General features: G+C 46.8%; 2 protein-coding genes across 2 annotated transcripts; both read left to right on the top strand.

The window, feature by feature from the left end:
* The first annotated feature begins 30,528 nt into the window (after positions 1–30,528).
* COLEC10 (collectin subfamily member 10) lies at positions 30,529–60,615 on the top strand. Its single transcript, XM_060243278.1, has 6 exons — positions 30,529–30,847; positions 38,204–38,275; positions 50,843–50,914; positions 54,386–54,439; positions 59,397–59,492; positions 60,069–60,615. The coding sequence occupies exons 1-6, from the start codon at positions 30,712–30,714 to the stop codon at positions 60,458–60,460; spliced, it is 822 nt and encodes a 273-aa protein (XP_060099261.1). The 5' UTR covers positions 30,529–30,711; the 3' UTR covers positions 60,461–60,615.
* Positions 60,616–83,162: 22,547 nt separating this feature from the next.
* Positions 83,163–114,709, top strand: MAL2 (mal, T cell differentiation protein 2). Its single transcript, XM_060243279.1, has 4 exons — positions 83,163–83,406; positions 96,503–96,673; positions 110,032–110,211; positions 114,532–114,709. The coding sequence occupies exons 1-4, from the start codon at positions 83,269–83,271 to the stop codon at positions 114,601–114,603; spliced, it is 561 nt and encodes a 186-aa protein (XP_060099262.1). The 5' UTR covers positions 83,163–83,268; the 3' UTR covers positions 114,604–114,709.
* Positions 114,710–140,203: the final 25,494 nt, after the last annotated feature.

Raw genomic sequence — 140,203 nt, 5'->3', positions numbered from 1 at the left:
CTGAAACTCGAGCAGGGCTTTTTTTTGTAGCAGGAACTCCTTTGCATATTAGGCCACACACCCCTGATGCAGCCAATCCTCCTGGAGCTTACAGTAGGCCCTGTAAGAAGAGCCCTGTAAGCTCCAGGAGGATTGGCTGCATCAGGGGTGTGTGGCCTAAAATGCAAAGGAGTTCCTGCTACAAAAAAAGCCCTGTTCCTGAACAGGATGTCTAGAAAAGACTAAGTAGGAAGGTCCATCGGCTTTGACCTAATATACCCTGAGCCCAAACCATTTTGTGCTAGAGGAATATTGTTTCAACATTTGATTAAAATTCACCGTAACAAATGTAAATGTTGTACTATATAATTTCTAGGAAGACCAAAAAAAGGCAGTGAACATTACATCAGACACTGTGGAAACAAGCTTTGATGTCTGGGGAGAGAGTTCTCTGAAAGCCCCTTCTTCTTCTTGCTTGGCAGTGAAGTAGGAATTGCCCAGATGAACACCAAATTCAGACATAGAGCAGAAAAGACGTCTTCCGCAGGTCTGTGCCATAAATGGTTTTGGTGTTTCCAAAAATGTAATTTAAAATTACGCTTTTTTTTTTTTCAGTTAGTTTGTAATGCACAAATAATAGCAGGAGAGAAAAGAAAAGATCCTCAACCATTCTTGGGAACAAGCAGTTCTTACTGGAAAAGCTGCCTTTTTTGGTAAAAGGAGTAACATAAGCATATGTTAGTGTATTGTTAGGGGAAGCTGACAAATTTGAAATCCTGAAAGACAATCATGACATTTATCCCCATGAGAAGCTGATCCAACTGCTAGCGATACAGCAGATCTGGCATTATTTGGGCTCTTTGCTGTGAATTCCACAAATGGAGGGGGAAGAGGAACTGACATAAATAAAACAGCCAAGTGTCTTGTGACATCTTCAAGATTAAAAGATTTGTTGTAAACTCCACTCTACTTGGGATGTGGCATCATACAATATAACCCAGTCTTGTCAAGTCTCAGAAGCTAAGCTTGGTCAGTACTTGCATGGGGGACCACCAAGGAAGACTCTTCAGAAGGCAATGGCCAACCATCTGAGCTTCTCACCTGCCTTGGAGGCCCCTTGCTGGGATCACCATAACTTGGTTGTGACTTGACAGCACATATATACACTCCAAACGTGAGCCAGTTTAGTGTAGTGGTTAAGTGTGCAGACTCTTATCTGGAAGAACTGGGTTTGATTCCCCACTCCTCCACTTGCATCTGCTGGAATGGCCTTGGGTCAGCCATAGCTCTCGCAGAGATTGTCCTTGAAAGGGACCCTCTCAGCCCCACCCACCTCACAGGGTGTCTGTTGTGGGGGAGGAAGATCAAGGAGATTGTGAGCCGCTCTGAGACTCTGACATTTGGAGTGGAGGGCAGGATATAAATCCAATATCACCACCTTCTTCTTCTGCAGAAAATCAATCTTCAGTTAGGTGATGTGATATCACAAATCCTGCTCCTTCCTTTGTGATATTTACCCCAGGAGATCCTCCATTTCTTTCCAGAGGAACGGAGAAAGTCTGAGTTTGAAGGAAGAAGTTCCAAGTGTCCTCTAAGGAAGTGACTGCTCATTATAGTTTCTCTGGGTCTTCCCCAAGTCCACACAGACAAAAATGCATTGCAGATTTCGTGCTGGGGACTTGATCTGATTTGGATCAGGACTGTGGTGTATGAAGAGATGGTGTTTAGGCCTTTCCACATTATAGTGCTCCGCCTAAAGCAGAGGTGGGGAACCTTTTTTCTGCCAAGGGCCATTTGGATATTTATAACATCATTTGTGGGCCGTACAAAATTATCAACTAAAAAACCAGTGCTCAGCCAAGGGAGAATGATTCAGACCAGCAAAATTAATGCAAATAATTGTTTTTCTATTTGAAGTCATGTGGGGTGAGCCTAATCTGGCGCACCCGCCGGCCTGCTGCCCTAGGAAATGCCTAGGTCCAGGGCTTTTTTTGTAGAAAAAGCCCAGCAAGAACTCATTAGCATATTAGACCACATTCCCTAATATTAGCATATTAGGTCACACACTCATTAGCATTAGGGGTCCCAAATCCCCTGCCTGGGCGGGAGACCCCCGATTTGGAGCCTCCTCCCCCCGCTCGCCAAAAATCTGGAAAGCGGGGGGGAATGGAGGCCCTTCCCACCAAGACGAGCCGAGCGCAAGCGGGCCTCTGGCTGGGTTGGCAGCCCACCGAGGTCTCGCGCCGCTGGAGCTGGGCGCTCCTTCTCAGAGCCCTTTTCTTTCTGGTGGCGCAGCTTCCCTTCCCGCCTCAGCCCAGCTGGCTGGGGGCTCTTCCGCGCCCTGGTGGTGGAGGGCCGGCTGTCCCTGGAAGGAGGGAGGGAAGCGCGCTTGTGGGCCTCTTCTGCGGCGGCAAAACAAATGAAAGAAAAGTGAGCTCCATTGCTGTTGGCCGCCTTGGTGCCCGCAGCCACTTTGCAGCGACGACGGCTCCAGCCGCATCACCCCCCCCCCGCGCCCTCGCTTCCTACTAGGGGCCGCAGCAGAGCCACTTGGGGAAACCCCCGGCAGAGCGGCCGCTTTCTACAGGAGCCAGCAGGTGACAGGACTGCACGCGGGTGGCGGGACTCGGCGGGACTGGCTCTTCTGACTGCCTTGACTCGAGGGAGGGCAGGTGAACTCGCGGCGGCGAACTGGTGTGGGTGGGCAGGCAGGCAGGCAGCCGGGTGGGTGGCTTCTGTTGCTGGGGAGGGGAATGCCCTTAATCAATGGGCAGGCGGGAGCGGCGGTGTCGGATTCGGAAAAGAAGGTGCCCGGGTTGCCTTGGGCACTTGAAGCTGGGGGACAGACAGTCGCCTGGCCAAAGTGGGGGAAGGCAGGGACTGCTGGAAAGGGTGAGCGAGCAAGTGCCAGAAGGGCAGCAGCAACGGAGCATGGGACCAGCTGCCCATCGTGCCTTCCTTCACAGCAACACATACACACCAGAGTTGAAGAGCCCATGATCCTCTGGGGACGGGGCTTCCCCCTCTGGTCAGCTGACTCTAGCCTTCCCAAGCCTCCCGCCCTGGCGGGAGAATACTGGATTTTCAGCCTCTTTTCCCGCTTTCCATAACTCTGGAAGCGGGGGGAGGAGGGGGGAATGGCGCCAAGGAGCATTTGCGTCGTCCGGGGAGGAGGTGCTGAGCCTGGCAAGGGAAATCTTGAGAAGGGAGGCTGGCTCGCCAGCGAGCGGGTGGAGGTGGCTGCCGAACGCAGGCGGGTCTTGACGGACTCCAATGCCCGATGCTTCTCCTCCTCCCTTCCCTTCCCACCCAGCCCCGTTGCAGCAGCCGTTCTTCCTTTTCGCAAGCTGCTTCCCGCGCCCAGTCAGCTGGCTGGGGGGGGGGGGGGGGAGGAGAGAAGCCCCGCCTGCAAAGGACCATGTGCCTTTGCACCTCCGGAGGCTTAATTGCAAGGCTCCACTTTGGGATGGTGTGACTGCTGCTGTAAAGAAGCTGGCAGCAACTCGTGAGTAGAAAGGCCAGTCCTTCGCTTCAGTTGCCAGAAAGGGGGGGGGGGGGAGGGAGGAGGAGAGGGAAACGTCTTCATTATTCCCTATGTGGAGATCAATTCTCATAGGGTATAATGGGGAATTAATCTGGAGGTTTTGGGGGCTCTGGGGGAGCTGTTTTTTGAGGTAGAGGCACCAAATTTTCAATATAGTATCTAGTGCCTCTCCCCAAAGTACCCTCCAAGTTTCAAAACGATTGGACCAGGGGGTCCAATTCTATGAGCCCCAAAAGAAGGTGCCCCTATTCTTTGTTATTTCCTATAGAAGGAAGACATTTAAAAAGGTGTGCTGTCCCTTTAAATGTGATGGCCAGAACTCTCTTGGAGTTCAATTATGCTTGTCACACCCTTGTTCTTGGCTCCGCCCCAATGTCTCCTGGCTCCACCCCCAAAGTCTCCTGGCTCCTCCCCCAAAGTCCCCAGATATTTCTTGAATTGGACTTGGCAACCCTAGCTGACTCGGTGGCAGCGCGGGAAGCAGTCCCCCCCCCCCCAGATGCAGGACCATGGCAGAGTGCAGATTTGCATTGGGGGGTGGATCCACATGTCACTTGAGGACTTATCACCAGCTTTAAGAGGGGATTGGATAAAAATATGGAGCAGAGGTCCATCAGTGGCATAATTGCCCATCTTGGAGTTCAATTATGCTTGTCTTACCCTTGTTCCTGGCTCCGCCCCCAATGTCTCCTGGCTCCACCCCCAAAGTCCCCAGATATTTCTTGAATTGGACTTGGCAACCCTAATTAGCATATTAGGCTACACCATCTGGGATAATCAAGTGCATTCCTCCCTCTCTCCTTTCATGTGGGAACTGCAGCTGCTCCCAGTAGACCTTTAAAGGCACCCACATACCCCAGCAGCAGTCCTTCACAATGCTCACCACTCAGGCTCCACAGAGAGAAAGAGGAAGAGAGAGAAGAAGGAAGGAAGGGACAGAAATAAAGAAATGGGGGGAAGGCCGCACAGCGTGGCTGGGCCCTGCAATCCCTGCCAGCCAGCCAGTCCCTGGAGGGGCTTCTGCATAGTGCGGCTAGGCCCCATGATTCTCGCCGGCCAACCAGACCCCAAGGAGGCCACCATGTGGTTCAGCTTGGTCCAGCAATCCCCGAGGGCCAGACCAAGAGATCTCAAGGGCCGCAATGACCTAAAATCTGGCCTAAAATCTGCATATCTGTAGATTGTTCCCAACTCTCTGTGCTTTCTCAGGTTTATGCAGTTATTAAAGTTGAATATGTTGTTGAAGGCTTTCACAGCCGGAGCTCATTGGTTGTTGTAGATTTTCTGGGCTGTGTGGTCTTGGCATTTATGGTGTTGGCATTGTGAGACCTGACATTTCACCAGTGACTGTGACTGGCAGAGGTGTAACCCCGAAAAATGGAGTTCTCTCTGGGTCAAATTGAGAAGAAGTTGGTAGGCAGGTAATTTATATCTATTCAAACAGCTGGGGTAGGGCTGAGTCATTATCATGTGGGAGCTTCCTGGGCTGTGACATGCTAATAGAGGAGCTTACCTGAGGGGGTTCTTTTGTACATGGATTGGCTATTGAAATTCTAATCTTATCTGTAGTGCTGTTGTAAATTGTAAATCTTATCTGTAGTGCTGTTGTAAATTGTAGGGCATTTTGTGTTTTTCAGGACTGTAAATCCAATATCTTCTTCATCTTCTAAGCCATGCCCTATTCATTTTTAAACTTCCTTCCTTCCTGTTGAAATTGTGTTTATGTTTGTGGATTTCAATGGCTTCTCTGTGTAATCTAATATGGTAACTGGATGTGTTGTCCAGAATTATACTGTCTTGGATTAAGATACTGTGTCCTGCTTGAGTTAGGCTATTTTCAGCCACTGTTGATTTTTCAGGTTGGCCAAGTCTGCAGTGTCTTTCATGTTCCTTTATTCTTGTCTGGATGTTACGTGGTGTGGTTCCGATGTAAACTTGTCCACAACTGCAGGGTATGCGGTATACTCCTGCAGAAGTGAAGGGGTCTCTTTTGTCTTTTGCTGATTTTAGCATCTGATGTGTTTTTCTGGTGGGTCTGAACACTGCTTGTAGGTTATGTTTCTTCCTAAGTTTTCCCATCTGATCAGTGATTCCTTTGATATATGGCAAAAACATCTTTTTTTGTGGGAGACTGTTTTTTTCAGTTGTTTGTTTAATCCTTGGTTTAATTGCTCTTCTGATTTCATTCTTAGAGTGGCCATTTGCTTGAAGTGTGTGGTTTAAATTATTTAGTTCATTGTTGAGAAAATGTGGTTCACATATCCGCCTCACACAGTCTCAGGGCTTTTTTTGAGCAGGAACGCACAGGAACACAGTTCCAGCTGGCTTGGCACCAGGGAGTGTGGCCTAATATGTATATATAAGTTCCTGTTGGACTTTTCCTACAAAAATAGCCCTGCACAGTCTACTAATGTTTTGTACTATATGCTCCTTTGAAGGTACCCTGGGTGAACCGCATCAATATACGTGGAGTTCCCAACAAGGCAAATAGCAAACTGGCACTCTTTCAGGTCAGGGAAAGGGTGTAGACGGGAAGGCTCCCCGCATACTGCAGTCCCAATCCAGATCAGGATTAAGTTCCTGCACAGGGCTTGCAAATCTGTGTGTGACCACCGGGGGTGGAATTCTAGCAGGAGCTCCTTTGCATATTAGGCCACACCTCCCTGATGTAGCCAATCCTCCAAGAGCTTACAAAAAAAACCTTTTAAGCTCTTGGGAGATTGGCTACATCAGGGGTGTGTGGTTTAAGATGCAAAGGAGCTCCTGCTAGAATTCCACCCCTGGTGATCACACAAACCTGAAGACCTGGGCATATCATGTAGCTAGGCCAAACAGTCTAGCCATCCTTTAATTAGAGAGCTCTGTCATGGGGTGACCAATGTTTGCTTATGTCTTGTGAATTCTGATGCACAATCCAGGACACAAACATACTTGCCCTCTCCCAAATTTCCTATAGCAGAATGCTGCTTATCAGCCATTCACTGGGGATAGCAATGTTTTGAGTAACAGCCCTTACAACATTTTGTCTGAAAATTGGCAACGCTTCTGCACTCCCCATTAACCTCCAGAGTTTCTAACTAAAGCTGAACTCGGGCGCATGAGCTGTGTCAATAAACAGGCCACAAGCACATACGCTTTGCTATTCAATGCTTTTTACTTTTTTTATTTTTGTCTTAATCAGGCACGAATCCAGATGCCTTTATTTCTTTGTTTTTGCTGTCTGGAGATAATTACTGGAAAGGAAAGCAAAACAAAAAATTACATTAGGGCAAGAATGAAAAATTATTAGTGGCTGCATTCAAACACGACATTTAAATACATTTAAGGGGGAAGATAGACAAAGGGTCAAAGTATGCATTATGCCTTACATGACTTGTGGAGGGGGAGTAGGGTTGCCAAGTCCAATTCAAGAAGTATCTGGGGACTTTGGGGGTGGAGCCAGGAGACATTGGGGGTGGAGCCAGGAGCAAGGTTGTGACAAGCACAATTGAACTCCAAAGTGAGTTCTGGCCATCACATTTCAAGGGACTGAACACCTTTTAAATGCCTTCCTTCCATAGGAAATAATGAAGGATAGGGGCACCTTCTTTTGCGGCACATTGAATTGGACCCCCTGGTCCGATCTTTTTGAAACTTGGAGGGTATTTTGAGGAGAGGCACCAGATGCTACGCTGCAAATTTGGGGGCTCTACCTCAAAAAACAGCCCCCCCAGAGCCCCAGATACTCGCGGATCCATTCTCCATTATTTCCTATGGGAATACATCTCCATAGGGAATAATAAAGTTCCCAGCAGATATTTCCCTCCCCTCCCCTGAAGCGGGGGGAGGGCCTCCAAACCGGGGGATCCCCTGCCCCCACCTGGGGATTGGCAACCCTAAGGGGGAGTGCTAGTGATTCTTTGATTCTGTGAACTTATGTGAAGGGTAAGGTGTCATTTCGCCTGAAGTTGACTAGTTACTGGGCTCACTTGCATCCTAGCTGTGTGGAGAAACACAGTTCAAAACAAACTCGTCACCCTTAAAATTCAAAATGAGGAGCTCAGAGAGCTGGTTCGGTGTAATGGTTAAGTGTGTGGACTCTTATCTGGGATGAATTTGGCACTAGACTTTTAGTCCTGGTTTAGCCCTGTCCCCAAACTGACATTCTACACTAGAATCAGAGAAACCAACTCTGTGATTTGATGATTTTAGTGTAGAATGTCAATTTGCGGATAGGGCTAAATCTGGATTAAAGATCTGGTGTGGAATTAGAGGGACAACCAAGTTTGATTCCCCACTCCTCGACATGCAGCTGCTGGAATAGCCTTGGGTCAGCCATAGCTCTCACAGAGCTGTTCTTGAAAGGGCAGCTTCTGGGAGAGCTCTCTCAGCCCCACCTACCTCACAAAGGTGTCTGTTGTGGGGGAGGAAGGTAAAGGAGATTGTAAGCCGCTCTGAGACTTTTAGATTCAGAGTGAAGGGCGGGGTATAAATCCAATATCTTCTTCTTAACTGAGGTTATTTTTCCTTCTACTTGACCTGAATTCTAAATAGGGTTGCCAACCTCCGGGTGCTGGCTAGAGATCTCCTGGTATTACATTTGATCTCCAGGTGACAGAGATCACCTGGAGAAAATGGCTGCTTTGATAACAGGACTCTACAGCATTATGCCCCAAACTCCATTCTCCCAAGGCGCTATCCCCCAAAATCTTCAGTCCAGAGTGGGCAACTCTAATTCTAAACCAGAGTTTAATCAAAACATAAAATCCCAGTTAGCAGGAGAAACAGATGGAAACTCTCTCTACACGTTGGGGCAAACTGGTGTCCATTCAGGGGGTAAACGCCATGCAAGAGTTGCCTTCCTCACCACTGCACAAGGTCAAAATCCCATGCAATAGTTCCCTTCAACACCACAAGCCCTGTTGGAGTGAATGCCTAGTGCATACCATCAGTAGCATTCTCCTCAGCCAGCTGATCTTGCAAAAGAGAGTTTCTGGCTTTCTTCTTAATACAAGAGAAGCCGGGGGGGAATGCATGGAATAAGAGCACTGAGTTTACCAAGGACAGGCAACCTCTTGGAAGACTGACCACATCACAGATTCCGTGGAAACTTGAAAGCCACCAATGCAAATAGCCTTGGAACAGCTCAAAAGGAGAAGTTGCTGGGGTAAGCAGAAACGGTTGGATGGTCTGGACTCCAAACCCAAGGAGAAGAGAAAACAGGCCCAAGTGGTGAAGAGTAGAAGGCACATCTTTCTGTATTATAATGTGTTTTGGTGGTTATGACAAGGCCGTTTAAAGAAACACTTTGATGAAAGAGTTGACCTAAAATGACAGTGATGATGTTATTGCTGGACTCTGAAATCTTCCAGGCCCTCTCTTCTGTTGGCACGTGGAGCGGGTACCTCTCCAGTGAGTGGTCGAGAGCTTTCAAAGGATTTCTCCAGATGGGATGACTAGAAAGGCAGATGAGATTCACGTGGTTTCAAAGGGTAGCCGTGTTGGTCTGCAGTTAGCACTTTATTGATCATCAAGATATTCAGAGTATAAACTAGGATTACCAACCTCAAGTTGGGACCTGAAGATTTCCTGCTTTTACAGCTGATCTCCAGCTGGCAGAGATCAGCTCCCTTTGGAGAAAATGGCTGCTTGGAAGGGTGGATTCTATGGCAGAGAACCATGCAGAGGCCCCTCCCCTCCCCAAACTCCACCTTCTCTTGAATCCATCCCCAAAATCTCAAGGTATTTTCCAACACAGATCTGGCAACCCTAACTACTACTACTACTGCTACTACTACTGTTGTTGTTGTTACCCCATTATTCTGTACCCCATAAGTACAGAATGCATATCATAAAACCAGTTTACAAACTACAAGTTAAAATGACTCAATAGTTTAAATTACAAATTATTCCAAAAATCCAAGACGGTATCCTATGAGTTTTTGTTCACATTCCACACTACCAGGGTATTATACTGGAGGTGAGGGGGGGGAGGAGAAAAACTTACGGAAATGTTGAGAAGACTAGGAAAAGGGAAGGTGCCAGTAGATGACCAACCATTGTTGGTCAACCAAAAGAGTCAAAACTCCCGTTCTCAGACACGAGTAGGAATGGAGATCTCCGAGTCCTTTTATTCCCTTCGGAAGGTGGGAGGGGCGTTATAAAGAATCCTTGTACAGGATGCAAAGGTACAATGCCTATTGTAATCAACCTGATTGGAGCAGAGGGAAAATGCTTGGGGTCGGGATTCACAGAAGCTTCACAGGGCTCTATTTAGCTGGGCCGCTCCCTGTCTTCTCATACCTTTGAGGATGCCGTTTTCCCCCTTGTCAGAGACATCGCGGACATGTTTTTAAAAATGTTCTCGACCCTTCTCGATTTGAGGACACCCATGCAGAAACAAATGCACTCAAATGCCAGCATGGGATTCCTCTTCTTACTCCACCTCCCCACCCTGCTGCTAATTCAGATTGAGCTGTGATCGAGAAATGTCCATTGTGAAATTTACCCTACTAACTATTATTGAGTTTCCATTTAAAAAGTAACCCATTGCAATAATTTTGCATATAGTAGGCAGAGAAGCAACATGCGTGGCGCCATGGGGTGATGAGAGCTCGGGCAGTGAACCTCAGCATGGGAGTGTATGGATTCTCAGGAACAGATGAACGAAGCATGGGAGTGTATGGATTCTCAGGAACAGATGAACGAAGCATGGGAGTGTATGGATTCTCAGGAACAGATGAACAATTGGGACAAAAGAACCTTCACTTCTCGTGTTCCTTCTTTAACTATCAAACAACAAACACCTTCAACTTCACCAGCCAAGGGGGATTTTCTCAAATTAAAACCTTTTATGAGCTAATATAATGTAGCAACAGTGCAATTTGGGAAGTTCCTTGCTCAAATCTTCAGCCTCACGAGGACTCATGAGGTCCTGATTACTGTTGATATAACAATTAGATTTGCCTATTGTAACCAACTTGATTGGAGCAGAGGGGAAATGCCCTGTCCCTTTAATAAAAGCATAATAGGATGTCCTTCACCGGGTAATGTTATTTACCTCTACTTGCCCATTTCCCCACATTTATCTCTCCCCCATCCCCTGGCCATTTTGATTGTTTTAGAACGTCTAGCCTGATGAAGAGTTGGGGAGAACGCAGCAACTGGCACAGTTCTGCATTGTTTAGATGGTTGCTAACCTCCAGGAAGTAGCTGGCTATCTCCTGGGATTACAACTGATGTACAAGACAAAAGATCCCCTTGGATCCAATTAAGAGACTCAACAATCAAAGTGTTATGAGATCTGCAGGTCCTTTATTTGTTTTCACATTGATGTGAGGAGGAAAGCAATCTCTCTCTTCCGACAACCTTTCCCCAGCTGTCCTCAAAACCATCTTCACAAAGCCGTAACATAGGCATTGTACCTTTTGCATCATGTACAAGGATTCTTTATAACGCCCCTCCCACAGAATTGTTTTGGCTCCATCCAGCATTCAGCAAATGAAAACAGAAATGTGCTGCTTCCCTGAAGCAATCCTCTTCTCTGAAAGAGTCCTTGTTTTTGTTCTGTTCCACCTGGAGTTCAGGTTGCTCCATGACAGCATCCCGAAAATGAAGCAATGGGGAGGTACAGAGATACTGACTTATACAGAATTTGGAGCCATGGGGCTGCATTTGGGTGCAACACATCCCCCTCCCCCCTCTAATTGTGCTGCATCTGCTCTTGTAGGAAAGACAAAGACTGTGGTGTGTGTGTGTGTGGGGGGGAAAGCTGGTTCCATTTCCCTACTAGGCTAGCTGTCAACTTCTAGCTGGAAGTGTGTACTGACTATTTCATCATCTCTGGCCAGGGAGGTCATTAGCCGTTCTAAAGGGTTGTTGAGTGAAGCTGGAGAGTGTTCTATGCTGAAAGAGAAAAACCTGTTTAAAAACAGTTAAGGTGACTGTTTTGAACAACCCAAACCTCCAAAGCAGTAAGTAGGACACATTTCTTCGCAAGTAAAGTTAATATGAAGTTTCTTATAAACGTTTGTTTGTGAACCCTAACCTGGAGTAGATATGTTTTGGCAGGGGTCATTTTGTAGAAAAATAGGTGGTGGAGCTCATCCAGGGATTGTTATGCAGCTGCATCTACTATTCAGTGGACAAAGTGGGAAGGAGGAGGTGGAACTCTCAGAAAGGTTCAGGAGCTGTGCTCCTGTGAGCTCCCCCTGAATCCGAGGCCTGCGTGTTGGCTGCTCAGTCAAAACAAAAAACATGACCAGCTTCTCCATTCCTTTGTGCAGCTTGATCATCTTAGCAGGTTTCCTTGGAAGGAAGCTCCACTGTGCTAAACTGCCCCGAAAAATCCTGGGTATGGCACTGCATTTAAGTGCTGGAAGGTGCCTGCACCAAATCAGTCATTTCCCATTTGGAGTGCCAGCATTAGTAGCCAATCATTGCTCGCTTTATTTCATTTAAACTTTCATTGATTTCACCAATAGCACAATCATCAGAATTGCCATGACACTGACAAAAACTTGGAAGGCAGCTGAAGTGAGCCTTGACTCATGAAGGCTTATACTGGAATAAATTTTATTCTTCTTGAAAGTGCCAACCAGGGCCGGCGTGTAGGAACTGGCAGACTTGGCGACCACTTGGAGCACCAGCTCACGGCATGGGCAGGTGCCCTCACCCCACTCGTGTCATCCCTGAGCCTTTCTCGGCTTTGAGGGGTTGGAGGAGCTCCCCTGATCCCTCAAAGCTGAGAAAAAACATGGCATCCCCTGCCCAGCACACTCTGAACTCGGAGCACAGCAGGCAGGTGACATGCCGAGTGCCTGGTGTGATGACGTCACCATGATTAGTTTGCTCCTGGGGGTGGGGGATGAGTGCGCGTTGGGGTTCTGCCTCAGATGCCAGAACCCCACACCCCGGGCCTGGTGCTACCAGGCTCCTGTTTTATTTTTCAATTGAAAATAGCTAGAAGTTGAAAGGTGAGGTTGGAAGGGGTGGGGTTGTGTTTATCGGCAGTATGAATTCAGCAGATCTGAGTCTCTTTTACACATATTTGCAGATGCTCTAGCCACCTCTGGTAGCATCTAAAGCTCCCTAATAAAGTGCCTGGCATATTTGGAGGCACTGTAAAGTTATTCAAAGCTATGAGGGATGGGAGCTGTGAAAATTATACAGAGACAATGGGACACCACCTCCATTTGCCTAGCTCTGCCCTCCATTTGGGTGGTTCGCATGACTCCAGTTGAACCCTGGCTATTTTTGTTGCGCTTTCTCCATTGTGGAACAGACAGCCTGAGGACATTCAGAAAAACTCTTTCTTTGTTTGCCTTTGAGGCAATTTTATGTCAAAGGCCATTTGGTGGGTAGCTTTTTATTTTCCCTGAGGACACTGAATTCTGTGATGAGAATATTTTGTTGCACTTCCAATATTGCTTATTCTTCTGGTTTTTTAAAGCCATCTTGATTATTTTTCAAGCCAAGATATACTTGAAAAAAAATTTACTCATATACTCACAGGCAATTATTAGCTGTCCTGAGGAAATCGCTAACTGGACTATATTGGGGGAACTTAGGGATAATGATGAGCTACAACATATACTTCTTTTATACCAAACTGACTCATCAATGCCCAGCCCAAACCCCTGGATCTGTGTAATAACATTGCTACAGCTGCTATTGCTGCTAGGAAGGACAAAGGGTTGCCAACTCCACATTGGAAAATTCCTGGAGATTTGAGGAGTGGAGTATGGAGAGGGTGGGGTTTGAGGAGGGCTGGGACATCAGATAGGTCGTTTTCGCACTCACCTCCAGCCGGCGCGACCCCCTCTTCACCGCGCAGGATCTGCGCGGATTTCGCACTAAATGCCGTGGAGCAGCCTTTTGCGCCGGAAACTCCCGTTGCAAAAGCCGCTCAAACGTGAACCGCCAAAAAGCAGTCGCGCCGGCTGGAGGTGAGTGCGAAAACGACCATACAGTGCCATAGACTCCACCCTCCAAACCACCTACTTCCTCCTGGGGAACCGTTGTTGTCACTCTCCCTGTGAGGGCTGGAGATCACTCAGAATTACAACTGCTCTCCAGGTGGCAGAGATCAGCTCCCCTGGAGAAAATGGCTGCTTTGCATGCTGGACTCTGTTTCATTACACCCTGTTGGTTACTTCCCTCCTGCTCTGGTCGACATTGTGATTTCAGACCACTCACAGACTTTCAGCCTAACCTTCCTCACAGGACTGGTGTGCAGGCCAAAAGGGGAGTCAGCTCTAAATCAGAATAGGCATTTTCCTAATATTCGGTATGGCGATTGAGTTTATAAATCTTCCAAAAACAAAACACCCTTCCTACATAAAACAAACAAACAAAATTTTTAAAGGTAGTTAAATGCCATAGCAAAGCATGAGTTTCAGGCTAGGAGGGTAACGGAGTGCTCAGCGAACATTTCCCCCCACCTCTGCTCACTGATAACACTGAAGCAGGGGGAGGATTCCAAAAAAAGGGGATCCCCTGCCTCCAACTGGGAATTGGTAACCTTATTTAGAAACTCATTTACTGACAATTCAATCAGCATAGGCAACTTTGTGCGACCCAAACAATGGGTATGAATAAAGTGTGTTCTGATTAAGAAGCTTTGATTTTATTTACAAAGAAGTCCAGGGCCGGCCCTAGGCTGTCTGGCACCCCAGGCAAGGCTAACTTCCAGTGCCCACCCACTGCACAAGTTGTGTCACTGAGTCACATGGGGGGCACCCAAGTCGGTGGCCCCAGAAGGCCGGTGCACTAGGCTATTGCCTGGTTTGCCTAGTGACAGGGCCAGCCCCTGGAGAAGTCTTTACGGTACTGGAATTTTAGAATAAAACCTGGAGACAGCATACAAATCAAACTATTGGGGTAGATCTTACCCCTGTCCTACCATTCTGCTGAGCAAAGTTTGTTTGTTTATGATAATATTTGTACCTCACCATTTCTTTTCGTTCAGGTTTGAAACTTTCTTCCAGCTTGCGCTGGAGGAAGAGCCACTTAAGTTGGACCAAGGCTCCTTAGGCAATAGTTGGATGCCCCCCAGTGCCAAGCTGGTTAACTTGAGATATTATTTCATCCATGCAATTGGATTGGTTCCTTGCAGAATATTTTTCTATTCATTTAAATGATGTTCCATTAGCCCTTGTTTTGTGCTTTTTATTAGCGTTGCCAGGGCTGGGTTCAGAAATACTTGGAGATTTGAGTGTGGTACCTGGTTGAAAGGGGTTTGGGGTGGGGAGAGACCTCAGTAGGGTATAATACCATGCAGTCCACCTTCCAAAGCAGTCATTTTCTCCAGGAGAAGTAGAATGAATGTTGTAATCAACAGGGCTTTTTTTTTGTAGCAGGAACTCCTTTGCATATTAGGCTACACCCCCCTGATGTGGTTAATCCTCCAAGAGCTTATAGGGCTCTTCTTACAGGGCCTACTGTAAGCTTCAAGAGGATTGGCTACATCAGAGGTGTGTGGCCTAATATGCAAAGGAGTTCTTGCTACAAAAAAGCCCTGGAAATAAATAAGCAATCTATGTAGTTCGGAGATCAGTTGTGATTCCAGGAGATCTCCATCCCAGATCTGGACATTAGCAACAACCCTAATATCTCTGCATATATGAATTTGAAAGATGTAGCTACCTGACCCATTTCTAGTATTTTTCTTCCAGGTTTGGTTCTTGGTAAGCCACTAAGAATAACAAATAGTGATGAGTCAAGGTTTGTCAAAGTGAGGGATCTGGATCCCTGTTTGTTTCTCCAAGGCCCGCTGAAGGAGTCTCCGCCATTTGGAAACACAGAAGTTGTTATCCATGACACACGGCATTTGCTGAGAAAACATGGTGGGTTGACTCAGAACGCTTTATATCGTGCTCCAATTAAAACACTATAATTTGGTCGACCGGCAGCCGTTTCAGTGGTTACCTTTGGGAATGATGGTTTGTTTTGATGCGGTGGTGAAAGTTTCTACCCAGACAGCCTACAGCTAGCAGCCATGCTGAAAAGGACCATGTCATCTTCACATCAATCTCTTTGCGCAATGATTCATGCAGCTGACTAAGTCCTAGTGTCTGTCTAGAGTAAGATTTCATTGTTGTCCTTGTTTCTCTGAATACAGAGAATTCCATGAAGCTGTCTAGTCTTGAATTTTTTTTATACATGTGTCCTTTGCTTTCTAATTTCATGCTATGGCTGTTTGGCTGTAGCTACGCCCACACGGCAGGAGAGCCATTCTGGTTTAAGCAGTTCTGGCTCAAGCCGGACAGAAATGGAAAAGCAATTGTGTGATTTGCTGTGGCATGGGCAGCTCTGCAAGTCCAGACATCTACTGCCAGATCAGTAGCCAGTGCTGGTAAGGGTACTGGTTCTGGTTGGTCCAGATCCTTCTTTAGTTGTATTGAATCTGAACAGACTGTGTGGTTGCAAAGTTACCAGATTACTCAGAGCCGCTGTTTCAAGTTGAAACAAAATAATATCTGTTCTAGAAATACATGACTGATAGTGCAGGGTAAGAGTCAGAGAAAGATTCTATGCTATTTATGCGGCAGATGGGGGTGGATGCAGAGAGGAGCATCCTGCAGCCACCTCTTGTGTGGGTGGAAGGGGGAGGAGAGGGAGGAAGGAAGGAAGGAAGGAAGGAAGGAAGGAAGGAAGGAAGGAAGGAAGGAAGGAAGGAAGGAAGGAAGGAAGGAAGGAAGGAAGTTGTTTTTCCCTAGGAATGTCCATCTGCACTTCAAAAGGAGACTGTGACAATAGGGAGTAAACAGAAGATGTTTAGAGTGTGCCTGCCTGCTCTGTGGTCACTTGCTTTTGGAGGTCTGAGACACAGAGGCATCACACCAGGTACTCCCCCCGCCCCCGGAAAAAAACTTACCTCTTTTCAAGTAACCCCTTTCCCACTCCTTGTGCTGTAAAGCACAGATAAAAGTTGCAATACACAGTCGTCTTTGTCAGGAAGTTTTAAAAAAAGAAAACAAGCTCCTGTGTGTGGGAAAGAGAGAGTGATGTACAAATATTCATTTATATGCGCATCGTTAACTAGGAAAAAAAATGGCGGACCTTAAGAGGAAGCCTGAGGCTTCTGAAGCAGCACTCGCATCAGGAAAGGCTTTGGACACCCCTTACAAAGGCCGCCAAGGGAAGGAGGAGATTGGATTTATACCCTGCCCTTCACTTGGCGTCTCAGAGCAGTTTACAATCTCCTTCCCTTCCTCTCCCCACAAGAGACACCCTGTGAGGTAGGTGGAGCTGAGAGAGCTCTCCCTGAACTGCTCTTGAGCAGAACTACACTGAGAGAGTTGTGGCTGACCCAAGGTCACTCCAGCAGCTGCATGTGAAGGAGTGGGAAATCCAACCTGGTTCTCCTAGATAAGAGTCTGCACTCTTAACCACTACACCAAATGGGCTTTCTATTTAGGGGGCTAAATACCACACACTCAGGGTTAGACTGGAAGTGAAGGAGAAAATAAAGGCAGAACATAGCAGCCTCAAACAATCCCCAAAGCCCTGATTCCATTTCCAGTTAGACATAGCGTTCATGAAGAAGCTCACTGCATGATCATGGACCAATCATTCTCTCTAGCCTGGTTTACCACACAGTGCTGTTGTAAAGATAAAATGAAGGAGAAGAGAATCAGATGAGCTGCCTTGAACTCATTGGAGAAAGTGGCAGATAAAAATGTAACTGATAGATACCAGGGCCCCTGCAAAAAGCTAACCATCTCTGCTGTTTCGTTACTAGGGACAATGGGTTAGGAGCTTCCAGACATCTCTGAAATGGCATCCAAGTTTTTAAATAGCCCATGGAACAAAGGACTGTCTCTGGAGTACCAAACAAGGACATCTGCAGGTCAAAAAATGGGCAGAGGAAAAAATAAGTTGCGATGGTCGCATTCAACGATGTAATTTATGCGTTGTTGGCTCATTTAAGAGAATGCTGGATGTTCAGTCCTGGCCAAAGAAGTCTCAAACCCCAAGTGTTGCTACATCACCTTGGAAGTCTACCACAGAGGATAAAGATACACTTTGTCAGAGCGCCCACTCCAAATGAAAGAAGTCCACATTGATGACGTTGGGTAGAGCAAGCCAAGCGCTGTGCTGTGGGTATCCCATCGCCCACACAAGACGGGGAATGACTTTGCGGTGGGTTACTGACTCATGCCAGTGCAGCTGATACTCCTGAGAGGAGAACACACACATGTATTCGGGGAAATTCTCTCTGGCGCTGACAGACATTTTTGGACTCTCCATGCCTATGAAGAATGTAGAATGCTGTTGCGGTGGGTTGGCAATCCAGATTCATCTCTGGAGAATATCTGTACCCTTACAGGAACTGGTTTACCACGCTAGCAAGGAGGCGTTATACCAGGCTGCCCGCAAACGTTGGCGCAAGAGGCTTTATGGCCATATGTGGGCATTGCTAGGGCTGATTGGCGAAGAGCTCCAAACCAGAGAAGTGGATGAGGCTGCCTGGGCTTGTGCCACTGCACAAATGTGGCCATTCATGAGACATGCTCAGCGACAGCTCCGTAGCTGCATGCACATCAAAGCACAGTACGGTCTTTATCGCAGGTCACATCTCCACCACAGGCTTAAACGGGCTTAATAGCTGTTTTCTCTTTTCAGAGTGGGAACCATAAATTGGAGGGGAGGCAGAGATCTCTTAACAGATCGTGTTTACCACTTTGATCAAAAATAAAATTCCTGAGGTTCTTTAGAACATAAGTGGAGCCTGCTGGACCAGACCAGTGGCCCATCTAGTCCAGAATACAGTGACCAATCAGTTCCCTTAGAGGGACAAACAAACAGGGCATAGAGGCTGAGACTGTCCTCTGATGGTTAGCTCCCAGTGCTGGTAATCAGAGATTTGCTATCTCTGTAAATGAAGACTCTCTTTAGTCGCCGTGACTAATAGCCATTGATGGACCTCTCTTCCATGAATCTAACCTCCTTTTAAAGCAATCTGTGCCTGTGGCTGTCATTGCCTGCCCTGGCAATGAATTCCATGGTATTACTTGTTGGCAGTGGTGGAATTCTAGCAGGAGCTTCTTTGCATATTAAGCGACACTCCCCTGATGTAGCCAATCCTCCAAGAGCTTACAAGGCTCTTTTTTGTAAGCTCTTGGAGGATTGGCTACATCAGGGGTGTGTGGCCTAATATGCAAATGAGTTCCTGCTAGAATTCCACCCCTGCTTGTTGAGTAAAGAAATATTTCTTTTTCACTGTCCTTGAACCTATTTATTAATGACTCCAGTGGGTTCTTCCTAGTTCTATTACTACAGGAGAAGGAGAAAAAGCTCCCTCTACCCACTTTCTCAAAGCCATGCATAGTTTTATAAACCTCTGTCTCCTCTTAGCCACCTTTTTTCTAGACTGAGGACTCCCAGATTCTCCAGTCTTCCCTTGTAGTTAAAGTGCTCCAGCCCTTTAATCATCTCGGTTGCCCTCCTTTGTACTTTTTCCAGCTCTGCAATGTCCTGTTTGAGATACAGTGACCAGAATTGCACACAGTATTCCAAATGAGGCCACACCATGGCACTTTACAAGTGCAGTAGAATATTGGCAGTTTGATTCTCAAACCTGTTCCTAACCATTCCTAGCATGAAGTTTGCCTTTAAGAAAAAAGCTTACACACATAGAGTTGACATTTTCATCAAGCATTCTACTGCAACCTCAAGATCTTGTTCCATCTTAGTCTTAGCCATTTCAGACCCCATCAACATATAGTTAAATTCCTAAAATTAGGATTTGTTTTTTGTTCCAAAAGGCATAACTTTACACTTATCCATGTTGGACTATTTACCACCTTATTGTCCCCTCTCAGGCTGATTCCGCACTCATCTTTCTCCGGGGCAGGCTTCCGTTTCTGGGCGGAGCAAACTGGCGATTTCACACCAGTTGCTCTGTGCCGGCATTTTGCATGGGGCAAACCCGTGATTTGCCCCACCGCAGTGTAAACCTGTTTTTTCAGATTTACACTGTGGTGGGGTAAATTGCGGGTTTGCCCCACATAAAATGCCAGTGCGGAGCAACTGGTGCAAAATTGCCAGTTTCCTCCGCCCAGAAACGGAAGCCTGCCCCGGAGAAAGGTGAGTGCTGAATCAGCCTCATCCTCCTACTGCTCGTCACAATCATCATTGATTTTCAGTATCCTGAATAATTCAGTATCAATGTGAGATTCGGCTAGACACTGCTCTCCCCCAATTCCATACTATTTGTAGAACTATGGGAATACAGGCTTTTGGGTGGAGCAATGCAACTGCTTACTTTGTATATTGGGAGGAGTATGTGTAGCTAGGGACTCACAAAAAATACCTTGGTGGGAGTATGAGGCCTGGTCATTTATGAATCGGGAGAAAAGAGAGAAAAAGGGGAAGCTTTTCAGAAGCTCCTGTTTCTGCTCATAGGGATGTCAGCCCGAGGTAGGACCTGGGAATCCCCTAGGGTTGCCAGTCCACAGGTCCTGGTGGGCTTTCCCCTTTGAGGGCTTCTGCCTACCAGTGGCCAGCTGGCCAGTGGAGGAAACACTGTCCCCAAGCAGCAATGTTATTGCAGGACATCCCTGATGTGAGGATGACAACATCATGCTGGGGATGTCAAGCAGCAATGCTCTAGTTTGAGGGCAAAACGCAATGGTTTGCGGTTGGTTTTACCATAGAGTTTTGCCCCCAAACCAGAGCATCCCCATGCAACAGCCTCAACATGATGACATCACTCCTGAGTGATGTCATAATGTCTGGGATGTCCTGAACTTCTCCCAGCTAGCATGATGAGGGGATCTAGCAACCCTACCCTCCATCCCCTTTAGTTGGCCAGAAGGAATCTGGAAAGCCTATTGCTTTATTACTGAAAGGCCTCAGCTAAAGAAGCAATAAGTATCGGTCCCTCTGAGTAGCTGTGGGGAGAGTGGGTTTACTGGGAGTATGAAGTTTCATCCCATGTCTCAGTGGTATGCTCATGTGACCAGAAAGTGAGGCAAGCATGTCAGGGACATCAGAGCAACACTCTGGGTTTTGAGCAAAAACTCTATGATAGAATTAGCTTCTACCATAGAATTTTTGCCCCAAAACCAGAGTGTCACCCTGACGTCTCCTATGGAGCAGGGGGGACTTAACCTACCTATTTCTCCATCAGTGCATGCTGCCCCCACTAGAATTCTCTGGTATCTCATATAGTTTGGCAGTGAGGGAGTGGGGATGTCAACATCTTTTCATTTTACTTTGAACCAGATCTCATATTCAATTGCCAACAGAATCCTTGCAATCTAATGGATCTTGGCTCATGATAATATGATGGTTGCCTAGCTGGGAAACAGGTTTGGCTCTGAGCCTTTCTTCTGATCTCTTAGGAATATGACCTCTGGCTAAACAGTTTGAGACTGCATCTATATGCCTGTTTCCCAGATACTTTACCTAGGGCTGAATACTGCAAATACGGTTGCCCAGCAGGGGAAATGGCACTCCCTACTACCATTTCAGGCCAGTGTGTGTGTGTGCGGAGATGAAGCCCCTCCTCCCCATGCACCACAGTCCCAATAGGAACCAAGCCGCTGTGATGCTTGGAAGCTTAGTCACCAGTATCTGCCTCTGAATGTATGAGAGTCAGGTTAGTCCGTGAGGGGGGATGTGAGTATATTGCACCTGTTGTTGCTATTACTTATCTTGCAGCTGCTCGCCTTCTGCCTGGAGCAATGTTCAGGTTGGTAGTAGGCTTCCTGCTGGTGTATGAGCTCCGATGAATGCCCAGCCATGCCAATACCTGATGCCGTGCTGGTATACTCCTTTTGAAATCTTCCCCCTCTGCTACTAGGTCATTCTTATACACTTTAAAAGAAATCGGAATGACACCCCATGGTTGTGCAGTAGGTTCAGGATGGACAAAAGGAAACACTACTTTATAGAGTGAGTGATTAAAATGTAGAATTCGCGGCCAGTGGATTTAGTGATAGCCACGGGATTAAACAGCTTTAAAAGGGGATTAGATAGATTCATGGAAAAATAAGTCTCTCAGTGGCTACTAGCCATGGTGACTAAGGGGAACCTCCACATTCAGATCCCCCCCCCAAATATACCAGGCATTTAAAAAATCCAAAAATGATAAAAAGAGCGCCTGTAGCTTTAAACAATGGTTTCCCCCAGTGGCTGTTCCTAGGCAACCACAGCATTCCAAGCTTGTCAGTAAAAGACTGAGGGAGGGTTCTTTCCAGCCTTATTTTGGCCTTTGGGGCCAAGCCTGGCTACAGTTCTCAGCTCCAGGTTGGAAAATTCCTGGAGATTTTGTGATGAAGTCTGAGGAGTGCAGTTTGGGGAGGAGAGAGGTCAAAGGCCACCCTCCAAAGTAGCCATTTTCTCCAGGGGGACAGATGTCTGGAATTCAATTATAATTCTGCAGGATCTGCTAGAACTGGCAGCAACCTCTGAGTGAATTGATGCCACTTGACTTGCATGACTCACGTAGGCCTGACCGCTTGCTACTTTTCAACAGCAACCACCCTATGAAAGCCGGGGCAGTGTAGCAGTGTGAACGTCTGAGTAGGGTCTGCGAGACCCAGCTTCAGATCCCCATCTTGCTATGGAAGCTGACTGGGTGATTTTGGACCAGTCACATATAGGATTGCCAGGTCCAAATGCCATGCTGGTGGGGTGTGGGAGGGAACTTTCCAGGAGTGGGGCAGAGCACCGTGATGTGTTGATGTCACATAGAAGTGACATCAGCACATCGGCATCACACTGCGACATAGTTTTCTTGAGCAAACCTCTATGATAAAACCAGCCTCAAATCATAGAGTTTTGCCCAAAAACAAGAGCATTGCCCACGACGTCTCCCACTTACTGACATCACTTCCATGTGATGTCAGCATATCTCATGTATCTCCAATGACATCACTGTTCAGGGGCAGGATTTTCTCCTGCTGGTGGGCAGAAGCCCAAAAAACCAGGGGATCTCCCACTTCCAACTGCGGAATGATAACCCTAGCTATGTACTTTCAGGCTAATCTACTTCACAGGGTTGTTGTGTGGATAAAAAGGAGGAAAAGAGAATAATGTAAGCTGCTTTGGTCCCCACTGTAGAGAAAGGCAGAGTATAAATGAAGTAAAAAAAGAATAAATATAGCTGAAGAGGGGAGGCAGATAAAAGGTAGGTTGGTGAATATCTGAGGAGAGAATGAGGCAGGGAGAGGATATGATGATGATATTGGAGTTATATCCCGCCCTCCACTCCGAATCTCAGAGTCTCAGAGCTGCTCACAATCTCCTTTATCTTCCTTCTCCACAACAGACACCATGTGAGGTGGGTGGGGCTGAAAGGACTCTCACAGCAGCTGCCCTTTCAAGGACAACCTCTGCCAGAGCTATGGCTGACCCAAGGCCATTCCAGCAGGTGAAAGTGGAGGAGTGGGGAATCAAACCCGGTTCTCCCAGATAAGAATCCACACACTTAACCACTACACCAAACTGGCTCTCGACTGCCAAGAGGAGGGAAGGAGGTTAGGGAATTTCTAGAAATTGGGGAGAAGTTGGGAGGGTTGAGGAGGGGAAGGACCTCAGAGGGATATAATGCCATAGAGTCCAATCTCCAAAGCATCCATTTTCTCCAGGAGAACTTGGGTTGGGGCTAGAACCAGGCTGGGACTAGAAATCACCCAGAAATACAACTGGTCTCCAGGTTATAGAGATCAGTTCCCCTGGAGAAAATGGCTGCTTTGGACAGTGAACTCTATGGTATTGTACCCCACTGAGGCCCCCATCCTGTACTAAATCTCCAAGGATTTTCCTACCCTAAGGAGAACTAATTCCTGTGGTTGGGAGATCTGTTGTGATTCCAGGAGCTCTCCAGCTCCCACCTGGAGGTTGGCAACCCTAGAAGAAGAGGATGCCAGACTAGACTAGAGACCATGCGGACTTTCAAGAAAGGGAACGAGGAACCAGTGAGAGAGGGGAAGTGAGATACCACCTGCAAGTCCTTGCGGGTTCCCGCTTGTACACAGCTAATTGCATATTGCATAGAAGAGGTTAAACTATTTTTTTTAAAAAAGTTAAGAGAAAAGCATGGTTTTTAAGATCGTGCTGTGATGAGGGCATCATCCCCCTTAGGGTATACACTCATTTATTTTGTCCTCTGCCCCCCCCCCCCAGCTTTTTGCTCTACTATGAAATGGAATTGACAGTTATCTTCCAAGTTCCACCAAATGATGAAGACTTTTTTTGTTTGTTTTGTTCGACATTCCCTCAGTGATCTCTCCTTCCTAACCAATGTGTTTATCAGATGTACAAATTGTAACTCTGTTTTTAAAACTGTTTTAATGCTGTGTTTTTGGGAAGGAGGGTGACTTTTTAAAATGTGATTTTGGGAAGGAGGGTGACTTTTTAAAATGTGATTTTATCATTAACTTGTTAGCCACCTTCGTGGCCCTTGTGAGGGCAGAAGGCAGGATACCATTGTTGTAAATAAATAAACCATGCTATTATTCTAAACACCAGTTCTTGGGTCGGGGAAGAAATAATTGTCTGTCTCTAGGCTTGGGAGCAATCCAAAGTGGATCTACTTAGAAGTAAGTCCCATGTTATTCAATGGGGCTTGCTCTCAGGATAGGGTCCTTAGGATTGCAGTATCACATATGAGAATGCTTCCCCAGAAAGAAAGATCTTCGGCTTTATTTTTAAGAAAGATCCTAGAATTGTCTCTTCCCCCTCCCCCCCCCCCCCCAATGTGGCTTGTGTGCCCATAACAGCTTGTCTAACGAGTCAGGATTGAGCCAAAGAGATTTTTCCCATCACTGCATCCGCATGCCTGGAAACAACCTTTTAAAAAAAAAAGTTGGCAATATGATTTACACCCTAGGGACAGAATATAAATAAATTGTGAATCCCACTTTGAGATATTCACAGTTCAGACATAAATGTTCTGCTGAGGGCAGAAATACGCATTACATACAGTTTTATTATTCTTTTTCCTGGCTTTTTTTTTTCCCAGAATGAAGAATAAAGAGGGAGATAGATGCGAGGCGCTATTTATTTCTCTTTTTGTATAATATTATTTCCCTGCTGTGGCTCAGTGGCAGAGCATCTGCTTGGCACGCAGAAGGTCCCAGGGCTTTTTTGAGCAGGAATGCCCAGGAACACAGTTCCAGCTGGCTTAGTCTCAGGGGGTGTGGTCTGATATGCAAATGAGTTCTTGCTAGGCTTTCTCTACAAAGAAAGTCCTGCCAGGTTCATTCTCCAGCATCTCCAGTTATGTGATCTGGCAGGAGGTGATGTGAAAGACCTCTGCCTCTGAGACCCTGGAGAGTCACTGATAGTCAGAGCAGACAATACTGACTTTGATGGACCAAAGATCTGGTTTTGTATAAAGCAGCTTCATGTGCTCATATGTTCAATGGTTTAGCAAATTAGCACTCCCATGTTAAATCAGGGCATGATCATAACCCCCTTTCCCCTGCAACAAATTGTTAACCTCAAGATGCTTTCCTAGAGTTGCCAATCCCCAGGTGGGGGCAAGGGATCCCCCGGTTTGGAGGCCCTCCCCCCGCTTCAGGTTCGTCAGAAAGCGGGAGGAGGGGAGGGAAATGTCTGCTGGGAACTCTTTTATTCCCTAGGGAGATTTATTCCCATAGAAAATAATGGAGAATTGATCCATGGGTATCTGGGGCTTTGGGGGGGGGCTGTTTTTTGAGGTAGAGGCATCTAATTTTCAGTATAGCATCTAGTGCCTCTACCCAAAATACCCCCCCAAGTTTCAAAAAGATTGGACCAGGGGGTCCAATTATATGAGCCCCCCAAAAAGGTGCTCCTATCCTTCATTATTTCCTATGGAAGGAAGGAATTGAAAATGTGTGCCGTCCCTTTAAATGTGATGGCCAGAACTCCCTTTGGAGTTCAATTATGCTTGTCACAGCCTTGATCTTGGCTCCACCCCTAATGTATCTTGGCTCCACCCCCAAAGTTTCCTGGCTCCACCCCCAAAGTCCCCAGATATTTCTTAAATTGGACTTGGCAACCCTATGCTTTCCGCGAGGGAAAAACTTGTAAGTATCTGTAGGGTTTTCCCTCAGTATGGGTAAAAGTAGCACTGTGGGGCAGAAAGTGGCCATTTTTGCTGGTGGTCAACTGGCTTTATCTACTACCCAGAGATTCCTACTTTCACTTTTGAGAGCAACCTGCATAAACTAGCATAGATGGTGCGGTGGGTGGAAATGAGGGATACTTTCCATTGGTAGAGGAAAAAGGCGCTTTGAGTTTGAGCATGTAGTGGCCTGGACCCAAGGTTATATCTGTAAGCCTGAGCCTGGGGTCTCAGTTTCACCAAGACTCCATCTTGGAACAGTAATGTCTTCTCATTAATGAATAAACCTTATTTGATTACATCATGGAGGTGATCCTTGATGGAGATTGTGCAACACTGGACAGACAGCTGGTTTAAAAGGCACTTTTCCAATGTGATATTATTTTAATGGACTATGCAGGCATGTGGTGATGTGATGGCTGTATCTTTATATTTCTTCAGCTTTTAGTTAACTTTGTGTGTGGGGGGGGGGGGGTCCCAACTGGACTTAAATTAGGTGACTTAAACATAAAAACAAGTAGGAAGGAGGCATGTTGTAAATCACACCCAAACAATCTGGATACAGGCCTGCCTCTGGAGACGGTGGCATTTGCCCCCAAATCTTTCCCAACCCAACCTTTTTTCCCTTTTGAATTCGAACAGTTAACTTTGTGACAGGAAGATCTATGTCCAATTTTCTCAAGGCAACATGCTCTCCAGAAAGAATTACATAAATATTTATGAAAATGAAGCAGGAAATATTTTCCCAGGGCTGCTTTCTCGGCAACATATTTTGTTTTTAAAAAATCCAGTCATGAACGTTAGTGTTTATTTTAAACCAGAAGCTACCGACCGGTCTTCCCTGTTGACTGCCTTCTGCCACAGGGGCAGGCTGCGTTTTAACAAATGGCACTGCAAGTTATTTACAGTTCACGTCACCATTTTGGCTGGAAAGCCATCTCCTCCCTCCAAGGTAGTAACTAGGGTTGCCAACCTCCAGGTGGGGCCTGAAGTTCTCCCACTACTACAACTGTTCTCTGGACAATAGAGATCAATTCCCTTGGGGCAAATGGCTGCTTTGGGGGGAGGACTCTATAGCATAGGGTTGCCAATCCCCAGGTGGGGGCAGGGGATCCCTTGGTTTGGAGGACCTTCCCCTGCTTCAGGGTTATCAGAAAGCGGGGGAGGGGGAGGGAAATGTCTGTTGAGCACTCCATTATACCCTATAGAGACCTATTTCCATAGGGTATAATGGAGAATGGACCATTGGGTATCTGGGGCTCCAGGGGGGCTGTTTTTTGAGGTAGAGGTACCAAATGTTTACCATAGCATCCAGTGCCTCTTTTCAAAACACCCTCAAAGTTTCAAAAAGATTGGGAAATTGTATTTGCCCCAGAAGAAGGTGCCCCTATCCTTCATTATTTCCAAATAGAGGAGGAAATAATTTAAAGAAAAATTTAAAAGACGTGCAGTCCCTTTCAACGTGATGACCAGAACTCCCTTTGGAGTTCAATCATGCTTGTCCCACCCTTGCTCCTGGCTCCACCCCCAAAGTCCCCAGATATTTCTTGAATTAGACTTGGTAAGCCTACTATAGCATTATACCCTGCTGAAGTCCCTTCCCTCCCCAAGCCCCACCCTCCCCTGACTCCACCCACAAAATCTCCAGGTCTTTCCCAACCCAGAGCTGGCAGCCTTAGTAACATGTTTTGGGGTTCTAGTTCCTTTATACAACCACTCCCCCAACTTGGGTAGGCAAATCCCTCTGGCTGTTGGCAGGGTGGGGGTGTGGGGTGGGCTTACCAGGAGCAGAGAGTTTCATCTGATGTTTCAGTGACATGCCCACATGACTTCTAACGTGACCTGGAAGCAGGGATGGAATTCTAACAGGAGCTCCTTTGCATACTAGGCCACACACCCTGATGTAGCCAACCCTCCAAGAGCTTACAAGGTTCGTTTTATAAGCTCTTTGAGGATTGACTACATCAGGAGGGTGTGGCCTAATATGCAAAGGAGCTCCTGCTAGAATTCCACCCCTGCCCGGAAGTGACATAGGCACATCAGGGATATCAGGGTGATGCTCTGGTTTTTGGGCAAAAAACCCTATGATAGAATTACTTCTACCAGAGATTTTGCCTAGAAACCAGATTGTCACCCTGACGTCCCTGATGTGCCTATGTCATTTCCAGGTAGGGTTGCCAGCCCCCAGGTGCAAGTGGGGGATCCCTTGCTTTTGGGAACTTCTTACTGCCAACGGGGAAAACCTTGCCCCCAAACAGTGACATCCGTCATGTGATGACATCACAGAGCTTGTAGCCAGTCAGCCAGAGGGCACATTTTGATATTGCAGCAGAGTTTGGGTTCCAACTACAAAGGATCATTGAACTGACGAAGGCATGGCCATCCAAAATGCGATGACTGCCTAGGACACAAGTCTCCATTTCTTCTCAGTAGTCTTCCAAGTACTCACAGGCTTTTTGGACTTTAAAAGTTTTTGCACTGCATTTAGTATGTCTGGTTAGTCCCAAGCTACCTTGGGAACACTGTTATGTCATATTATTGTTGTTGATGGGAATTTAATGTTTAATGGTTATCTGATGCTCATTGGTTTATTCATGTTTTGTTTGTATCCACAGCCTAGTGCTTGAGGGTTCTATCAGAAACTCAGTTTTTGTTCATGAGTAGATATTGACGTCTGTTTCAAATGATACAGTGATAGTGTGCAAGTAAACAATTTTATTTATATATCATTGTGCACACAGAGACTGTGCCTGTGATCATGCACACTAAGTAATGCACTTTCAATCCATTTTTAGTGCACTTTGCATCTGGATTTTGCCAGTTTACAGAGTAAAACCCTGGTGGAAAATGCATTGAAAGTGGATCGCAAGTGCATTATTTAGTGTGTGTGATCGCAGCCTATCTTTAGTCTACTTTACTCAGTGTTTATCCGTTTGTTCTATATACATGCTGAGCAGGGCTTTTTTTTGTAGAAGGAACTCCTTTACGTATTAGGTTACACCCCCTTCTCCCCGAAGTAGCCAATCCTCCAAGAGATTACAGGGCTCTTCTTACAGGGCCTACTGTAAGCTCTTGAAGGATTGGCTACATCAGGGGGCCTAATATGCAAAGGAGTTCGTGGTACAAAAAAAAATCCCTGAGGGTTAGCATCTCACTTGTTTTGCTAGGGAATTGGCCACTTTGGAAAGTAAACTCTATGGCATTATACTCAATTGCAGTCCCTCCCTTCCTCAAACCGTGCCTTCCCCAGGCTCCACCCCCAAAATCTTCAAGTCTTTCCGAACCCTGGCAACCATACCTCACGGGTAGGTGCAAATACACATAAGAGCGGAGCTTTTTTTGTAGCAGGAACTCCTTTGCATATTAGGCCACAGGGCTTTTTTTGAGCAGGAACTCACAGGGTGTTTTCGCACTCACCTTCAGCCGGCGCCGCGACCCTCTTGACGACGGAGGATCTGTGCTGATTTCCCACACGAAGCGCTGGAGCAACCAGAAGAGCCGCCAATTTCCGGCGCGAAGCCCGCTCAAACGCAAATCGCCAGGAAGCAGGAAAACGCTTGAGCGGGCTTCGCGCCGGAAATTGGCGGCTCTTCTGGTTGCTCCAGCGCTTCGTGTGGGAAATCAGCACAGATCCTCCGTCGTCAAGAGGGTCGCGGCGCCGGCTGAAGGTGAGTGCGAAAACACCCACAGGAATGCAGTTCCGGCTGACTTGGCATCAGGGGGTGTGGCCTAATATGCAAGTGATTCCTTCTGGGTTTTTTCTACAAGAAAAAGCCCTGTGTGTAACAATGATGACATCAGGGGGTGTGGCCTAATGTGCAAATGAGTTCCTGCTGGGCTAGGGTTGCCAAGTCCAATTCAAGAAATATCTGGGGACTTTGGGGGTTGAGCCAGGAGACATTGGGGTGCAGCCAGGAACAAGGGTGTGACAAGCATAATTGAACTCCAAGGGAGTTCTGGCCATCACATTTAAAGGGACAGCACACCTTTTTAAATGCCTTTCGTCCATAGGAAATAATGAAGGATAGGGGCACTATCTTTTGGGGCTCATAGAATTGGACCCCCTGGTCCAATCGTTTTGAAACTTGGGGGGTATTTTGGGGATAGGCACTAGATGCTATACTAAAAATTTGGTGCCTCTACCTCAAAACATAGCCTCCCCAGAGCCCCCAATACCCACGGATCAATTCCCCATTATTCCCTATGGGAATCGTTCTCCATAGGGAATAATAGAGTGCCCAGAAGTCATTTCCCTCCCCCCACGCTTTCTAAAGTGGGGGGAGGGCTTTCAAACCAGGGAATCCCCTGCCCCCTCCCTCTCTCTCACACACAAATACTTACTGGGTTTTGTTCCTGCAGAATTTTGCTTGATCTGAAAACGAAAACAAAACAAAGGGAGGGGCCCTTCTCCGAAGCCCTTCCTGTTTCCTGCTCAGCCTTAAAGGCACATATTTTAAAAACGGACCTGCAGGAGCTCTAAAACTGCATGGTGACTGTGGGGGGTGGGGCTTCCCCTGCCGGCCAGCTGGCTGGGGGCGGGGAGAAGCCTGTAAAAACAGGGGATCCCCCGCTGGGACCTGGGGATTGGGAAGCCTATGCTGGGCTGTTTCTACAAAAAAAACCCCTGTTAGGCCACACACCCTTGATGTAGCCAATCCTCCTGGAGCTTACTGTAGGCCCTGTACAAAGAGCCCTCTAAGCTCTTGGAGGATTGGCTACATCAGGGGTGTGTGGCCTAATATGCAAAGGAGTTCCTGCTGCAAAAAAAAAAAGCCCTGCATAAGAGATCAGCTCTTGCTCTTGTGAGAGATCCTGGCATGTTAACAGAGACCAGAGCTAGACTTCTGCACTCAAGATCTCCCCACAGACCAGAACGCTGAAGGGTTTCACAGCCAAGAGATAAACTTGTCATAAACAACTGCCACTGCTGTTTAAATAGACCACACAATGTAAGATCTGTGCTGACTTTCCCAACACACACACACACCATTAGGCCTTCTCCAGCCTTCCCTTCATTGAGCTTGTAATCTAGCGGGATCTTCAGTTGGGTCACTCTCCAGACTTATATGGGAAACCTTATTTTAGCAATTATTAAGCCTGGAAAAACGACGGGCATTTCCTGTGGAGCTCCAGGGCCTGCAGCATGAAGACGCAACTGTGGAAACCCCAAAGCTTCCTGTTGCTTTTCCTCTTCCAAGTGCAGGTTTTGGGGTTAGATGACGACGGCCGGCCTGCCACGGAGATCTGTTCGACCCACACGATTTTATCCGGACCCAAAGGTGGGTAGCCTACGAGGTAAACGCCTTTGCCGTAGCTGAAGATCTTAACGTGCAGCTCGGGACAAATATCTGTGATTTATTCTTTTTCCTAACTGCTTTTGGGCCAGCAGGGAAGAGAGCTAAAGAAGAGCTGGCGGCCTTTCAGCTGGCCCCTAAAGTTGCCCCTAACGGGAAACTTGTTTAACAGACATTAGAAGGCGAATCCTGCTTGTCTCAATGCTGAGACGCAACCCTGGCTGTTTTCCATATATCAGAGCTCTGCTAAAGATGCAAGGGCAGGGTTGGGTGGGTTTTTTTAAACGCCCCCCCCCCCCAGGTAGCTGGCAGCCCTAAAGGAAAAAAGGAAACGGATTTTTCTTGCTAAGCCAGTAATGATCTCATCCGGTGATGAAGCATTCAAACAGCCATTGCACACATTACAATCGAACAGAGGTGTCAAACTTATTTGTTATGAGGGCTGGACCTGATATAAATGAGACCTTGTCAGGCTGGGCCATGTAAGGGCAGGCCATGCATGTACCGATTTAAGATTAGGTAGCAGAGAAATAAACTTTATAAATGTCACAGAAAAAAAAAACCAAGTAAATATTTGTTTTTTATCTTAAAACATGCTTAAAACATTAGCACGTTTTTCTTAAAGGTGCTTTCTTTCTATCTCTCCCATGCGATCCAGGGAATTGGGCATAGCAAGCTCTGGCTCTTTCCTTCCTTCCCCAAGGGGCCAGGAGGAGCCTCAGCCAATGGAAGGAAGAGAGGCTTGGTTCAGCAGCTCTGCTGTGTAATTGAGGGAGCCTGGAAAAGCCAGCTATCCCTTCCCCCCTTCCTCCCCAAGGGAGGAGCCTCAGCCAATGGGGAAAATAGAGGCTTTACTCTGTAGCTTCTGTGTGGCTGTGCAAGCCTGACTCAGCAAGCTGTGATGCAGAAGGAAGCAAGAGAGTTGGAGAAGGAAGCAGATAGCCAGTTGCTCGGGAGCCTGATAGGAGCCCTCTAGGCTCCAGGGGCCTGATTCAGTCCCCGCGCCGCATGTTCGACACCCCTGCAATAGAGTATCAAGACAATTGATGATTTGAACATTTCAGTGGCTGTTGGAGGAAAGGGAAGTGCAGTGGAGCAACAGTAGGGCAGAAGAAGGATTTAATGTTTGCTTGGATAAGGAGCATAAGGGGTGGGGTGCAAATGGTCGCACTGGAACTCAGGCCAAACTGAACAGCTCTGAAGAGGCTGTAAGGAGTTCAGGAGACTTTTCTCACTGCCTGTCCCCTCCCCTCCAGTTGCTTCGGTTTTATCAATTCACATTTTTAAATAGTCTCTTCAGGTGACCTTGGGTCAGTCAGGATAACATGACAATTTCCCCCTAAAATGAGACACTTTGAATAAGAACACATCAGCACACACACACACACACTGTACAGCTTCAGTTTTAGTTTGCAAGACCCCTGGACTTGTCGTTTGTCTACGTTGCTCTGAAAGGCATCATGCATTGGTGCTACGTGTGAACCCTTTGATTGATATTGTACAATGGGTGTATGGTCGATCGGATCTAATCTGAATCGGCCCCCAATTCCGTGTGTTCAGCCAGGAGTTATAGCTGTGATAAAGAAGTCAGAGGCTGGAATTAGACTGCTTGGATTACATAAGCCGGGTCTGATGATCTCAGTGGCCCGTGGTGGCTTTAAAAGTCAATTCTTGATAGGACGACATATAAATCTGTGCCTAATAAAAAAGGATTGGCAGTCTGCTCTGCTTGTTAATAGATGTTCAAGTCTGCCCCCTGGTGTTTGCAAGTGATTCCTGTACCATAGAGCTGAAATAATAGACAAAAGTGCAACTATGGAAACACACCAAATATCAAGACTTTCCTTTGTTTAACATGAAGCTATTCAGATAAAATATTATTCATTCCTTAGAAGAAAACATGAAACAGTTCATTGGTCTGGTCCAGTGGTTCCTTTGCATATTAATGGCATGCCCTCCGACATTTTGTAAGTGAAAACAAGGACTTGCTTTTAAAATTCTGTTTTCACAACTAAGGCCATCTCTTAGTGGTGCTTCTCCCACCAAACACATTCACAAATCTACATTTCTGATATTTCTTCAACTGCTAAGCACCAGCTTAAAGATCAAAACAGAGCTAGGCTAAAGAAGAAGCAGGAAAATATTGTCCTGCAATTCAGTATTAAGGTAAAGGTGGTCCCCTGTGCAGGCACCAGTCATTTCTGACTCTGGGGTGATTTCACAGTAGACTTTTTACGGGGTGGTTTGCCATTGCCTTCCCCAGTCATCTACGCTTTCCCCCCAGCATGCTGGGTACTCATTTTACCGACCTCGGAAGGATGGAAGGCTGAGTCAACCTTGAGCCAGCTACCTGAACTCAGGTCATGAGCAGAAAGCTTGGACTGCAGTACTGCAGCTTTACCACTCTGCACCACGGGGCGCCTACAATTCAGTATTAACAACTAAAAATATTCTTTAGCCATGATGCGTATGAAACATCAGGATGTGCTTATGCGTACTGGCAGTCTTGCAGGGGAGAACAGAGGCAGAGGGTGTTTTTCCCTATAGTTGCCAGAGTTTCAGCATGAGGTGGCTAAGTGAATGGGTATGTAGTGTATCCAGATAACGATACAACGCAATAACACAATAACATAAAACCAGCCAGCGCGACCCTGCGCGGAGCGACCAGGCTGTCCCCGGGCTGCTCAGCGCAGGGCACGAACTCCCAGCCAATCACCAGCTGTGGCGGGAAGTTCATCAGGCTAGGATTGGACTGGCCTGTCTGGAGGGAGGTTCCCGGAGTTGTACGTAAGCGGGACCCGGCCCGCGTGTTCGCTCTCTTGTAACGTGCCTCCATTAAAGCATGTTGCCCTACCAACGTCTCCTGTCTCAGTACGTTACAGGGTAACTGTGAGGTAGATGGTCTGCTTTACATGTGGAATATCCCGAGTGCAATCCCCAGCATCTCCAGTTACAAGGAGCAGGTAGGAGCAGGTGATGTGAAAGAACACCTAAAACCCTGAAGAGTTGCTGACCTTGATGAACCAGTATCCTCCTCCTCTTCTTCTTCTTCTTTCTCTTCTTTTTCCTCTTCCTCTTCTTCTTCTTCACCAGTTTGGTGTAGTGATTAAGTGCATGGACTCTTTTCTGACAGAACCAGGTTTGATTCTCCACTCCTCAACTTGCAGCTGTTGGAATCAGCCACAGCTCTCACCGAACTGTCCTTGAAAGGGCAGCTTCTGGGTAAGCTCTCTCAGCCCCACCTACCCCACAGGGTGTCTGTTGTGGGGGAGGAAGGGAAAGGAGATTGTGAGCTTCTCTGAGATTCAGAGTGAAGGGCAGGGTGTAAATCAAATTTCTTCTTCTTCTCTTCTTCCTTCTTCCCCCTCCATTTTTCCCTCAAAGCACCCCTGTAAAGGCCGAGGGGGTGTGACTGACTCAAGGGCACTCAGCAAACTTTCTGGTTAGGCAGGGACTGGAACCAGGAGGGTGGGTCTCCCCAGTTCCATATCCAAGCCACTAGACCACACTGGCTACCACAAACAAACAAAAAACTTCCTCTGCGATGAATCTGCTAACCTTTAGGGATGTCCCAAGATCCATCGCCCTTTTTGCTACACACGCTGCTCCCAGCCACCCTCCCGGATCACAGGCGGTGTTGTTGTTTTCGGCAGTATCCAAGCGGCAACTCCCTGTACCCTCCGTGAACCTTCCTGAGGCTTTAGGGAGGTGCAGCCTTGAAGACATATTGAAGCAATTGCCCAGTGGGTTCCCCACGTCAACAAGGAGCCCAAAAAGGGAATGTCAGAGAGAGCTCAAAGCTGCCGGGATCCTTCCCCAGCACTTCAAAGGGAGCTGAGTCGGGTTTTGCCAGCTGAATGGAGCGAGAGGCAGTTTGAAAGGGGCAAATGGGAGTTTTCTCCCTTCGCAATGTGGTATCTTTCAAAAGTTTCCCCTTTCATTATTTTGACAAGGGTCAATTATAAACTTCTCGACAGCCCCCGGTGCTTCAGAGGAGCCCTGTTTCTTGTGGCCGCCAGTGCCGCTTTCCCTCTTCCAGACCTAATAATTGTACTTCTGCAATTCTCTTTTTGGAAAATATCAAGTTCAGCCTGACACACAGCTTGCCCACAGTCTGAGCCCTCTGCTGGAAATGCCTGAAGGTCTTACCACTAAAGGCTAGCCTGGCTATTCTTCCTGGCATCTTAGAAATCATTCCTTCTTCTATAGAGCTTTCCTGAGTATCTGTGTGTGTGTGTTTGGTTTTTTCTCATAAGAATCCTGTGCCAAGTGAAGCCTGATTCTGCAACAGGCATCCATTAGGGTGATTGGCGTGATCTCTCTTATGCTACACCGTTGTTTTGCTTTTTGCTAGTTACGGGGAGGAGCAGAGAGAGGTGAAAGGCACTGATTCCCTCCACTATTGAAATTTTTATTCTGCTTCGGTGCCTGACATATCACCAGATGCTAGCAAGGTTTAAGAAAGATCGCAGGAAAGCCTTGCATGATGAAGCCACGGAGATGCTATTTAAAAAAAAAAAAAAAACATCTGGGAGGCCCAGAGTCAGAAATGTTTTGTGCAGAAGCACCTGCAGTGCAAACACTTTTGAGCATACATTTGCAACCATGAGAGACAGAAAAAAAACGACTAAGGGGGTACATGATAGAGGTTTATAAAATCATGCCCAGGGTAGGGAGAGTTTTCAAAGAGAACTTTTTCTCCCTCTCCCAAATATTAGAACTCAATGGCATCCAATGAAACCGTTGGGCAGTAGATTCAGCATAGACAAAACAAAAAAACTTCTTTACATGGCCAGGGGCGGCGCTGGGGTTTTTGCTGCCTCAGGTTGCCCCCATGCCAATGCCCCCCATAAGGGACAGAGCGAGGTTGAGCCACCCCTTTTGCCCCCCCCCCCAGGTCCCAGGCAGGTGAAAGGGATGGTGGGGCTGCTCTGCCTCTCTCCAAGGCTGTTTCCCCTTGCAGGAGAGCAGAAGAAGATATTGGATTTATATCCTGTCCTCCATTCCGAATCTCAGAGTTTCAGAGTGGCTTACCATCTTCTTAATATTCCACTCCCACAACAGACACCCTGTGAGATAGGTGGGACTGAGAGAGCTCTGACAGAAGCTGTCCTTTCAGGGACAACGCCTGCGATAGCTGTGGCTGACCCAAGGCCATTCCAGCAGCTACAAGTGGAGGAGTGGGGAATCAAACCTGGTTCTCTCAGATAAGAGTCCGCGCACTTAACCACTACACCAAACTGGCTCTGGGAGTGAGACTAGGCCACCTCTTTCATCTGCCCAGGTCCCAGGCGGGCGAAGGAGGCAGCGGGGCTGCTCTGCCTCACTCTGAGGCTGTCTCCACTTGCAGGAGAGACAGCTGGGAGTGAGGCCGAACTGTCTCTTTCATCTGCCTGAGTCTTAGGCAAGTGAACAGGTCGGTGGGGCTGCTGTGCCTTGTTCCGAGGCTGCCTTCCCTGCAAGGGAGGCGGCCTAAGAGTGAGGCTTCTCTCTTCTGAGCCCAGCTAGGAAGCCGGGCTCATAGGAGAACACACGCTGCTGCACCATCCCGCTGCTCTCAGCTTCCTGGGTCTGTGACCTGGAGGCACCCTGTAGGTGAGGTGGTGCCTGAGGCACCTGCCTGCTTCGCCTACTCCTACGTGCCAGCCATGTACACGATGTGTGATTTAAATGTGGAATTCGCTGCCGAGGATGTAGGGTTGCCAAGTCCAATTTAAGAAATATCTGGGGACTTTGGGGGTGGAGCCAGGAGACTTTGGGAGGGGAGTCAGGAGACATTACGGGTGGAGTCAAGATCAAGGCTGTGACAAGCATAATTGAACTCCAAAGGGAGTTCTGGCCATCACATTTAAAGGGACGGCACACCTTTTCAATGCCTTCCTTCCATAAGAAATAATGAAGGATAGGGGCACCTTCTTTTGGGGCTCATAGAATTGGACCCCCTGGTCCAATCATTTTGAAACTTGGGGTATATTTTGGGGAGAGGCACTAGATGCTGTAATGAAAATTTGGTGCCTCTACCTCAAAAAACAGCCCCCCCAGAGCCCCAGATACTCACGGATCAATTATCCATTATTTTGTATGGGAATAAATCTCCCTAGGGAATAACAGAGTTCCCAGCAGACATTTCCCTCCCCTCCCCCCGCTTTCTGATGACCCTGAAGCGGGAGGAGGGCCTCCAAACCGGAGGATCCCCTGCCCCCACCTGGGGATTGGCAACCCTACGAGGATGTATTGATGGCCACAGGAGGAAGCAGCTTTAAAAGGAGATTAGATCGATTCAGGGAAGATAAGTCTGTCATCCGGTTTCATGCAGTAGCTAAACAGCTGCCTTGGAGGGCCAAAGACCAAAGACCCAAAGACCTTCCTTTGGGCACTAGAAGGCATTTCTGTCAACTTGAAGAAAGGGGACTACTTGATCCACCCAGAGACCACCTCTGCCCTACAGTCTGGCAGATACTTCTTGAATTCCTTTTCTAGCAGCTGACATTATGCTCCGTTAGAGGTGAATCTGGGATGGGAGAGCAATAGGACACTTTCTCAAATCACCACCCACAGAGCTTGACCAGAGCTCATGATAGCACAAAGTTCTGATCTCAACCAAGTTTGCATTCAGATCCATTTCCAGACTATCATTTCCTATGTCGGGGTTATGGGGTATGGACTGTAGAGTATACTCCTGCATATTGTGGAGATAGATCAAGATGGGTAGCCGTGTTAGGCTGTCTGTAGCAGGAAAAAAGAGCAAACGCCCATACAGACTAACATCTTTTGTGGCAGGGTAAGAGCCAGTTTGGGGTAGTGGTTAAGAGCGTGGACTCTAATCTGGGACAACGGGGTTTGATTTCCCCCTCCTCCACATGCAGCTGCTGGGTGACCTTGGGTCAGTCACAGTTCTCTCAGAGCTTTCTCCACCCCACCTACCTCACCGAGTGTCTGTTGTAGGGAGGGGTAGGGAAAGGAGATTGTAAGCCACTCTGGGACTCCTTCGGGTAGTGAAGGGCGGGGTATAAAGCCAATCTCCTCCTCCTCCTCCTTATGAGACACTGACCTACATCATTCCCAGGATAATTTAGGAAACAACGTGAAGCTGTTCTTGCAGAGAAAAGCAGCTGAGATTGTAGTCACTAGAGGGCAGCAAGAACCAAAGTTTGGTACCTCTTTAGATTGAAACTTCCAAGAGGATGTTTTTCCACAGAGAAAATCTGCAGCCGTTCATTTTCCTGTAAGGTTCTCATCCCGCCCCCTAGTTTCCAAGAAACCAGGCTAGGGGGCTATTGCCTACATTTTATTGCTCTGAACAACATGTCACATGGCTACTTTTTGTGCTTGTTTTTAAAGGAGATGAAGGCGAAAAAGGAGATCCAGGAGAAACGGGAAGGCAAGGAAAAGTCGGCCCTACGGGCTCTAAAGGTCAGGGGTATGCGCATTGTTCTTTGTTGTGCAAACATGATACTGGGCAATGCATTACTCTTTCTCGTGTGTGTGCTGCTGCTTATTTGTCTCGCCGTTGGGTGCAGAAAGACGTCCCGTAGACACAACATCATTGGGGTTAACTGGTATAGTTAGTCCAGCACCCACTCGTTAGCAGAATGCTACAATAAAGCTACAAACACAGCTGTTAAATACTGGGTTCAGTGCATGAAAAGGCTCTTGCACAGTGATTAAAGCTCTTTATTAGTGATTTACTAAGTGACTACCAGGCTCAGCACTAGGGGTGCCCACGCCCCTAGGCTGAACCGGCTTCTCCTCCCCCCCCCATTTTTTCCCGCTTGTGCATCATGCGCGTATGCACTGATGACATCACAATGATGTCACTGTCACCCCCTAACTTTGTCGAGGCCTCCCTTAGCCTCAGGAGACCTCGTCAAAGTCCGGCAGGGCATCGGGTGCGCTTATAGCATGCTCACTGCCCTGCCACCCCACTTTGCTGCAGCCTCCTGAGCCTCGGGAGACCCCGGCAAAGTCCGGCAGGGCAGCGGGTGTGCCTACAGCATGCTCGCTGCCCTTCCCCTCCCCACTTTGCCACAGCCTCCCAAGCCTCGGGAGACCTTGGCAAAGGATGGCAATGGCGCGGGACGTGGGGAGAGGGGCACCTCGTGGCGCCCTTTAGGCCAAGCGGTGCCCTAAGCAGCCACCTACTTGGTCTACTCCCACATGCCAGCCCTGGTGACTACAAAACTACTGCTAAGCACCAGAACATGTGGCAATATATACCATTGGGCGGGAGAAACCCAGCCCCCCAAAAGCAGAAACCCTCCTGTGATTGTGCCCATTTTGGATCCTTCACTAGAATATGCATCCTCATTGGCAGATCCTAGGATCCTCTGATACTGCCTCTCGATTGGCCAGTTTGAATTATGCAGCCAGTCGGGATGCAGATCTTTGAATCCTCTCAGTCTTTTGTGTTGCACCTCAAGCTCAGGACACAACACCCAACATGTCCAGGCATGCTTTCACATACATAACAGCAGCGGCATTACTTCACCAGGTTACTCAGCTTACAAAGCTGCAAAGAGCCACATTGCAAGTTGAAGAAGAGAAATACTTCTCTCTTTATTTGAGAAGTATACTTAAGATAGAAAAGAGGAGCGATGGGATAGAGTACTAACTTACTAGCTAAGGATGGCAGCAGATGGCAAGAGGGCCATTTGCTTCGTGGTTCCAAGAAAGGATAGCACATAATGTGCAGGAAGAAGGGGGAGTGTGCAGGAAGTGTGCAGGAAGAAGGGGGAACATCATCTGAGAGAGCGGAAGGAAGGAAGGAAGGAAGGAAGGAAGGAAGGAAGGAAGGAAGGAAGGAAGGAAGGAAGGAAGGAAGTTGTCCCAGAAAGTACAGTCTACATTTCAAAGGGGACAGTGGCAGAGGAGTAAACACAGGAAAGAAAGGTGCCTATCTAGCTACCTGTTCTCTCTTGCCATGAAGTCTGGAGGCTTCCAACAAACATTAGGAAACTATCATCCACTTTATGCCTTCATTTTGGATGAAAATGAGCAACCAATATTTGTTTAGTTTTTATATTGATGCCTTGCTTTCCTCCTCCAAACAGCTTACGGCATCACCCTTTCCTCTGTCTGTTTTGCACTCTCAGCCACACCTACCTCACAGAGGGTTACCTGCAGGGCTTTTTTTGTAGAAAAAGCCCAGCAGGAACTCATTTGCATATGAGGCTACACCCCCTGATGCCAAGCCAGCCGAAACTGTGTTCCTGTTTAAACAATTTTATTAATAACATATGGTAACAATGTCTGTTTATATCATTACTATCCCTAACCCATATGATATTTTCTAATCCCCCCTCCCTCCGTTATTAGACTCCCGCCAAAGTTATACACTTGAGTTCACTTATAAAGGTACCCTTAACCAATCAAAGTTCAATTTTTCCCTTTTCTCCTATTCATTATTAAAAAATTGTCCAATGTCTTTTTACATTCCACTCTTTCTCTATATATCCTCTAAATTTCTTCCACTCCCTTTTAAACACTTCCAAATCATAGTCTCTTAAAGTTCTTGTTAGTTTGTCCATCTCACTCCACGATAAAACTTTCACGATCTAGTCCCATTTCTCTGGTATTTTTTCTTGCTTCCACAACTTCGCGTACAGTGTCCTAGCAGCTGAGAGCAAGTACCAAATTAGAGTTCTATCTTCTTTTGGAAATTTTTCCATTTGTTATCCCAACAGAAAAGTCTCTGCAACTTCCTTAAAGTAATATCCCAAAATTTTAGATATTTCTTGTTGTATCATCTGCCAAAACTTTTTCGCTTTTCCACAAGTCCACCACATATGATAAAAAGAACCTTCATGTTTCCTACATCTCCAACATCTATCCGACATCTTTTTACTCATCTTTGCCAGTTTTTTTTCGGAGTCATATACCACCTATACATCATCTTGAAACAGTTCTCTTTAATACTTTGACATGTTGATATTCTCATAGAGTTCTTCCAAAGATATTCCCATGTATCCATCTGTATTTCCTTATTTAATAATAATAATAATAATAATAAATTTTATTTCTACCCCGCCCTCCCCGCGAAGCGGCTCAGGGCGGCTAACAGTAAGTAATATATTAACATAAATAGTAAAACATTAGATTAGCAATTAAAATTACACATATAAAAACCCGTTAATTCAGTTAAAATACTTAATTTTACATTACATTATATATATATCTGGCAGTAATAGCTGTTCTGGCGCTGAATCTGCCAGTTTAAATGGTGTTAGAGATGGCGGTTCTTCGTTCATTGCAACTCAGCAGTCCGTATCATTATAGGCGTGTCTAAAAAGGGCAGTCTTGCAGGCCCTGCGGAACTGGTCGAGGTTCCGCAGGGCCCGCACCTCCTCCGGGAGCTGGTTCCACAGTGCAGGTGCCGCAACTGAAAAGGCTCGTACTCTGGTGTTTTGGAGTTTGGCCTCTCTCGGCCCAGGGATGGTCATTTTGTTTTTACTTGCTGACCTCAGTGCCCTCTGGGGTTCATACGGGGAGAGACGGTCCCTTAGGTAGGCAGGTCCTCGGCCATATAGGGCTTTAAAGGTAATAACCAACACTTTGTACTGGACTCGGTAGATAACTGGCAGCCAGTGCAGTCCGCGCAGCCCATTTAATCATTTGAGGCTACACCCCTCAACATTAATTGCCCATTTAATCATTTGAGGCTACACCCCTGATGCCAAGCCGGCCGAAACTATGTTCCTGTGCATTCCTGCTAACAAAAATCCCTGGCTGCCAGTCCCCCGCTGTTACAACTAATCTCCAGGTGACAGAGATCAGTTTCCCTGGAGAAAAAGGTACTTGGGAAAGTGGACACTGTGGCATTATCACCCATTGAAGTCTCTTCCCCACTTGACCATGGAAGTCTCTCCCCAAACCTCAGCTTCCTCAGGCTCCACCTCTCAATCTTCAGGTACTTCCGAAGCCAGAGCTGGGAACCTGACCTTCAAACTGGGAAATTCCTGGAGATTTAGGGGGTGGAGTCTGGGCCTGGGGATGGTGAGGTTTGAGGAGGGGCGGGAGCAGGGTATAGTACTGTACAGCCCATCCTCCAAAGCAGCCATTTTCTCCAGGGGAACTGATCTTTGTTGTCTGGAAATAGGGATGCAGCCTCCAGGTGGGTCTTGGGGATCCCCTGGAATTACAGCTCATGTCCAGACTACAGAGGTCAGTTCTTTTGGAGAAAATGGCTGCTTTGGAGGATGGACTCTGAGGCATTGAACCCCGCTGAGGTCTCTATCATCCCCAGGTGCCAGCTACAAATCTCCAGAAGTTTCCCAACCTGGATCTGGCAACCCTGCCCCTCACCCCATCTATCTGGCAATCCTATCTGGAGATCTGTTGTAATTCTAGGAGATCTCCAGGCACCACCTGAAGGTTGGCATCCCTAATCCCAGGGTTGTCATGAGGAGCAGGGCTTTTTTGTAGCAGGAACTCCTTTGCATATTAGGCCACACCCCGATGATGTAGCCAATCCTCTGAGAGCTCCCAGGGCTCTTAGCGCATGCCCTACTGTAAGCTCCAGGAGGCTTGGCTACATTAGGGGTGTGTGATCTCATAGCAAAGGAGTTCCTGCTACAAAAAAAGCCCTGGTGAGGAGAAAACGGAGGAGAGGACAACAATGTAGGCTGCCACAGGTCCTAACCGGAGAGAAAGGCAGGGTTTAAATGAAATGAAGTAAAATAAAATAAATAGACATGTTAATTAAAGTGTGGCAACGAAGTGATGGACAAAGAAGAATGTCTGTGTTAGAAGAACAGTGATGGACATAGATGAATGTCTCAATTTTTAAAAGTTTCAGCTAAGTTTGTGGCCGATTGAAAACACAGTTTTTCAGACCAGCGGTGGATTTCAGGGCAAAATTTCACCACCACCACGACACTTTGTACGGCCTTGCTTGTGTACCAATAATGGCTGCACAAATTCTGTCTGTGCATTTACAGCGGCCTAAACGCCTTAAGCTTTAGATCGATGAGATTTGATGATTAAATGCATTCGTTGTCACAGCTACAGTAAAAAAAGCTCCGATTTGACATTGCCTCGTATCACAAAGCAGGGAGGGGGTTGAAGCAGATGAGGGGAACAATGGATTACCTGCCACGTGCATTTATTGGAGAAGCACAGTACAGATGGAAAACCCGATACAATTTGGACTGTTCAGTCTGGCTGGCTGATTTGCAGCATCAAATGATCCTGAAGCAAGAGGATGGCCGTTTGTCCCACAGGTTGCAAAATTATTAGGGTCAAAGCTGGATGTTACCAAAGACGGGGGTGGGGTGGAGGGATGCTGCTGAAAATGGCACTCTTCCTCCAGAGTGACTTAGAATGTTTACCACATGCTTCTGTGGTACAGGGATTTAAGGGTCAGACTACAGCTCCAGAGACCCTGATTCAAGCCCTCACTTGGCCATGGATCTCACTGAGTGACTCTGAGCCAACTGGCCCGCCCCCACTCCCCACCTAACCTACCTCACAAGGTCGCTGTGAGGCTTAAAGGGCTGATTCATGAATGCAGCCCCCAGATCTGTGAAGAAAGGGAAGACAAAATTTAGATAGATAGATAGATAGATAGATAGATAGATAGATAGATAGATAGATAGATAGATAGATAGATAGATAGAGGGGTGGAATTCTAGCAGGAGCTCCTTTGCATATTAGGCCACACACCCCTGATGTAGCCAGTCCTCCAAGAGCTTACAAGCCTCTTTATTGTAAGCTCTTGGAGGATTGGCTACATCAGGGGTGTGTGGGCTAATATACAAAGGAGCTTCTGCTAGAATTCCACCCTTGGATAGATGTGCCTTGGTGGGAAAGCATGCTGCAACGCATTTGTGGATGTTGTTTCACATTCGACGGCATGTGTGAATTCCTCCGCTAGAAGGAGTATGAAGTATATGGATCCAATAGTCATAAATATATTGCAAAAATTATGCCTGAAACCCTGAGCAGCTCTGACACTTAAGCCGCCACATCACAAAATGTATCTTATAATGCAGATACAATTTAACAGGTATACAAATTTGTCCTATTGGGGGAAACTAACAGTGAGGCAAGCAGCAATTAAGTTGAGGAAATCTGAGGCTGATTTCGCACTCACCTTGGTCCGGGGCAGGCTTTCATTTCCGCGCGGAGCAAGCTGGCAATTTTGCACCAGTTGCTCTGCACCGCCATTTTGTGCGGGGCAAACCCGCAATTTGCCCCGCCACAGTGTAAACCTGTTTTTTCAGGTTTACACTGTGGCAGGGCAAATTGTGGGTTTGCCCCGTGCAAAATGGCGACGCGGAGCAACTGGTGCAAAATCGCCAGCTTGCTCCGCACGGAAACAAAAGCCTGCCCTGGAGAAAGGTGAGTGCAGAATCAGTCTGAGGTAAGGATAGGGTTGCCAGAGTTGTTGTTGGGGAATTGTGGTGGCTGTAGTGTTCAGTTGCTTCCGGTTAAAACCCAGAAGTGATAGAGGATAGCTCTAGCAATCACTGGAGACTCTATGGCAGGGGTGTCAAACTAGTTTGTTATGAGGACCAGATCTGATATAAATGAGACCTTGTCAGGCCAGGCCATGTGTGTCATAAAATGTAATGCCAGGTACCAGAGATATAAACTGTATAAAGGACACAGACAAACAATTAAACATGCTTAAAAGATTAGCACACTTGCAACATTTTGTTTATTTAATAGTTTCTGATAACTGACTCCTCTTGCTCTGAATTATTGCATCAAAATCTGGAGACAATGTTTGTGCTGTAGCAATCTTGAGTATTCTGTTCAGATGCCGTTCAGGTGTGTGTCTGTAAGTTGCAAGCCTACTTTTGATTTTTTTAAAAAAAAATACAGAAATCTTATGATCAATGCTTTGAGCCTAAGATCCAGGGGGAAAATGAAATGGCTGGGCATTGTGAGCTTTTTTACATAAGTTGCTTCATGTGGTCAATGGAGAAAATAGAGGCTTTGCTCTGTAGCTCCTGGACTATTGAGCAAGCCTGGCAAAGCAAGTTGTGATGCAGAAGGAAGCAAGAGAGAGAGAAGGAAGCAGATGACAGTAAGTTGCTTGTGGGTCTGATAGGAGCCCTCTGGGGGCCTGATCTGGCTCTCAGGCTGCATGTTTGACACCCATTCTCTATGGTAAACTATAGAGTTTCTTGTGATTCTGAGACCTACCCTATGTTACTTCCCGTTTCTTTTTTACCTGTTGTAATATAGTGCCGCATGGAATACTGACTTCTTTTTTCTCCCATGGCCATTTGGAGCCCCACTAGGAGCCTGGCCAACCCATGTCACAAAAATGGTGCAGGGGAAATTAATTCCTCCTTTCTCCCACACCGTGGCCCTGATCCACATTGCATGAGGATGTGTGGCTACCATTTGCCAGGGAAATCCCTTCACTAGGACTGAGTCCTCCAACCTTCTTGACATTGACCCAAGGACATTGTTCTTCCAACTGCATCTTTACAAAAACTGCTTCTGATGTGCATTAATTTAAATCATGATGCATGCACCAAACTAATTTAATTCTCTAAGAAAGCAGAAGGCAGGTGGAGAGAACAAAAAAATTAGCTCACCCACAAATGAGTGGAGTGGAACAGGCACAAATCAGTTTACCCCTTGTTTTTGAAGAGCCATGAGGCAATTCATCACCACATCACAGAATCTTTTTTAAAAAAACCTGGTGATCCAAGTTGAACCACAGAATGGTTGTGAGCACCATAGAAACCAGTTTTCAAATTGACCAGAAGCAAAATTTAACCTAAAGTAAAAATCTAAAGGCAAACTGAGGGGTTCCCCCTCAAGCAAAACATCTAAAGAGTTCTGAAGGAAGACAGAACTTCATGTAGGAATTGTGAGATTTCTTGGCAGAAGATTGTTAGAAGCAGACAAGAAGTACTATTGGTGGTTGACAGAAATTTGATGGAGGTGGGGAAAGGAGAATGAATTGGGTGGCAGAAACTATTTCAAAAAGGTGTCATTAAAGAAGGACATAAGGTTGGGTGAAGGGTCTTATGTATGGATGGGAGGGCTGTTATCGATTTAAATTATGTGAAACTTTTGTTTTAATGTCTTCTTGCTGCCTTTGGCTGACTTTGTAGACTGCCTTGGGTCATGCTCTATGGTGACAAAGGTGGGATAAAAATGCTTTAATAAATAAATAGGTAGGCTCAGGTTTCTCCACTACTTTTCTAGCTTGGCCCTGAATGGTTTGGCTCTCATTGACAAGACTGGGCGGTGTGTCTTTGTATGAGTACCCGGACATACACTGCAGCCCTCCTCCCTTGATCTTTGTATATTCAAATAAACCTTGTCCATCATAACGATTTAAGGAAATGCTGCTAACTTTTAAAAAAAAATACATTGCACATCTTGTGTATTTTAGCTCAACCGATCCATAAAGGCGGTCTTGGATTAATTCTGCCACATTCTTATTTCTGGCTCATTCTCCAAAAAGCTGCTTTAAAAAAAAAAAGACAGAATACAACGCCTCAGGGCGCCTCAGCTGGGAGTTTCAGTTAGACAAACAAGCTTTGAAATTTCAGGCTATTTCTTCTGCAACAGCCGGGCCCCCAGATCATCTGCTCCCAGCCTTTGCAGCACCCCCAGTGGCAGCAAATCAAAGACTGTGCCTCTTCAAAGGGAATCCCATCTGTTTGATTGGGTTGTCAAAGCAGATGTGAGGCGTACCACGAGGCTGGGAAGAAGAGCCTGAATCCTTACAACCTGAGCTGTACGGACAGCCTTATTTGGAAGGAAACACTTGTGGGACGCGTGTGCTTTTAAGCCATGTTCCTCTCCTTCCATTTGTTCTCCTTCTTTGCTGCGCTCCTTTGCTCTGCATGTCAATCAAGTAGGCAGCCACTGAAGACTGTTCCATTACTGCAACAGGTGGATTTCTCTTTGCTGGTTGGATTTCTGCCTGCCAAATGTCAGAGCCACTGGTATGGTAAAGCCCGGAACCTATGTCAATTTAGCAGAGTAAAGTAGGAATCTAGTAAGACCAACAAAGTTTTATTCAGAATGTAAACTTTTGTATGCATGCATACTTCTTCAGACAACGAATGAGGTACAGTGAGCAGAGCTACATATAGCTGGTGGGCAGTGGTTTAGAATACAAAATGGTACGAAGTTAAAATCCAATGGCAAGTAGTTTAATTAACAAATTGAAAGAACATTTTGTCTGGATAGCATTTGCAAGGGAAACCAATAAAAGGTAATAAAAGCTGTCTGTTAATTGCCCTATTGCTAGCAAGTAGGGTTAAACTAAGGACACATTTTTTTTAAAGATGTTCTTGTCCACCTAATTTACTTTTTAAAATGTAACATGCATTATAAATATCATTCTAATTTAGCAGAGTACACAAGACTAGATGCAGCAGTAGCTTTCTTTGTTCTGTGTGGACTATCAGAGTCAACAAAGTTACACAGAACCACTTGTCAGTCTCAAACTAATAAGAGAACCTTTATTTAAGGAACTACATTTTAGATAACAAATGTGGAAGATAGATACTTATTCTAACTACCTATGATGGATGCAGGTGCAGAATGCATTCTTGATTCATCCAAAGTACCAAAGGTGTATGTGTGTGTGTCTTTCTGTCTGTGTCAGGGGTGGAATTCTAGCAGAGCTCCTTTGCATATTAGGCCACATCCCCCTGATGTAGCCAATCCTCCAAGAGTTTACAAAGCTCTTTTTTGTAAGCTCTTGGAGGATTGACTACGTCAGGGGGATGTGGCCTAATATGCAAAGGAGATCCTGCTAGAATTCCACCCCTGGTGTGTGAGTGTGAGGGGGGGGGGGAGGAGAGAGAGAGAGGTGTCAGGCCAGAAGGCAGGAAATTGCTCCCTGAGAGAATCAGTCTACACATCAAAGGGACAGCAGCCACAATAAACAGGAAGGATGGAAGAAATTGCTTGCCTATCTGTCAAACTCTTTTGTTGATCTCTTCTGGAGGCTGAGGCTAGGACAGCAGCAAGTTCTTCCCTCCCAACACCAACCTCTATTAAATAAATGACTTCCCAGATAGGGGGGAAATGCTAAGCCTACTCAGCAATAGCCAAGTAGACTTCCTTGGACCAACTCAAGTTCTGATCAGCCTGGAGAGCCATCTGCCGTTAGCAGAGCATTCTCTGTTGCACGTCAAGCCTAGCAGTCATGTTTCCTTATTATACTGCGTGCACACAGAGTAAAACGTGACTGGCAGGCATGGGTGCCAGCTCCAGGGTGGAAAATTCCTGGATATTTGGGGATAGAGCGTGGGAAGGATGGCGTTGGTGGATAGGTGGGACTTCTGCAGGGTATACTGCCACATAGTCTACCCTCCAAAAGCAGCCATTATCTCCAGCAGAACTGTTCTCTGTATTGCAGCATGGTAACAATATAGGTTTTTCCGAACCACTCTCCCTGCCTTCAAGTAATCACATTCAGTTTCATCTTAAAAACTCTGCAAGGGGTTATTTCCTTGTTCGTTGATGGAGGGGGATGCTACCTCTCGCCTTTCAGCTGTCAGGTTTGTTGGAACAGAAGAACTTTGCACTGTCTCTGGCCTCAGACTACAGAGGAAGAAGAAGAAAAAATTGGATTTATATCCCACCCTGTATTCTGAATCTCAGAGTTTCAGAGCGATCACAATCTCCTTTACCTTCTCCCCCCCCCAAAAAAAAGGTAGGTGGGGCTGAAAGAGCTCTGACAGAAGCTGCTCTTTCAAGGAAAGCTTTGTGAGAGCTATGGCTGACTCAAGGCCATTCCAGCAGCTGCAAATGGAGGAGTGGGGGAGCAAACCCGGAAGGCTATAAGAGAGTCAGTTAGGCAGATAGACAGGACAGATTATCCTTCCATTTCTACTGCTGTTCTGCTCAAGGGCAGTGTCTCTCAGAGCTCTCTCAGCCCCACCTAGCTTACAGATTGTCTGGTGTGGGGAGAGGAAGGGAAGGAGATTGTAAGCCACTCTGAGACTCCTTTTGGTAGTGAAGAGTGGGGTGTAAACCCAGTCTCTTCTTCTTCTTCTCTCTGATGCTATCCTTTTTAAGTGTAGATTGCTATCCTCAGGGAAAGTTTTCTTCCTACTGGCTTCCCCCTCACTCTCACCACACAGTGCCATGTTTCTCCATCTTGGCAATATGAGAACAGGATTGGTGTAGTGGTTAAGTGTGTGGACTCTTATCTGGGAGAACCAGGTTTGATTCCCCACTTCTCCGCTTGCAGCTGCTGGAATAGCCTTGAGGCAGCCATGGCTCTTTCAGGAGTTGTCCTTGAAAGGGCAGCTGTTGTAAAAGCTCTCTCAGCCCTACCTACCTCACAGGGTGTCTGCTGGGGGAGGGGGAAGGTATAGGAGATTGTGACCACTCTGAGATTCAGGGTATAGGATGAGATAAATCCAATTTCTTCTTCTTCTTCTTCTTCTTCTTCTTCTTCTTCTTCTTCTTCTTCTTCTTCTTCTTCTTCTTCTTCTTCTTCTTCTTCTTCTTCTTCTTCCCCGTATCTCAATCCTTCTAGCTAGTTAAACTAGAGAATCTGTTTCTCCACTATCCTGTCTAGAAATGGAGTTCCTGATATAATAAAGTATTGTTAGTTTTCAAATATAAAGAGGCTCTGTGAAACTTTTGTTTCTTGGTTGCGCACACACACACATACACTGTTGTGTGAAAGGCTTGGGCACTCTGCCAACCCTACATCCCAACAAAGTTCTCAGGCCAGGGAACAATAAAGTGCAAAAATCGACCTTCAGAATATAATCCTATAATAGATTTGAAACCAAGGATAAAACGTGATTAGCTAAAAAAGCATAATAGCCTGTCAAAACCAATGCAACAAGAAAAACAAAGTGAATGCTGTAAAGAAGGTACTGCCCCCAAAACAAAGACAGAAGATGGAGAAGTCACATGTGACCAAATAAACCAAGATAATTGATCAAAGGCAAAAAAAAAATTAACCCAGGGAAAGACTGGGAGCCAGATGAATGAGAGAAGGGAGATCATTCTACAAACCAGAAGCTACCACAAAAAAGGCCCCCAGAAAGTGAGGCAGATACTAAGGAAGGGCTGTGGCTCAGAGGAAGCCTCTGCTTGGCATGCAGAAGTTCCCAGGTTCAGTCCCCAGCATTTCCAGTTAGGGTTGCCAGGTCTGTGTTGGAAAATACCTGGAGACTTTGGGGGTAGAGTCAGGAGAGGGCAGGGTTTGGGGATGAGAGGAGCCTCAGCATGGTACAATGCCATAGAGTCCACCCTTCAAAGCAGCCATTTTCTCCAGGGGAGCTGATCTCTCCCAGCTGGAGATCACTTATAAAATTGGGAGATCTCCAGGCCCTGCCTGGAGACTGACAACCCTATTTCCAGTCAAAATGAGCAGGGAGGAGGTGATGTGAAAGACCTCTGCCCGAGCCCCTGGAGAGCTGCTGCCAGTCTGAGTAGACAATACTGATCTCCATGGGCTGAGGGTCTGATTCAGTATAAGGCAACTTCATGTGATCATGTGACCCTCCATGTGGGTTCTAGGATTATTTAGATAATCTCCTAGGATTAAAAATGATACCCAGACTACAGAGCTCAGTTCCCCTGGAGCAAATAGCTGCACTGGAGTCTCGACTCGAAGGCATTATACCTGCTGAGACCCCTCTCCTGAAACCACACCCTCCCCTGGCCCCATCCCCTAATCTCCAGGGATTTCCCAACCCAGAATTGGCAGCCTGAGCGCATACGGAAGGGTTTGGATAGATGATTTGTTGCTAGGCAGGCACAGATGGGAGCAAATGATCTTTCAAGCAGGTTCCCATATAATTTGCCCATAGCTATCACTATCTGTCCTCTCACCCCCAAATACTATGATGTGGCATCTTTGGTTATTGAATCTTGGCTGTGTTCATTTTTTCCCCTTGAGACAAGATAGTACAGCATTGGGTGTTTGGACAAATCACAGATTAAAAAGCCTAAGAAAGGAACTGATATAGTTAAATGGTTTTCTGGGAACGAACAAAACATGCATTCTCCTCTGTGTTGGCTTTCCAGGAAGCAAAGGAGTAGCTGGAGATACTGGTGACCAGGGACCAATGGGTAAAATTGGACCAATTGGCAGAAAAGGTATGTTTTCTTTTATCCTTAGTCACACCAGGTGCCTTTTGAATGTGTCATAAAGCACAGAACTAAATGTGGAATATCTGCTGTTGATGCTGCCTATTGTGTATGAGGACCAAAGTGAAGACTACTATGGGTGTTCCTGCCTGGCTCATTGGAGCCATAAGGACTGAGCTTGGGAACAATGGGCAGTAGGATCCAAATCCCTGCTGCCCTGCTCCAATCACGAGCCCCCTGCTGGTTTGAATGATCCAATAATGTGCTTGCACAGGAACCCTGAGGTGTATATAGTTGGCCCCATTGGCCCAGTTCTCCAGCCTTAGAGTGCAGCCCTATACTATGCTATATTTAAAAAAGAGCGATGATCGCCACCACCTTGCTTCTTCCTTGTGTTAAACCCACTATATTATACTGCCCAAAACGAATGCTTGTTATTTCCACTGCAAAAGTATTCAAAAAGAGCAACGTTCCAGCATCGCCTTAAAGACTAACAAAATTTGTGGCAGGGGATGAGCTTTGGACTCTTGCTCTTTTCTACTGCTACAGACGGACGAATGCAGCCAGCTACCCATCGATCTGCCAAAAGTATTGTGATTTTAAATGAATATTTTGCATACACTTTAATCTGAGGTGTATCCACTGTCCATGTGAAACAGAAAGCAGAAAATAATGATTTTAACGTAGAAGATACGGAAGGGATCCAAGATAAACTACAGTTTAAAAAAAAAATCCTGAGTTTCTAGAAGCTTCAACATGACATCTGCAAAAGGTCTCAGTCAGGGGTGGAATTCTAGCAGGAGCTCCTTTGCATATTAGGCCAAACACCCCTGATGTATCCAATCTTCCAAGAGCTTACAAAAAAGAGCCTTGTAAGCTCCTGGGGGATTGGCTATATCAGGGGTGTGTGGCCTAATATGCAAAGGAGCTCTTGCTAGAATTCCATCCCTGGTCTCAGTTCTGTTTTCAGGTGGGTACGGGTAGCCATGTTGGTCTGAAGCAACAGAACAAAGTTGGAGACGAGCGGCACCCTTAAGACCAACAAAGTCTAATTCTGGATATAAGCTTTTGTGCATGGGCACACTTCTTCAGAATGGACACGAAAGCCAATGCCCAGAATTAAACTTTATCAGTCTTAAAGGTGCCACTGGATTCAAACTTTGTTTCAGTTCTATCTGCTTTGTAACACTAATATAGCTTTTGGCCACTAGATGGAAACAAAGAAGTATTCACAGTACTACAGAATGAAACTTACATTTACTTAGTATCAGGGGGTTTTTGAGCAGGAATGCACAGGAACACAGTTCCTGATGGGTTGGTGTCAGGGGTGTGTCACCTATGAACATATGAACATATGCAGCTGCCTTATACTGAATCAGACCCTTGGTCCATCAAAGTCAGTATTGTCTTCTCAGACTGGCCGCGGCTCTCCAGGATCTCAAGCTGAGGTTTTTCACACCTATTTGCCTGGACCCTTTTTTTGGAGATGCCAGGGATTGAACCTGGGACCTTCTGCTTCCCAAGCAGATGCTCTACCACTGAGCCACCGTCCCTCACCTAATATGCAAATGAGTTCCTGCTGGGCTTTTTCTGCAAAAAAAGCTTTGCTTATTATTTTCAGTGTGGTGTAATGGTTAAGAGTGTCAGACTAGCATCTGGGAGACCCAGGTTTGAATCCCCACTTGTGCCATGGAAGTTCACTGGGTGACCTTGGGCCAGTCACGCTCTCTCAGCCTAACCCACCTCACAGGACACCTTACAAGACAAAATGGAGGAGAAGAGAAACAAGGTATGCTGCAGAGAAGCACAGGGTCCAAATTAAGTAAAACAAACAAGCAGGCAAGCAAATAAATATTTTAACAACAATATCATGAGATGACTTAAACCAGAAACAACCATAAGTGGAATGATGAAAGACACTGTAAAAACAGCTCAGCATATACCAGGCCTCAGATTTATGGGAGCTCACAGAAGCGCAGCTCCTGAACCTTTCTGAGAGTTCCCCCTCTTCCTCCCCACCTACCCTGTCCATTGAATAGTAGATGCAGCTGCATAACAATCCCTGGATTAGCAGAGCGGGCAGCCAGCCACCAGGAGCTTTGCCACACCCCCAGCAGCCCTCATTAACCCCTGGAGAAACCCACGCCACCCTTTCTCCACTTCTTATGTGTTTTTGGGCGGTGGGTAGCTTGCTGGCCTTTTTACTGGAGAGGGGGCAGCCCAGGAGAGCCCCAAGTGAGCAATGCCTGCTTGAGTTGGTTTCATCTCTGGCCAGCCCAAGCAAGCCTCACTCACCCAGGACTCTCCTTTCTTGCATTGGGTTGCTTATGGCTGGGGGGGGGGGGGGCATATGCTAATGAGTTATGCTAATGAGCTCTGCCACCCATTTTCCTACAAAACAAGCCCTGCAGAGTACTAAAGAAGAGCACAGAATTACATTCAGCAAGATAGAAACATGCTAACATAATTTAGCACCTCTCTACATTTTTAAAAGAGCCCCGTGGTGCAGAGTGGTAAAGCTGCAGTACTGCAGTCCTAAGCTCTGCTCACGACCTGAGTTCGATCCCCGGCAGAAGCTGAGTTTTCAGGTAGCCGGCTCCAGGTTGACTCAGCCTTCCATCCTTCTGAGGTTGGTAAAATGAGTACCCAGTTTGCTGGGGGGGAAAGTGTAGATGACTGGGGAAGGCAATGGCAAACCACCCCGTAAAAAGTCTGCTGTGAAAACGTTGTGAAAGCATCATCACTCCAGAGTCGAAAACGACTGGTGCTCGCACAGGGGACTACCTTTACCTTTACACATTTAAAACAAAGGAACAGGGCTGGTAGTGCAAAGTGCCATCAGGTCACAGCCGGCTTATGATGCCTTCTCACAGGGGTTTTCAACGCAAGAGACGTTCAGAGGTGGTTTCCCATTGCCTGCCTCTGCATAGCAACTCTGGAATTTCTTGGTGGTCTCCCAGCCAAAGACTAACCAGGGCTGATCCTACTTAGTTCCAGGGAGTTCCAGGCTCCTTTTGGCCACCAAGACTCTGAACTTTTAATGGGTAAGCTATTAAAGCAGGTACCTGAATGGAAACCCGAGTGTTTAATTTGGCACTTCTCCCCACGCAGCCTTCAGCCTCTCTCAATGAAGGAACTCTGGCTGTCAAGTCCCCTCTGGCCACCAGCAAGGGATTGGGGGCGGGGGGGGGGGGTGAAGAGTTGCCAACTCCAGGTTAGGAAACTCCTAGAGAGTTGGGGGTGGAGCCTGGGGAACGGCAGAGACATCAGTGGAGTACAATGCCAGATGTGGCCATTTTGTGGCATTTTCTCCAGGGGAACTGCTTTCTCTAATCTAGAAAGAAGCTATAATTCCCGGGGATCCTCAGCTCCCACCTGGAGGCCCGCATCCCCAGAGGAATGAACATCACCCTGAGGAGAACTCCTATTCTTGTCTGTGTGCACCTGCTGATATTTGAAAAAGCATTCTTCTTCTTTCAGGTGACAAAGGACTGAAGGGTTTTTCTGGCACTTCTGGAGTAAAGGGCAAAGCAGGTACATTTCATTGATACCTCCTCGGTCATTTGCGCTCTTAGCTGAGGCCAGCTTCTCTGATGTTCGGGCAACTGAGGTGCTCTGGACAGCCGACTCTTATAGGAAAGGGGGGGGGGTGAACCACTTTAGAGGGGAATGTCTACTTCTAGGGTTGCCAATCCCAAGGTGGGGGCAGGTATCCTCCGGTTTGGAGGCCCTCCCCCCGCTTTAGGGTCATCAGAAAGTGGGGGGAGGGAAATGTCTCCTGGGCACTCCACTATTCCCTATGAAGACCAATTCCCATAGGATATAATGGAGAATTGATTCACAGGTATCTGGGGCTCTGGGAAGGCTGTATTTTGTGGTAGAGGGACCAAATTTTCAGCATAGCATCTGGTGCCTCTCCTCAAAATATCCCCCAGGTTTCAAAAGGATTGGGCCAGGGGGTCCAATTCTATGAGCCCCAAAAGAAAGTGCCCCTATCCTTCATTATTTCCAATGGAGGGAAGGCATTTAAAAGGTGTGTGGTCCCTCTAAATGTGATGGCCAGAACTCCCTTTGGAGTTCAACTTTGCTTGTCACAGCCTTGCTTCTGGCTCCACCCACAAAGTCTCCTGGCTCCACCCCCAAAGTCCCCAGATATTTCTTGAATTGGACTCGGCAACCCTATCTACTTCGGATGCAAAGCATAGAACGAGCAGTCAACAAACTGGTCTCTTGGCCCAGCCACCATCTTCACATGATGCAAGCTGATTTTGTATGTATTTACCAGTACTTCCTAGTAAGTCGCACTATGCTCAGCAGGACTGGACTTCTGCGCTTCTGCCCCAAATAGGGTTGCAGGTGGCCAGTTCCAGGTTGGGAGGTTCCTGCAGATTTGGAGGGGAAGCCTGAAGAGAGCAGGGTTTAAGGAGGAGGACCTCAGTGAGGTTTAATGACATAGAGCAGGGGTGGCCAAACTTGTTTAACATAAGAGCCACATAGGATAAATAGATGTTTGAGAAAAGGAAGGAAGGAAGGAAGGAAGGAAGGAAGGAAGGAAGGAAGGAAGGAAGGAAGGAAGGAAGGAAGGAAGGAAGGAAGGAAGGAAGGAAGGAAGGAGGGAGGGAGGGAGGGAAGGAAGGAAGGAAGGAAGGAAGGAAGGAAGGAAGGAAGGAAGGAAGGAAGGAAGGAAGGAAGGAAGGAAGGAAGGAAGGAAGGAAGGAAGGAAGGAAGGAAAATAGATGGAAGAGGGGAGAGGGGGAAAGAAAGCAACTTTAACTTTAAATGCATTTTTATCAGACAGACACCATTATAGGTATGTCAAAGGTACATTAAAAGTTAAAAGTTTAAAAATGCAGTGAAATAAACAAAATACATCAGTTAATAGCTTCCCTAGTTCAAATTGCAAGCTGAAGGAAACAGGCGACATTAGAGGTTATAAGAGGGTTATAACCAGAAAGTAACTGCTGGATCAACTCTGTCAGGAAGGCCATGCCATGTACAAAAAAGGGAATTCAAAAAAACTTTCCTGGAACTTAATATAATGTAAAGTGGACATTTTTGTCTTTTCCCCAAGAAGTTCAGTGTGATTCTTTCCCCTCTCGATTGTATTCTCACAACAGGCAAGCCTCGCCTGATACTCTAACCACTGTGCATCACTGGGCCCATCTAGCAGTTAAGTGTATTAGTGGCTACTACCATGGTGGCTGAGGGAACCTCCACATTCAGAGGCACTAAGCCTCTGAATCCCAGAGCCTCGAGGTAACATCAGGGGAAGGCCTCAGGCTCTATGCCAGGGGTGGCCAAACAGTGGCTTGGGAGCCACATGTGGCTCTTTCACACATATTGGGTGACTCCTGAAACCCCCACCACCCTGCTGGCCAACTTAGAGAAGGCATTTTTCTCTTTAAATCACTTCCCTAAGCCAAGCCAGCCAGCAGCTTGGAGAATGCATTTAAAATTAAAATTGCTTTCTTACCACCTCTCTCTCCCTCTCTCATCTATTTGCTTTCCTTCCTTCCTTCCTTCCTTCCTTCCTTCCTTCCTTCCTTCCTTCCTTCCTTCCTTCTCCTTCCTTCCTTCCTTCCTTCCTTCCATCTGACGTTCATGTCTTGCAGCTCTCAAAGATCTGATGTTCATTCTATGTGGCTCTTATGTTAAGCAAGTTTGGCCACTTCTGCTCTATGCCCTGTTCTTGGCCCTCCAGACAAACTGGCTGGCTGCTGTGTAAGGCACGATGCTGTAATAGAAGGACCACTGGTCTGATCCAGCAGGGCTCCTCTTATGTTCTTATCAGGGGAAGGTCTTGGCCTCCATGCCCCGTTGTTGGCCCTCCAGAGGAACTGGTTGGCCACTGGATGAAACAGGATGCTGGAACAGGACAATTGGCCTGATCCAGCAGAGATCTTCTTATGTTCCTAAGGGTTCCCCAGTTCCTGTGTGTGTGTGTCCTCTGGCACAGAATCGCATTAAAATGTGTACATATATCACATATGGAATACAAACAAAATCAAGGATGTAAACATATGAAACTGCCTTATACTGAGGCATAGCTCTAATAGTTTCAGAGGACAGCCATTTTGGTCGGTAGTAGAGTAGTTAGAGTTGACTCCAGTAACACCTCAAAGGCCAAGATTTTCAGGATATAAGATTTTGAGAGTCAACGCTTTGACTTTCGATAGCTTACGCCCTGAAAATCTTGTTCGTCTCTAAGGTGCAATCAGCCTCAAATTTAACTGTATAATTCTAATAGGACTTTTTTTTGTAGCAGGAACTCCTTTGCATATTAGACTACACCACCTCCCCCCCCCCACCCCCCTTGATGTAGCCAGTCCTCCTGGAGCTTGCAGGGCTCTTAGTACAGGGCCTACTGTAAGCTTTTGGAGGATTGGCTACATCAGGGGTGTGTGGCTGAATATGCAAAGCAGTTCCTGCTACAAAAAGAAAAAGCCCTGGTAATAGTAACTCGGCAACATTTCAGATTTCCAGGAAACCAACTGTTAGCCTAATTGAATAGTGATATTAAAAAAAAAAAAAAAGATTCCGGGCTTAAATTCTATTTCTGTTTTCCTAAAAGTACTGAGCTTAAAAATAAGTCATGTTTTAATGGGTTGTCTAAAGGGTCTTAATCATTATAAAATACATATTTACAGTCTCACTAAAGAGGAGTAAATACTAAGCAAACAAAGGATTTTGCGCGTCTAATCCCTTCCTTCAACAGGGGAATTTACAAGAGATCCGCAATACATGATGGGGGTTTTGCCAGAGCCAAACAGAATGCAGCGCCAGGTCACATGACTGTAAATGGCAAGCTCCTGTCTGCTCCATCTGAAGCTCACTACCAGCGCCCCAGTTGGGTGTATCAGCCCATAGCAAATTTGCAATAAGCACTCTGTGTTCACTGTGAGCGCTTTTAATAGCAATGTACTGAGATCCAAAATAGACAAGACACTGGCTGGGTGACAGTGATTGAAATAGTTCTTCTGCTTGGTGATGTACATAAATGCCATCAAGATACAACTGACTTGCAGCCACCCCAGCAAAGGGCTTTCGTGGCGAGCAAGAATCGGAGGTGTTTTGCCATTGCCTTCCTTGGGTTTCCCCCATCCAAGTATGAACCCTCCTTAGCTTCTGAGATCTCATAAGCCACATGTGGCACTTCCACACATATTGTGTGGCTCTCAAAGCCCTGACCACTCCATCAACCAGCTTGGAGAAGGCATTTCTCTCTTTAAATCACTTCTCCAAATCATTGGCTTGGAGAATGCACTTAAAGAGCTGCACTGGCTTCCTGTTGTGTTCCGAGTTTGTTTCAAGGAGTTGGTACTGACCTTTAAAGCCTTTTATGGTCAGGGACCTGTCTATCTGTGGGACCACCTTTCTCCGTATATTCCCCAGAGAGCACTGCGTTCAGGGACGAAAAATCTACTGTGCATCCCAGGACCAAAAGAAGCCAGGTTGCGTATGGCACGAACCAGGGCTTTCTCGGTGGCAGTGCCAGAACTCTGGAATACTCTCCCGGAGACCATAAGGGCCCTGTGGGATCTGCCTACGTTCTGCAGGGCCTGTAAGACCGAATTGTTCTGACAGGCCTTCGATATCTGAGAGAGAGCTGCCACTGGACATCATATAGAGCACCAAGTAGAGTACTGGTGGTCACCACCGAATTTTCAGAACCGCCTATATTGTACTGTATTAATACAGCACCATGAAATGGTTTTAAATAATTTAAATATGTAATTATGTTTTATATTAGGGTTTGTAGAATCTTTCGGGCTCAAGTGCTGTGTTCTACTGGAGAAAGGTTTTTTACTACTTTCTCCAGTAGAACACGGCACTTGAGCCCGAAAGATTCTACAAACCCTAATGATGTTACCAGCCGTGAAAACCTGAAATCTTTGATATGTTTTATATGTTTATTGGTTTTAATGGTAGTAATGTAATGTTGTGAGCCGCCCTGAGTCCGCTTGTGGAGAAGGCGGGATATAAGCTTAATGTAATAAATAATAAAGTTGCTTTCTTACCACCTCTCTCTCCCTATTCCCTCATCTACTTGTTTTCCTTCCTTCCTTCTTTCCTTCCTTTCTTGTGGCTGTCAAACATCTGACATTAATTCTATGTGGCTCTTACATTAAGCAAGTTTAGCCACCCCTGGGCGAAACCATGTCACCTCACTTCTTCTTCTGCAGTTATTAGCCTGGAACCTTTTGGAATGTAGGAAGCCAAAGAACATTTAATGCAAACAATACCTTGCCCATTTCTTAGCTCCACTGAGTCTCTTTGAATATGGGCCTCTTTCAGTATTAGTTTAATTTGTCCAACGCCTTTTTAAGCATTGTAAACAAAAGATGGCAGCAATTATTCCAGGAACCTCTTAACAAACATTATTATCTCAATCAGTCCTTCTTTATATGCTATATTTTAGCTTCACTTTAAGCAGCTTTGTACATTTTATGCACCACAGAAGTCAATCTGCATTTTACCCATATCGAGTTAGGTGCCGTCTGCGATTGTGGGAGATATCGCAAGGTTGTCGGACAACTGGATATTACTGTCGCTCGACTCAAGTCATCCATGAAATTTGTTAAAAATGGTACGTTAATGCGTCCTGTTTTCTAAATTGCCTTTCGTTGCTAGTGTCCTTGTCTTCTGCCACAACATGTACTATAATGCAATTTCACTGCATCTGCTTTCTGAGGATCAGAGTCCCAATGCTTGGGAAGTAATGATGCTGTCATCTTCAGAGCAATGTCAGGGCTAAGTCTGATGTGGTCTGTTCATTTCTGGGCACTGTTTAAAAAAAAGGTGGTTATAAACTGGGAAGAAAAATGCATCAGCTGTAAGCGTGAAGAGGGCAAACACTCAGGACTATTTTTGTAGCAGGAACTCCTTTGCATATTAGGCCATACACACCCTGATGTAGCCAATCCTCCCAGAGCTTGCAGTAGGCCCTGTACTGAGAGCCCTGTAAGCTCTTGGAGGATTGGCTACATCAGGGGGTGTGGCCTAATAGGCAAAGGAGTTCCTGCTACAAAAAAGCCCTGCTGATAGCTGTCATTCACAAATAAATGTGAGGCTGTCTCTTCCCCCATGCTCTACCACAACAGTGAACTTCTCAGAAAGGCTATTTGTTGACATTTTAGAATGCTTCTCATATCTCTTTCCCAAGTGTTGGCAGGAATCAGGGAAACGGAAGAGAAATATTACTACATCGTGCAAGAGGAGAAGAGCTACAGAGAGGCTGTTACGCACTGCAGGATCCGAGATGGGATCCTGGCGATGCCGAAGGATGAGGCCGCCAACGCAGTCATCTCCGATTACATCTCCAAGAGCGGCCTTTTCCGAGTCTTCATTGGAGTGAATGACCTGGACCGGGAAGGGCACTTTATGTACGCTGACCGGACACCGTTGCAGAACTACAGCAACTGGAAGGAAGGGGAGCCCGATGACGCCACCGGACAGGAAGACTGCGTGGAAATGCTTAGCACGGGCAAGTGGAATGATACGGAATGCCATCTGACTATGTTCTTTGTCTGTGAATTCCCAAAGAAGAGAAAGTAGGCATCTGCAGGTGCCCAGGGGCGCCCTATGCGGGCACTCTGTTTGATCAGCTTTAGAGTCCAGAGTAATGACTTCATGATAGCAGTATAATTGTATGCTACAATCCTAAGCCATGTGACTTGCGTATGAATAAAAGTTTTACTGGTGCAGCTTAAGTCCTTTCCCTTGTCACTTGCGCCAAGTCCCTGAATTAAGTCTCTGTCACTTTCAAGCTTCTAGTCCCCATTATTGACTCCCCCTTCATCTCTCCTCTCTTCAGTCTGCACATTCTCATTTAAAATAGTCACATCCCTGAGTATAGACAACCACTGGCCAATGCATTTAGGCCAAGAGTCACAAGGAAAAGAGGTAATCTGTGGTGGTAATAAATCTCACCCCCCCCCCCTTTTCTTTTCACCATCCAGTCACAACCAATGTGTGGTGATCCCTGTAGGGGTTTCAGGGCAAACTATGTCCAGAGGTGGTTTGCCATTGCCTGCCTCTGCATCACAAGCTTGGCATTTGTTGCAGGTCTCCCATCCAAGTACTAGCCCTGCTTAGTTTCCAAGATCAGATGAGATCAGGCTAGCCTGGGCTATCCAGGTCAGGCAGCCATCCTCAGAATACTTACAGTCAGTTCCTCAGCAGATTGACTTGGAAGCACATCCCATTGAGTTGAGTTAAAATGTACTTCTTAGTATGATAATGCTTAGCAATGCTTTCTTAATAGAAAAAGCCCAGCAGGAATCAATATGCATGTTAGGCCACACACCCCTGACATCACCATTGTTTCACACAGGACTTTTTTTGTAGAAAAAGCACAGCAGGAACTTATTTGCATATTAAGCCACACCCCTGATGCCAAGCCAGCTGGAACTGCGTTCCTGTGCATCCCTGCTCAAAAAAAGCCCTGATGCTCAGCACTGATATGACACTTTCGGTATCTGAAGTGCTTATTTGAAATGCATCCAACAGCACTGTACAGTATATTAGTAAGTGCTGTCCAGTTGCAGCTGATTTCTGACCACCCCAGCAAGGGACTTTGAAGGCAAGTGAGAAGCAGAGGTGGTTTGCCACTGCCTTCCTCTGCAGAGTCTTCCTTGGTGGTCTCCCATCCAAATATGAACCCTACTGAGCTCCTGAGATCTGACGAAATCAAGCTATATCATACCATTCCACATCTTCCATACAGTAAGCCAGAACACTGTTCCAGCCGGCTTGGTGTCAGGGGGTGTGGCCTAATATGCATATGAATTCCCACTGGGCTTTTTCTATTAAAAAGCCCCATGTGGAACAATGGTGACACCAGGGGGTGTGGCCTAATATGCAAATGAATCCCTGCTGGGCTTTTTCTTAAAAAAAAATTCCCTGGTTAAGAGAGAGCATTAAGTTGCATAAGGAAAGGCCACCTAAGTGAGTCTATGGTAAAGTTAAAACTGAAAGTAGAGATTCCATTCACAGATTAATTTTCCATTATACCCTATGGGGACCAGTCTCCATAAGGTATAACAGAGAGCCCAGCCGATATTCAACTCCTCTCCCAGCTTTTTGATAACCCTGAAGTGGGGAGAGGGCCTCAAAACCAGGGGATCCCCTGCCCCCAGGTGAGGATTGACTACCCTAATGGTATCCCTACCTGGCCACCAACACAGGGTGAGGGGAAGGTTGTCAGGTCCAGGTGGAGAAACTCCTGGGGATTTGAAGATGGAGCCCGTGGAGAACAGACACCTCAGTGGGGTACAGTGCCATAGAGGCCACCCTCCAAAGCATCCATTTTCTCCAGGAGAACTGATCTCTGTAATAGAGTTGCTAATCCCCAGGTGGGGGCAGGGAATTCCCCAATTTGGAGGCCCTCCCCCCACTTCAGGGTCATCAGAAAGTGTGTGGGGGGGGAATGTCTACCCCCAATACCCATAGGATATAATGGAGACCGATTCCCATAGGATATAATGCAAAATTGATCTGTGGGTAACTGGGGCTCTTGAGGGGCTGTTTTTTGAGGTAGAGGCACCAAATTTTCAGCATAGCATTTTATGCCTCTCCTCAAAAGACCCCCTAAGTTTCAAAACGATTGGACCAGGGGATCAAATTCTAAGAGCCCCAAAAGAAGGCACCCCTATCCTTCATTATTCCAAATTGAGGAAAGGCATTTAAAAAGTGTACAGTCCCTTTAAATGTGATGACCAGAACTCCCTTCAGAGTTCAATTGTGCTTGTCACACCCTTGCTCCCAGCTCCACTCCCAAAGTGCCCAGATATTTCTTGAGTTGGACTTGGCAACCCTACTTGATAGTCTAGAGATGAGCTATAATCCCAGGGGATCCCCAGATCCCACCTGGAGGCTAGCATCCCTAATTGTTTAATGAATAATATGCCGTCATTGAATAGTGTGGCTGAATGTTCTTTTTTCAGTCAGCTAAACCAAGCTCTCTCATTCCTTTCTTCTCCCCATTCCAACTGGGGTGTGTCTGTGACAGGGGGGGAGGATATTATGGGCCTGCTCTTTGCTACTGAACATGCCATGGTGGGGAGGAAATGAAATAAAAAGACTTGAAGGACAGGTTAGTTTAGGAGACACCTGCTGAATCACAAGCTTCCTGGGATGGGTGTTCAGTACTCCCTGGAACTGAATAGCCAAATTAGCACTCTTTTTGTAGAGGCGTTCACCCAAAGGATAGCTCAAACTTGTGGTTAACAGCAACAAACAAAGGCCTAGTCCAATTATTTTCCAAGCTTAGTTGAAAAGACAACACCAGGGGTTTTTTGGTAGAAAAAGCTCAGCAGGAACTCATTTGCATATTAGGCCACACACCCTGGTGTCACCATTGTTTCACATAGGGCTTTTTTGTAGAAAAAGCCCAGCAGGAATTTGTTTACATATTAGGTCACACCCTCTGACATCAAGCCTGCCAGAACTGTGTTCCTGCCCAAAAAAAGCCCTGGACAACACCATGTGCGTGCAGAGGGGGGTGGGGGGTAGGACCAAGGATACCAACTTCCAAGTGGGGCCTGGAGATCTCCCAGCATTCCAACTGATCTACGGACTACGGATGTCAGTTCCCCAGGATAAAATGGCTACTTTGAAGGGGGGACTCTATGCCACTGTACTCTGATAAAGGCCCTCCCCTTCACAAAACTTCCCCAGCCCTGGCTCCACCCCAAAATCTCCAGGAACTTCCCTACCCAGAGCATAGGGTCACCAAGTCTGACTCAAGAAATATCTGGGGACTTTGGGGGTGGAGCCAGGTGACTTTGGGGTGGAGCCAGGAGCAAGGGTGGGGCAAGCACAGTTGAACTCCGAAGGGAGTTTTGGCCATCACATTTAAAGGGACACTGAGTCTGCTTCGGCAGGGAGAGCAGGATACAAATCAAATAAATAAATGCCTTCCCTCCATGTGGAATAATGAAGGATAGGGGCACCTTCTTTTGGGGCTCATAGAATTGGACCCCCCCCCCCCCCCCAGTTTAATCTTTTTGAAACTTGGTGGATATTTTGAGGAGCGTCACCAGATGCTATACTGAAAATTTGGTGCCTCTACCTCAAAAAACGCCCCCCAAGAGCTCCAGATACCCACAGATCAATTTTCCATTATACCTTATGGGAATTGTTCTCCACAGGGAATAATGGAGTGCTCAGCAGTCATTTCCCTCCCCTCCCCTGCTTTCTGATGACCCTGAAGTGGGGGGAAGGGCCTCCAAACTGGGGAATCCCCTGTCCCCACCTGGGGTTTCGCAGCTCTACTAGAGCATGCACCTTTGGTGGGGGCAGAGGACCAGGAAAAAAGGGGGAGAGAGAAATTATTAAAACATGGCCTGGTAGAAGCTGGAATCACTTATGGGGAGCGGCTACTTTGCTTGCAGAAGGTCTCAGGTTCTGTCTCCATCCTCTCCAGTTAAAAAGACCAGGCAGGTAATGTAAAAGACTTTTGACAGTCTGAGAAGAGTGCACGTAGAGTTGCCAACCCCCAGGTGGGGCCTGGAAATCTCCTGGAATCACAGCAGGTCTCTAGGCGCCAGAGATCGATTCCTCCTGAGAAAATGGCTGCTTTGGAGGGTGCACCCTATGGTGTTATTCCATCCCCAAGCTCCACCCCCACCCCCAAATCTCCAGGAATATGGTCACCTCTGAGAGGTGATATTATCACCATCTTCAAGTACTTGAAGGGCTGTCATCTAGAGGCTGGGGTGGAATTGTTTTCTGTGGCCCCAGAAGGTTGGTCCAGAACCAATGGGTTGAAATTAAATCAAAAGAGTTTCCGGCTCAACATTAGGAAGAACAACCTGACCGTTAGAGCGGTTCCTCAGTGGAACAGGCTTCCTCGGGAGGTGGTGGGCTCTCCTTCCTTGGAGGTTTTTCAACAGAGGCTAGATGACAGCAATGAAGATCCTGTGAATTTAGGGGGAGGTGTTCGTGAGTTTCCTGCATTGTGCAGGAGGTTGGACTAGATGACCCTGGAGGTCCCTTCCAACTCTATGATTCTATGAATTTCCCAACCCAGAGCTGGCAGCCTTACACTGACAATAGACTGAATGACTGCATTCAGTATAAGGCAGTTTCATGTGTGCCCTGACTCCTCCTGCATGTTTGCTCAGAGTGAGTCTGAGTTCAATAGGGTTTACCCTCCAAACAAGTGTACATAAGATTACACCCTTCGTTCACTACCTGAGGTCACAGCCAGCTGGCCTCACCATTGGGAATGGGTTACTCCTGTCCTGATCTACTTTCATTGGCTTCTTGTTTGTTTCACACTCTGCTCTAAGTTCTGGCTTTATCTAAGTTCTGGCCAGTTTGGTGTAGCGGTTAAGCAAGCAGACTCTTATCTGGGAGAACTGGGTTTGATTCCCCACTCTTCCACTTGCACCTGCTGGAATGGCCTTGGGTCAGCCATAGTTCTCACAGGAGTTGTCCTAGAAAGGGCAGCTGCTGTGAGAGCCCTATTAGCCCCACCCAACTCACAGGGTGTCTGTTGTGGGGGGAGAAGATATAGGAGATTGTAAGTCATTCTGAGTCTCTGGTTCAGGGAGAAGGGCAGGGTATAAATCTGCAATTCTTCTTCTTCTTCTTTAACCTTTAAGGCCCTAAATAACTTGAAGCCAAGATAATTGAAGGACATCTTTCTCCAGGTTGTATCTACCAGGGGTATCAAACATGCGGCCGGGGGGGCTGAATAAGGCCCCTGGAGGGCTCCTATTAGGCCCCTGAGCAACTGGCTGTCATCTGCTTCTTTCTCCCTCTCTTTTGCTTCCTTCTGCATTACAGCTTGCTTTGCCAGGCTTGTTCAGTTGCACAGGAGCTACAGAGCAAAATCTCTGTTTTCCCCCTTGGGGAGGAAGGGGGGGGGGAGGCAGAGCTTGCTTTGCCAGGTTCTCTCAATTGCACAGCAGAGCTACTGAGTCAAGTCTCTCTTCCTTCTATTGGCTGAGGCTCCTCTCCCTCCTGGTCCCCTGGGGAAAGAAGGAAAGAGTCAGAGCTTCTTTTGCCCAGTTGCCTGGATCCACTGGGAGAAATACAAAGAAAGCACCTTTAAGACCAACGAGTGCTAAAGTTTCAAGCATGTTTGAAGTTTTTTTTTTTAAAAAAAAATCTTTAATTGTGTTTGCTTGTGTCCTTTATAAAGTTTATATCTCTGCTACCTAATCTTCAATAGGTACACATATGGCCTGGCCCGGCCTGACATGGCCCGGCCCGGCCCAACAAGGTCTCATTTATGTCAGATTCGTCCCTCATAACAAAATGAGTTTGACACACCTGCACTATACCATAATATTCCAAATCTATACAATTCCACATCTTCCTGCCTTATAGTAAGGAGGCTAAAATGGGGCAGACTGGGAAGCTAGAATGACCCTGGAAAACAGCCCTGCCCCCTATTACAGAGAGAGGCAGAAAAAAAGGGATGCTGTGGTATTCTCCTTGGTTGCCTCCACAACTTCTGTCTACCATGACTCAGCTGTGCTATACAACACCCTTGCTGCACATGATTTTGACAGGTGGCACCCTTTTTGCCACTGGGTGTTGGTGTTGGTGGTGAAGGGAGGCACCCCCACCCTGGCTATTATCCCATTGGGAAAAATCTTGGTGACCATAATGGCCAGTCCACCCCAGAGCAGAGGAAGTGGGTGAGATTCGATGAACAAGTTGGCTGGATCCAAACCGAAGAGACGGTCAACATCAACAGCAAAAGGGAATACTGCTGCATGTTGACATGCAGTTGGTGTGTGGGATATGAAAACTGCAGGCTGCAGTGAAGCCATCTCTCCCCTTATCTGAAAATCTCCATGGCTAGCTCTGTGTCGCCTGCCTAATTCTGGGCTCATCCAGCCACACCTACCGCCTGCCATCCCTGCAATGTTTCCTCAGGATGATGTTTCACCACACACCTGGGAAGCCAGCATTTCCCTCTCTTATTTTCATTAACAGGGTGGAGTTTCTCATAAACTTGTACCATCTTGTTCTGCAGAGAATAATCTGGGTTCAGGAAGGAATATTAGCAAAGCGAATAAGAAACAAACATTGCCAAGAAAGATATGGGCGTGCACAGAGGCATGTCCCTTCTTTGAAGTATGATTCAGCAAGGCGCTTCAAGCTTGGGTTTAATTTAACACATTGGGCACAATTCTGCCCTTTAAAGTCCTGCAGATTTCATCGGGCAAGTGCAGCCCACCCTTACATCTTCTTCATTACAACCTCTGGGGTTTTAAAAGATAGTTCCTTGGATGGACCACACAGAGGCAATTTCAGCCCCACTGTCAGCCCCTCTGAGCTGAGAAGCCCTGTAGCGCCAGCTTGTAGCTCAGCAGGGGCCACTCTGTTTAGGGTTGCCATCCAGGGGGTATTGGAGGGGGGCATTCCGGAGGGGGGCAAGGATGTCGCATAGGGGATGCTCTGGGTTTTGGGCAAACTCTATGGTTAAACCAGGCTGAAACCATAGAGTTTGCCCAAAGACCAGAGTGTTCCCCATGTGATGTCCCTGACACGATTATGTCACTTCCAGGTGATGTTATCGAGCCTAGGATGTCATATGGAAAGATCCCTGTTTAGGGGAGGGGTTCTCCCCCAGGCCAGCTGGTCTGTGGCAGAGAGGTGCCCCTGAAACCGGGGGATCCCCTGCTGGGACCTGGGGACTGACAAGCCTAGCTCAGTTTGTCTGGCTCCAGGGCCATTTTGACTCCTCAGTCTCCTCCGGATACAGTTTATAACTAGCATAGAAGGGCGTTTTCACTTACGCAACTTAACAAGCCTCTCTTGCTCCACAAAGTAAAATCTGGTTATTGACGATGCAGAAAGGCCATCATTTGTAATGCACATGAGCCTTCCAGTGAAAGTAGGATCTGCACTTGCATTGTCAAGTGGTGTGAGCAACAGCCACTTTAAGCCTCATGCGTGAGAACATTTAAGACCCATTTATATTGAGAGGGCAATATATGTATGATTAGGAGCATACATACTTTGGGCCAATGAGGTCTCAGGGTTAGCAGGGGTTTTTTTGTAGCAGGAACTCCTTTGCATATTAGGCCACACCCCAATGATGTAGCCAATCCTCCAAGAGCTTACAGGGCTCTTAGTACAGGGCCTGCTGTAAGCTCCAAAAGAATAGGTTACATCTGGGATGTGACCTAATATGCAAAGGAGTTCCTGCTACACAAAAAAAATGCCCTGAGGGTTAGCATCCCTGAGCAGAAACTTGAGTTCAAATCTCCACTTGGCTGGGAAATTCAATAACCTTGAGCCATTCACCCTCTCAGCTTAATATACCTCAACAAGGCTTTTTTTGTAGCAGGAACTCCTTTGCATAGTAGACCACACACCCCTTGATGTAGCCAATCCTCCAAGAGTTTACAGGGCTCTTAGTACAAGGCCTACTGTAAACTCCAGGAGGATTGGCTACATCAGGGGTGTGTGGCCTAATACGCAAATGACTTCCTGCTACAAAAAAAAGCCCTGTGCCTCACAGGGTTGTTGGGAGGATCAAAATGGAGAGAGGGAGAATTGTACACTGTTCTGAGCTCCTGGGGACCAAAGGCAGGACAATGTAGGACACACAAACGCTGAAAACATTCTCATAGCTTCACGTTCTAACAGTCCCTGAGCCAGAACAGCGGTCTATCGACCGGGCACCCAGTAACTAGGACAGGAAGCTTTGATCAATAGGTTAAAGTTTTATTTGCTCAGTCATTAAGGGCCAGTGTTAACTCGGGAAGCTGAATTTTAATCAATTATGGCTAATCTTATTCAACCGAGAGCCAAAGGCGCATTTCATTCTATTACAGTTCTGGGAAATGAAGGATAATAACACACTGAAGACGGCCTATTTTGACCTAAATTTGGCTCATATGTTTCAGCAGTGATGTTGCTGGTTCTCAGGCGGCCGTTTCCAGCATTATGGTGTTGCCCTTATTCACTCAGCTGGGGCTCAGAAAAGCCTCCCTCGCTCGGCTCTCAACCTGCCAGGAGGAATGTCTAATGTTACAAGTTACAACTCCTTCCCTGTTGTGCATAACTTTTGTTCCCCTGTGAGAAGAGGCAAGCAAAGAAGAAGAAGAATGTGGAGGAACTGGCTTACCTTCTACCAAAAAAGGACCAGCTGAATAAAGAAAACCTGCTCTCTTCCTTTTGGTTTAAAGCCTCTTTGATCAAACACTACGGTTTAACAGTCCTGTTGACATCAGAGGAAACCCAAGAGAATGTATTGCATAAAACCTGCCAAGCCAGGTATGGGCCCAATCTCTGAAGTCTTATTGCAGTTTCAGCGTACATCTGATCGAGGAAACAACTTCTCTCGTCTTCAGCTTTCCCCATGTCTCCTGTGACCCGAGCTCACGTAGGTAGCATCTTTTTTCCAGGACAGAATGGATACCTTGCAACAGGGCCGCGTGATGGCTTTCGTGAGCCCGAGGCACCTTTGCCTTCATGGGCCCTTCCCACCATAATAATATCAATATTAAAAACTATTTTGATATAACTTTAAATACTTTTTGGATAAAACTTTAACCCCCCCTCCCCCCCCCCCCCCCCCCCCGTTTTCAGCAAAATTTAATAGATTTGTGTGGGCTGTAAACATTTCGATTTTTCTCTGATGTGAGAAAAAAAATTAAAACATTTTTTCCTTCTTATTTTAAAAGAAATTAAAACATTTTCGTGGGCCACTAAAAGTACCATGGGCCGTAGGCACTGTGCCTACTGGGCCTAACGGATAAGTTGGCTCTGCCTTGAATCTATCCATTCATCCATCCATCCATCCATCCACCCATGGCTTTTTTTGAAGCAGGAACTCCTTTGCATATTAGGCCACACAGCCCTGATGTAGCCAATCCTCCAAGAGCTTAAATTAGGCCCTATAAGAAAAGCCCTGTAAGCTCTTGGAGGCTTGGCTACATTAGGGTTGTAGCCTAATATGCAAAGGAGTTCCTGCTACAAAAAAAGCCCTGCTTCCACGCGTCCATCCATCCTTGGGTCTCGCTGGTGGCGGGTGGGAGGGAGTTTTCCAGGAGTGAGAGGGATTGCATAATATAGTGTCACATATATAACAGTTTGGGTGACATTGCTTGATGTGATATCCCTGACATGATGATGTCATGCAGAAGTGACAGCATCATGCTAGGGAAATCATGTGGCAACACTTATATTTTGGGCAACACTCCATGGTTACCAAAGCATTCTGCCCAAATACCAGAGGAGTCCCATGCAACATCCCTCGGATGATGATGTCACTTCCACATGAAGTCATCATGTTGGTGCTGTTGCATCGGGTGGCGGCTGTTGGGGGTGGGGCTTCCTCCCTCTTAGAAGATTTCGGCATGAGATTGGAAGGCCTATTTTTCTGTGCGTGTGTGCTTCCCAGTGCACCTGCAAAATGAAGCCCCACATGCGAGAGCCCCACTCACGGTAAGTGACTCACCCCGGATAAACTTTTCAAGTGTTTTCTTGGCAGCTGCTATAGGCTTATAAACAGGGCATGTCTTTGCAGGTACTGACCCACTGACCTTTGAAACTAGAAACCCAGAAAAAGGTTCAGTATCTAAAGTCCTAGCCCTAGTCACTCTACGATCTTTTTTAGCATGATGCTTCAAAGAGCTGCAGTAGATTTAGATGATGACGATGGTGTCTACATCCGCTATCGCACCGATGGCAGCCTGTTCAACCTGAGGCAACTAAAGGCCCACTCCAAGACAATGGAAAACCTTATCCGAGAGCTACTGTTTGCTGATGATGCTGCACTTGTCTCCCACTCGGTATCAGCTCTGCAGCATATGACGTCCTGCTTTGCAGAGGCTGCCAAGCTATTCGGCCTAGAAGTTAGTCTGAAGAAGACAGAAGTTCTCCACCAGCTTGCACCCCAGGAAGATTATCATCCTCCTTGTATTACTGTGGGTGAATCAGTTTTGAAGACAGTCCAGCAGTTCAGCTACCTGGGGTGCATCATCTCCTCAGACACCAAGATCGACAAGGAGATTGACAATAGGCTGGCAAAGGCAAACTGTGCATTTGGCCGACTGCATAAAAGAGTGTGGAGCAACAAGCATCTGAAAAAAGGCACAAAGATCAATGTTTACAAAGCGGTTGTGATGACAACCCTCATCTACGGCTCCAAATCGTGGGTTTTATACCGTCATCACCTGCGACTCCTTGACCGTTTTCATCAGCGCTGCCTTCGCACTATCCTCAACATCCACTGGAGTGACATTGTGACCAACACTGAAGTCCTCAAGCGGGCGGAGGTTACAAGCATCGAGGCATTGCTGTTGAAGACGCAGCTGTGCTGGGCAGGGCATATCTCCAGGATGGAAAACCACCGCCTTCCCAAGATTGCCCTGTATGGCGAACTTTCCACCGGCCATCGAAATAGAGGGGCACCAAAGAAGAGGTACAAGGACTCCTTGAAGAAATCCCTTGGTACCTGTTGCATGAACCATCACCAGTGGTCTGACCTAGCCTCAGATCGCAAAGCATGGAGGCACACCATCCACCAGGCTGTCTCTTCCTTTGAGTATGCATGCATAGCTGGTCTTGAGGACAAAAGGAGATTGAGGAAGAATCGCACTGCTACAGCACCAACCCCAGATCAGACTTTTCCCTGCAGCCACTGTGGCCGGACCTGCCTGTCCCGCATTGGTCTTGTCAGCCACCAGCGAGCCTGCAACAGACGTGGACTACTGCACCCTTCTTAAATCTTTGTTCGCGAAGTCCAGCCAAGAGAGAGAGAGTCACGCGCAAATGCACATGCACAACAGCTAGTGACCTTGGAGGGGGATGTACATGAAATGTCTATTCAGCTAGAGGTAGGGATGCCAGCCTCCAGGTGGAACCTAGAGATTTCCCAGTCATCTCCAAACTACAGAGGTCAGTTCCTCTGGAGAAAAAGGCTGATTTGGGGGGTGAACTTTGAGGCATTGTACCCCACTGAGGTCCTTGTTCTCCCCAGGCTAACCACCTCAGGCCCGAGAAATTACTCTTCCCTCAGAGATGACACACTCAACTGTAAGCTTGCTTCCATAAAGTGCCTATAATATAGTGGGGTGCCACAGGATTTAAAAGTGACTGAATGTCAGTGGCAGCACCACTGCCCACCCCCATTCTGTCGGTTCCCTTCTGCCTTCTTCCTACCTTGCTCCTAGAGACTGTATTTCCACGGGCAGAAGGGAACTTCTAGAAGCATTTCACTAGCCTGAGCTGGAAACTTCTCCAATGGGAAGTGGAAGGTGTAGAAGAGAAATCTGAGTGCACAGGGGTTGGGGTTGGGACTTGGCCCGATTGAGCTTTTTAAAAAGGCAGTTAGGGAGAGAAAGAGAGAGTGAGATTTTTGCTGAGGCAGGAGGAGAACAGGAACTATGAAGGAAATTGCTTTGGGCCGACCCTTGACACCTGAGTTCACCTGCCTCACCACCCAAGCTCACCCGCCGCCACCTGCAGACTGGAGAGAGAAGGAAAGCCAGGTGAGTGAGAGGAGGATTTCCTAGTGGTGTACCTCCTGGCGAAGAAGGTTCAGGCTGGCCCAGCGCGTGGGATGGGGGCATTGCAAATTTGAAAGGGGGCACAACCCTCAATGTCCCACCACTGGCCACGGCCCTGTTCCACCTCCAAATCTCCAGAAGTTTCCCAACCTGGTAGCCCCACCCCCATCCGCTGCTAGTGACCAGGGAGGCCTGGCAACCCCAGAGGGAGGAAAACTGCAAATGGAATGTACATAGGCATGCAGATCTCTCAGGCCAAATGCTATGCGTTGTGCCAGTATCACAGATTATGTCAATTTCCATCCAAGGTGTTCAGCAGTCAAACTTCCTGTGTCTGAATACAAGGATCAGCTGTGGACCCATCACCCATTCTGTTCAGTTTGCACCAAACAATTAAGTGCCTGCCAAACAGATTTGCATTGGTTTGGGGCAGCATGAGCCAGTTTGGTGTAGTGGTTAAGTGTGTGGACTTTTATCTGGGAGAACCAGGTTTGATTCCCCACTCCTCCACTTACAACTGCTAGAATAGTCTTGGGTCAGCCACAGCTATCGCAGGAGTTGTCCTTGAAAGGGCAGCTGCAGGGTGTCTGTTGTGGGGGGAGAAGATATAGGAGATTGTAAGCCACTCTGAGTCTCTGATTCAAAGAAAAGGGTGGGTATAAATCTGCAGTCGTCTTCTTCTTCTTCTTCGATATCCAAACTTGCATAACATAAGAGCAACACAGAATGTCAGATGTTTGAGAGCTGCAAGGCATGAATGTTAGATTTTGAGAGCAGGCAGGAAGGTATATAGATGGAGGAAGGGAGGGAAGGGAAGATAGAAAGCAACTTTAACTTTAAATTCATCCTCCAAGTTGCCGCTTGGCTTGGAGTCAGAGAGGTGATTTAAAGAGACAGATGCCTTCTCCAAGCCAGTCACCAAAGCGGTGGAGGCTTTGAGAGCTACACAATATAGGTGAAAGAGCCACATATAGGTGAAAGAGCCTGAGCTGCAGTTTGGCCACCCCTGTTTGAGGTTCTCCCCAAATAACTGAGCATATACCAAAAACACTTCCTCTTTCCTCTGGATGATGTGCTGCAGGTCATGGTTGCTGCCCGGTCAGTTCCAGTTTGGCAATCACCTGTAAGATTGCTATTTTTAGCAATATCCTGCTTATTCTCAGAAGTTCAGCAACTCACAGCTCACTCGCTCTTGGCTAGTCCTGTGGCCAGAAAGCTTTCTCCATCTCTGCTCTTCACTGTCATGTAAGTGAATTCCTGAATTGTGCAGGTCTGTTCTGTAAATCACTTGACTAACATTTTGAAGTGCACAACAGACCACAGTGGAGAAATATTCCTGATTCATGAGCCTTGGAACCAGCGTTCCTGTTGACACAACCTTTGGACGTTTAAAATGAGAGCACTGTATCGTTAACTTTGTTGTCCCCTATAACTCTTAATTCCTTTCAAGAACTGTTCATGCTGAACAGCTTTGTCCTTTGCCTTATACCTTGGCATGTGTATTGTTGTCAGGGGTCATTTCATAGAAAAAGAGGTGCCGGAGCTCATTAGCACAACTCATTTGCATATGCCACACACCCTGACAACACAGGAAAGTGTGATAAATTATATCAGCCCACCATCTACCTTAAAATGCTTCTTGCATTACAACTGTTGTAATAATAAACCATACTCCCATCATACTTTTAAAAATACTTTTTCCTATGTGCATTGCTAAACAGAGTTAAACCTTGAAACTGTGCTTAGGATGGCACTGTTGACTGCCCAAAGAAACTAAATCCCAGCTGCTATCAGATACATACAAATGGACTTTGATTTCAGCTTCAAGAATTGGAATTCAAGAATTGGAATTCTGAAATCCGAATCTGAATTTCAACTGATGTAAAACTGAAGAAAGTGAACAATTATTTATCTGGAGGGGGTGGGGAAGTACTTAAAAATGTTACTCCTTCTTTAAAATCTAAGGTCAGATTAATCAAAGAGAAAACCATCAAAAAATTTTAATAAACAAATGCAACTAAACTTAGTGTAGTCTAACTAAACTTGGCATTAGCATGCTGAACTAAAAAGCCTTAATTTTCACAAATGTCTTAAGCTGGAGTGCTCTTCATAAGGAGAATATGAGAAAGATTTTCAACACATTTGACATTTTGAAGAGCATCTATAAGTGGAGGATGCTTTAAGCTGCCCTGGGTGGCCATTGGGGAGAAAAGTAGGGTATGCGTGAAGTAAGCAAATGAATTCATACCTAACCTCCTTCTGCATAGTGCTATCATCATAGGGTGGCAGTCCTTTGTGGAAAACGATCAAAATACATAGTATTCCTTAGAGGATGGTGTGGAATTGTTTTCTGTGGCCCCAGAAGGTAGGACCAGAACCAATGGGTTGAAATTAAATCAAAAGAGTTTCTGCCTCAACATTAGGAAGAACTTCCTGACCGTTAGAGCGATTCCTCAGTGGAACAGGCTTCCTCAAGAGGTGGTGGGCTTTTCTTCCTTGGAGGTTTTTAAACAGAGGCTAGATGGCCATCTGACAGCAATGCGGATCCTGTGAATCTAGGGGGAGGTCTTTGTGAGTTTCCTGCATTGTGCAGGGGGTTGGACGAGATGACCCTGGAGGTCCCTTCCAACTCTATGATCCTTGGTTCATGCAGTTAGAAATTAAACGCTTAACCACATGTGACTAATCTTGCTTCCATGCACCTTTGGGAATTAAGCAATACAACATGATCCAGATGCATAAGGAAAATCACTCACAATTACACTGATAATTATTCTCTGTGGGGTGTGCAAAATAGGGTTGCCAACCTCAGGTGGTGGCTGGACATCTCCCACTGTTCCCACTGATCTACAGGCGACAGAGATCAGTTCACTTGGAGAAAATGATTGCTTTCAAAGTTAGACTCTATGGCATTATGCCTAAACTTCGCCCTCCTGAGGCTCCACCCCCCCCCCCCCAAATCTCCAGACATTTCCCAATACAGAGGTGGCAACCCTAATGCGAAATCTCAACACTAATGTTTGGTTAACATCAGGGCTTTTTTGATATAAAAAGCCCAGCAAGAGTTCATTTACATATTAGGCCACACCCCCTGATGCCAAGCCAGCCAGAACTGCGTTCCTGCTTTTAAAAAGCCCTGGTTAACATTAACTTTTTCTGTTGAATGGGTTGTGTGTTGCACAGACTAAAGAAGAAAGCTGGGAAGGCTGGATCTATAATTGTATTACTTCGGTGTTATATGACTCTAACTGCTGAATTTCAGTGGTGTATATTTGAAAACGAGCAGCTGTGGACTGTAGCACAGAAACATTAAGGGCCGCGTGCCCTGAGACGTCCCAGCTTCTCTGGGCTACATTTCTATCAAAAAGCAAGTGTGGTTCTGGCTTCACCACCCAGTTAGGATGGATTTACAGCTGCTGTGTGCAGTGCTACCCTAACACTGGTGGACAGCTGCTGCCTACCAGGGGAAACCTGTCTAATGACATTCCTCGCTTCCCTGTCTTCATAAAAGGCCTTGGACCTGACCACTGGCTATTATTATACCTGATAATGCGCTAAGACAATTTTTAAACCCCTCTGATCAAAGCGCTTTGTTTTCAGTATCTGGCCTAATCCATCCAAACAAACAGACCAAAACGAAAAAAAGCTGAATATTATCGTTTTCTTGACTTAAGAGCATTCCAACTGATTGATTTTAAGGATGCCCCCAAATTTGCCATTTGGGGAGACTGCCTTTACTTTGGCTCAGGACAGGCTCGCCGGTCTACACTAAAGCTTTTTTATGACTTCCATGTGGGGAAGGATCATAGGGTTGCCAACTCCCCTCTGGCCTAAAAGGGGATGGAGAGGTAGGATTGCCAGAGCTAGGCTGGGAAACTTTTGAAGATTCTGGGAATTTGGGATGGAGCCTGAGTGGACAGGGACCTCTGTGGAGTACAATGATACAGAGTCCACCCTCCAAAGCATCCATTTTCTCCAGGGGAACTATCCTCTATAGTCTGGAAATAAGGTATAATTCCAGGGGATCCCCAGGTCCCCCAGAGGCTATCCCTTATCATAATAATGGTGAATAAAATGCTCTTGGACACATACAGAATGCCCAGAGTTGGCTTCAGCTTTGGGGGAAGGGGGTGCTGCCTGGCATTGGGCTTTAGCTCTAGCAGGAGAGCTCACGTTAGAAGCCCTTGCCCCCCACCCCCGCCAAAGCTGAAACTTGGTAGGTTAGGGTGATGTGAGGGAATCAGTCTTGCTCTGATGGCATGATGTCACTTCTGGTGGGGCCCCGGGAAGTGGTGTCATCAAATGGAGACAACTCTAGGATTCCACTCAAATTGTTTCTTTCAGCATCACCAGGACTCAGATTCAGTGGGAGCTCACAGGAGCACAGCTCCTGAACCTTTCTGAGAGTTCCTCCTCCTCCTTCTGAGAGTTCCACCTCCTTGTCCACTAAATAGTATGTGCAGCTGCATAACAATCCCTGGATGAGCTCCACCGCCTATTTTTCTACAAAATATCACCCAATGGGAGACTGGCAGCGGTTCTCAAGGATCTCAGGCAGGTCTTTCAGATCACCTACAGCCTGGCCTGCAGGGCTTTTTTTGTAGACCAGGCTGCATATTAGGCCACACCCCCAATATCATCATTGTGGAGCTTTTTCCAGTTATATGGACTAGCAAGGCCTTTTTTTTTTTTTTAGCAAGAATGCACAGGAATGCAGTTCCAGCTGGCTTGGTGTCAGGGGTGTGACCTAAAATGCAAATGAGTTCCAAAATCATTTGCATATTAGGCCACACCCCCAAAGCCAAGCCAGCAAGAACTGCATTCCTGTGCATTCCTGCTCAAAAGAAAAAGCCCTGCTGGTCTGTATAACTGGAGAAAGGTCCACAGAGTGAACCTGGGACCTTCTGCATGCAGAGTAGAAACTCATTGACTGAGCCACAGCCCCTTCGCTAATCTGTAATCTCCCTTGAGCCTCAGCAAGAAAGGCGGGCTATAAAGTCTCTCTCGGCTTGACTTCGCGAAGGAAGATTTAAGAAAGGTGCAGTAGTCCACGTTTGTTGCAGGCTCGCTGGTGGCTGACAAGACCAATGCGGGACAGGCAGATCCGGCCACAGTGGCTGCAGGGAAAAGTCTAATTTGGGGTTGGTGCTGTAGCAGTACGATTCTTCCTCAATCTCCTTTTGTCCTCAAGACCAGCTATGCGTGCGTTCTCAAAGGAAGAGACAGCCTGGTGGATGGTGTGCCTCCATGCTTTGCGATCTGAGGCTAGGTCAGACCACTGGTGATGGTTAATGCAACAGGTGCCAAGGGATTTCTTCAAGGAGTCCTTGTACCTCTTCTTTGGTGCCCCTCTATTTCGATGGCCGGTGGAAAGTTCGCCATACAGGGCAATCTTGGTAAGGCTTGGTTTTCCATCCGGGAGATATGCCCTGCCCAGCGCAGCTGCATCTTCAACAGCAATGCCTCGATGCTGGTAACCTCAGCCCGCTTGAGGACTTCAATGTTGGTCACAAAGTCACTCCAGTGGATGTTGAGGATGGTGCGAAGGCAGCGCTGATGAAAGCGCTCAAGGAGTCGCAGGTGATGACGGTATAAAACCCACGATTCGGAGCTGTAGATGAGGGTTGTCATTACAACCTCTTTGTAAACATTGATCTTTGTGCCTTTTTTCAGATGCTTGTTGCTCCACACTCTTTTATGCAGTCGGCCAAATGCACGGTTTGCCTTTGCCAGTTTATTGTCAATCTCCTTGTCGATCTTGGCGTCTGAGGAGATGATGCACCCCAGGTAGCTGAACTGCTGGACTGTCTTCAAAACTGATTCACCCACAGTAATACAAGGAGGATGATAATCTTCTTGGGGTGCAGGCTAGTGGAGAACTTCTGTCTTCTTCAGACTAACTTCTAGGCCGAATAGCTTGGCAGCCTCTGCAAAGCAGGACGTCATATGCTGCAGAGCTGATACCGAGTGGGAGACAAGTGCAGCATCATCAGCAAACAGTAGCTCTCGGATAAGTTTTTCCATTGTTTTGGAGTGGGCCTTTAGTTGCCTCAGGTTGAACAGGCTGCCATTGGTGCGATAGCGGATGTAGACACCATCGTCATCATCTAAATCTACTGCGGCTCTTTGAAGCATCATGCTAAAAAAGATCGTAAAGAGAGTTGGCGCGAGAACACAGCCTTGCTTTACACCTGTGCCTATTGGGAAGGGCTCTGAGAGATCGTTGCAGTGTCTGACTTGGCCTCGCTGGTCTTCATGTAGCTGGATGTCCATACTGAGGAACCTTGGGGGACATCCTAAATGTTCCAAGATTTGCCACAGGCCGTTCCTGCTAAAAAGTAAAGTAAATAAAATAAACATGTCAGTGAAAGCAGCTAATAAGAGCAAGCCATAAAAGCATACCTAACAAGTAGAACAATCTAAAATAAGAACATGAGAGAAGCCATGTTGGATAAGGCCAGTGGTCCATCAAGTCCAACACTCTGGGTGCATTCACACTACACTAACTAATGTGTTTTACATCTGGATTTTTGCTATTCTTACTCAGTAAAAATCCAGATGTAAAACGCATTAGTTAGTGTAGTGTGAATACACTCTCTGTGTTGCACAGTGGCCAAAAGCACAGATGCAATTAGAAGATCCACCAGTAGGGCCAGAACTCCAGAAGCCCTCCCACTGTTGCCCCCAAGCACCAAGGATAAAGAGCGTCACTGCCTCAGACAGAGTGTTCCCTCTAGACCTTGCAGCTAAAAGCCACTAATGGACCTCTGCTCCATATGTTATCCAATCCCCTCTTGAAGTTTAGCTGTCTATGTTTGTAGCCACCACCGTAATGTTAATGAAACAGTCCTCAGGCTACAAGCAGATCAGAAAATAGCTAATAAAGATTGAATCCCTTTGTTAAAACCCTGGAGGAAGAGAACAGTTGTTGTGTCCCGGCGCCTAAAGGAAAGGAAAGTAGGTGTCAGGCAAGACTCCGCCCTCTCTTGGTAAGTTCCCCTGCCAGACAGCTGATTGGTGGTGGGACTCAGGGCAGTACCCTCACCTCCACTAGGAGACTGGCAATCCTAGGTTTGGGGAGGGACCTCAATAGAGCTCAATGTCATTGAGTCCACCTCCAAAGCAGCCATTTTCTCCAGGGGGGTTGATCTCTGTTGTCTGGAGATCAGCTGTAGTAGCAGATTTCCAGGCCCCACCTGGAGACTGACAATCCTACTTTTGGGGCCTTCAGGGTAAGACCTCGCACTTTGAATTGTGCCCATTAAGAAACAGACATTTTGGAATTAAACATACACTGCCGCGCCTTTCCACTGAAGGTGCTATGGTTTCCAATCTTCTGTTAAAGATGAGAACAAAGTGTTTTCACCTTGGTGAGTTCTATCTGTAGGGCCCACTGCTGCGGCATGAGTTCCCTCAGGCTGTTCTTTTAATAATCTGCCATTTACAGTTCACGATGCAACCCTCTCTTCCTACACTAGAAACCAAAGTTTCTATTTCAGGATAGTTCAAATTCCACTTCAGGAGCCGGGGCGCCGCGTTGCATCGTTCTTGTTTAGCCAATGCTTCTCGCCCGCTCCCGTATTGCACAACGAGACTTGCTCGTACATTACTCCGCAGATACAACTATGCGGCAGAACCAGAATGTATTGAATAGCTCTGGCACAAGAGGTGTGCCCATTGAGCAAAATGTTAGGGCTAAATAAATAAAGGGCTGGATCAGCAGCTGCTGGGTGCTCCTTCTACCTGCTGCGTGAGGGCGCGTGGTGCGAGGTGCAAAAAAAATTAAAATGAGAACGTGTGTGGGAGGAGCCTGAAACTTTGCTCCAGACAGGAGAGCTGAGAACTGTCATCTGCTCTGATAGTTTGGTTTCAACACCCACCCACCCTGCACACACTGCATTCCCTAATTCTGTCTTATGTCACCTCAGTAATGGAAGAAATACGCCCAATCTAAACACACTGTGGAATGAGATGACAGAATCTTGAAGTGGGAGAGCAGTATGGTTCCCAGGCTCCAGGTGGGGCCTGGAGATCTCCTGGAGTTAAAACTGATCTCACACCAGCTAGCACTGGATTGGGAAATATCTGGAGATTTGGGGGGTGGGCGGAATGGAGCCTGGGGAGGAGGTGGTTTGGGGAGGGGAGGAACCTCTGCAGGATATAGTGCCACAGACGCCATATTCCAAAGCAGCCAGGGGAGCACGTCTTGGTCATCCAGAAATCAATTATAATAAAGAGAGATCTCCAGGTGCCACCTTCAGCTAAGCTCAGAGCAAACTGGAAGCCAGTGTAGATTGAACAAATCTGGACTGACTCAGGGACCCTACAATATCTTCTCCTCCCCGAGAGAAGCACATTTTTCAAGAACAAAGTCTGAGTCTGGGCCCGGGGTCACCTTTAAAACCAATAAAGTTGTATCCGAGGTATAAGAAGCTTTCGTGTGGAAGCACGCTTCCCTAGGTACAGTAATAAATAGTCCTGAGCAGTGTTCCCTCTAAGCTGAGTTAGTGTGAGCTAGCTCACAGTTTTTTAGCCTCTGGCTCACGCATTTTTGTCTTAGCTCGGGAGAAAATGGCCCCAGAGCAAACTAATCTTTGCAGGAGCTGACAACTTTAATACCTGTAGCTCACAAAGTAGAAGTTTTGCTCACAAGACTGTGCAGCTTAGAGGGAACATTGGTCCTAAGTGAATTATGCCAGCCTTAACAGTTTTCGCCAGTTTGATGGGCTCAGGTTCATGTCTGAGTATTTCGCTCACATCTTTTAAGAACCCATGTGGGGCAGAGCGAGGAAGTGTCAGGGCCTTTTTAAAAAATAGGAATACACAGGAACGCAGTTGCAGCTGGCTTGGTGTCAGGGTGTGTGGCCTAATTCGCAAACGAGTTCCTGCTGGTTGTTTTCTACAAAAAAAGCCCTGTGATGATGTAAGGGGTGTAAAACGATGATGTAAGGGGTTTGGCCTAATATGCAATTGAGTTCCTGATGGCCGTTTTCTACCCAAAAGAAAAAAAAAAAGCCCTGTGTAGTATCCACTTAAGTGTTTGGCCAAGATTGAATCACAGAACCTGCTTTTAATTGCTAGGGTTCAATCTTTGGCCTATGTGAGTGAGTAGTATTGGAGAAGGTGCTTCTGAGCGTATGAAGAAAGCTTCCCCCTGTAAACTGAGTATCCCATGGAAGCCAAACCCGCCTTGGGAGGGAGCCGAACCCGCCTTGTATAATTCATAGCCTGAGATATACCTAAGGTTGTCAGTGGTGTGTTGGGAAATTCTTAGAGATGTGGGGTTAGAACCTAGGGATGGTGCCATCTGGGGAATGGAGGGACTTCAAGAGGGTATAATGCCAGATAGAGTCCAACCCCAAAGGAGCCATTTTCTCCAGGTGAACTAATCTCTGTAGTCTGGAGATCCGTTGTCATTTTGGGGATCGCCAAGCCCCACCTGGACTTTGCAACCCTAGATTCACTGACTCAAGGGATTGCCCCTCCTTAGCTCAAGTCTTTGAAGCTAAGCATTGGTTGGTTCCAGTTAGTAGCTGGATGGAAGACCACCAAGGAAGTCCATGGTCACTATTCAGAGACAGGCAAAGGCAAACCACCTCTTCTGGATGTCTGTCTTGAAAACCCCAAGGGGTCGCCATAGAGACTGGACAGCACTTTCAATCACCATGCTGTCAAATAAAAGTGGGGGGGGGGGCTTTACATGTGTGCAATTTTTTTAAAAAAAAAATGTATCTGAGACTGGGTGGGGGCGCCAAACATGCCATGTCGGCTTCCTTTCAAGTAAGTGCAAGTATTTGACTTGTGCAAATTTTAACATATGAACACATGAAGCTGCCTTATACTGAATCAGACCCTTAGTTATTTGCCTGGACCCTTTTTAGTTGGAGATGCCAGGGACTGAAACCTGGAACCTTCTGCTTACCAAGCAGATGCTCTACCACTGAGCTGCTGTCCTTCCCTCGAATAAACTTAAGGTATTGACCATATATGAGGGCGGCTGCCTTCCCCTGAATCAGATCCTGGGTCCACAAAAGTCAGTATTGTCTACTTAGACTGGCAGCGGCTCTCCAGGGTCTCAAGGTAAGGTTTTTCACACCTACTTGCCTGGACCCTTTTTAGATGGAGATGCTGGGGGATTGAGCCCAGGACCTTCTGCTCTACCACTGAGCCACCATCCCTCCAAACTGTGCACATATCTTATTTACGGTATTGGACTTGTGCAAAATGTAGCCGTTTTGGGGATGGGTGGGTTCGTTTTATTTATTGATGGGGAAGCCGCTTTGCGCAATTGCGGGAGGAGCAGAACCCAGATCTTTAAACAAAGCAGGAATCAAGCGGCACCTTTAAGACCAACCCAATTTAATTTATTTAGAACGTAAGCTTTCGTGTGCTCTTAAGAGCTTACGTTCTAAATAGAAACTGGGTTGGTCTTAAAGGCGCCACTTGACTCCTGCTTTGTTCAACTGCTTCAAACCAACACGGCTGCCCGCTTGCACCAGAGCTTTAAAATCATCCCAACGCTGGCCAGCTCCGCCCCGTCCGCCCTCGGCCAGGAAACCCTCGGGCGTCCGCTAAGGCACCGATGACCTCTTTCGCCCCAGCAGGATACCGGCAAGCCGCCCTGGGCAGCCTCCTCCAGCTCCGGGGTGGCCGAAGCCTTCTGCGCGGGGAAGAGGGCGGAGGCGGAGGCGGGGGAGTGGGGCGGGGCCAGGCACACGCGCCGCCCCCCCGCCTGGCCACCTGCGGCTCTGCCCGCTCTCGCCTCCTGCTGCCTGCCTGCCTTCCCCACCTGCCCGCGGCCACGTCAGGGGCTGAGCCGCCGCCGCCGCCGCTTCCCAGCACTCGCGCTCGCCTCTCGAGTCCCGCCCGGGCAGCACCATGATCCCCGCGCGAGGGGGGTCCTCCATGCCGCCGCCCCCCAACGCCACCGCCTACTTCCCCCCGCCCCGCATCACCCTCCCGTCCGGCCTGGAGATCCTGCGCACTTACTCGGGGGCCTTCATCTGCCTGGAGATCGTAAGTACCCCCGGGGGGGGGAGCGAGAGGGTTGGCAAATCCCCCCCCCCCCCGCTGCATTCTTCTCGCTCGGGCTCTAGGCGGGGCTCCCGCTTTTGCAACGTTTTTGAGTAGGAAAAAGAGCTGCTTTTTTTTTTTTTAAGCAAAACAGAATCCAATCCACCCCCCCCCCCCCAACCCCGCGAGGCTTTGCTTTAGCACCGGGGCTCTGTTGCGGCTTCAGCAGGCAGAAATCCAACAGGTGGGTCTCTCCTGGGCTGTCGCTGCGCGCGCTTCAGCGCTGGGGAGAAGGGTTGGATTGGTGCACAACAGACCTGTTGGACGTTTGCAGGAGCCGGAGCTCCGGAGAGGCTTTTAAAAGAGATTTTTAAAATAGATCGCATAGACACACTTCTTTGCAGGCGGCCGGAGAGCCCCCAAAATGGCCACTATGCCCATAAACACCCCCCCCCCCCCATTCCCGCGCAACTCTTGAATGGGTTTTCTGTTCGCCTTCTTGGCTTGGCAGTTATTGGGAGCCTCCGCCTCTTTCTTCCCCCATGGCTTCGTTTGCTCTCTGAGGCCAAAGACCGGATTTTTCAAACAGCCCTTCTTATGAACCCCTTTTTAATACCCAGGACCGCGGCCTGTTTTGCTTCTCGGCCTTACAGCCCCCCTTCCCCATATCTTTTTGACACACCTGGCACTATCCTGACTTACCTGAGCTCACACCCCTTTCAGCCCAGGGGGTTTCGGAGCCAGGGTACAAAATGTGCTCCGGGGCTACATCAGATCCCGTGAAGGGTTTTTCACAAGTTGAGATCACAATCTGGCACGCTATCAAAAGTGGGGTTGGCAGCTGCTACCCACCCTTCCTTTTTCTCCCCCCCCCCCCCGGGGTGATACAGAAAGGCTGATGTTTCCCCAGCGATCTGAGCCTCTTCGCCAGGTGTATTTCTGCCTGCTGTGGAGATTCCTGACGGAAAGACTGTTGGCAGTTTTATGTGCTTGCTTTTAGTGGTGGTGCATCTTTAGCAGGAAGAAGGTTGACTTTGTCGATTTGGGTGTTTATACCCCACTGTTCTCCTCAAATTAATTTGTGATACTGTGGGTGCGTTCACACTACACTAAATCATGTGTTTTGCAACTGGATTTTTATTGTGTAAGAACAGCAAAAATCCACTTGCAAAATGCATTATTTAGTGTAGTATGAACACTCCCTGTTTCTCCTCTCCTCAGTTTTATCTTCACAATAGCCCTGCGAGGTAGATGAGGCTGAAAGAGACAGTGTTGGCCCAAGGTCACCCAAGGAGCTTCCTTGGCAACGTGGGAATTAAAACACTGGCTTTTTAAATGGATTTTATAGACACGCTTATTTTTATCTCTTTTGTAAGCTGCCTGGAGGGCTTTGGCTATGGCAGGGGTGGCTAAACTTGCTTAATGTAAGAGCCGCGTAGGCTAAATGTCAAATGTTTGAGAGCTGCAAGATGCGAACGTCAGATGTTTGAAAGCCACAAGAGCGAGGGAAGGAAGGAGGAAGGAAAATAGATGGTGGAAAGGGAGATGGAAAGAAAGAAACTTTAAATGCATTCACCAAGCTGCTGTCTGGCTTGGTGAAGTGATTTAAGAAGACAAATGCTTTCTCCAAGCTGGCTGATGGGGCAGTGGGGGCTTTGAGAGCCACAGAATATGTGTGAAAGAGCCACATGTGACTCCTGAAACATGGTTTGGCCACCCCTGGGCTATGGGAAAGATCAGACGTGTTTTATATAAATCAAATGTCCCTTGTCCTCTATTAATGAGTTTCATCTTTTTTATCTAACTCATCCATTACTGGTGGGAAACAGCAAGAGCCCAGTAGCACCGTAAAGACTAACAAAATTTGTGGTGAGGCTTGAGCTTTTGTGAGTCACGGCTGTCTTCAGATACTACATGGAATCTCATCCCATGCTACAAATTTTGTTAGGCACTCCTGGATTCTTGCTCTTTTTTTACTGCTACAGACAATAACCCCAGCTACCCATCTTGGCTGTCACCTGTTACTGAAATGCTTTTGTGGCCTTTTTCTATAGAAGAAACTCCTTTGCATATTAGGCTACATACCCCTGATGTAGCCAATTCTCCTGGAGTTTACAATAGGCCCTGTAAGCTCTTGGAGGATTGGCTACATCAGAGGTGTGTGGCCTAATATGCTACAAAAAATGCCCTGTGTATTGCTGCTTGTGCCCTGACCTGGGTCATCCAAGCTAGTCCGATCTTTTACAATAGGCCCTGTAAGCTCTTGGAGGATTGGCTACATCAGAGGTGTGTGGCCTAATATGCTACAAAAAATGCCCTGTGTATTGCTGCTTGTGCCCTGACCTGGGTCATCCAAGCTAGTCCGATCTTGTCATATCTCAGAAGCTAAGGAGGGTCAGCCTTGGTTAATATTTTAATAGGATACCACCAAGAAAACACTTGGATGGGACAACACCAAGGAGGTCCAGGGTCGTGACGTGATGCAAAGGCAAACCACTTCCAAATATCCTTTGCCTTGAAAGCCCAATGTAGTCACCATAAGTTGGCTGTGACGTGATGGCACTCTATGCACACATGCACATTGCTACTTGTATCACTCCCTCTTTGTTTATTCTGCTTCAATCACTGCATCCTCTTGCTTCTGCTCACTGTTCCGTGAGCCTCTAGCTGTACTATGGAAGAATTTCTCTAAGAAGTGAACACCATCTAGAGCAGGGGTGTCAGACATGTGGCCCAGGGGCCAAATCAGGACCTCGGAGGGCTCACTCAGGCCCCTGAGCAATTGGCTGTCATCTGCTTCCTTCTCCCTCTCTCCTTCTTCCTTCCATGTAACAGCTTGCTTTGCAAGGCTTGCTCAATCGCACAGGAGCTACAGAGCAAAGCCTCTATTTTCTCCATTGGCTGAGGCGCCTCCCTTGGGGAGGAAGAGGAGAGGGAGAGCTTGCACAGCAGAGCTACTGAGCCAAGCCTCTCTTCGTTTTATCCACTGAGGCTCCTCCCCTTCCTGGTCCCCTGGGGAAGGAAGGAAAGAGCCAGAGCTTCCTTTGCCCAGTTCCCTGGATCCCATGGGAGAGATGCAAGGAAAGCACCTTTTAGACCAAGTGCTAATATTTTAAGCATGTTTTATTTTAAGGGTTTTTTTTTAAAAAAAATTGTGTTTGTGTCTTTATAAAGTTTATATCTCTGCCACCTAATCTTAAATAGGTACACATGCATCCCGGCCCAACATGGCTCAGCCCAGCAAGGTCTCATTTATGTCAGATCTGGCCCTCATAACAAATGAGTTTGACATCCCTGATCTAGAGACCATAGATTAATAAAGTGGGTGGCAGGTGGAGGAGGAAAGCACACACCTGCCTCATAACCGTTGGTGTGACTTGCCTGACTGGAGCCTCCCTTGGGTTTCTCTTGGATTAAAATCTGCATGCTAAATGGTTGTGATAACAAAACATTGGCTCGCAATTTGCTGGAGCTTTCTGTATACTAACTAGGAGTTACTCAAGTATGACTCATGCTGCCACATGCCCCCTTCCTTTCACTTGATAGAATACTACCTGGTGACAAAGACCGGGGCAGGTCCAGTTGTGAAATGGATCAATTTTTGTTTGGCCGTCTCTGCATAATTACATTAAGCAAGGCTATGTTGCTATGCGCACGTTTACCTGTTTGAATGTAGAGGGATTTATTTCTGAGAAAGCACGTCTAGGTTGAAGTAGCTTCATACTGAGCCACACCCAGGTCTTTTTTTTGTAGCAGGAACTCCTTTGCATATTAGACCACACCCCTGATGTAGTCAATCCTCCAAGAGTTTACAGGGCTCTTCTTACAGCGCCTACTGCAAGCTCCAAGAGGATTGGCTTCGTCAGGGAGGTGTGGCCTAATATGCAAAGGAGCTTCTGCTAAAAAAAAAAAAAAAGCCCTGATTGTACATTTCTGCAATTTGCCTTTGCCAGAATTAAACTTTGTTGGTCTTAAAGGTTCCACTGGACCCAAATTTTGTTCAGTTGCTCCAGTTTGTCTTTGCCAGAATTAAACTTTGTTGGTCTTAAAGGTTCCACTGGACCCAGATTTTGTTCAGTTGCTCCAGACCAACATGGCTGCTCACCGGAATTTATTCTTAAGGATGTGTAAGAGATAAGGCAGTGAAAATTGCTCCCTAAAGCCTGGTAGCAGGGCTTTTTTTTTGTAGCAGGAACTCCTTTGCATAGGAAGCCACACACCCCTGATGTAGCCAGTCTCCAAGAGCTTACAGGGCTGTTCTTACAGGGCCTACTGTAAGCTCCAGAAGGATTGGCTACATCAGGGGTGTGTGGCCTAATATGCAAAGGAGTTCCTGCTACAGAAAAAGCCCTGGTCACACCATTGGCCTATTAAAGTCTGTGTTGTCTGTTTTGATCGGCAGCAACTCTGAAGATGCTCAAGTCTTTCACTTGTATCTACTTCCTCAGTTTACTAAACTTGGAAATGCCTGGGATTGAACCCAGGGCCTTCTGTGTGAAAAGCGGAGGTTCTTCTACTGAGCTACAGTGTCTCCAGTTGCCTTGCAAATTCCTAGGACTTTTCAAAAGGATCTGGAAGTTAATTGAACAGAACAATGTTGTTTTTAAAATGTGATCAAAAACTGATGTTCATCTTGTGTGATTAGCGGGACCGTAAATTGAGATCAGGTAATTAGAGGGCCTGAAACTATTAGCATGGGATTGCACAGGTTGGGTGGGAGCAGCCAGTACATTATCCAGATGAGCTACTTGATATTATCCCCTAAATCTTTATGCCCATAATGACTTGATCCCTTTCCTGTGAAACCACACTATTAGCTGTGCTCCAAGGTTTCATGCAGACATTTCCCCTAGCCCTGTTACTGAAGATTCTTTGACTGTGTTGTTATGCCTGTCTGCATTTGGACATCCTGTGAATTTAAAAAGGTAAAGGTAGTCCCCTGTGCAAGTACCAGTTGTTTTCACGGCAGGCTTTTTACAGGGTGGCTTGCCATGGCCTTCCCCAGTCATCTACATTTTATCCATCCTTGGAAGGCTGAGTAAATAAATAAACCTTGAGCCAGCTACATGAACCCCAGCTTCCACCGGGATTGAACTCAGGTTGTGAGCAGAGCTTGAACTGTAATACTGCTGTGGGCCTGCTGTGAATTTCGGAAGAGGTATTTGTGAATGTCCTGCATTGTGCAGGGGCTTGGACTAGATGACTGTAGGGGTCCCTTTCAGCTCTATGATTCTGTGATTTAGAAATGATGTAAGTCAAGCCTGAAGCTTTCAAAGACCAGACAAATATTGGGTCTGTTTTAGTGTCATGGAAATTCGTCGGGCCAGTCCCGCTTTCTCAGACTCACCTACTTCACTGGATTGTTGTGCAGATAAAGCGGAGGAGAGGAGAATTCTGTAATCCACTTTGGGCCCCCATCAGGTAGAAAGAAGGGGCATAAATGAATCAAATAAATCAATGTCCCCAGTTCTGTAGAGGTGCTGAGTAAAACCCATTGCCTAGCCGCGATGCAGCGAGCAGCAGCATTGCAAAAGAAATCTAGATGGAAAGCTCTCTCTGGAAACTCTATGTGGGCCACCTTCAGCTCACTGGGGAGAAAGGCAAGTGCTGTGTGGCACTGATTTTTGGCCTGCAAAATTTTTTCATGGTGGAAAGGGGAACAAGTGGGAGCCCAAAACCACTCCGGGAAAAAATAACTCCAAGTATGAAAACATATAAAGCTGCCTTATATTCAGGCCTTGAATTCAGCAGGAGCTCACAGGAGTGCAGCTCCTGAACCTTTCTGATGCCCCCTCCTCATCCCTTCCTACCCACCTTGTCCATTGAATAGTAAGTGCAGCTGCATAACAATCCCTGGAGTGGGACAGCGGCAGCCAGCCAGCCACCAGGGGCTTTGACAGGTCCTCAGCAGCCCTCATGAACCCCTGGAGAAGCCCACGCCACCCTTTCTCCATTTCTTATGTGATTTTGAGTGGCAGGTGGCTTGCTGGCCTTTTGACTGGAGGGGGGGGGGTGACACAGGAGAGCCCCAGGTGAGCGAGGCCTTCTTGGGCTGGCTGGATCTTTAGCCAGCCCAAGCAGGCCTCGCTCACCTAGCGCTCTCCTTTCTTGCGTTGGGTTGCTTTTGGCTGGGGGGGGGGGGTATATGCTAATGAGTTCTGCCAATGAGTTCTGCCACCTATTTTTCTGCAAAACAACCCCTGCTTATACTGAATCAGACTATCAGTCTGTCAAGGTCAGTATTATCTACTTAGAATTGCAGCAAGTCTCCAGGGCCACAGGCTGACTACATTCACATGTGATGTCTTTCACATCACCTGCTGCCTGGTTCTTTTTAGCTGGAGGTGCCAAGGATTGAGCTTGCGACCTTAGAATAATAGAAACATAGATTTGGAAGGGACCCCCAGTGTCATCTAGTCCAACCCCTTGCATAATGCAGAAACTTCACAAATACCTCCTCCCCCACCCCACCCCGATTATGCCAATAAAGGTGTGATATTGAAATACCTCCCCCTAAGTTCACAGGATCAGCATTGCTGTCAGATGGCCATCTAGCCTCTGTTTAAAAACCTCCAAGGAAGGAGAGCCCAACACCTCCCAAGGAAGCCTGTTCCACTGAGGAACTGCTCTAACTGTCAGGAAGTTCTTCCTAATGTTGAGCCGGAAATTCTTCTGATGTAATTTCAACCCGTTGGCTCTGGTCCTACGTTCTAGGGCCACAGAAAACAATTCTGCACCATCCTCTATATGACAGCCCTTCAAGTACTTGAAGAGTTGCGACCTTGCGCGTGCAAAGCAGAGGGTCTTTCACTGAACCACAGCCTCTCCCCTAAAAAAGTATGACTTTGGTGTGACTGTTTGCAGCTGCTGTGTTCATGTTCTCTACTGTTCCTTTGGCATCATTCCCCCCCCCCTTCTTTGGATCTCAGCCAGTCAAGATCATGACATCACACGTGAACGTAGCCAGTCAGAATTGGATCCGTAACATCACATTTGGAAGCAAAGCGGGGACAATGACTTGATTGTGGGAGAGAAAAAGGGAATGCGTCCCTGTAGTCAAGGCAACCATGCCAATGCCCCCTCATGATGCAGCACAATGAGGTAAATTGGTCTGGTTACCTTGGTAATGGAGATGCTGTTTCCTTCCTTCCAAAGACACTTTTGAGCTCTTCCAAGCTGTCCCCAGGAAAAAAAAATGACAGGGAAAAGCTGCTTTTTGGAAAGCACCAAAATGTAAAGAGCAAACCGGTACATGGTTTCAGATTCACCTTGCAAAGCATGGCTCAGCATCAATTTTTCATAGCACCTAGAACATGGGTGGCCAAACTGTGGCTCAGAAGCCACATGTGGCTCTTTCACACATATTGTGTGGCTCTCAAAGGCCCCACCGCCCTGTCAGCCAGCTTGGTGAAGGAATTTCTCTCTTTAAATCACTTCTCCAAGCCAAACCATCTGGCGGTTTGGAGAATGCATTTAAAGTTGCTTTCTTTCCACCTCTCCCTCCCCCGTTTGCTTTCCCTCCTTCCTTCCAGTCTTGTGGCTCTCAAACATCTGACATTTATTCTGTGTGGCTCTTATATTAATCAAGTTTGGACACCCTGGACCTAGAAGAACTGCCGTGGAGCTGTCTGTTTCCTTAGGGTTGTCATCCTCCAGGTGGGTCTGGAGACCTGCCGGAAAGATAGCTGATCTTCAGGCTACAAGGGGAAAATTCTCCAGAGAAAATGGAAAATGGGAGGGTGGACTAGAGTCACCAGCTCTAGACTGGGAAATTCCTGGAGATTTGGGGGTTGGAGCCTGAGGAGGGCAGGGTTTGGGGAGGGATTTTGGTTTGGTATAATGCCATAGAAGCCACCTTCTAAAGAGGCTGTTTTCTGCAGGTGTGCTGATCTTTGCTGCCCAGAGAGCAGTTGTAATCCCGGCAGATCTCCAGATGCCACTTGGAGGCTATGCAACAAACAGAGAATCACAGCAGAGAGTGACAGGAGAAAGCCCAAAGGTTCTGTGATAACCAGCCTCCAAAGAAGCAATAATACACTTACGCAAACTTCCAAAACAAACTTCTATAATATTCAAAACACTCTCAGACAAACCATCTTAGAAGCATACCCTTTGACCAGCTTTCAACAGCTTTTGGAAGATTGTAACTTAACTGTGTGCAAAGAATTGAAATCTTGCCGTGCTCTGAGAAAGTTGTTGAAGCTTCTAGTGAAACGAGGGAATATAAAGTACTACCTCGTTGCTGTGTGATGCTCTGTACTTACTACATTTGGAATTGAAACCATTCAGATACACTACGGGGTCTCCTCAGGAGCAACTGGACTGAGGATTCCTTTGAACATGAAAGGACTTGTTATCATCCGTGTGGGACTGTTTATCATGAACTTTCAAAGACTATGTCCTTTCTTTGTTTTCACTTTAGGTGTTCTGTATATCAGGGTATGTTTCTGAGATGCTTTGTCTGAGAGTGTTTTGAATATTATAGAAGTTTGTTTTGTAAGTTTGTATAAGTGTATTATTGCTTCTTTAGAGGCCGGTTATCACAGAACCTTTGGGCTTTCTCCTGTCACTGCTTTTAGGTTGGCAACCCTAGGCTGGACTCTGGTCCCTCCCTTACCCTCCTCAGGGTTCACCTCCAAATCTCCAGGGATCTCCCAATCCAGAGTTCACAGCCCTGCCTAGAACCCCTGGCTAAAAATGTGGATTAGATCCATCAGGAGCACAATGAGGGAGAGATGAGAGGGATTTAGCCCAGGAACTGCTGTGTATGCAAACTTTAGTCTCCAGGCCTTCCTCAGTTTATTAATGTACCTGATTACATTCTGTAAGCCACATTGTGTACACTGTCTTGCTCCCCCAAGATGGTTATCTAGTGCTAATAAAGCTTTACGTTATGAATACTGAAGGTTTTGCTCGCCAGTTAAATCTGAGGTTGTTTTCCCCTCTTTGGCTGATGTGCAGGTTCTATTAGTTCTGTGGCACAGAAGCATTTACAAGGGCAGAGCAGAGCTTTGTAGATCCTTCTTTATTTAAAAGCTTTGTTGAGCTTGAGTTTCCTTTCTTTTGTGCGTGTTGTTGAAGATTCTTTACTACTGCTTTGCAGCCAGTGTTAAAAATGAAGGTCGAGGGATCGGTGGCGGACTGAATCTAAAAATATTGGTTGCCAGGAGACATAGGGGGCCCACCCACAACTATAAGGCTATCATTTAATTTTTATAAGCAGTAAATAAAATTTTCAAAAATACAGAAGTGGAGAAAGGGTGCGATTAAAACATTTGCGAAACAAATGTATATATATATTAGTAATTACAGTGTACATATATTGTACATATTATTGGCAGTATACAGTAGATACTAAATGTAAATAAAGATTGCATTTTCTACAGGGGAGCTGATCTCTGCCAGCTGGAGATCAGCTGGAAAAGCAGGAGATCCCCAGGCCCCACCTGGAGGCTGGCAACCCTAAATGCAACATAAATTTTAGTTGCGTTACAGTAGTAATATCGGAATGTCTATTATATTTGCAGGCTACTAAAAGCGTAATTAACATTTTAAACATATTGTGTAAAGTTTAAGGGGAGCCACTTCATCAAGGACTCTCTTGCCATTGGGCAAGCTGACACCCTGGCCAGTCCGCCACTGAGAGGGCTGCTAGGGTGAGGAGCTGGAACTGTTTTAAGAAGCTGCATTTAAAAAAACAACCCAAAAAATCCCCTAAGATTTGCAGTGCCACCCTGAGCCTTCTAAGTCTATTGAAGTTAGTGGCCTTAGAAGGGTATAGCTCTGTTTAGTGTTCCCTCTAAGCTGAGTTAGCATGAGCTAGCTCACAGCTTTTTAGCCTCTGGCTCACACATTTTTGTCTTAGCTCAAAAAAAAAATGTTTCCATAGCAAGCTCATTAATGCAGTCGCCAAATCACTCGTTCGAAACGTCACAAAGTAGAATTTTTGCTCACAAGGCTCCGCAGCTTACAGGGAACATTGTTTAGGACTGCACCGTTGGTCATAAACTTCCCCCACTCCCAAAGGTAAATGGCACTGGAATGTGCCAAGCTATTGGCAGAACATTGTAGAGGTGGACTTGTCCAGGATCTGACCATGCTCAAGATGGCCATGTGACTTGGTTCTTGAGTTCTAACACAAATCTCATTTTCTATGTATTTGTAACATAGCTGCGACTACATTCACATGTGATGCCTTTCACATCACCTACTGCCTGGTGCTTTTTAGCTGGAGGTGCCAGGGATTGAACTTGTGACCTTAGAATCATGGAAACATGGAGTTGGAAGGGACCCCCAGTGTCATCTAGTCCAACCTCCTGCACAATGCAGGAACTTCACAAATACCTCCCCCCCCAGTTATGCCAATAAAGGTGTGATATTGAAACACCTCCCCCTAAGTTCACAGGATGAGCATTGCTGTCAGATGGCCATCTGGCCTCTGTTTAAAAACCTCCAAGGAGGGAGAGCCCAGCACCTCCTGAGGAAGCCTGTTCCACTGAGGAACCACTCTGCCAGGAAGTTTATCCTAATAGCAAAAGATATTAGCAACCTGAATAGCTGATTAGCCAGAGCGTGCCTGCTCTCAGAAGCTAACCAGGGTCAGCCCTGCTTAGTACTTGGATGGGAGACCACCAAAGAAGTCCAGGTTTCACTAGGCAGGCTGTGGCAAACTATCGTTGAATGCCTCTTGCCATGAAAATCCTGTGGGGTTTGCATAAACCGGCTGGTATTTGATGGGACACAAGAACAGGTTTTTTTGTTTGTGGGGTAAAAAGGTAAAGGAAGTCCCCTGTGCAAGCCCCAGTCGTTTCCGACTCTGGGGTGACGTTGCTTTCACAACGTTTTCACTGCAGACTTTTTTACGGGGTGGTTTGCCATTGCCTTCCCCAGTCATCTACGCTTTCTCCCCAGCAAGCTGGGTACTCATTTTACTGACCTCGGAAGGATGGAAGGTTGAGTCAACCTTGACTAGAGTCAACCCTAGGTGAGGCTAATTTCTGGCGTCCCTCACCCCTGCACCGATAACATCACCAAGTCACGTGGGGGTACCCAGTTTGGTGCCCCCAGAAGGTTGATGCCCTAGGCAGTCACCTAGTTAGCCTAGGGGCAGGGGCAGCCCTGGATGACTGGAGGCCTGGTTTTTTTTCATCCCCAAGTCTAACTCCAACAACACCACTGGGGAAACTCTTCAGCTGCTTTAACTTCTGTGTGCCATTCAAGGTCCTGCATGTGGCCTGGACTGGGCCAGTCTAATCAGATCTCAGAAGCTAAGCAGGATCAGCCATGGTTAGTACTTGGATGGGAGACCACCAAGGAAGTCCAGGGAAGTCTAGCACTGGCAAACCACCTCTGTTTGTCTCTTGCCTTAAAAACACTACAGGGCTGCTGTAAATTGACTGCGACTTGACAACACTTTTATTATTATTATTAGTTTATTTCTATTCTGCCCCTTCCCCCTTTTGGGGGGCTCAGGGCGGAGAACAGCAATTTGAATTAAAATCACAATAAAATCAACTTCAACATTCAGTAAAAGTGCAACAGGTTAGTTCAGCAAGATGTTATGAAGCAAGATAGTATGGCACCACAATACAGTGGTCCAGCGGACCGTGAGTGGAAATGGCCAGTTTTTTTAAAGAAGAAGATTGCAGATTTATACCCCGCCCTTCTCTCTGAATCAGAGACTCAGAGCAGCTTACAATCTCCCATATCTTCTCCCCCCCACAACAGACACCCTGGGAGGTGGGTGAGGCTGAGAGGACTCTCACAGCAGCTGCCCTTTCAAGGACAACCTCTGCCAGAGCTATCGCTGACCCAAGGCCATTCCAGCAGCTGCCCACCCCTCCCCCCACTGCATCTTTAACTGCTGTGCAATAGGCAGTGATTTCTTTGTGTGTGCACTTCCTGAATTTCATAATGCTGTGAAGGACATAAGAGTGGAGTGGAATGAGGTCAGTTAGTAGGAAACTTCCCAGTGCTACACTGAAGAGCGTGCTCATCCAACGGCTTACACAAAAGCATCCTAAAGGAGTCTTCAGAATGAGGGCCAAGCTACGTTCTTGTCACGAGCAGAGAACAGAGTCACTGGAGCGAAAGCCACTTCGTTTTTGGCAGACGATACTGTTCTGAATTCCCAGCGGGTCAAGGTGTGTCACACTGATGGGACTTTGCTCTCGCGTGGCATATCTGCTTCACGCAGGTAGCCATCCAGTATAAACAAGACACTGTGCGAGTGTAAAGTCCCGCAGGAAAGAGCTTTGGCTTCATCCAGCTTTCAGTCAGCCTTGATATTCTCTCCAGGCGGCATGAAGGGGTAGAGCAGGGGTCCTCCAGGGTGGTGCCCATGGGCGCTGTGGTGCATGCCAACTGCATTCCTGGCAGCCACCAAGTGGTTTTAGAAAGTGAGTGGGGCCATTGCCCAACAGGGCTACTGATTAGCCATTAGAGATCTGATTGGCTGTGCAGGTTAAAATAATGTGTCAGCAGCAGCTGCCACCACAGTTGTTGGCTTTTCTTGGTCATTCTTCTTTCCCAGTGTATTCTTTTTAAAATTATCCTTCTTCTCCCCTGCATGTGGGCTTCCTCGCCGGGGGGGGGGGGGTCCACCTCCTGCAGCATCCATTTTATGGTTGTGCCCACCAGGGCTTTTTTTGTAGCAGGAACTCCCCCCTGATGTAGCCAATCCTCCTGGAGCTTACAGAGCTCTTCATACAGGGCCTACTGCAAGCTCCAGGAGGATTGGCTACATCAGGGGTGTGTGGCCTAATATGCAAAGGAGTTCCTGCTACAAAGAAAACTCTGGTGCCCACCACCCTGCGTCAGCATTCCAAAGCTGCCCGCCGACTCGAAAAGCTGTAGACACCTGCAGGGCTTTTTTTGTAGAAAAAGTCCAGCAGGAATTCATTTGCATATTGGGCCACACCCCTTGATGCCAAGCCAGCTGGAACTGTGTTCCTGTACATTCCTGCTAAAAAAAAGAAAAAAAGTCCTGGACACCTGAATTAGAGACTTTTCACTGCCAGTTTCCCCCACAATATTTTTATTTATAGCATTTATTCTTCAACTTATATTGTTTTTCTGATTTTTTCCCCTTCTACTGTAGCTATTTGGAGCCCTTGTCTGGATTTTAGTAGCTGCTACCAAAGTCCCTTTGCCACTCCTGCAAGGCTGGGTGATGTTTGTGTCCGTGACCGCCTGCTTCAGCTCCCTGGGTTTTCTCTCCGTCTTTCTCTTCAGCTACAGAGAGAGAATTGCAATTGATTGGAACCGTCTGGTGAGTTTGTGTGTTTAAAAGCTGGAAATGAGTTGTTGCCCATTTAGTAACCATACTAGTAGGCTTTATAATGTGTTTTTGAAAGTTGGAGTCTCAGTTCACACATGCAACATGAGGTAGGAGTTTTTCTGCACACCTGCAGCACTATACAAGAACTAAAACAGGGGTGTCAAACATGAAGCCTGGGGGCCAAATCAGGCCCTCGGAGTGCTCCTATCAGGCCCCCGAGCAACTGGCTGTCATCTGCTTCCTTCTCCCTCTCTCTTGCTTCCTTCTGCATCACAGCTTGTTTCCCCAGGCTTGCTCAACCACATGGGAACTACAGAGCAAAACCCCAATTTCCTCCATTGGCTGAGGCTCCTCCCTTGGGGTGGAAGGTGGGGATGGAGAGCTTGCTTTGCCAGGCTCTCTCAATTGCACAGCCGAGCTACTGAGCCAAGCCTCTCTTCCTTCTGTTGACTAAGGCTCCTCCCTCTCCTGGTCCCCTGGGGAAGGAAGGAAAGAGCCAGAGCTTTCTTTGCCCACTTCCCTGAATCCTGTGGAAGAGATGCAAAGAAAGGACCTTTAAGACCAACGAATGCTAATGTTTTAAGCATGTTTTAAGTTTAAAAAAACCCCAAACCTTGTGTTTGTGTCCTTTATAAAGTTTATATCTCTGCTACCTAATCTTAAATAGGTACACACATGGCCCAGCCCGACATGGCTCGGCCCTCATTTATGTCAGATCCATCCCTCAAAACAAATGTGTTTGACGCCTCTTTAGTCCCCCCCAAATGGACAAATATTTCCAGGGGTGCAGTATGGGGCAAGAGAAGTATGCAAACTCAAGTGAAGAAATGTGGGACGCCTTTAAGAAACCTAACCAGGAGCGAGAGAGTTTTATAGTGTCATAGTTCCAGTTGGTGAGCTATTTCATTAGCTTTAATAGAAAGCCGTTTCTACAGGTAGAATTGAACAGCCTGTTCCTGAAAGTCTGTATTGGCATGTCTGCCTGCAAAGATGGAGGGTTGTTATGATTTGTTTGCTAGCTCTTCCACTGTTGTGGTGGCAACTTCTTTCATTGTTTGGTATATTTTTTGGGGGGAGGGGTATTTGTGTGTGTGTGTCACACATGGTTGCATGCCTGGAAGTCATGGTGACTTTTAGTGACCCTTAATAGGGATAGGATGTTTTAGAGAAGTGGAATGATGTTTGCCTGCCTCGGCGTCCTGGCCCTGGTATTCCTTAGAAGCCACTCTTCCAAGTACTTTCTGGGGTCGGCCCTGCTTAGCTTCTGAGATTTGATGAGATTGGGCTTGTCTGGGCTACCCAGGTCAGGGCTGTTGTGTTTGGTGTGTTTTTGTGGAGTTGTGGTATCTCAAGAGCGACTTTGACTTAGAAGGCCATGTTCCCCTGACTTTAACATGCAGTAATCCTTCCATTGCTTTCCCAGCAAACACAGAAAGGATCCCCAACTCGGGCGGAGCATCTACTTGGCTTGCAGAATCTCGAGGTCGAGTTGTTAGCATCACTGAGAGTTCAGAATAGTATCTGTCACTTCATATGAGCTGTATGTACTCCTGTATAAGTCTGTATCTGATGAGGTTACTCTGCCTATATTTCTAAGGGGCAAAGATTTACATGCCCTGACCTGGATGGCCCAGACTAGCCTGATCTCATCAGATCTCAGGAGCTAAGCAGAATCATCCATGGTTAGTACTTGAATGGGAGACAACCAAGGAAGTCCAGAGCTGCTATACAGAGGCTGGCAATGACAAACCACTTCTGTTTGTATCTTGCCTTGAAAACCCTACAGAGTAGCCATCAGTCAGCTGCGACTTGATGGCACTTTCCAACAAAGGGATTTATGTATCTGATTTTTAAAATTTATTTTAAAGGCACTGGCTAATCATCACATAAGCAAATCTCCCTTTGGTTTGTCCCTGAGCGGGAAACGGGAACAATTTTTCCCCAGATGGGTAGCTGCAGGGGTGGAATTCTAGCAGGAGCTCCTTTGCATATTAGGCCACACACCCCTGATGTAGCCAATCCTCCAAGAGCTTACAAAAAAGTGCCTTGTAAGCTCTTGGAGGATTGGCTACATCAGGGGAGTGTGGCCTAATATGCAAAGAAGCTCCTGCTAGAATTCCACCCCTGGGTAGCTGTGTTAGTCTGTCGCTAGCAGAAGAAAAGAGCAGGAGTCCAGGAATACCTTAAATCAGGGGTGTCGAACTCATTTGTTATGGGGGCCGGATCTGACATAAATGAGACCTTGTTGGGGCAGACCATGTAAGGTTGGGCTGGGCAATGTGTGTACCTATTTAAGATTAGGTAGCAGAGATAAAAATGTTATAAAGAACATAGACAAACATATATATTTGTCTGTGTTCTTTATAAAAATTTTATATACACACACACACACTTAAAACATGCTTAAAATGTTAGCACTCGTTGGTCTTAAAGATGCTTTCTTTGTATTTCTCCCATGGGATCCAGGGAACTGGGCAAAGGAAGCTGTGTCTCTTTCCTTCCTTCCTCAGGGGACTGGGGGTGGAGGCGCCTCAGCCAATAGAAGGAAGAGAGGCTTGATTCAGTAGCTCTGCTGCGCAATTGAGAGAGCCTGGCAAAGCAAGCTATTCCTCCCCAAGGGAGGAGCCTCAGTCAATGGAGAAAATAGAGGTTTTGCTCTGTAACTCCTATGCAATTGAGCAAGCCTTGCAAAGAAGGGAGCAAGAGAGAGGAAGAAGGAAACAGAGGACAGCCAGTTGCTTGGGGGCCTGATATGAGCCCTCTGGGGGCCTGATTCGGCTCCTGAACTGCATGTTTGACACCCCTGCCTTAAATACTAGCAACATTTGTGGCAGGGTATGAGCTTTTGTGGGTCATTGCTCACTTCTTCAGACACAGCTAGAATGTTGAGTCCATCTCTCTTTATGTCTTGGAGAGTGGAATTATTTCAGATGCTGAATGACAATAGCAGGTGTGATTGGATTAGACATGATAAGCAGAGGATGGTAGGGGTGGAGAAATCCGCATTGGTAATGAAACAGGAAACCTAGATCTTGATTCAGACCAGGAGGATGCTTTGTCTGGAGCCTCATTACTAGTTCCAATTCAGCAGTTTGGCTTATTTTGTTAGTTAAAAATTGTGTTTGACTTGTGCCATGTGTTTGGGCCATTTGTATTCAAGCTGCATTTACATCGGTTTCAGGGGAAATGCATTCTCACCTGTAACTTTTTTGTCACTCATCCAATTTGGATGAAAATTTCAGGAGTTGTTTTATCACTCAAAAACTGTGTCTCTGTTTTAGAAAACAAACCTGTCCTGTGGGTAATGAAAGTCACAATGCATTTTCGGCCTTGATGTCTCCCCCCTGCATCCAATTGGGGTGAAATTATAAGGGATCATAGCCCTCGCTTGAGGGATCTTCCCTGCCAAATTGCAGACCAAGAGGAGAAACACTCCCTGTATTACAAGCCATTAAAATTCTTGCTTTCAGAATGGGTGCCTTCTTCCCAGACAGAAATGGCAAAGGGACTAACCTTGTACTAGGTTCATTGATTTCAATATACCAAATTCAGCTTGCTCCCAGAAGCCAGTGAAGACCTAAAGTCCATTACAATAGTTCCAGCAGTGAGCTCCCCAGTTTATATTGAAGGGTAGAGGAAAACAGTAAACCCAGAACTGCCAGCCAGAGATGATGATGTGTGATGTGCACATAGGCTAAATGTTCTGGTTGGATACTTTGCATGTCAAGTATATATCTGCTGATTTGCTTTCTTCTCTTGCTACTCCTGGGAGATGGAAACTTAAAGGCACTCCTGGGAAATGGAAACAAAGACAATCCTGGAAATTGAAAGCAGAGTACAGCCACGGACTTTGTGGCTTTGGTTGACAAATGAACACATCATCTTTTCAGATCTGTGAGTCTGAGAATATTCCACTAATTACCTATTTAAGGATAAAGAAGATGGCATGTTCAGATCGGATTCTGGTCAGCTCTTCCTAGCTAGGGTGTGTTCATTTCTTATATCAGGTTATGTCCTCGCGGTAATTTTACAGCTAACCTTTCTGTAAATCTCACAGCATAGTCTTTCATTTTTAAATTTGTTCTATTTATATTGTATATGTCTTCCATTGTGGAATGCAGGGTGGTATACCAGGGGTTCTCAGGAAGTTTCCCGGCATGGTATAGTGGTTAGAAACTAGGAACTGAGAGACCCAGGTTCAAATCCCCACTCTGCCATGGAAGCTTGCTGAGTGACTAGGATTGCCAGCCCTGTGCTGCAAACCCCAAGGAGTTTTTTTGGTGGGGAGGGTGGAGCGTGACAACAAAAAGCATTGCTTATGTGGTGACATAGAATCATAGAGTTGGAAGGGACCTCCAGGGTCATCTAGTCCAACACCTTGCATAACGTACCAGTGATCACCCAGAAGTGATGTCACTGCATCAGCAAATCCCCCCCCTCTAGTCTTTGTGGTAAAGACCATAGAGGTTAGGGAAATCCTAGACAGCCACAAAGGTGGTGACTGGAATTGACATTACCACATCCACGATGTCATTCCCCATTTTCTCATACTGATTGATTAACTGAGAGTGAGCAGGAGCAAGAAGTTACCTGCTGCCGAGTGATCTTAGACCAACCACATACTCTCAGCCTAACTTACCGCACAATGTGGTTGTGAGGATAAAATGTAGGAGGGGAGAATATCGTAATGCAATTTGAATCCCCATTTAGGGAGAAAAGGGGAGTATGGAAGTGGAAAGTGCCATCAAGTCACTGCTGACTTATTGCGACGTTGTAGAGTTTTCAAGGCAAGAGACATCCAGAGGTGGTTTGTCATCGCCTGCCTCTGTGTCATGACCCAGATATCACTTGGAGATCTCCCATCCAAATTCTTGCCAGGGCTGAACCTGCTTAGCTTCTGAGATCTGATGAGATTGGTCTAGCTTGGGCTGGGTGGAGACTAAATGAAGTAAATAAAAATACTAACCTGGGCCAAACCTCCTGAGCTCCAGCAAGGCTGATGTATCAAGTGCCCTTCATAATTTGGGCCTGGGCGTGGTCTTCAGTTCAGAGTTAATAAAAGCTATGTTCCCTTCAGACTCCTGAGCAATTTCTGTCAAGGGGACTGGGATGGTCTTCAGTCCAGAGTTAATAGAAGCTATGTTCCCTTCAGACTCCTGAGCAATTTCTGTCAAGGGGACAGGGAGGGCCTTTGAGTTTTGCCTCAAAATTTTCACCCTGAAGTCCAGTCTAAATTTAACCCACTTGCCTCTTATAGCAGTAGGAAAACAAGGATTTTCAAGAGGATCCCCAGAGAATCTACACATTCTCTCCAGTTAAAGGATCTTTTAAACTTGTTGAGGCCATGGGGATACACTGCACATAGGAGTAGGCAGTGCTGGTTTACATGGACTATGATCTGAAGGCAATTTTGTATGTTGACGTATTAAAGGCCACACTGCTGTCTTGGCATGATCCAACTTATGTTTCTAGTGAAGGGCTGGACTCGCCGCATATTTAAGATGTGTTGCTGAAGCTCTTGCTTAATATAAGATTTGCTTAGACTGATCCAGCTGCCCTGAATAACAGCACGAGAAATTAAAAAAGAAAAAGAAATGCAATGCCAGCTGCTGCATCACATCGCTATCAGTCAAAATGAAAATGAGATAGAGCTTCTGGCAATTCCTAAAGCTACCCTGAGAGTTTTTCCGTAGAGTTTCTGGCGATTCCTAGAGCTACCTAGCTCACTTTTTTTACCAGAAATGATGTGATGCAACAGCTGGCTTCGCAGTCCCCCATTTCCCCATCTACAGCTCTCCTGCCAGTTTCCTGGTAGCCCTAAGCCAGAGGCAGGATTCCGTAGAGTTTTTGGCGATTCCTAGAGCTACCTAGGTCACTTTTTACCAGAAATGATGTGATGCAGCAGCTGGCTTTGCAGTCCCCCATTTCCCCATCTACAGCTCTCCTGCCAGTTTCCTGGTAGCCCTAAGCCAGAGGCAGGATTCTGTTTCTGACTGCAGCCAGCTTAGATGCCTCTGGGCATTCACTGAGCTTAAAGGCACCAGCCTTCCCCTTGTGGTAATTAGAGGTATACTATCTATGGTGTTGGAAGCTTTATTTAGCTTCATGACCAAAACCCACTGACAGACCTGTCTTCTGTGAGTGTGTTGAAACCATTTTTAAAAAAAAAAAAAAACAGCTGAGCAGGTGGCCATCACAACATCTTGTGGAAGTGAGTTTCATGAGATAAGTGTGTGTTTCTCCAACCTCACCCTCTAATCTTATTTCCACCCACAACAAACTTAAGATCATGAAGCTCTGTTTGTTCATAACCATCTCTCCCCTGTCCCATTTTTCTCTGTATTCTGTCCTCCCTGTCAAATTTCAATGAGGATTTGATTTATCGTCTACCACATAGACTGTAAAACAACGTGTAAATTAATTAAATTAAATGAAATTTCATATGAACATATGAAGCTGCCTTATACTGAATCAGACCCTTGGTCCATCAAAGTCAGTATTGTCTTCTCAGACTGGCAGCGGCTCTCCAGGGTCTCAAGCTGAGGTTTTTCACACCTATTTGCCTGGACCCTTTTTTGGAGATGCCAGGGTTTGAACCTGGGACCCTCTGCTTTACCAAGCAGATGCTCTACCACTGAGCCACCATCCCTCTAATGATGGTCCTCAACAGCAGCACTGATGGTGTACTGATGGTCCTCAACAGCAGCACTGAGCCCTGAGGAGAAGAGGATTCCTACCCAGCATGCTCTGAAATTTGGCTGACAGAGCAGTTGGTCCACACTGTCTTTAAGTTTTATGTACCAGCAAGGTGACATATTTCTCACTTTACTTCAGTGCCTACTAAAGATGACTCTACCAGTTTTTTCAGGAAGAATAATTATAGACTCTCAGGTATGTCAAATGTAGCGTGAAGAATTATTGCTAGGTATTTACACAGCACCTTTCAAGTGAGCACATACATTACTGCCAGGATCCTTATGACCACAGGTGGAATTCTAGCAGGAGCTCTTTTGCATATTAGGCCACACACCCCTGATGTAGCCAATCCTCCAAGAGCTTACAAGGCTCTTTGTTGTAAGCTCCAGGAGGATTGGCTACATCAGGGGTGTATGGCCTAATATGCAAAGGAGCTCCTGCTAGAATTCCACCCCTGCTTATGACACCCATGTAAGGTAGGCCAGTGTCTTGTTCACAGTATTGTAAATAAGTGACAGAGTATGAATTATTTTGAACTAGACAGAAACTGATCTTAATTTACTTCTTGGTTTACCTTTTTGGTTTAATGCTGCTTGAAAGAAGACCTTGGCAGAACAGTTAGCATATCTTTTATTTCTTGCCTTTCCTTTTGTGTTACCTTTTCTCTTTGCAAACAGCTTTGCGAATAAAGATGCCCCGCCAATAACTTATTTGTTCCAAAAGTGTCTCAATTTTGGCCAGTTTATAAGGGGTTATAAGGCACTAATGAACTAGGATCCTAGTCTCAAATCTAAGCCTTGTAGCTCTTACCAGGAAAACACACACACCCTTTGGATTCCAGGCGTCTTGACTTGAACTGGCGACAGAGACCTCCTTTGTGACTGTGGCCAAGGCAAGGAAGGTCCAGGGCAGGGCGAGTGGGTAGAGGAAATGAGATAATTTACCTCCCAAAAATACCTCCCTGCACACAGTGTCCTACTGATGCAGATGTCTGTGCCTCCTTCATGAGCCAACATGCCAGAAAGTTGGGTAAAGGACTGTATAGCTGGCATCAAATGCCCTAGATCATGAATGGGGAAGGTTCAGTCTATACACAATAAACACAGCGTTCTGTCTCTTGTTCTCAGGCATCTTTGCCAAGGACAACTGGGCTTTGTAGGTGGAATTAGTCTTTATTATTATCGATGTAAAGTACCTAATTTACTTAATTTTGTACAGATTTCTAGCACAATTTCCTTCTTCATGATGAACACAGGAGAAGCCATGTTGGATCAGGCCTAATGTGGCCTAAAATGAGGCAGGACAGGGGTGGAACTCTAGCAGGAGCTCCTTTGCATATTAGGCTACACTCCCCTGATGTAGCCAATCCTCCAAGAGCTCACAAGGCTCTTTTTTGTAAGCTCTTGGAGGATTGGCTACATCAGGGGGTGTGGCCTAATATGCAAAGGAGCTCCTGCTGGAATTCCACCCCTGAGGCAGAAGATTGCAATGTATCTCTGTATGCAGACGCATGGCGCACCTCACCTCCCACTGGATGGATCCCTGTTGGCTGAGGCTGTCCTTTCCAGAGAGGAGTGAATGGCAGCCATATGGGAGAAACAAAAGAGGTGTGCTCAAGACCTAATTAGATGTTAGGGGCCTGTGGGGCTGCTGGCAGGCGGCGTCTGTGAGGTGACTTAATTGCAGCTCAGCATGTCATTGTCCTCTAATCCAGTTCCTTGTATGGCAGTCAAGGAAGTGGAGAAACACTGAGCATGAGAAGATCATGTCATGTGTTTCTTTTCCTAGTGATTGCCAGGGTTCCTAGTGATTGCCATTCACTGACCTGAATGACCCAGGCTAGACAATCTCCTCAGATTTCAGAAGCCAAGCAGGGTCAGCCCTGGTTAGTATTTGGGTTGATCACTAGGCAGAGGCAGGCAATGGCAAACCACCTCTGAATGTCTCTGGCTTCAAAACCCTAAGGGTTTGTCATAAGTAGGCTGTGACTTGATAGTACTTTCCAGGGGTGGAATTCTAGCAGGAGCTCCTTTGCATTATTAGGCCACACACTCCTGATGTAGCCAATCCTCCAAGAGCTTACAAGGCTCTTTGTTGTAAGCTTTTGGAGGATTGGTTACATCAAGGGTGTGTGGCCTAATATGCAAATGAGCTCCTGCTAGAATTCCATCCCTGGTACTTTGTATTACCATCACCAGGGAGACATGGTGGGTGGCGTCTCTCCTAGTGGCTATTTGACTGAGGGAGATCTATGTTCCAATTCCCATTCCTCCATGAACACCATTTCTGTCGTGTGTTTTCAGCTTGAAATCTATTAAACTCATTTTAAACTGCTCTGTTGGTTATGATTTTGGCTGGGTGGCTCTGGCTGGGTATTTAGTGCTAGGTTTTAATAACTTTTAATGTGTGCATTCTATTTTATTTTGTAAGCTGCCTGGGGCAAGTTCCCTGGAGAGGCAGCATAAAAACTAACAAATAAATAAGCTGACTGGGTGACTTGAGGCCTGTTGTGCTCATGCTCTCTCTCAGGCCTGTTGTGCTCTTGCTCTCTCTCTCTAACCTACTTCACAGCATTGTGAGGATAAAAAATGACCAAAGGGATAACTGTGTATGCTGCCCTGAGCTCTTTTGAGGTAGGTTAAAATAACAAAACCCTGACCCGGATAGCACAGTCCAGCCTGATCTCATCAGATCTCAGGAGCTAAGCAGCATCAGCCTTGAGATCGTTAGTACTTACATGGGAGACCACCATGGAAGAGGATAGAGAGTTGGAGCACAGGCAGAATGATGTTGTGCAGTCTTCCTCTTTGTGGGCTGCCTAGAAGTAACTGGTTGGGTGCTGTCGGAGACAGGATGCTGGACTAGATGAACCTTTAGTTGATCCACCATGTCTCTTCTTATGTTCTTATGAAGGCCTCAGCCTCTGCTGTTGGCCCTCCAGAGGACCTGGTTAGCCACTGTGTGAGACAGGATGCTGGACCACTGGTCTGATCTAGCAGGGCTGCTCTTATGTTCTTACGAAGGCTTCAGCCTCTCTGCCTTGCTGTTGGCTCTCCAGAGGGTCTGGTTGGCCACTGTGTGAGAGAGGATGCTGGACTAGATGAACCACTGGTCTGATCCAGCAGGGCTCTTCTTATGTTCTTATGAAGGCCTCAGCCTCTGCTGTTGGCCCTCCAGAGAACCTGGCCACTTTGTAAGATAGGATGCTGTACAAGATGGACCCCTGGTCTGATCCAGCAGGGTTCTTCTTACGTTCTTATGAAGGCCTCAGCCTCTATGCCCTGCTGTTGGCCCTCCAGAGGGTCTGGTCGGCCACTATGTGAGAGAGGATGCTGGATTAGATGGACCACTGGTCTGATCCAGCAGGGCTTTTCTTGTGTTCTTATGAAGGCCTCAGCCTCTATTGTTGGCCCTCCAGAGAACCTGGCTACTTACCCCTGGTCTGATCCAGCAGGGTTCTTATGAAGACCTCAGCTTCTATGCCCTGTTGTTGGCCCTCCAGAGGACCTGGTTGGCCACTGTGTAAGGCAGGATGCTAGATGATGGTTCTTTAGTTGATGAAGAAATCCAGGGATGAAGAGGCAAACAATGGCAAACCACTTCTCTTTGACCCCAGTTCTGTCTCTTGTTCAGTGTGACAGGATCGTAGGTTTTGTATGCATCTGCCATAGAGACATCCTTCCTCACCCTGGGCAAACCTATAGGCTTTGTGCATTTGTATGAGGCTCAAGGTCACAGCCCAGAGAAATTGGGAAATGCATCAAGCGGAAGCACTGAAGTCATGCTAACAAACAGAAAGCCTTTCAAGAACTTTATGATGGTGGACAAAGTCACCTGAGGGTGTTTGGGTTTTGTAGCTTACCGAGTGGCCTTGGGTGGATCGCTTTCTTTCACTTGGATGTAGTGGTTAAGTGCACGAACTCTTTTCTGGGAGAACCAGGCTTGATTCCCCACCTCTCCTTCTGATATGATGTTAAGTCAGTCACGAGTTATCACAGAGCTGTTCCTCTCCAGAGCAGTTTCTGTTAGAGCTCTCTAAGCTCCACCTACCTCAGTGTCTGCTGTGGGGAGGGGAAAGGGAAGAAGATTGTAAGCTTCAGGTAGTGAAGGATGGGGTATAAATCCAATCTCCTCCTCCTCCAACCCAGTCTCGCTTTACAGGATGGTTGTGAGGATTACCAGGGCTTTTTTTGTAGCAGGAACTCCTTTGCATATTAGGCTACAGCCCCCCTGATGTAGCCAGTCCTCCAAGAGCTTACAGGGCTCACCATCTTCAAGTACTTGAAGGGCTGTCATATAGAGGATGGGGTGGAATTGTTTTCTGTGGCCCCAGAAGGTAGGACCAGAACCAGTGGGTTGAAATTAAATCAAAAGAGTTTCTGGCTCAACATTAGCAAGAACTTTCTGACTGTTAGAGCGATTCCTCAGTGGAACAGGCTTCCTCAGGAGGTGGTGGGCTCTCCTTCCTTGGATGGCTATCTGACAGCAATGAAGATCCTGTGAATTTAGGGGGAGGTATTTGCAAGTTTCCTGCATTGTGCAGGGGGTTGGACTAGATGACCGTGGAGGTCCCTTCCAACTCTATGATTCTTGCAGCGCCTCCTGCAAGCTCCAGGAGGATTGGCTACATCAGGGGTGTATGGGCTAATATGCAAAGGAGCTCCTGCTACAAAAATGGTCCTTGTTGTTATATAGGGAAGATGGGGAAAAGAGCAAAGGGGATAAAACCCACATTTATCATGACAACATAGGATTTGAATGATTGTCTGCAAGCTGAACCTAGTTTCACGTTACACATGGGTCCCAGGACGTATTTGACAAGCACATGATATGTGTATGTTATGTGCAATCAGCTTATGGTGATCTAATGAATTAATGACCCCAAAACATCCTATCATTGACAGCCTCGCTCAGGTCTTGCAGACTGAGGGTCATGGCTTCCTTGACTGAGTCCATCCATCTCATGTTGGGTCTTCCTTTTTTCCCTCCTGCCTGCCGCTTTGCCTAGCATGATTGTCTTCTCATGATGTGACCAAAGCCAGTTTGGTGTAGTGGTTAAGTGTGCAGACTCTTATCTGGGAGAATTGGGTTTGATTCCTCAACTGCAGAGCTGTTCCTCTCAAGAGCAGTTTTCTGGCGAGCTCCACACAAGACCTTTAATCCTGGTCCAGCCCTGTCCCCAAACTGATTTTCTGCACTAGAATGATTGAGTTGGTTTCTATGATTCCATGATTCACGTGTAGAATGTCAGTTTGGGGACAGGATTAAAGGTCTAGTGTGGAATTGGCCTCTGTGAGTGCTCTCTCAGCTCCGCCTGTCTCACAAGCAATGTTCCCTCTAAGTTGAGTTAGCGTGAGCTAGCTCACAGATTTTTAGCCTCTAGCTCACACATTTTTGTCCTAGCTCAGGAAGGATGACCCCAGAGCACACTAATTTGTGCAGTAGCTCACAACTTTAATGCCGGTGGTTCATAAAAAAGAATTTTTGCTCACAAGACTCTGCAGCTTATAGGGAACATTGCTCACAGGGTGTCTGTTGTGGGGAGGGGAAGGGAAAGGAGATTGTAAGCCACTCTGAGACTCCTTCAAGTAGTAAAGGACACAGTATAAATCCAATCTCTTCTTCTTCTTGAAAGTGTGGCTGCCTCAGTTGAGTCATTTTTGCTCCTAGGGAGAAGTCAAGCTTGGTTTGATTCATGTGATTCAGATCACTGTATTTGTGCTGTGCTGAGCAGGGAGACGGTTTTATGTCTCTTGCTCCCTTTTCCTGTTTCTGTGACTGAGGACAAGATGAGTGGATCTCACTTTGCCCCCAAGCAGAGGCAGGGCCAGACCGGAGACAGGCACAAGCCAGGCCTGATGCTTCTTCCCACACCACTTCCCTGCCCCAAGCAGCCTCTTAAGTCAGTAGGGTGCCGAACCAAAGGTGGAGACATTCAGTTACACTGCTGGGGAAGCATTTCAGTCAGTGCCTAGATGGGAAATGTAGTTACCAGACTTGGTAAGAACATAACATAAGAACATAAGAGAAGCCATTTTGGATCAGGCCAATGCCCCATCCAGTCCAACACTCTGTGTCACACAGTGGCCAAAAAACCCAGGTGCCATCAGGAGGCCCATCAGTGGGCACAGAACACTAGAAGCCCTCCCACTGTGGCCCCCCCAAGCACCATGAATACAGAGCATCACTGCCTCAGACAGAGGTGTATGTGTGTGTGCGCTGGAGTTCTCCTGGAGTGACAAGTGGTCTCCTGATGACAGATAGCAGTTCCCCTGGAGAAAGTGGCTCTGGTGTTATACCCCACTGAGGTCCCTCCCCTTCCCAAACCCCACCCACCTCAAGCTCCACTCTCAAGGTGTCAGGAATTTCCCAACCTTGAGTTAGCACTTCTAATGCAAGTCCACTTGAAAGCCCCAGGTATGATTATTTAAAAACACTTCTGCACTTGAGCATAGAGCAGGGGGTCACCGGGAGAGTGGGGAAGAGGCATAGCTGTAAATTTCTTGCATTGTGCAGGGGAGAGGACTAGATGACCCTCGGGGCCTTTTCCAGCTCTGCCTTTCTAGATATTGCAGGCCACTTTGTTGGTTAATAAAAACAGAACAAGGGCGAACTTCTCTCATCTCTTGACTATTTTTTTTCCCCCTTTTCAGGATTTTCTGTACCACGCAGCTATTTTTGTCTGCTATTTTGGGACGTTTCTGTTGCAGGCCGCCACAACGTCTTTGCACAGCCATCCACTTAAGTTCTATGTCGACCCCAACCACAACAACACTGTCGTCCGTCAGATACTTCTCAACGAGCACGAATATAACTTGAGCATAGCAGCTGCTGTAAGTATTACGCAGTCCTCTTCTCATGCACAACAAACTTCTCTCTTTGTCCAGTAGGTCCTCCCTTTCCAAATTGAAGAACCTCTTCTTCAGTCCTTGTTCTTCTTCCACGTTTGAGACTTGATTAGTGGTGGCAAGCAGGGCTTTTTTTTTGCAGCAGGAACTCCTTTGTATATTAGGCCACACACCCCTGATGTAACCAATCCTCCTGAAGCTTACAGCAGACCCCGTAAGAACAGCCCTGTAAGTTCTTTGAGGATTGGCTGCATCAGAGGTGTGTGGCCTAATATGCAAAGGAGTTCCTATTACAAAAAAAAACCCTGGTGGCTGGTCTGTTCTTGCAAGTGTGGCCAGTGAAGCCTTAAGGGAGTGCTGCACTCATGCTCTGTATGATGCAAACGCAGCCCTGAGCACTTTGGATGTTCAGGAGGCCATTTCGACAATGAGATTGGAACTGTGGTGCAATGGAACACCAAAGGAGGTCACATCTATAAGGGATAGTGTTGAACTGTCCATATCACCTCCCTTTTTTACCGCAGTGTCCTCTCTGATCTCCAGGTGACAAAGATCAGGCTACCTGGAGAAACTGGCTACTTTGGAAGGTGGACTCTCTGGCATTGTGCCCCATTGAAGTACTGTTTTTTTAGCTCCGTTATCCAAGTCCTGCCTCATTGTTTATTGGAGGTCTTGGCTGGTTAACTGAATTTGTTTTTCATGTTTTGTAGTCCGCCTTGAGCCTAAGAAAGAAAGGCATGCTACAAATGAAGCTAATATATAATCACAAAACTTGGTTATATAAAAAGAACTGGGCAGTAAGAAGGGTGGACTGCTGGCCTGAATTCTCTAGAGTTAACATTACTGTCCAGTGGACCTTCTGAACATGGTCAAATATGCCATAAAGCCAGGGCTTTTTTGTAGCAGGAACTCCTTTGCATATTAGGCCACATGTATATGTAGCCAATCCTCCAAGAGCTTACAGGGCCGATGTAAGCTCCATGAGGACTGGCCACATCAGGGGTATGTGCCGTCATATGCAAAAGAGTCCCTGCTACAAAAAAAGCGCTGCATAAAGCATAGTGGCCATGATTTGCCAGTGTTCAAACAGGGCCGCCTCACCCACTAGGCAAACTAGGTGGTTGCCTAGGGCGCCAAGAGGCTGGGGGCACTACATTGGGCTCTCCCCCCCCTCCGGTGCCCCAGGCAAGCGCTTAGTTTGCCTCCCTTCCCCCTCCCTGCTGCTAGCCCCCCCGGGCCACTGCCGCCCCCCAGCACTCTGCTCACCTGCCCGCTGCTGCTGCAGCAGCAGCGGTGGCGCTCCATTTCCTCCCTTCCCCCTGTTCACCACAGCTAAAAGTAAGCTCTGCCAGCTTCGCAGCTCACGCCTGTGTGTTTTGTCTCGTAACAAAATGCGCAGGTGCGGGCTGCGAAGCCGGCAGAACTTACTTTTAGCTGCAATGAGCAGAGGGAAGGAAGTGGAGCAGGCAAGCAGAGCACCGGATGGGGGGGGGGGGCAGGCAGGCGAGCACCATGCCGGGGACCCCATCACTGCTTCTTCCCCGATCGCCCCATTGCCACCGCTTCTCCCTGCCTCCTTCCCTTCCCTCCCCAATCACTGCTCCCCCCCACATTGCCTCCTCTTCTCCCCGCCTCCCTCGCAGTCCCAACTGCCGCTTCTTCCTGCTTTCCCTCCCAGTCCCAATCACCTTTCTCCCCGCCTCCCTCCCTGCCCTGATTGCCTCGTGTGCTCACAGTGAGTTGCCGGGGGGGGGGGGTGGGGGGGAGCGGACTGCGGGTGACGCCTGCTGCCTACTCGCGAGTAGCCCCGCACCTGCGCCCTACTCGTGAGTATGCAGCAGGCACAGGGCTACTCGTGAGTAGAAAGCAGGCACAGAGACTCAGGGGCGGGGGCAGATCTGTGGTGCCTAGGGTGCCAGAAGGGCCTGTGTTCAAAGACAGTGTCATTTGTTCACAAGGTCAGGTAAGAGGTATTCCCCTTTACCACTCCAAGCAGAGTTTCTTCTACTGCCAGTATCCTGTGCAGTCATCTCCAAAGAGGAAGAATGGTCCTGTTTGTGTGTGTAAAGCGCTGTCAAGTCACAGCTGATGTCATGGCAACCCCAGCAAGGGGATTTCAAGGCAAATGAGAAGCAGAGGTGATTTGCCATCACCTTCCATTGAAGTTCCATTGAGAGCCAGTTTTGTGTAGAGCAGACTCTGATCTGGGGAACCAGGTTTGATTCCCCACTCCCCCGCATGCAGCTGCTGGGTGACCTTGGGTCAGTCACAGTTGTCTCAGAGCTCTCTCAGCCCCACCTACCTCACAGGGTGTCTGTTGTGGGAAGAGGAGGGGAAAGGAGATTGTAAGCCCTTCTCTTTCTCCTCCTCCTTTGGCAAAGTTTTCCTGGGTGGTCTCCCATCCGAGTACAAGTCCTGCTTAGCTTCTAAGATTTGATAAGACTAGATGGTACCATGTGACCTTCCCTCCCATGCTACTTACTTAACAGGAGCATATTTAGAAACCAAAAAGAAAGCTGTTTCTTAAGCGTTACTGTTCCATTATCATTTTTCTGTTTTAATTTTATTTTTTAGAATACTTAGGCTGACTCTGGTATGCCAAGATCGAAGCCAGGGAGAAAACTCTTCACTGAATTGTTCACATTCAGAAAAACTCTTGCCTCTAAGATTATTGCAACCAGGGCTTTTTTTGATGCAGTTCTGGCTGACTTGGTGTCAGAGGTGTGGCCTAATATGCAAATGAGTTCCTGCTGGAACAGAAAAAAGCCTTGATTGCAACAGGTTTTTAAAGAGTTAATTTCACTGGTTCACAAGTTGTTAACTAATTTGTTTTTTTTCTAAATAGCCAAACTATCAACCTCTGTTGATTCAAGTTAATGCTTTAATATGCTTGCCAATTTTTAGATTGGGCAGATAGCCAGCCCTAATTTGGTGGGTTAGTTGATTACACTTTCATCCTGGCTTTTCTCCAAAGACCCTAAGGCAATGTGCACGGTTCTCCCCTCATCCGTTTTATCTTCTCAATGACCCTGTGCAGGCCAAAGCAGACTCCCTCCATGTTCTCCTTGGGGACTGTCAGTTCAGTAGTCCCTTTTGCTCCCCCCCCCCCCCTGTGGAAGCCGCAGAGGCTCTCACAAGCGAATTCAGAAGGGGCGTTTTCGCACTTACCTTTTACTGGCGCGACCACCCTCCTCACGCCGGCGGATCTGCAGGGATTTCGCACCAGAAGCGCCGGCGCAGCCAAAAGAGCCGGCAACTTCCGTCGCGGAGCCAGCTCAAACGGAAACCGCCAAGAAGCAGGAAAACGTTTGAGCTGGCTCCGCGACGGAAGTTGCCGGCTCTTTTGGCTGCGCCGGCGCTTCTGGTGCGAAATCCCTGCAGATCCGCCGGTGTGAGGAGGGTGGTCGCGCCAGTAAAAGGTAAGTGCGAAAACGCCCAAGGTAGCTAAACTCTTCCTGAGTTTGCTCACATGGTGGTTTGTGGACAGTTTGCAAACAACACGATTGCCCCAAATCGCAGTTCACGATCCCATGAATCGGCACAGTTCATCACAAAATTCGATTCATGCCCATCCCTAATAAAAGAAGACTGCAGATTTATAGCCCGCCCTTCTTTCTAGCTAAATCAGAGACTCAGGGCAGTTTACACTCTCCTGTATCTTCTCCCCTCACAGCAGACGCCCTGTGAGATAGGTGGGGCTGAGAGAGCTCTCATAGAAGCTGCCCTTTCAAGGACAACTCTGCTAGAGCTAAAGCTGACCCAAGGCCACTCCAGCAGCTGCAAATGGAGGAGTGCGGAATCAAACCCGGTTCTCCCAGATAAGAGTCCGCACACTTAACCACTACACCAAACTGGCTCTCCAGTAATGAATGAGCTGGCTCATTCGGGCCACAGACATTTCTCTTTGCAATTTCTCCATAGCAGTGGGACATTGTGACATAGGGATGATACCATCAGCCCTGTGAAAAACCAGTACAACCTAGGCTGACTTTATTTTCTCCTCTCCCTGTAGGTATTTAAGCCTGGGTGCAACCAGAGGTGTGAGCCTTTGGGTAAAAGCCAAAGTAGCTGGGCCTTTGACTTGCAACTGGGGGTCCAGCCCAGTAAATTAGGGCTCACCCATTATTTGTTTATGGGGGGCGGGGGTTGTGTGTTTAAATTATTTAGTTTAAATGGGTTGGTCTAGAAACATCTTTAAGCTGGGTTGGGTCCCTTTCGGGGAGAAAAGCACCATAGAAATGTCCTAATCGATCAATAAATCTGGTATGAAAGCCATCTTGCTTTTGTCTTCTCTTTTCCCTGCAGATTTTTGCCTTTGTAACCACTGTATGTTATGGATGCAGCACAACCCTGGCTCTGAGAAGGTGGAAACTATAGCACTGGAAAAGAAGAACCGTCTCTATAGCATCCTGTCAGTTTCACATAACTGTACAGATGATCAAAATGGTTAGACCACTTGTCTGTCAAATCAGAGTGGCATCCCCCCCCCCAAAAAAAAGACCCGAAAAAAGGTGTTGGAATAAATTTATATTTTTCTAAAATGTTGATATAAAGATAAGTCCATGTCTTTATTATATTTGTTGACAGGCAGGGAGAATTGTTATTTATTTCTCTAGTTTTTCAGTTGCCTAGGTTATGGGGTGACTTTTGGCCCTGGCTACAGATAGTATTATAAAGCAGAATGATAAATATTATTAGTACTATCAGGCAGATTTGGGTTTTTTTGGTGCTAACCAACTGGTTGGAGGAGGAAATAAAAAACCTTTGCAGATGTGCTCTGTACCTTGCACCACATGCAAATGCAGAGAGGCAGCTATAAAGTCATAAATCTTGCAGTGCTTCTGGCTAATAGTTAACTCAGTTTGCAGCCCATGAAGCATAAGAACAGAAAAGAGAGCCATGCTGGATCAGACCAGTGGTCCATTCAGTCCAGCATCCTGTCTCACACAGCCGCCAGCCTTTTCTGCTGGTTGCCAAAAACAAGGCATAGAGGCCGAGGCCTTCCCATGATGTTGCCTCCTGGCTCTGGGATTCTGAGGCTTAGTGCCCCTGAATGTGGAGGTTCCCCTCCGTCACAATGACTAGTAGCCACTGATAGCTTAGCTGCAAAGCAGTCTCTTATTTTCTGTGGGATTGTGCAAAACTCCTGCATGACCCAGGGAGTGCTCAATAGCAGTGTTGGCTGGATTGCTAACACCCTCGTGCCACTATCTGTGCAGGCAGCGTTAAGGGGTCCAATACTAGTCTAAATGGGCTATTTCTTGGACCATTGCCTTTCTGTTTTCAAAAAGTACTTTATGGGAGTTGGCAGGTTTTATATCTATCCTGTTCACAGCAGTTCCTAGCTGTGGCTTTTAAACTGCACTTTTCATCTCAAAACCTTAAAACGTTTTATTGGGCGAGTTAATTTTTGCAGCCTAAAGAATGAGAGGCAGCTAAGGGACATCCTCGAGGCTCTGCCATGTTGCGGTGGCAGAGAACAGAGGAGTATCCTCAGAGGAGATTTTTCTCTTTTAGTGAAAAGGCTGGGGATGCAAACATTTGGGCTGAAGTTGTTCAGTTATGGCTGTTTAATTCATGGGTCCCTTTTAACACATGCAAAGCATATTTATCAGTCTGACTTTAATTGGAGCAATGCCTTGAGGGGGTGGGCGGGGAGGGAAGGCATCCGTGCCTGAAAGCATAATTGGAGCCAATACGTCTCTATAGTCAGAAAATGTATGGGAAGCCGCTGCTTGAATGTTATATTGCTGTGTTTAAGCAGAAAAGAGGGCTCAGTGACATTTCTTACATTCTTATTAGCTAGCTCTGTAACATATACAGTCCATGAAGTGGATGGACAAATAGTGCTAATATTTTGGAAGGAGGTCATTTCACACTGACTCTCCTGCCCCCCTCCCCCCAGCCCGTGTGTCCAGTGCTCAAGTGGATTTTCCTTCATTCTCTTCCCAGCCTTGTATCACCAAAGTCTAGAGCAGTGTTTCCCAACCTGCAGGTTGACTCGAGACTCAGAAAAGTGGTTTGCAAAGCCTCTGAAAGTGGGTCGTGGGCCCTCCCTCCCTAATGGCGCTCCTGCCCTTTGCCTCATTTTTTCTGTCCTCATCCTCCTTGAGAGTCAGTTTGGTGTAGTGGTTAAGTGTGCAGACTCTTACCTGGGAGAACTGGGTTTGATTCCCCACTCCTCCACTTGCAGCTGCTGGAATGGCCTTAGGTCAGCCATAACTCTCGCCCTTGAAAGGGCAGAGCTCTTGAAAGGGCAGAGCTCTGTCAGAGTTCTCTCAGCTCCACGTACCTCACAGGGTGTCTGTTGTGGGTGAGGGGGGTGGGAAAGTAAAGGAGATTGTAAGCTGCTCTGAGACTCAAGATTCAGAATGCAGGGCAGGGTGTAAATCCAATATCTTCTTCTCCTTGTCAACACCTCACATTGTTGCCTTCCACCTCCTTTTGTGAAAATGTTGGGGGGAAATCTGTCCAGCAACTAGTAACTTTGTGGTAGTCGCTGGAAGGAGGGGAAAATGGGATGCCACTTGCGTGGGGGCAGCTGCGCCCTTAATGCGATGGCTGTGGGGTTATCAACATCTAGTTGGCCATTGTACAAAATGGAATTCTGGACTAGATGGGTGAGAAGGTCATCATTTCCCTCGGGTGCCAAAAAAATCCCTGGATGGGTCATCATACCAGGTAAATTTGTACTTAGGGGTCACCATACCAATAAGGTTGGGAACCGCTGCTCTAGAGCTCCTGTTCCAAGCGTTGCACGCCCAGCTTGCAAAGGAAAATTCTACCTGTGCCAATGTATTGAATTAAAACTTGTTTTTATAAATGTGTATCGCACTTGCCAGAATCCACTGGTTCCTGTAGGCCTGCTGCTTCTTCAGTTAGCCATTCTTGTTTCCAGAAAAAGCTTTATTTATATTGCAGATATCTCAAATGCATTTATGGGCTGATTGAGAATATGTATTTTTTGTTGTTGTTGCCATTTGTACAGATTCTCTCAAACAGAAATGTTTGCGCTGTTTCTCCTCATGTGAGGGTGAAAATTCTTTTACTTAAGTGCTCGCAGATCTGTATTGCGTTTGTACTTTCTACTAATGCCATTTTGTGAAACGTCGTGTGAATAGAATATAACAGCACATGTGTGACCCACCATCTAGCTTTGTTATTCTCCTGCATCATCAAATCAAGCCAGAGGGGTCGCCAGAAAAAAAAACATGGTTTCATTGGGCATTGAGTTCAGGCCTGACACCTCCTGTGCACAATTTGAGTGAACTGACGGGTCTGATCAGGAGGTAGACTAGATCAGGCCTTTGGAAGGTGAACCGGCAGTACAAAATGGCAGAAAATACAGTTTGAGTTTACAAGCTAGAGGTACGGGGACAGATTCCTTTGCTCAGAAATGCTAATAAATAGCTGATTTCCTTACAAAAGGCTTAGCGAAGAAGTTCTTGCAGTCATTGGTAAAATGACCAATCAGAGTGGAAGGGGGTTTTTTTCCTTTGGCCCAATCAGATCCTACTGTTATAAAGGGGAGGAGCCGAAGTACATATTGAGCTTTACAGCCACCATGACTGGCAGAATGCTTGAATGCCCAAGTTCAAGGCTTTGACTACCTTTGCCTGAGCAGAAAGGTTGTGAACAAAATGTTGACGTCGGTGGGCTCCTCTTGAAAGTGTTTTTTGCAGGAGTGTTGTTGAAACTTTTACAGCTCTATCTCAGTTGCCCTGTTATAGAATAAAATGCGCTTGCAAAGATACCCAAAGTATACAAATATAGTTTTTTATCCTCCTCTCAGGGCTGGCCCCGCCACTTGGCAAACTAGGCAATTGTCTAGGGTGCTGGACTTCTGAGGGTGCTGAATTGGGCACTCCCCCATGTGACTCGGTGACGTTATCAGTGTAGGGGGGCACCAGAAGTTATCCTTGCCTAAGGTGCCAGACATTAAGGGGAAAGGGGGGGGCGGGAAGGTGCTTGAGATCAGTATGGACTTTCTAGCTTTCCTTAATCTTTTCTAGAAGACATCTATGTGAGATTTGCCAAGTAACACTCAGATAGATTTCCACTATGGAAAGATAGGTGAAGCTTTATTGATGTGCCACAGGTTCAAAACTCCTCTCACTAGAGAGTCATTGCTAGGAATGAGAATTATCAATACAAGCAGTTCTAAAAAACCCCAACCTCAGATCCCTCTAACAGAAACATTCCAATACAGCAGCTATTCTTTAGTGATAAACATGGCTGGAAACAGGAAGATCACAGGCAGGGCCTTATCTCAGATGGTGCTTCTCACTTTCCTCCCAGATGGCATGCAGGGGAGCAGTAAAGGTTTCCCTGGTGCCCCAGGGCAATTCATAAGAGCATGCTTACAGGCTGCTTCCCAGCCTCCCCACGGGCAGTATATATGATACAATATGGATTAAAGACAGCAAAAAGGAAAACATGGCAGAAGACATAACATGCATGGTGTGGATTCTGACATCTTGCCGCTACAATACATCCTTGTGCTGAGACCCCAGTGCCTAGTAAACATGGGTGACTTAAAAACTGGGCCTGGCAGGACAGGTTACTGATAGGGGTTGCCAGGTCTAGAGATTTTCTGGTATTTACATACAATGAATCTTCAGATGACAGATATCACCTCAGGGAAAATGGCTGCTTTGGAAGGTGGACTCTGTAGTATTATATACTGCTGGGGTCCTGCTCCTTCCCAAATCCCACCCTTCCCAGGCTCCATCCATAAAATCTCCAGCTATTTCCCAACTCGGAGCTGGAAACTCTAGTTACTTGAAGAGAGCAGAAAGCAAGCTTTGCTTCTTTCTGCAGTTGCTACTGGGAGGAAAGGGTTAGGAAACTGAGATGCACCCAGGGGAACAGGATCCTTACCTCTCCCTGGTACGTTCAGGTCTTCTCTGCTTCTCTCCAAGTTGGTTCATCCACCCATGTTTCTAAAACCTTATTAACCAGAGAATGGGAGGTCAAATGACATAGTTGAGATGGTAGAATGGATCACATCATGAAAGTTTACAAATGGAGCGCCACACCTTGGAATGTTTGGCTGTGTGACAAAATGCCCACAAAACCAGCCCAGCGAGCAAAGGAAATAAGCAGATGCTTTCTCCCTCCTGCGGAAGTTATCTATTTGCACAGAGTTTCTTAAGCAAAGGAGCCACGGAAGACGAATCTACCACACGCCTTCTGAAGCAGTGCCATTTCAACATTCGACTGCCTCATTGCATTTGTAAACAAAGGTCTGAAATTTTGGGGGGGGAGGGGGGGGAAGAAAGAGCCTTTGTCAGCTGTAGTCTTGATGGCAGGCAGTGATGCCAGAAGATTCAGAAATGCTTTGAAAGCAGAGATTTTTTTGAGCAAGAACACACAGGAATGCAGCTCCAGCTGACTTGGTGTCAGGGGGTGTGGCCTAATATGCAAATGAGTTCCTGTTGGGCTTTTTCTACCACAAAAAGCTCTATTTGAAAGGAACCTGATCTTTACACAGCGACAGTCTCTTGTACACCTTTCTGCTTCTAATTTCTGGTCAGTGTCAGAAAAACATGCTTCTGTAGGGTTTGTGCTAGCAAGACCTGGTGTCATCCAAACAAGAAAGCTGAGACTTCAAGAAGACTTTAGCTCCAGTAGCCAACTAAGAGTTTACACTCTGCCATCTGAGATGTGTGGTGCATTCGACCTTAAACACCACTGTAACTAACCTGCCACTTTGGGCTTGAATTTCCTGACCATTGATTTTCTTGGTTTGTATATTTCCTCTTTTGATTTTCTGAAGAGGAGAAAAAAATCTTGTTCAGTGCTATGTAGAAGAATTCCAAGCCCAAATGTATGCTCCATGTTGTATAAAGGTGTTTTACAAGCTACTCCTTCCCATTACGAACATGTGTTCTTAGCAGCATTAAAGTGACTAAAATACATTTGGTGGCTGACGTTTTTGAGTGATTTGTGTCCCTTGTTAAAAGGGTAGGTACGTGCTGAAAGCAGAACAAAAACTATATTTAGAGAGATGTTTGCATTAAAAGATTGAAGAGTCTTTCAGAGGGCAATTGTATCAGCCACAAGTACCAGCTACTAAAATGCTTATTTTTAAAATACAAGTGGGGGACCTGCAGGCTTCCCAACCCTCCTGCCCTGGCGGGGGACCCCCGAATTTTTAGCCTCCTCCCCCGCTCTTAAAAAAATCTGGGGGTGGGGGGAGAGAGAACATACCTGTAGGCATCATGTTTTTAAAATGTGTCCGTTTTTAAAATGTGTCCCTTTAAGGCTACACAGGAAACAGGAACGGCCCCTCCCTTTCTTTTCCTGTGCAGCCTTACTTTTGTTTTCACAGCGAGCAAATGAAGACCAAGTACGGTAAGTATTTGTGTGTGTGAGAGAGAGAGGGAGGGGGGATTCCCTGGTATGGAGGCCCTCCCCCCCTTTAGAAAGCGTGGGGGTGGGAGGGAAATGTCTACTAGGCACTCTATTATTCCCTATGGAGAACGATTCCCATAGAGAATAATAGGAAATTGATCCATGGGTATTGGGGGCTCGGGGGGGGCTATTTTTTGAGGTAGAGGCACCAGATTTTTAGTATAGCAGCTAGTGCCTCTCCCCAAAATAACCTCTAAGTTTCAAAAATACTGGACCAGAGGGTCCAATTCTATGAGCCCCAAAAGATGGTGCCCCTATCCTTAATTATTTCCTATGGAAGAAAGGCATTTAAAAAGGCGTGCTGTCCCTTTAAATGTGATGGACAGAACTCCCTTGGAGTTCAATTATGCTTGTCACATCCTTGTTCCTGGCTCCACCCCCAAAGTCTCCTGGCTCCGCCCCCAAAGTTCCCAGATTTTTCTTTAATTGGACTTGGCAACCCTAGGGACCGGCAAGGCCTTGTGAGGGGAATTTATTTTTCCCTCACCTCACTATTTCCTTTACCCCCACCCTGAAAGCCCTCATAGCCTCTCCTTTTCCTACTGCTTTCTTTCTCACCTATCAGGCAAACTTTTTATCTGCCCCTCTCCCATCTTCAGCTTTCCCTCCTTTCTCTCCCTACCCCAGTTAAGGTTACCAATATCCAGGTGAGGAGATCCCAGAATGACAGTGGATCTCTAAGCTACGTAGATTGCTTGTATGTTATCTATTTATTTAATACATTTATTCAGGGATAGAATTCTAACAGGAGCTCCTTTCCATATTAGGCCACATCCCATGATGTAGCCAATCCTCCAAGAGCGTGCAATGCTCTTTTTCGTAAGCTCTTGGACGATTGGCTACATAAGGGGGTATGGCCTAATATGCGAAGGAGCTCCTGCTAAAATTCCACTCCTGCGTTTATTCCACTTCGGAAAGTGGACTGCATGGCATTATACCCTGCTGAGTTCCCTCTTCTCCCTAAATCCCACCCTCCCAGTCTCTACGCATAAATCTGTAGGTACTGTCAACACCAGAGTTAGCAACTCCAGTAAAATTATGGCCCGGTTGCATGGTGGGGAATATGCAAGGACTTGGAGGGAGCACTTCAGTTTCCCCTGCATCCCCTTCCCTTTTCCATTTCCTCTTTCCCTCCTCCTGGGAACCCTCATATCTCACTGATCTTTACATCCTTTTCTCTTTCCCACGCACCCACCAATCTATGTTTTATGTGCCCCCCCCCCTCAGTCCTCAGGTATCTTTATTACTTAGTGACTTCATGGTGCCTTTTCCCACACTGTGGACCAAAAGCAGATTACCTCATGCCCCTCTCTTCCATTTCATCCTCACAACAACCCTGTGAGGATGGGATATAAATGCTTTGCAGGATAATAACTTTCAGTGCAGCTGTAGGCATTGAAAAGAGAGTTAAAGAAAATGTGTCTGTGCCAGACATCAAATGTACTCAGCTTGCTAGGGGGTGGGGGAAGTGTAGATGATTGGGGAAGGCAATGGCAAACCATCCCATAAAATGTCTGCCGTGAAAACGTGATCTGACGTCACCCCAGAGTCGGAAATTACTGGTGCTTGCACAGGGGACTACCTTTACCTTTTTAGAGGGAAAGGATACCACCCTCCCAAATGTTGTATCCCTAAAGGAAGGAGACTTCAACCTTCACTTCCACTTATCCTCCATAGCAGGGGTGGCTAAACTGTGGCTTGGGAGCCACATGTGGCTCTTTCACACACATTTTGTGGCTCTTGAAGCCCCCACTGCTCCATCAGCAGGCTTGGAGAAGGCATTTCTCTCTTTAAATTACTTCGCCAAGCCAAGCCACCCAGTAGCCTGGAAAATATATTTAAAGTTAAAGTTACTTTCTTTTCATGTCTCTCTCCCACCCTTCCTGCGTCCCATCTATTTGCCTCCCTCCCTCCCTTGTCGTGCAGCTCTCAAACATCTGATGCTTATTCTATGTGGCTCTTACATTAAGCAAGTTTGGCCACCCCTGCTCCATAGCAAAGTCAATAGTAAGCTCAAAGCCAGTGGTAAATCCTGTAATGGGTGGAACCTCACGTTGATGTCAAAAAATGTAGAAGGTGAAACAAGTGTGGTACAGAATCCATCAGGGGCACTGTGGCAATGAGCAGTCTTGCGTGGTCTGCTCTTTTGTGAAGTGGTATCCCTGCAGTTTGCAGATATGCCTTAAACTGATGAAAGAAGAGTGCATTGTCAGGGTCTCTCAACATTTAAAGCACACGAATACAGGAAGCTGCTTTATACTGAAGCAGGCCAAGGTCCATACTGTCTACTCGGGCTGGCAACAGCTCTCCAGGGTCTCAGGCTGAGGTCTTTCCCGTCACCCACTGCCTGATCCTTTTAAATGGAGATGCTGGGGACTGGACCTGAGACCTTCTGCAAGCAAAGCAGATGCTCTGCCACTGAGCTACAGCCCTTCCCCATTTTAAGGGATGATAGAGAGCACCTCTTGTAGAACATTCTGCCTACAAGCCAAGGATTGCATAAATATATCTGTTGTGACATTTGCCACCCATTCTGTGAGCTCCCTTACTGGCACTCTCCCTAATGGTTCTTGGTAAAGGCCCAGCTCCAGACCTGTGCCAAATACTTCCAAAGGTATTCATCAACTTGCCCAATTGATTTCCCCCGTGACCATCTGTGTTAATGAGAGTTTTCTAGCCTTTCCTTATCCTTCATGCTGCATCCAGGCATCCCTCAAATCCCTTTGAAATTTAAGCTGCAAGAAAACAACCCCAAGAAAGGAAGACTGGGGAGAGCCGTGGCTCAGTGGTGGAGCCTCTGCTTGGCATGCGGAATATCCCAGGATCAATCCCCAGCATCTCCAACTAAAAGGATCAGGCAGCAGGTAATGTAAAAGACCTCTGCCTCAGACCTAGACAGCCAATGCCAGTCTGAGTAGACAATGCTGACTGTGATAGACCCATGGTTTGATTCAGTAGAAGGCAGCTTCATGTGAAGATCGGCCATGTCCTTGACGGTGCAGAGACATTAAGTGTGTCAAGGTTGCCAGCAATGTTCCCTCTAAGCTGCAGAGTCTTGCAAGCAAAAATTCTACTTTGGGAGCTAGTGGCATTAAAGTTGTGAGCCAGCGATTTGGAAAAGGAAAGGTCCTCTGTACAAGCACCAGTCGTTTCTGACTCTGGGGTGACGTTGCTTTCCCAACATTTTCATGGCAGACTTTTTACAGGGTGGTTTGCCATTGCCTTCCCCAGTCATCTACACTTTCCTTCCAGCAAGCTGGGTACTCATTTTACCAACCTTGAAAGGATGGAAGGCTGAGTCAACCTCGAGCTAGCTACCTGAAAACCCAGCTTCTGCCGGGGATCGAACTCAGGTCGTGAGCAGAGCTTAGGACTGCAGTACTGCAGCTTTAACACTGCACCACGGGTTATGAGCCAGCGATTTGGCTGCTGCATAAATTAGTGTGGTCTGGGGTCATCCTTCCTGAGCTAAGACAAAAATGTGTCAGCTGGAGACTTGTGAGCTAGCTCACGCTAACTCAGCTTAGAGGGAACACTGGTTGCCAGCTCCAGCTTAGGAATCTCCTGGAGATTTGTGGGTGGAGCATGAGGAGGACAGGGACTTCAGTAGGGTACAAGCCATGCAGCCCATCTTCCAAAGCATCTGTTTTTCCCCCAAGGGAACTGATCTCCATAGTCGAGATGAGCTGTAATTCCAGGAGGTCCCCAGGTCCCACCTGGAGGCTGGCAACCCTGTGTCTCTCTAAAAGCGACAGGAAAACTTCCCAGAAGTTATAAACTCTATTATAACCTGTTTGTTAAACAACACCAACACAATCCATTAATCTTCTTTAGGTTTGCCACTTAAAATACACAAGGTGAAAGAAATTAATATTGCAGTCAGCTACTATTTATTTATTTATTTCCATTTTTAACCCACCCTTCCCATAGAACAGGTTCAGGACAGGTTACATCATAAAAGACAATCAACAGTTAAAAACCAATTAAATTATATATATGACCTAAAATTACAGAGTAACAGAAAAATTTTGAACTCTGACAGCTTCCCCCAGAGTATGATGGAGAGCTGTGATTTTACAAGGCACAGAGTGATTTCCCCCTCTCCCTTGAACTACATTTCCCAAGATTCTTTGTATCTTTCCTACTGTTTCCAACCTTTTTGGCTGGCGGGTGGAGCCTAAATAGGATTGCCAAGTGGCTTGGAGGAAAATGTCCTTTAACAGAGGCTTGATATTTGGGAAAGCCGGTGGAAACTTTTCAAGGTGTGAGGTTAAATAACACTACTTGGTAAATAACATCCTATTAAACATTTATTAAAGGCTCAAGGCTATTCCCCCCCCCCCCCCCGGCACTTGCAAACTTCATTGCACACTAAAGATTGATAAAATCCAACACAGACTTTCTCTGATTTCTCCCTCTCTGCTACTGTTGCCAACTTCAGGGTGGGAAATTCCTGGAGATTTGGGTGTGGAATGCAAAGGCGGTGGGATGTGGGAAGGGGAGGGACCTCAGCAGCATCTGGAGCCGTTAAGTCCATCCTGCCATTTTCTCCAGGGGAACTGCCCTCTGCAATCTGGAGATCTGTTGACATTCTGGGAGATCACCAGCTCCCACCTGGAGGTTGGCAAGCCTGTGTGCCTGCCCCAGCACCACAATTTCAGGGGACCCTTCTATTCAATATCAGCTCCTTCCCCCTCCCAACTGCTTTGATCTCACTTTAAACAGCAACAACCACTGCATTATAATATTAGGATTCACTCCAAGGAAGAGTCCTCCAGCCAGGGCACACCCCTTTCACTTCAAGTAACAGAAACTTGATCAAACTACAGACAAGGAGTTGCCAAACTCCATTTTCCGGCCACCCAAAGTGAGTGTTTGGGATCTGAACAGCTTTACCTTCAACCTACGAGTTACCTGTTTCCAGACTGGCCAGAGCGAATGAAGACCAAATCACTCCCAAAGGTGGTAATCCACAAGTAGATGTCCTGATTTTATTTGCTGCAAGGGAATGGGAGAGAACTTGGGTTCATGACTCAGCAAAAGCAGGGTTTCTGTCCCTCCCCATTCCCCAGACCAGAAATCAGGTACTGATCTTTGTGTGTCTTCCTCTTCACCCGAAGGGTAATTAACACATGGAAGTCACTGCTGCAGGAAGTGGTGGTGGCTACTAGCATAGACAGCTTCAAGAGAAGATTGGATAAATATATGGAGCAGGCCATTAAAGGCTGTGTAGGAAATAGCCTGAACTGAACCCAGTAACAACTGGTAACCAATTTAGTGACTTCAGAATGGATGTGACATGCATGTTCTACCTAGAGTAAAATAATAACCAGGTTCTAGCATTCTGAGCTAACTAGATAGTTTCAGAGGGTAACCTTGTTGGTCCAAACCAGCTGGGCTGAGAGAAAGAACCTAGGAGAGAGCTGATGGGAAGGTGAGTGGAGTGCTTGTTTTGGTTTTTGCCTTTCCTAAATGGCTAAACTACTGGGGAATATTAACTGAGATTGCTATACAAGAGGACAGTTTGAGGGTGCATGGGTGTTTGCAGCCTGCTGGAGAGTAATGTTTTTTGTCTGGATCTATTTGGGTCCTTTGTCTGGTCCGTTGCTCATTGAGCAAGGTCTGTTTCCCTGGAGCTGATGCAGACTCCACCCTCTGCTGGGAGACAGAGGCTATGGGCCTCTGAACTGTGAGGCTCCTCCTAGGCAGAGGCACAAGCCAAAAGGCCACCCTAAGCCTGCTTGGGTGGGGAGGGTGGGATATAAATCCAATAAACCTTAAACCTTAAGGTGAGAGTCAAAGCGCTCTTGGCCTGTGGCTCTTAGCCTGGGGTTATGGCCTGAGGACCCTCCATCACTTTAGATACCTTTAAGCCTCTGAATCCCACAGTCAGGTGACAACATCAGGGGAAAGCCTTGACCTCTATGCCCTGTTGTTGGCTGTCCAGAGGAACTGGTTGGCCACTATGTAAGACAGGTTGCTGGATTAGATGAACCACTAGTCTGATCCAGCAGGGCTCTCCTTATGCAGCAGAAGAATTAGATTTGAGTCCAGTAGCACCTTAAAGACCAACAAGATTATTTGGACAAAAGCTTTCCAGAGTCAAAGCTTCGTGCATCAGATAGCAAAGGGTACCAGCTGTGTTGGTCTGCAATAGAGCAGTTAGATAGTAACACTTTAGAGACCAACAAGATTTTCGTAGTATAAGCTTTTGAGAGCAAACGTTTTCTTTGCCATGCCTTCAAGGACAGGTCCACGTAGAGTGCATTACAGTAGTCTAGCCACAAGGTAACCACAGCAAGAATGTGGCCAGATCAGCCAAACTGACAAGGATTCATGTAGTAGGTGAAGGCAAAGACCTCTGCTTGAGACTCTGGAGAGCCATCACCAGTCAGAGCAGACAGTACTCAACTTGATAAACCAATGGTATAACTCAATATAAGGATGCTTCTTGTGGCAGGATAATCGGCTGACATCAGAGACCATTGATGGTCCTGATTTGAGTCCAGAAACACCTTAAAAACCAGCAAGATTTTGGGAGTGTGAGCTCTAGAAAATCAAAGTTCCCTTCTTCAGATACTGTATCAGACTTAGCTTTAACTCTCGGAAGCTCACACCCTAAAAAACCTATTGGTCTATAAGTTGCTTCTGGATTCAAATCTAGCTCTTGAACTGCAGAACAACACAGCTCCCCTCTGAATCATCATCAGTAGCAGGATTTTTTTTTTTGGGGGGGGGGGGGGGGTTGTAGCAGGAACTCCTTTGCATCTTAGACCACACACCTCTGATGCACCCAATCCTCCTGGAGCTTACAGTAGGCCCTGTAAGAAGAGTCCTATAAGCTCTTGGAGGGTTGACTACATCAGGGGTGTGTGGCTTAATATGCAAAGGAGTTCCTGCTACAAAAAAAAGCCCTGGGCATTCATAAGACCCTAGAACCATTTATGCCACTCATGGTTCCTTGCAGACAACATGTGACCCAGCCAAAGAAGTTCCTGTTGAATGATGACACACACTTGGAATTCAGGGATAGGGGGCAGAGTCACTGCCTGCCTTCCCCCCCCTTCCTACACATTGTCCTAGGTCTCGTGTAAGTATCAGCCATCCAGTTCCTGTGATGGTTTTTCAAAAGGCAGAACCTCATCATCTCAGATGTCCTGTATCCTTTCCAACCTCTCTGATGCTGTGCTGATTTGGAAATAGGACATTTATATGGGAATAGCCCAGACTAGTCCAAGCTTGTCAGATCTTAGGACCTAAGAAGAAGAATATTGTATTTATATCCCACCCTATGAGTCTCAGAGTGGTCACAATATCCTCTTACCTCCCCCACCCCCAGCAGACACCCTGTGAAGTAAGGGACTGAGAGAGCCAAGGCCACTCCAGCAGCTGCAAGTGGAGGAGTGGGGAATCAAACCCGGTTCTCCCAAATAAGAGTCCACACACTTAACCACTACACCAAACTGGTTCTCTAAGCAGGGTTGGATATAGTTAGTATCTGAATGGAATGAAAGACCACCAGAGAAGTCCAGAGTTGCTATGCAAAGGAAGGCAATAGCAAACTATGTTTGCTCATCTTTTGCCTTGAAAACCACACAAGGGCTTTCCATAAGCTGGCGGCCACTTGATGGATATTCATAAATGATGAAACTGTCTTTTGTTAACTTCCCATTTCATAACACCAGATGGCACTCTCAGCCTGTATGAGGCATCATGGCTGAGATTCTAATACCTTTTTATGAAACACTAAAAAACGTTCCCGTATTCTAAAGAATGTGGGATTTCCCCCCCTCCCTTTCAAGTTAGGGGAAAAGATGAACACAATAAGAGCATCAAATTATGATCATTTTTTTCTAGTTTAAACACACACATGAGCCCATTCACCAACAAGCTCAGGGTGGCAGATGTCATTCCATTCTATAATGACCCTGTGAGGTAGGTACATTTCTTTATTTAAATCTTCCAGCCCACTTTTCTCCCAGGGCAGTTTATCTAAAAGATTAAAACTGCCTTTTATGAAAAGATATAAAATGACAACCTGAGCAGCATAACACAATTTCAGTTTAGAAAAGAGACAACAAAAGGGGAGACGTGATAAAAGGTTTATAAAATTATGCACAGAGGGGACTGTGTGAGCACAGAGAACTTTCCCTACTTCTCCCAATATACTAGAACAGAAAGGCATTCAGTGAGGGTGATGGGCAGTACATTCAGGTTGGACAAAAGGAAATACTTCTTTATACAATGAGATATTAAAATGTGGAAAGATATTAAAATGTGCCAAAGAATGCAGTACTAGCGATTACTGTAGGCATAGACAGGCTTAAAAGAGATTAGACCAGAGGCAGAACAAAGCTAGAGACCACGAAAGTTTTATTCACAGTAGGAACTTCCATGTGCATGCACACGGCTTTTTTTTTAGCAGGAACATAGAGGAATGCAGTTCTGGCTGGCTTGGCATTGAGGTGTAGCCTAATATGCAAATGAGTTCCTGTTGGGCTTTTTCTAAAAAAAAAAGCCTTGTGTATCCACACTTCTAGAGATACATAGAAACAGAGCTTTTTTTTGTAGAAAAAGCCCAGTAGGAACTCATTGCATATTAGGCCACACACACCCTTATCTCACCATTGTTTCACAGAGGGCTTTTTGGTAGAAAAAGCTCCACAGAAACTCATTTGCATATTAGGCCACACCTCCTTATTGCGCCATTGTTTCATGCCAAGAAGACCAGCAGGAACTCATTTGCATATTAGGCCACACACCCCTGATGCCAAGCCAGTCGGAACTGCATTCCTGTGCATTCCTGCAAAAAAAAAAAAAAGCTCTGCGTAGAAATGGAAGATAACCATTCAAATTTATAGGCAGAGGCTGAACAGCAAATTAGCATGTTTTTGGGTGAACAGTTATCTTCCATTTTTATGTATCTGAGGAAGTGTGCTTGCACATGAAAGCTCATACTTTGAATAAAACTTTGCTCATCTTAAAGGTGGGAGGGCAGACACCAGGAAGATACTGTAAGGAAATACTGTAAGAATGTTAATGTTTTAAGCATGTTTGGATTTTGAGTAAAAAATAAAAATCATTAATTAGATTCGCCTGGCTCCTTTATAAAGTTTTATTTCCGGTACCTGGCGTTACAGTTTACGGCTCACATGGCATGGCCTAACAGAGTGATATTTATGTCAGATCTGACCCTCATGACAAATAAGGTTGACACCTTTGGATTAGACAGCTTAAAAGAGGAGAAGAAGAAGATATTGGATTTATATCCCGCCCTCCACTCTGAAGAGTCTCAGAGCGGCTCACAATCTCCTTTTCCTTCCTCCCCCACAACAGACACCCTGTGAGGTGGGTGGGGCTGGAGAGGGCTCTCACAGCAGCTGCCCTTTCAAGGACAACCTCTGCCAGAGCTATGGCTGACCCAAGGCCATTCCAGCAGGTGCAAGTGGAGGAGTGGGGAATCAAACCCGGTTCTCCCAGATAAGAGTCCGCACACTTAACCACTACACCAAACTGGCTCTCCATAGTCTATCCATAGTTGCTAGCCATTGTGACTAAAGAGAGACTCCACATTCAGAAACATTAAACCTCAGAATCCCAGTGCCAGGAGGCAACATCAGGGGAAGGCCTTGGCCTCTATGCTCTGCTGCTGGACCACCAGAGGAAGTGGTTAGCCACTGCGTGAAACAGGTTCCTGGACTAGATGGATCCCTGGTCTGATCCAGCAGGGCTCTTCTTAGGTCTTTACATTTCAGACAAAACAAAGGTGGAGCAAATCTCAGAGCACAACAACAGCAGCAGCAACAACACCCCTGCTTGGAAAAGTTCATCTTGCAGAATTTTCTGATAAACGGTAGGGTAGGAACTTGCCTAATTGGGTAAAGCCAACTGCTCTACACAGATGGAGCAGTCTCTGAAAAAGCCAGCAACTAGGTAACAACAGAAGACAGCCCACCACAGGAGGGGGCTTTCAGAAAACCTTAAGAAGAAGACTGCAGATTTATATCTCGCCCTTCGCTCTGTAGGAGCCCCGTGGCACAGAGTGGTAAAACTGTAGTACTGTAGTTGAAGCTCTGCTCACGTCCTGAGTTCAATCCCAGCGGAAGCTGGTTTCAGGTAGCCGGCTCAGGTTGACTCAGCCTTCCATCCTTCCGAGGTGGGTAAAATGAGTACCCAGATTGCTGGGGGGGAAGTGCAGATGACTGGGGAAGGCAATGCAAACCACCCCGTAGAAAGTCTGCTGTGAAAACGTTGTGAAAGCAACGTCACCCCAGAGTCAGAAATGACTGGTGCTTGCACAGGGGACCTTTCCTTTTTTTCCTTCTGTATCATAGTCTCAGAGCGGCTTACAATCTCCTTTATCTTCTCCCCCCACAACAGACACCCTGTGAGGTGGGTGGGGCTGGAGAGCTCTCCCAGCAGCTGCCCTTTCAAGGACAGCTCTGCAATAGCTATGGCTAACCCAAGGCCATTCCAGCAGCTGCAAGTGGAGGAGTGAGGAATCAAACCTGGAGTGAGGAATCAAACCATATAAGAGTCCGCACACTTAACCACTACACCAAACTGGCTCTCAGCTGGATATGAAGAGGCTTTATGGGGTAAGAAGGAAAGACTTGGTCCTTCAAAGATGCCACAGAAAAGAGAAAGAACAGCTTGCCCAAGGTCACCCAACAAACTTCATGGCAAATGTGAGATTTGAACATTGAGCCTTCCTTGTCATAACCTGGCCCTCACCTCAATGGCTCAGGCTAGCCCAGTCTCATTGGATCTCTGAAGCTAAGCGAGGTTGACCCTGGTTAGTACTTGGATGGGAGACCACTAAGGAAGTGAGAGGTCGATATGTAGAGGAAGACAATGGCAAATCACCTCTGAATGTCTCTTCCCTTGAAAACCCCATTGGGTTGCTCTAAGTCAGTTGTGACCAGTGTTCCCTCTAAGCTGAGTTACCATGAGCTAGCTCACAGATTTTTAGCCTCCAGTTCACAGATTTTTGCCTTAGCTCAGGAAGGAGGACCCCAGAGCACACTAATTTATGCAGTAGCTCACAATCTTAATGCCAGTAGCTCACAACTTTAATGCCAGCGACTCACAAAGTAGAATTGTTGCTCACAAGACTCTGCAGCTTGGAGGGAACATTGGTTGTGACCTAACAGCACTTTCTACCACCAATCATAAACTCATGCTTCCCATCACTGGGCCACTCTGAGTCTCAAAATGTTAGAAGTGACATTGAAGAATATGAACGTTTGCTGAACGAGCTCAGAAGTGGAATGGATTATTCACACGCATGCCAGTCATCCAGGAATGAACATATATATGCAAAACCCAACCGTTATTCTTAATGTTCCTTACGTCAATGGAAACATTTTATTAGTGAACTTTTACAGTTTCGGGATGGTTATATTCAGCATTTGTGCCAAGTATCTATCTCATTAACATCCTGCCTCTCAGTAGAGATAATAACAATTAATTTCTTTTTTTTTAAAAAAAGACTACATCCTGTCAGAAGGTTCCGATGTTTCCAATGGAAAACACAATTATAACCAATCCCCTGCCCTGCAGGCGCTCAGCCATGCCGAGGTTCCAGCTAGAGGCCTGTTCTAACCATTAATTTGTCACTAATCCAAGTTGCTGGAATTTGATCGGTTGAGGAAATCATCCCGTTTGACTTTGAAGCCTGATTAGATTTCTTGACTTCATTTATATTCCACTTTTCTCCTCAGCGGGGACCTGTTCTCCCCTTCTCTGTTGGATCTTCACAAGCAACCGTGTTAGTTGGGCTAGGTTGCAAAAGTGCCTAACTAAGCTTTCATGGCAGAGCAGGGATTCAAACCTGAGCCTCTCAGATCCTAGCCCAGGGGTGGACAACCTTGCTTAACGTAATAAATGTCAGATGTTTGAGAGCCACAAGACATATATGCCAGATGCTTGAGAGCCACAAGACAGGGAGAGAGAGGTGGAAAGAAAGCAACTTTAACTTTAAATGCATTCTCCAATCTGCCAGCTGACTTGACTTGGAGAAGTGATTTAAAGAGAGAAATGCCTTCTCCAAGCTGGCCAATGGAGTGGTGGAGGCTTCGAGAGCCACACAACATGTGTGAAAGAGCCACATGTGGCTCCTGAGACACAGCTTGGCCACCCTGTCCTAGCCCAACTCACTTCACCTTTGGGCTGCGCTGATTTAGCCAGCTTTTTCACTCCAGCTTGCCAAGTCCCCCTGCTTACAATATAGGGTTGCCAATCCCAGTTGGGGGCAGGGGATCCCTCAGGCTGGAGGCCCTCCCCTCGCTTCAGAGTTTTCAGAAAGCGGGGGGGGGGGGATGTCTGCTGGGCACTCCATTATTGCTTATGGAAATTGATCCCCATACGGTATAATGGAGAATTGATCTGCCATTACCTAGGGCTCTGGGGAGGCTGCTTTTTGAGGTAGAGGCACCAAATTTACAGCATAGCATCCAATGCCTCTCCTCAAAACACCCTCCAAGTTTTAAAAAGATTGCACCAGGGAGTCCAATTCCATGAGCCCCAAAAGAAGGTGCCCCTATCCTTCATTATTTCCAAATGGAGGGAGGGCATTTAAAAGGTGTGCAGTCCCTTTAAATGTGATGGCCAGAACTCTCTTTGTAATTCAGTTATGCTTGCCACAACCTTGCTTCTGGCTCCACCCCCAGTGTCTCCTGGCTCCACCTCCAAAGTCCCCAGAAATTTCTTGAATTGGACATGGCAACCTATTACAATACATCATACAATCCTTTTGTCCATGTATGTCCCCTGAATCTCAGTGGTCAAATGGGACCTCTCCTTCTCTTTTTACCAGCACAAAGGTTGGTTGGATCTATAGTTGCCAATGTCCAGGTAGCACCTGTAGATCTCCCACTATTACAGTTGATCTCCAAATGACCAAGATCAGTTCCCCTGGAGAAAATAGCTGCTTTGGAGAGTGGACTCGATGGCATTGTACCCTGCTGAGGTCCCTCCCCTCCCCAAACCCCACCCTTCCCAGGCTCCATTCCCCACCCCCACCCCAAATCTCCAGCTATTTCCCAACCTACAACTGGCAACCCTACTTGAATCCAACCTTAAATCTGTGCACATTTGGTGAAAGACAAAAGATGCCATGAAGATGGGGCCCACTTCTGGTAATGCCATAGGGCAGGGGTGTCAAACATACAGCACGGGGGTCGAATTAGGCCCCCAGAGGGCTCCTATCAGGCCCCCGAACAACTGGCTGTCATCTGCTTCCTTCTCCCTCTCTCTTGCTTCCTTCTGCATCACAGCTTGCTTTGCAAGGCTTGCTCAATCTGCACAGGAGCTACGGAGCAAAGCCTCTGTTTTCTCCATTGGCTGATGTTTCCCCTTGGGAAGGAAGAGGGGAGGGAGAGCTTGCTTTGCCAGGCTCTCTCAATCGCACGGCAGAACAACTGAGCCAAGGCTCTCTTTCTTCTATTAGCTGAGGCTCCTCCCCCTCCTGGTCCCCTGGGGAAGGAAGGAAAGAGCCAGAGCTTCCTTTGCCCAGTTCCCTGGACCCCATGGGAGAAATACAGAGAAAGATCCTTTAAGACCAATGAGTGCTAATGTTTTAGGCATGTTTTATTTTAACTTTTTTAAAAAAAAAAAGAAAGAAAGAAAGAAAGAAAATCTTTAATTATGTTTGTGTCTTTTATAAAATTTATATCTCAGCTACCTAATCTTAAACAGGTACACACATGGTCCAGCCCACCAAGGTCTCATTTATGTCTGATCCGGTCCTCATAACAAATGAGTTCGATGCCCCTGCCATAGGGCTTTCAAGGCAAGAGAAGTTCAGAGGTCTTTTGCCATTGCTTGCTTCTGCCTAGCAACCATGGACTTTCTGGGTGGTTTCCTATCCAAGTACTAACCAGGGCTGATCCTGCTTAGCTTCCAAGATCGAATGAGAGCGGGCTAGCCTGAGTCATCCAATTCAGGGCAGATGTTTATTAAGAATTAACTTCTATTGTGTTTAACGGTAAATATTCTCATGTGGGTAAATTGCTGCCATCTTTTTCTAATTAGGCTTATCAGGTGCTCACTCAGAGAAACAATCTGTCACTTTCAGCCATTTGAAAGTAGGGCACCTCATACACCTGACTACCTTAATGAAGCCCATATTTCTCTAACTCCTGCTGCCATAGTACAGGGTGTATTCTACTAGAACAAAGTTTGAGCCCAGTGGCACCTTTAAGACCAACAAAGTTTAATTCTGGGGGTCAGCTTCCATGTGCATGCACAGTTTTTCAGATATCTGAAGAAGTGTGCATGCACATGAAAGTTTACACCAATGTATCTGAAGCGTGCATGCACATGAAAGCTGACCCCCAGAATTAAACTTTCATGCTAACAAAATGTTACCTAGAATTTCTGTGCAGCAAATGCTTCATGCTGGAACCAGTTTATATGCCTTTCCCACCAGCTCTTCTGATTCAGCTGTGAAAGCCACAATATTCAGAAGCCTGTCTCAGGAGAACTCTCATCTTGCGAACCACCCCAATGTACAAGCAGCAGTTTTGACACATGACACCACAACCCACAGATTCATTGTTCAGAGCTACGTGGATCCCAGAGTTCTGTCACTACAACAAGAAGAAGAAGAATTGCAGATTTATACCCCACCCTTCTCTCTGAATCAGAGACTCAGAGCGGCTTACAATCGCGTCTATCTTCTCCTCCCACAATAGACACCCTGTGAGGTGGGTGGGGCTGAGAGGGCTCTCACAGCAGCTGCCCTTTCAAGGGCAACCTCTGCCAGAGCTATGGCTAACCCAAGGCCATTCCAGCAGCTGTAAGTGGAGGAGTGGCAAATCAAACTCGGTTCTCCCAGATGAGAGTCCGCACACTTAACCACTACACCAAACTGGCTTTCCCAGCATGCAGATGGGAAAACTGGTTTGGGATTAAGAAGTGTGCATCCTCCAAGTCATAGGTTTTGTTTGTTGTTGTTGTTGTTGTTCAGTCACACAGTCGAGCCTGACTCTTTGCAGCTCCATGGACCAAGTCACACCAGGCCCTCCTGTCTTCCACCATCCTCCGAAGTCTGCTCAAATTCATGTTAGTTACATCAGTAACGCTGTCCAGCCATCTCATCTTTTGCCCTCTGTCTTTCCCAGCATCAGGATCTTCTCCAGTGAGTGCTCCCTTCTCATTTGGTGGCCAAAGTATCTGAGCTTCAGCTTCAGCTTCAGCATCTGACCTTCCAGGGAACAGTCAGGGTTGATTTCCCTTAGGACTGACTGATTTGATCTTCTTGCAGTCCAAAGGACTCTCAAGAATCTTCTCCAGCAGCACACCTCAAAAACATCTATTCTTCTGCACTTGGCCTTCCTTATGGTCCAACTCTCACAGCCATACAAAACCCTCCAAATCTCTAGTCCTCACAGCTGTGAGCGGTGTAGCTAAAACCCAATTAAATCTATTTTAAAAAAAATGTGTTGTGACAGGAAGGTTGAGCAGGATTTTCAGTAGCAGTAGCTAAAGTTTAATTCTCCCTGAAGTTTCGGTCTATTTGCACTGTAGACCTCTGCTTCAGGCTACCAATGAGATTGCAGGATAAGATCAGAACAGAGGTGTCCCCCCTCCACAACTACCACCGTGTTTTCCTTTTTCTGGCCTAGGGCCTTCCATTTTCTTCTTTGTTCTCCACCTCAATGTGAAAATAATTAATTGTGTTTCTTTTATGCTGTTGCAACCTTCATCATGTATTGGCTTCGGAATGTGATTTTTTAAAATGGTTTCTTATCATTCCTTCTCATCTCCCAACCGCGCCTTCACTCAAAGACAAAAACCATTTCCTTAAAGATATTATCAAAAACTTTCCCCCTTCCCCCCCTGGTTCCTTCCTTCCCTCAAACAATCTACACTAAGGTATGAAACCATTTCCTTAACAACGGACCAAGGGGGCTCCTGTAAATATTTGTGCACAGCAATAAAGCTGGTGGAATCTTGTCTCTGTTGTGAATCACTATCAGTTTTGTACCCCTTTTGACTGGCAAATTTAGGCTTGTAGGAGCCAGGGTGTGTGTGGTATATGTGATCTGAATTGTGTCTAATATACGGAGTCCTTACCTGGCTCATTGGAGCCTGTAGGACTAAGCTTGGGGAATCGGGAACAAAAGGCAGCAGGATCCAAATCCCTGCTGTCCTACTCCAATCACAAGCTCCCTGCTGGTCTGAATGGTCCAATAGCATGCTACCGTGGGAACCTTGAGTGTATATATAGCTGGCCCTGTTGGCCCAGCCTTCAGTCTGTTAGTGAAGCCCTGTACTATGCTGTACCTAGCTATGATCACTATCATCTCGCCTCTTCATTGCATCGAACCCATGTGTAAGAGCTTTTTAGCATGGATCCAGATTCTTCTGTTGGCAACAATGAGAATTGATGGTTCCCACTGCTACTGCTGGATATTGGTGGAAATAGCAGGTAAAGAAAAAGAACTCCCTTTTGGTCATGAAGGGTAAGAGGGCATGCATAGGGGCCAGGAAGCAAAGGTCCTCCTCAACCCTAGATAAAAGGCCAACTCTCAGATGAGATGTCTTTAATTGCACTTTCACAAACACTGAATAATGCACTTTCAATTCACTTTGAATGCATTTTAGAGATAGTTTGCAAGTGGATTTTGCCATTCCACACAGTACAATTCACCGGCAAAGTGCCTCGGAAATGCACTGTTCGACATGTTGGTCAGATCTACCAATGGAAGAGAATATAGGTTTGCCAACTCCAGGTTGGGAAATTCCTAGAGATTTGGGGGTGGAGCAGTCTTTTATCTCCAGCAGAACCAATCTCTGTATTCTGTAGATCAGCTGTAGTTCTGGGATATCTCCAGGCCCCACCTGAAAACAAAAGCAAGCAAATAGATTCAGATATGATTGCTGTGTGATGTTCATACAAATTAGACAATTCAGGTCAGTTGGTGGTAGAGCTGCCCCCCCCCCCACTCCAATTGCCCACCAATACTCTGAGTGGTGGTGGGACAAACCCACCCCGCATGACAACAGCTGTGGCATCACATCACTCCCCGTAAAAAACTGGAAGAGACATCAGATAGCTCTAGGAATTCTCAGATACTGTATTGGCTGACCATAGAGTTTCCATTGATTCCTAGAGGTACATATGTTACTTCTGTTTTTTACTCTCTCTCTCTTTTTCTACCACAAGTGAGATGATGACACAGTTGGTATCATTCCCCTCCATATACCTACCACCAGCACCAGCCTGAGGTCGCATGGTGCCCTAGGCAGACTGGGTAGCCTGCCGCCCCCTCCACAGCGCTCCCCGCACCTCCCCTCCATGGCACTACGCCCCCCGTGCCTCCTCCCTCCCTTCCCCACCCCAGGTCAATTTCAATGTCCAGAAAGCCAACCAAGTGCCGCTCCTAGCTGTGTAAAAGCACCCCCCCACCAATCACCTGATTGGCGGGTAAAACCATGCTGTGTGCTCACTCAGTGCCCAGGCAGGCTAGCGTAGGGTTGCCAAGTCCAATTCAAGAAATATCTGGGGACTTTGGGGGTGGAGCCAGGAGACTTTGGGGGTGGAGCCAAGATCAAGGCTGTGACAAGCATAATTGAACTCCAAAGGGAGTTCTGGCCCTCACATTTAAAGGGACGGAACACCTTTTCAATTCCTTCCTTCCATAGGAAATAATGAAGGATAGGGGCACCTTCTTTTGGGGCTCATAGAATTGGACCCCATGGTCCAATCTTTTTGAAACTTGGGGGGGGGGTATGTTGGGGAGAGGCACTAGATGCTATGCTGAAAATTTGGTGTCTCTATCCCAAAAAACAGCCCCCCCCCCAGAGCCCCAGATACCCACGGATCAATTCTCCATGATTTTCTATGGGAATAAATCTCCAAAGGAAATAATAGAGTTCCCAGCAGACATTTCCCTCACCTGCCCCTGCTTTCTGACAACCCTGAAGCGGGGGGGAGGGCCTCTAAACCGGGGGATCCCCTGCCCCCACCTGGGGATTGGCAACCCTAGGCTAGCGGCAGCTTGAATGAATCATGTCCAGAAAGGGTGCCATGGCTGCTCCCTCCTCCACACTTCCTTCCCATCCAGGAAGTACAGAGGAGGGAGCAGCCACGGCGCCCTCTCCGGACGTGGTTCATTCAAGGTGCTGCTGGCCTGCCTGGGCGCTGAGTGAACGCGCAGCATGGTTTTACCTGCCAATCAGCTGATCGGCGGGGGGCGGTGCCTTTACACAGCCAAGAGCAGCGCTCGATTGCCCTTCTGGACATTGAAATCAACCTGGGGTGGGGCAGGGAGGGAGGAGGAGGCGGGGGGGGGCAAACTAGGCGTTAGCCTAGGGGAGAGGGAGGAAGGCCAAATTTGGTGCCCCCAGCCTGCTGGCGCCCTAGGCAACCGCCTAGTTTGCCTAGTGGGCAAGCCAGCCCTGCCTACCACAGTTCTCTCCAACTATTGTTGGTGTCTGTAAACTCAAGGGCTTCCATTATTTAATGTTGACTTCTTGCTCCAGTGCTTCGTGGGAAAAGCACTTTCAGGAAGAAAAAACACCTAAGTTTTGCAATGTTTGCAAGCGATCTCCATTTTTTAGTCTAATCTGATAGCACAATGATCACTAAAGTGAAGTTAGTTAGTGTAGTGCCCCGGCATTCACAATGCATTTCCTGAGGCCCACTTTCTTCTTCCCCAAAGCAAAGAGTCAACTCTGCCTTTCCTCCTCCTCTTCTCATGGTGAATCCATTCATGGGGTTGCTAGCCTCTAGGTGGGAATTGATCTCAAGGTCACAGATCAGTTTGCCTGGACAAAATGGCCACTTTGGAAGGTAGATCCAGGCATGCAGCCATGTTGGTCTGAAGCAACAGAACAAAGTTGGAGTCAAGTATCACCTTTAAGAACAACATAGTTTCATTCAGAATGTAAGCTTTCGTGTGCTTGAAGCACACTTCATCAGACAACTGTCTCCTCAATCTACACACCCAACATTGCCAGGTATTTTCCAATCTGGAGCTGGCAACCCTACCCATTCAGAGGCAGCAGCCTCCCTCTTAGGATGACAATTGCTTGGAACTTCCCACCATTTTGTTGTTGTTCCCATGGCAGTTATTTTCTGGTCAGCGGCATCCTGTCTAATGTTAAAGGTTGCCAGGTCCAGTTCAAGAAATATCTGGGGACTTCGGGGATGGAGCCAGGAGACTTTGGGGGTGGAGCAAGGAGCCAGATTGTGACAAGCAGAATTGAACTCCAAAGGGAGCTCTGGCCATCACATTTAAATGGACTGCACACCTTTTAAATGCCTTTCCGCCATTGGAAATAATGGAGGATACGGGAACCTACTTTTGGGGCTCAAAGAATTGGACCCCCTGGTCCAATATTTTGCAACTTGGAGGGCGTTTTGAGGAGAGGCACTGGATGCTATGCTGCAAATTTGGTGCCTTTACCTCAAAAAACAGCCTCCCCAGATACTCATGAATCAATGCTCCATTTATACCCTAGGAAAATCAGTCTCCATAGGGAATAATGGAGTGTCCAGCAAACATTTCCCTCCCCCACTCCTGCTTTCTGACCTTGAAATGGGGGCAGG

This window comes from Heteronotia binoei, chromosome 7 (genome assembly GCF_032191835.1).
Source record: "Heteronotia binoei isolate CCM8104 ecotype False Entrance Well chromosome 7, APGP_CSIRO_Hbin_v1, whole genome shotgun sequence".
NCBI classification, from domain to species: domain Eukaryota; kingdom Metazoa; phylum Chordata; class Lepidosauria; order Squamata; family Gekkonidae; genus Heteronotia; species Heteronotia binoei.
The sequence above is the reverse complement of the archived record's forward strand: the minus strand, read 5'-3'. Positions and strand labels throughout refer to the sequence as shown.

Bases quoted from the DNA above. Each gene is read 5' to 3' on its own strand.
- COLEC10 (XM_060243278.1), top strand. From the start codon at position 30,712: ATGAAGACGCAACTGTGGAAACCCCAAAGCTTCCTGTTGCTTTTCCTC. The intron at 38,276-50,842 runs GTCAGGGGTATG...TTGGCTTTCCAG, and splicing joins CGGCCCTACGGGCTCTAAAG to GAAGCAAAGGAGTAGCTGGA. The intron at 59,493-60,068 runs GTACGTTAATGC...CTCTTTCCCAAG, and splicing joins CATGAAATTTGTTAAAAATG to TGTTGGCAGGAATCAGGGAA.
- MAL2 (XM_060243279.1), top strand. From the start codon at position 83,269: ATGATCCCCGCGCGAGGGGGGTCCTCCATGCCGCCGCCCCCCAACGCC. The intron at 96,674-110,031 runs GTGAGTTTGTGT...CCCCCTTTTCAG, and splicing joins CAATTGATTGGAACCGTCTG to GATTTTCTGTACCACGCAGC. The intron at 110,212-114,531 runs GTAAGTATTACG...TTTTCCCTGCAG, and splicing joins ACTTGAGCATAGCAGCTGCT to ATTTTTGCCTTTGTAACCAC.